The sequence below is a fragment of the Callospermophilus lateralis genome, unplaced genomic scaffold (assembly GCF_048772815.1).
Source record: "Callospermophilus lateralis isolate mCalLat2 unplaced genomic scaffold, mCalLat2.hap1 Scaffold_45, whole genome shotgun sequence".
NCBI lineage: Eukaryota > Metazoa > Chordata > Mammalia > Rodentia > Sciuridae > Callospermophilus > Callospermophilus lateralis.
Window position 1 is genome coordinate 5,346,258 of NW_027514398.1, and position 144,179 is coordinate 5,490,436.

The 144,179-nt window shown below is 40.0% G+C and overlaps 1 protein-coding gene, 1 non-coding gene and 1 pseudogene across 2 annotated transcripts; 2 read left to right on the forward strand and 1 right to left on the reverse strand.

Moving 5' to 3' along the window:
* Positions 1 to 4,015: 4,015 nt before the first annotated feature.
* On the reverse strand, positions 4,016 to 17,065 carry LOC143388924 (splicing regulator RBM11-like). Its single transcript, XM_076842345.1, has 3 exons — positions 16,869 to 17,065; positions 4,996 to 5,092; positions 4,016 to 4,303 (listed from the first exon to the last, which is right to left on the reverse strand). Exons 1-3 carry the CDS (start codon positions 17,063 to 17,065, stop codon positions 4,016 to 4,018), a joined length of 582 nt encoding a protein of 193 aa, XP_076698460.1.
* Positions 17,066 to 28,315: 11,250 nt separating this feature from the next.
* On the forward strand, positions 28,316 to 87,519 carry LOC143388925 (lysine-specific demethylase 5B-like; annotated as a pseudogene).
* Positions 49,111 to 49,211, forward strand: LOC143388974 (small nucleolar RNA U13). The gene has a single exon (XR_013090087.1). It is a non-coding gene; the product is annotated as a small nucleolar RNA U13 (small nucleolar RNA).
* Positions 87,520 to 144,179: the final 56,660 nt, after the last annotated feature.

Genomic DNA, 144,179 nt, shown 5'->3' on the forward strand with positions numbered 1-144,179 from the left:
CTTCTATTTCTCAATTTGATTTTGCTATCGTAGCCTGATGGAGGTGCAGGGAATACGGAAATATATAGATGTTAATACAGCTGATGATAAATGTCATAAGTCACCAGACCTCATCCTTGTGGGTCACAGATTCCAGCCTGACCTTGGTCATGTTCAACCTTGATCTCTTTATTTGTTATGACAATGAAGTATATAAAAGGTTATTACTCAAGTGGTCAGGGCAATGTAGACTCAGATACCTGGTGCCACTTTCTTCACCAGATATCCTGCCTTAAATGCCAAAGTGTGAGGTCCTTTGTACACAAACATCACAGTATAGATGTACCAGGTAAGTCATCCTAGAAAACTCACTTTTGAACTGAAACATCAAGCTTCATTCAATAATGTGGATAGTTTTTCCAAATTGAGGACTTATGATTTAGAAAGAACAATTATAAGAATTTACAAAGCAATTATCTAGATATTTAATATCTCTATGTGGTTCTTGGAAGCTTCCAGTTGTACTCTGAAATCATCCCATCTCAGATACACTGACTACCCAACAAGGAGAAGGTTGTGCAGTCTGCAGTGGACACTTCTTATTGTTTTTAAATCAGAATGGACAAGTAGCATCTGATTTACACCATTTCAAAGATGGTAATATTCTATATCACATTAAGGAGACACAGCCATTTAATTGCATTGACCCATTCCCAGAACTAGAAGACTGCTTCAATGGGGGTGGGGAAATGTGTTTAGATTTGTTCCTTCTTGCTTATTCGTTCTTTTAATCTATATTATTATTTTTCTTTTCAGTTATCATACAATATAAATATGAACTTCACTTTTCTTTCCATAGCAGTTGGTTCAGCTCTTTGTGAAACTTCTTGTGAAGTTTCAAGTAGGGGAAATGAAGTAACCACCAACTCACCAGAATGGCATAAAAATGACATTAAGTTGAAAACATATGAACAAACAACAGTCATTGAAAGAAACCTTTCCAAGCTTATCTTCATGGAGTTAACCAGAGCCTTCTGAATGCACAGCTGCCAAAAATCTCCCTCTTTGACTCTTAGCACTGGAAGGTGAGAGTTCACTTGCCATAAATCCTTCCCTGGTGAGCTCCCAGCCAGGAAGGAGACTGCCCATCAGCGTCTGGGTGAAAAATGGAAGGCTCCCAATGGAACCTGCCATATGTTACCACTGAAACCCCAAACTCATTGTCTTTAGTTAAGTTTATATATAAACCTTTACCCTGGCTGCCCTGGGAGCCACTTTTTATAGAGTGTTCTCATATGCTCTAAACTTTTCTGTTAATCTGTCTGTTTGGGACTGTGATCTAACTTTAATTGTAGGTAATTTTTCTGATTTTACCACTTCCTCATGCATTAGATATTGATTTATAAAAATTAGAAAATATGAGAATATGCATACTGTCTAATTTTGTTCTCATATTTAAGATTCTTGCAGCATAGTAGAATGGATTCAGGCTTACTTAAAAGTGAACAGATTTTGAGAGTGAGAGATTAAAAATTGGAAAATAAAATCCCCAAAGTTAAATAATTTTAATAATTCTTAACTCAAATATACAGCATTGGGGAAAACTGATAACTCAAAATGTTATAGGATGGTGACAGATATTTCCAGGCATATTTTATATTTTTTATATATGTATTTTTTTTAGTTGTTTAGATCTTTTATTTTATTTATTTATGTGCAGTGCTGAGGTGCGAACCCAGGGCCTCACACATGCCAGGGAAGTGCTCTACTGCTGAGCCACAACTCCAGCCCCTATTTTATATTTTTTAATAATGAAATACACCATGGTAAAAGTGACTTTTCTAGTCTTCCATGTGTTTCAAGTTGGTTGACTTGTTCAAGTTAATACTGAGATACTGTATTAGCTTTTCATTGCTGTGAAGAAAAGGTGGCTGACATGAATAACTTAGAGGAAGAAAGATTCATTTTGACTTATAGTTTCAGAGATTTCAGTCCATGGTCAGCTGGCTCCATTGCTCTGGGCCTGAGATGAGGCAGATCATCATGAGAAAGGTCATGGTGGAGGCCAGCTGGTCAACTCATGGCAGCAGAAGGAGGGGGAAGAGAGAAAAAGAGAGGAAAGAGAGAAAGGGAAAGAGATAGGGAGAGGGGCAGAGAGAGACAGATAAATAGGTAGATAGAGACAGATAAAGGGTAGGATGGGGAGGGAGACAGAGAGAGAGAGAGAGAGAGAGAAACAGGGACAAGATAAAGTCCCCAAGAGTAAATCCCCAAGGATGCACTCATTTTTACTAGGTCCCACTTCCTACACTGTCCACTACCTCCCAATAGTCCATTCAAATCGTTAATCTCTCACTTAACCCACAGATGACGGCAGAGACCTCATGATATATTCACATCCCAAGGATTCCCACTTTGGATACTGCTGCATTTGGGACCACATCTTCAAACACATGAGTCTTTGTGGGACCCAACATATCTAAGTCACAACGTGCACTTTCCTGTCTGTGATGGAAGAATTTAACAAAAATATCTTGCAGTTCTAACATTTTAATTAATGTAATAGTATTTCAAGATATATTTCTTACACAAAGCTATTCTGAATTGCTAAGAAACAATTTTTTATATACTTCCAATAATACCAATCACAACAAAATAATTTAGGTTTAAGGTAAGTTACAGAATTAAAGAAAAGATTGAGGTGAAGGTGAAGCTAAGCTTTTTAAAGATATGCTATTTCCTAATTATGCAGAAGCCATTTTTCCCTTTGGCTTGATTCTAAATTGAAAAAAAAATGTGAATGTAAAACGAGAAGAGTATGTGTTTCAAAAGCCAAGAAAACATAGTTAAAACTACATAAAGCACAGGTCAGGTTTTCATATTGATCAGATTAAAGTAGATTAATGTTTGTTCTAAATTCTACTATACTTAGTTAAATTCAGTTACTCCTTTTGTTAAAAACAGATCTTTATTCTTTTAAACAGTAAGTATCTATAAAGTGCTATTCAACATGCAAAAGAAACATCTAAGCGTGGCCCTTCCTACTAAATTTGGTGCTCGACTCACAAAGGAGTTGCATGATTCTTTCAATTAGCTTTAATAAATATAATTCTTATCATTCTAATTTATGGTGGGCTATAAAATTAACAAAAATGTTTTTAAAAACCCCAATTTGTTTAATGTGTATTGTATCTTCTAAAATAAATGAACCCAAAATAGAAACATTTTTTGGACAATTAAGTATTAGATATCAAACATTAATGAAATATCATTCTATTTACTTATTAATTATCAAGATTTAAATACATTAAACATATTCTCTCAAACCTGGCTGGCAAAAGAGGTAGATAATGTAATACTTACATAGCCAACTTAATGTTCATTATAAACAAGTAAGAAGTAAAGAGGCAGGAATCCCCATTGAACTCATATAACAAGTTAATGACTCAAAAGCCAATCCCATGATAATAATCTTTCTTTTGGTATCACTGTCATATGTCTTCATTTGATAAAATAAACCTGAAGTACATTAAGGCACAGAAAAAACTTGAATGAATGTAAAAAATAAAATGTAATTAACAAAGGAAACAAAGTCTATTTATAACATATTCACTAGGAACCACATGCAACTCTTAAATATTTGCATTACTTTCTTTTGGCAAATCTAATGTTCCTAATTACAGCCTAATTGTACTTGAATATTATATTAACAATATAGAGAAATCACAGTACCTTATCCACAAGTGTTCAGTAGCTGACTTTTAGTTAATAGTTTAATGAAATTTCATCATCAGTACTAAAATAAAATGATACAAAGTATATTTTTATTGGCAATGGGTCAAATATATTATGACATACAAAAGTAGTACATTATATTATTTTTAAAAGCTTTTATCATTTGAGGCAAAAATTGAATAGCAAATCAGATAAGTCATGTTTTCATATATTTCAAAAACGACAAGACACTCAAGAAATTGCTCAGTTTTCTTTAAACAGAATTGAGATCAATGAAGATACGTATTATCTGAAGGTAATACTAATATCTTTTCTTTTTCTTACAATTTCGGAATTTTTGGCTGAATTCATTTCCTCTATTGTTTTCTGTGCTACTATCACTGTCACTGGTTTGCTTTTGCCTCTTTTGGGTATTCCTCTGATAAAGGTCAGAGTCACTTGGTTGTTGGATAGTCCATTCATAGGAGCTAGGTCCAGCATCTAGATCTGGAACATGACTCAGTGAGGAAGACCCAGACGTGCTACTAGGAAGTTGGGCTGTCATCTCATAGAAAGGAAGCTGCAGCACTGGATTATGTGCATGCCGCTGCTGTGGGGGGAAAAAAAAAGTCAACTTATATACCAAAACAAATCCAAAATGCTAAGTTAAATGCACATTAAAAAGTCTAATGCTTGTTAAAAGTAACATGAATTATGCAAATAGTCATGAGTAAATCAAATTGTATTTTGGTATAAGAAAGGCAGTGACTTCATAGTAGGAATGTGGGAGCTTCCTTAAATCCTTAACATAAACATTTAAAGGTTTATTAGTTTACTACAATATAGATTATCAAAGAAATATAATGCAAACCACATATGTAGTTTTAACTCTTCTAGGAGCCACAATATAAGAATAAAATGAAACAGATAAAAATTTTTACAAATGTATTAATCTCAATATATGATAGAGACATGATAACTAAAATTTCTAACTACTCACAGCAGATTAGAAATAAACTGTGATACCTTGAACTTGTCTTTCAACTCACTTCCATCTCTACCAGAGAGGGGGGGAAGAAAGAGAGAGACAGAGATAGATAGAGAGAGAGAGAGAGAGAGAGAGAGAGAGAGAGAGAGAGAGAATAGAATGGAATATGTTGGGAAAAATACTTTCATAGTTTCAGGTAATGAATGGTTGTTCATTAATATTAACTATATGAGCACCAAATACTATGAATGTTTTTCATGTTCTTCATAAATTTGTGTCATATATATGCTAAACTAAATGGGTATCAAACTTACCAATTTATGAAAGAAAAAATATTCTTGAGGTAAAGCAGTATTATTAATGGGAAAAAACTGCATGGGAAAGGAAGATCTGCCCAAGGTTTCTTCATTCCTTTTGAGAAATAAAATGGAAAGCAAAAAAAATCCTTAAAATTCTTAGGTACAAATATTCTTTTCTCTTAACAACTTAATGAGGGTTGTCCATAATCAGAAACAGAGACAGAAAGATCTTCTCTGGTAGCAGTTAGAATTAAATATCTTTAACAAACACATGCAAATAATGTTATTATATTGATAATGTAGTGTCAAAACAATACATTAATTAATTATTTTATTACTAAATATTGAAATTTCAACATTCAGAGTCACATTTGGTTTTCTGATATGAAAATGTTAGACCAGCGCTTGTATTTATATAAAGACATACAACATTTAGATAGTAACAGAACAATAGCAAGTCATTAATCATCACTGGACATACAGTTCAATCTTCTACAGATATAAAAACAAAGAGGGAGAAATTATCATCAATTTATTTTTAAAGTATCTTTACTATGTAAATATATAAACTGTACTCCTTCCTAAATGGACTACTAATGTTAACATAAACATGTTGACTGATATCTTCCAGGCATTAAGATAATCAAAACATCTCTAATTAAAAAACTGTGGTGTTCCCCAAATTTCATTTATACATGTGATTGTTGCTCTTATGGAGATGTTATAAATCCTGGCTAGGTTCTGCAGCTACTCTTCAATAGTCTACTAGCTCTATAGTATACCCTAATTTTAATGCTAACCACTAATCTTTAGGCTAGGAAGCATACTCTAAGGGAGGCTGAAATCAGCACTGGAAGATGGGAAGAAATGACAGAATGTAGTCAGATGGATGGGGGAGACTCCATTTATAAATACTGAGAGTAGTATCCCAGAAGTCAGTAGAAGTCAGAAGTCCATACTTCATTAAGAAAGAAATTAGAAAAATATAAGTTGTTCCATAGGGGTATACTGAATAAACATTGAGGCTGCTGAATGGCTGATCAGAAAGTTCTCATCACCTTAAAAAGAGTAGCTCTCATATAACAGTGGGGTTAAAAAATGAACAGGAAGAAAGGATGTGAAAGATAAAAATATTTATTAGTGAGAGGAAGAAGAAAAATATGGGAGCCCAGTTAGGAGACAAGGTGAAAGGTGAAGGCAAATTACAGAGTAGGGATGACTCCACAGCAGAGGTGAGATAAGCTGCATTATGAAAACAAGTGTCAATTGTCTAAAACCAGTATTTTTCCCACGTGAATCTTTGGACACATAGTTGTCTGCATGGAGGAATCACATGTAAATTAAAAACTGTTATGGATTGATACATTCTCTTCATTTTCAGTTAATGAAACCCTCAGTACCTTAGAATGTGGCCATATTTGAAAACAGGATCATTGCATATGTCATTGGTTAAGACATGTTAATACTGGAATAGGATGGATCCATAACCCTTTATGACTGGTATTCATATAAAAAAGGAATATTTGGAGATAAAAACAGAAGAACAACATGTGAAAATAAAGGCAGAAATGTGGGTAAAGCTTCTGTCATTCAAGGAATACCAAGCAATGCTATCAAAACAACAGAAGAATAGGGGAGAAGCATGGGATAGATTCTTCTTCATAGCTTAGAAGAAACCAGTGCTTCTAATATTTTGATCCTGGATGTCTAGCCTCTGAAATTTTAAGACAATTAATTTCTGTTGTTTAGGCACTCTATAGTACGTTGTTACAGTGGCTCTAGCAAATTAAAAATTAGTTCAATTAAGAGCAAGGCATAAGAGGCAATAAGAAGTCAAAAAACCCATTTACAAGGAAGACTAATGAAGACTAGATTACATTTGCACATCACAACCAGGACATGATAACTCATTCTCATACTTCCTTTATGAAATACCAAATACTAGAAAAAAGTACTACCAATGAAATGTAGTGTCATGGGATATACATATGACTTTTTTGACATTATAGTCTAGACTCTGAGATGATTTACAAACCATGTATCAAACATAAGATAGTTATACTGCAATCTTCTATTGCCTATCTATTCTTTTAAACTCCAAATCCTACAAATATTATGTTCTTTTCCCAAACCCAAAGAAAATAAAGTAGTTTTTTGCCCTTGGTATTAAAGAAGAGGGGAAGCTATTACATCACATATATGGCTCAATCCATAAGTGTATAATGATTTCCCTATCTTAGTAGTAATTTTCCTTTTGTTGAATACTTACAATATATTCAGTATTTTAAGTACCTTGTATTTATTATAAAATTTTATTCTCATAAAAACTTTTTAAGTATTATTTTAATTTTAGAGATAAGGATACAGAAAGGTAAAATAACCTCCTCAGAGTCACAGCATTAATAAAGTGGCACTGGCAGAATTCAAATCCAGGCAATCTGATTTTATTACCTACTTTATTAAGTTCTCTTTATTCTCCCCAATATAGAAATTCTGGGGAGAATAAAAATATGGAGCACACTTATTTGGGGTTTAGTACTTCTGCCAAAGATAATTCTGGGTATTTGCCAGTCCCAAAAGGTCACTCTCCCATGCCTTAGGGGGCTGATACAGTTAACAAGGCATAGGATGTTTGGTTATTATTAGTTTATTTGAAAATATTCAGTTCTGCCAAAGACAACAAGAAAACAAACAGGATGGACAAAATTCTTAAACATGCTTAGTGTAGATTGTAAGTAAGTTAGCAGTTTATTAATAGCAACAGAACTGTGAGGGATAAAATAAGCAAGAAACCTAGGAAGCCAAGATAGAATTCATAATATATACTAATGGATAGTGAATGATTTAGATCTTATAACACACAAAAGAGATGGATACCTACTCCTGATCATGCCTAACAGTTATAATATAAAGAATAGTAGTGTACAGTTTATCATATTTATTTTATCATTTATATTTATATTCTGTTGCATAAGTCTCTTAATAAGTGTTTGTTTATGTAGTACTTAACTTGGGCACTTTAAAAGTTAGGGAAATTTGAACTCTGGGCTCCTAACCTTATGTGTCATTTTAATGTCATAGTTTGTGATCATTTTCATATTGTAGTTTCACTATGAACTGTTGGGCAGACTTCCTGAGATTGTTTTGATTAAAGCTTTAGTCAGTTGCCTGAGTTTTTTAATTAGGAAAACTCAAAGAATATTACTCAATATGTTTCTCTGTTGACAGTTTCATTCATGTATGATAATGATTAAAATACAATAGAACCTTTATATATTAACAATAGCAAAAAGAAAATAAGGTAATCAAAAATTTTGGTGTGTCTTGAAATCATTTTTAACCCATGCAAACTCTTAAGATTTCTCTCATCTTCCTTGAATCTATACTTGATAAGGGAATTGTGTTGAATTTTCAGTAGATTATTTCACATGATTGTTTTATTCAAATCATACCTGCTCTTCCTAAACCCCTAGATATTTACCTCTAGGATGGCATGCTTTGCTCTTGTTGACATGAGAAATCATTGATTACATCTGTCTTTTAAAAAGGAAAAAAAATCTGATAAGTGAAACTAGTCAGGTATTTTAAGAAAAATGAATGTAATTGAAGTGGAGAGGTAACAATAAAAACAATATATAATTTATATGTCTCTCTGTGTATATTCTAATTATATGCATATATATTTGTAGTATAGTTGCTGACTCATACTACCTGTAAAATGGCAGTTTTTGTTGTTGCTATTATTTCTGTCATTTAACAATATGAAAGCTATTCTTAGATTTCTGACAGTATTTGTCTCATTTGTTTCTCATAGTTTTCCAAATCCTGTGTTCTAATATTCTGGCAAAGATGTAAAAGATAGATCAATTCAGCTTTCTCATTTCATAGATGTGAAAAGTGAAATATAGGAAATTGAGTCATTTTCCTAAAAATCATGAAACTTGCATTTATGGTGAAGTACGCTTAGCAAACTTGGTAAAATGCAAATTCTCATTCATGGGCTGGAGAGGAAGCCCCAGTTTCTGCATTGCTAATAAGCTGTTAGGTGATGCATGGGTACGGAAGCACACTTCAAGTAGCAAGGGAATAGCATAGCAAGTCATGCAACCTTAATAGCCAGTATGTAGGACAGTGACTTTTCCAAGACCCATGGGATTCTGAGCTCATTGTCTCAAACAAAATTATTATATTTGTCTAAATTGTACCAATACTCTTCTGATGTGTCCAGTAATTTATTACTGTTGACTTATGAAAATCAAGTGCATACAAATGACTAATTTACTGTACTAAAGTCACTTTAACACAAGGGTGTTGTGAAAGAACATGAAATGTGTAATTTTAAATTCATGTCCTGGTGGCTAGATATCAGGGCTAAGTGACTCAGCCTCCATGAACTTCAGTTTGCTCATTTTTAATTGAAAAGAATAGTTACAATACTACCTCATAGAATTGTGAAGCTCAAATGAGATAATGTAAATGTGTGATATGGTAGATTGTAAAGCAATAATCCACTGTTTTCCCTTTAAATGCATTTTCTTTTAATTCTGTTGAATAATTTCCAACTGTAGATCTTCTCCATGCAGTTTCATGGACTACTTGAATCTCCTAGGTTATACATTTAAAAATGCAAATCTACCTACCAATCAGAATCTCTGGAAATTGCCCCAGGAAACCACATTCTGAACAAACATACCCAGTATTTTTTCACACAGTTTTTTAAACCTATGCTTGGGAAATCCTAGTTTGTTTTGCTTGTGTAGTCAGATTTCTTGTCAGTCATTGTCCACATATTTTTATAAATAAGTGATTGAATATCTTGATTTTGTATAACACATTGAATCAATATTTATTTTCTGAATTTGCATTGGTGGCTCAGAACTAAAATTTAAAATACATTTTTGCCTTTACTTTTGCTTTTGGCCTCTATCCTTGAGGGATCTTAGAGTTTCACCTATACAATTTTGTTTTAACTGCTGCTATAACCACATAAACACCTGTCTTGGTGACATCAGTGGGTCAATTGTTTCAGGTTTGGGATTCTGCTGTCCCCAAAGGCTCTTTATTCTTTATACACACAAATAGGCAAGTGGACTAGTGAACTTCTGATGGGGATCTTATTTGTGTTGCTCAAATGTGTACAAAATAGCTTATACCATAAATATGTTGCTATGGCTTTTTGGATTTCACCTGAAAATGTTCTGTTGTTTCTTATTTTATGACCTTAGGTCATTTAATCTGTTTAATCATCACTTTATTCATATGTAGAATATGTGAAGAGTAAGGAAATATAAAACAACACAGGACTTGCCATGGAGTGAGTGCTAAATAATCATATGCCATATGATTATTGTTGATATGAATGCTGTTGATAACAAATCCATTTTGTTTTCAGAAATAGGGAAAGAGAAGGAAGGAGATTTTTGGGTACACTTTTTGGGATGAGATTGTGGTTTAAGGGGATTATCATAGAACAATGGATTAAATTCAGGATATGTGTGAGGATTTGTAACTTTTTATGCAAGTGTTGGTCAACACTGAAAGTCACAAGATAAAATCATTTGTCTTAGTAGTTTACCAACCAGGAAAATGTGTTTGGAGTCAAATAATATTATAGTAGTAGAGGACATTTGTCTCAACTCCTTCCATTTAAAGATGAGAGCATTATTGTATTAAGTGAGTAAGTCAGAAAGATAAATATCTCATGGCATGATCTTATTCATATGTAGAATCTTAAAAAAGTTATCTTGTAGAGGTTGAGAGTTGGATAGTGGTTACCAGAGAATTGGGAGGGGAAGTGGGAAAGGAAGATCAGGGAAAAGTAGGTCAACACATCCAAAGTTACAATTGGATAAGAATAAGCACTGGTGTTTTATCACCTGTTAGGGTGACAGTATCTAATAATATATTGTATATTTCAAGATAGCTAGAAAAGAGGATCTAGACTTATCACCAGAAAGAGGTACTAACGATTGAGGTACTATATATGCCAATCTGATTCAGTTTTTTTTTAAAGGTTTAGGCATTGAAACCAGGGGCACACTATGACTGATGTATATCAATAGACTTTTTATTTTTTATTTTGAGACAAGTTCTCACTAAGTTGTTCAGACTGACCTTGAATTTGTAATCCTTCTGCTTCAGCCTCTTTACAGGCATGTGCCAGTTATTCAGTGTATATATGTGTTGAAATGTACTCCATAAACATGCAATTATTATATGGTTGATTACATAAAGTAAGGCAATAAAATATTTCAAAAAGTGAAGAAACCCGGGCTCAGGGTTGAGAGGCATAAGAATTTGTTCAGAGCTGTAAGGGAAGTATGAGAGGGACTAGAGGCCCTTGGGTTTTAGCTGCTCATGCCAAGGGCACTGTTCATTCTTTGGAATGTTGTGATCATTCTGTTCTCATTATTACAGCCATTGTAACTGTAATGAGAATGTATTGTGAAGATACAGTTGCACAGTGTAGAACAATTTTCCCTAACTTCACCATGTATCTGACATTTTTTAAACATTTTTCTGCTACTTTATTTAAAATTTGAAACCTAAAATGATTTTCAGCATTCTTTATCAGTGTACCTCTCTTTTGACAATTTCCAGAATCATTATCTTCCTAAGAACTAGCAATAAACTCCTATATTGTTTCCCAATTCTCAATTTTTAATCATAATAATGTTACATAATCTAATCCTCAGACCCTCAGTTTGTTATTCAAAAATTAATATTTCTTTTTCTGCTTTGATTTCTTTGACTTTTTTTTCCAATAACATTACTTTTTGGTGTTTTCAATTTTAATTCAGTGGGGTCTTTTTAAACCATTTTTCTTCACGATAACACCAAAACGTGAATATTTTAGATTCAAAAATCTAAGAAAATATAGAAATACAGGAAATAGAAAAGACAAAAGTACAAATAAGGAGAAAAAAATTGCTGTAATAGTAGCATTGCCATAAACTATACTTTATGGATCTGTATCCTGGTTCTATTACAATAAATATGTATGGTTGTGTATGTGCACATGTACATGTGTATATTTGTATTGTGCATACACATACATTAAGTATTACAGATGAAATTAGGACTATACCTATGGACTACACATAGAAATATATTTATGTGATTTATTTATATGTTTTTGTAATCTTGCTTTTTATTTTATTTTATATAAAAAGTTTTATAATTTATCACTAGTTTTTATAAATGATTTTTAATTTGTTTCATAGCCTTCATCTTAAGGATCCACTATAATTTATTTTATTAGTCTCTCATTGCTATAATTTAGTTGATTCCTAAATACTGACCATTAAAATTATAGTACATTTTGATGTATTAATACTAATAAGGTCAATTGGTATGATAGTAAAAGTAATATGGTAATATTTTAGTTAAATTTTATTTCTTTGATCATATTTTAATAATTTTGTGAGCCCTTTATTTTGGATAGTATCTGTTTTTCCTTTGCTTGCATGTATCATTTTCCTTTACTCATTTATGGTTTTTTTTTTAAAAATGCATATATATTTTTCTTTTCTACCTTATATTGAAACTATTTTTCTAATTTATTTTTTATATTATAGCTAGTTTATAGTTTCTATATACAGACATTTTAAGTTTATGTGCTGTGGAATATGTTGGCTTGTATTTATATTTCCACCTTTGTTTTTATGCTTAAGATCATTTCTCAGTCTGTAATTGTATTAATTGTATCCTTCTAGTTCACACAACTTGGCTTTTACATGGAATGATTTAGTATAGCTAGACTCAAATAATCATCTTAGCATTGTTTATTTAAAAATCTACTGCCTTTGACTGTTTTAATTGCCCTCGTTTTCATAGCTAACATGATACTTATTGGTGTCCTCATTTTGTTTCATCTATTAGTTCTTGATTCAATTTCACAGGCCTCTTTATTTATAATATTGGGATAATTTTAACCATGCCCCTTATTATCTTCAAAAGGTCATTCTTTTTTAAATACATTTTCCCCTTCCTGTGACATCTTATTAACATCTTAATTTTAGAATTGTAAAATTAACTTGAATAAAAATTATTTCATATTAAATCTTCCATTCTGGATTGTGGTATATCTTAGTGTTATTCGAATCCATTCTATTTCTATGTACAGTTTCTTTGGCTTCGTAGCTTTGTTTTCATTTAAAAAAATGTTTATTGTATATATTTTTGTCTTTGTTTTTTTTTTCCTTTCTTCCTCCTTTTCTTCCTCTTATCCTTTTTTTAAAAGTTTTGAAGTATTTTTTTCATTGCACAAAATATACATTGTTATTCATCATCATAAAATTTGAAACCATAACAATATCTACTGTCATAACATTATCTACTGATTTTTAAAAAATGGTAATCTTATTGTGGAAAATGACTTGCTTTGTTCTTCTTTTCATCATGATTTCTATTTTCCTGTTCCTTACTTCTTATACTTACTGCACACCTGCCTTTATGCCTTATTGCTTTTTTCAACTGTTCTTCTATCAAGATGGCCCTCTGATATTAATACCTCATCAAGCAAAAAAAATCACCTAAAATCAATCAATCAATCTATCTATCTGTCTATAATGTTTTGTTGTTGTTTTCTCCTAATACCTCTTATTCTTTCTCCTTTCTCCTTACACTCTGCTTCCTCTTCTTTTTTTGAAAGAACTAGTTGACTTGCAAATCATAGAACCTTGTTCAAACTAGGTTAAACCAAAACATGAGTTTATTATCTTCTATAACTTAAAGAGTTTTGCATGAAATACCACTGAATACGAGTACTCAGGAAATAATAGCTTCAGGATGTATTTCCTTCTAGCTTGAGCTCTCAAAAGAATAAAGGAACTTTTTATTTCAATGCCTCTCTCAAAAGGTTCCTAAGTGGGTCTGCTTAGATTTCACACACTCCTGTGGATCCAATCCAATACTCTGTTTGAGTAGTCAGAGTTCACTGAGATGGAGAGAGAATACACCTTTGCAAATTAGCTTAAAAAAATCATTTAGGATTGGGAGAAGTTTCCAAAAATGTAAGGCAGGAGAGCTGAAAAACAAATTATACAGATAGTAATATTAATTAATATTTTTTGTGGTTCTGAATATTTTTAAAATTATATTTTATATTGACTACTGTTGCTGTGAGCCAAGTTATTGACTTTTATATAGTAACACTAAAGTTTCTCACTGGATTACTTTTTCAGTTGCCATCTTCTTATTTTTGGTAGAATATCATGTCATATGCAATAATAAAGAATAATATCTGCATTCTTTTAATTACATCATATTTCTTTTTCTTATTGCTAATTTAAAAATATTAAAAATGCATAATAGTATTTATTTTTATATTTTTATATTTTTTATATTATTTTAATGGATATATGCTATTATTATTTCCTCATTAATAGGATTATGACTCTTAGCATGAAATTCACAGGATTTTCTCATTTTAATAAATAATATCTGTTTTAACTTATGTAGAATACTTTGTAAAATTTATTTGTTCTAATTAGTTATGCATGCAACAGAATGCATTTCAGTTCATAGTACACAAGCAGTGCACAAATTTTCATTTTTCTGGTTGTACAAAATGTAGAGTCAAATCATTTATGTCACCATACATGTATGTAGGGTAATGATGTCTGTCTCATTCACCATCTTTCCTATCCCTATGCCTTCTCCCTTTCCCTTCTTTGCCTTTGCCCTATCTAAAGTTTCTCTATTCCTCCCATGCCTCTCCCAACCCCCATTAAGGATCAGCGTCTACTTATTAGAGAGAACATTTGGTCTTTGCTTTTTTGGGATGGGCATAATTCACTTAGCAAGATATTCTCCAACTCCATCCATTTACCTGTAAATGCCATGATTTGATGATATTCGACAACTCCATCCATTTACTTGTAAATGCCATGATTTTATTCTCTTTTAATGCTGAGTAATATTCCATTGTGTATATAAATCACTGTTTATTTAACCATTCAACTGTTGAAGGGCATCTAGGTTGGTTCCACAGTTTAGTTATTGTGATTGTGCTGCTATAAACATTGATGTGGCTGCATCACTGTAGTATGCTGATTTTTAAGCCCTTTGAGTATAAACTAACAAGAATCATTGTTGATCCATTAATTTTTTTTTTTTAATTTTGTCTAATGCTGTGTATTTTTGTCAATATGTTATTTAGGCATTTTGCTTTTGAGGTGTTGCATGACTTAGAATAATTTCTAATTCATGTATCTCTGTGTGTGTGTGTGTGTGTGTGTGTGTGTGTGTGTGTATGCGTGCATGCGCTTTGTGCATGTGTGTCTTTGTCCTATTTTCATGTTTGGTATTAAGGTTATTGAACTATTTAAAGTGATTTTAAAAGTTTTTTTTTTCTATTTGCTGCTAAATATTGGGTACTTACTATGACATTTTTATAAAATTAAGGTTATTGAGGTATAATTTAAATACAGTAAAATATATACTTTAATTATATTTTGATGAACCATGAATATGTATGTGTACGGTTTTATAAGTCTTAGTAAAAACATATTAAGATTAAACATTTATTTTACCCTAAAAGTTAGCTCTTTGCAATTAATTCACTTTCCTTCTCTGATTCCTTATAAACTGGTCATATTTTCTGACATTCTAGATTCAAGATCCTTTTCTAGAATTTCATATAAATGAAATCTTCTTTTCTATAGGTTTTATAGCTATATTTTTGCTTAGAATATATATTTTTTGTGATTCATCAAAGTTGTTCATGAATAAATACTCTATTCCTTTATATTGCTGGTGGCCTTACATTATATAGATAATCACACTTTGTTTATTCATGCACTTCTTGATTAGCATATGGGTTCTTTCCAATTTAGAGTTTATATAAAAAAATACTACTGAGTGGTACATGCCTGTGATCCCAACAACTCAGGAGGCTGAGGTGGGTGAATTGCATGTTCAAAGCCACCTCAGCAACTTATTTTGAGTCCTGTCTCCAAATTAAAAATAAAAAGGGCTGGGGTGTTGCTCAGTAGTTGAACATTTTTGAGTTCCATCCCTAGTACCGAAAAAGAAAAGAAAAAGTGCTACTATGAAAATGTACATGTTGTGGTGAGGACATATTTTCAGTTCTCAAGGGTTAATACCTAGATGTGAGCTTTTTGTGGTTATGTAAATTACATATTTAGCATTATAAAAAAGCTATCAACCTTTTTCCCCAAAGTATTGTATTATTTTGTCCTTTTTCTTCATTAATGTAGAATGGTTTCAGCTTGCTTTTGCCAGTTTTTTAAAATTCTAGTGGGTGAGTAGTGGTGTATTATTTTGTTTTTAATTTGCATTTTTTGAATGACTAAAGACATTGAGCACCATTTCTTGAGATTCTTGGCCATTATTACAATCTTCTGTTAAATGTCTTCAGTTCTTTTGCCTATTAAAATATTGGTGTGTTTTATTATTATATGTATATTCTACACACACTCACACACACAAATCTTTTGAGCCCAAGTACTTGTCAGATATACATATTGCAGGTCTGCATGTTTGTATCCTTGACACTGTTATTTGAGGAGCAAATCGGTTTCATTATGAGAAGGTCCAATATATCACTTGTTTCTTTTTTGTTTCATTCTTGCAGTTTCTTATTTTGAGAAATCCTGGCTTCACTCAAAATCGTTAATGTTTTCTCTCAATTCATACACATATTCTGCTTCCTGCCATTAAATGAGACTGAATCAAAGCAAGTAGAGTTGAAAACATGAGAGGGCGAAAGGGCTTGTCAAAGTTATCTTTTACTTTATATGTGGTTTAGCAGCATGGCAACTAATGTCTGACTTTCTGGGGTCTCTAGAGGATGGATATGCTTTTCACTAATGTCCTTCTACTCTATCTAGTTGAGACATTAGTGTCTTCTTTCCCTGCATGACCTCTGGAGTTGTTCAGCTTGTAGCTCCTTGGGCTTTATTCTATGCATGTGTAGGTTTGTATACAGCAACAGACACAAAGAAACTGCCCTATAAATTTCAAAGCTCTTCTTCTTCATGGCTTCTTCCTCTCTAGCATTCTGCTGTTCAAACTTCAATGGCCAAACTCCAGCTTTCTCCAATGTTAGCAAGATCGCCATGCTCTAACTGGATTCACCCTTCCTACACTGCAGTCAAGAAAGGACCTCCTAGCAGAAAGATATTAGATTATAGGATTCAAATAATTTGTTTCTCTTCTTTCAGGGAACACATTCCTGTGATTGTTGTTGTCAAATTTTAAACTTATTTGTTCCAATTCTTATCCAGTGTTCTTTTTTTAGAGAAATATCTGCAATGGATATCCATCATGACAGGAATTGGATTCTGTAAAGCATTTACTTATCTATTTATTTTTGTTCTTAATTGAGGTAAAACACATAAAAATTTACATTTTAGCCATTTCAAGTGTATAATTCTGTGGCATTAAGTATAAAAATATTGTCATGTAACCATCATCACTAACCATCTCCAGACTTTTTCTCCTTCCCAAACTGAAACAATGTTCCTTTGAAACATTAACTCCCCTTTACCGCTTTCTGTTCAGCCTCTGGAAACCACCATTCTACTTTCTCTCTGAAATCAACTATTTTGGTCATTGAAACTAGGTTGATCATGTAAGTGGAACCATAGAATATTTGATCTATTTTTGACTTTTGTATTTTCACTGTATCATATCTAGTCAAGGTTTTCCCATATTGTAACATGTGTAAAATTTTCTTCCTTTTTAAGGTTGAATAACATTCCATTGTATATTAGAGATTTCGCTAATCCATTAATTTATTGATGGGTATGTAGGTTGTTTCCACTCTTTAGCTATTGTAAATAATACTGCCATAAGCCTCAGCCTTCAATTATTTGGTTATTTACCTAAGAATGGAATTACTGGATTTGTTTCTCTTCTTTCAGGGAACACATTGTGGTAATTCTATTTAATTTTTTTTTGAGAAGACATCATATTGTTTCCACAGCAGTGGTACCATTTTGCATTCCCACCATCAATGCACAAGAATTCCATTTTTCCATATCTTCATCAATAGTTGTATTTTTTGATGTTTTAAAAAACAGCAGAGGTTCTAAAGAGTTGGAAGTGATATTCAATTATGGTTTTAATTTAATTTTCTTAAATTTAGTATTTTTTAAATCAGTTTATTTACCATTTACTTTTCCTCATTGATATGTCTATCCTACTCCTCTGCCCATTTATTTTTTTAAATTGAGTGTTTGATTTTTATTTGTTACATTGTGGTATTCATCTGAAAATTATCTGCTTTTTGATGAATATATTTTCCCATTCTGTGGGTTGTCTTTTCACTTTGTTGATTCTGTCCTTTAATGCACAAAAGCTTTTAATTTTGATAAAACTAAACTTATCTATTTTTGCTTTCATTGCTTGTGCTTTTTAAAATCTTTTTGGTATTCTTTGAGAAATCAGGGAATCAGTGCTAAATCCAATCTAATAAAGTTTTCTATTTCTGTTTTTTTGGAGGTTTTATTGTTTAAGCTTTATAGTGTTTTTCCTAATCTTTTAACAATTTTTAATTTAAAGCAATTTTGTCTGGTATTAGTGTAGCATTTCTACTCTCTTTTGAATTGAATATTTTTTTTCATCTTTTGACAAAATGAGTCTGTTATAGATAGAATATAGTTGGAGGCTGGATTCTTTGTTTTGTTTTGTTTTGTTTTGTTTTGTTTTGTTTGTTTGTTTCCCATTCTGCCAATGTACACCTTTAGATTAGGGGTTTCAATACATCTACATTCACCTGCGGTGATCTACTCTTTTGTCATTAGTTTTCTACATGTCTTCAAGTATTTTTTGTTCCTCATTTCCTACATCAGTGCCTTTTGTTGGGTTTAGTTGGCTTTCATACTGACATGCTTTTAGTCTCATTCCCTTTCTTATAAATCCTATAGATAGTTTTTATGAGGTTACCATGGAGACCACAAATAGCATACTAAAATTATACCAATCCAACTTAAACTGATACTAACTTAAATTCAATCCCATGAAAATACTACCTCTCTAAAGTTCCACTCCACCCTACTTAATGTTACTGATGACAAAACTTTTGTCTTTATACATTGTCTACCCTTGAACATGCAGTTACAGTTATTTCTATTCATTTGTCTTTTAAATCCTTTTTTGTTCCTCATTTCCTACATTATTACCTTTTCTTATGTTTAGTTGATTTTCATACTGACATGCTTTTACAGAAAAGTAAAGTTGTAAACCAAAATTATGATAGTATTGTTTTCTGTATTTGTTGTGTGTTTTGTCTTTACTGGAGAACTTTATATTTTCATGACTTCAAATTACTGTCTAGTGGACTTTTATTTCAATTTGAAAGATGCATCAGCATTTCTTATAGGACAAGTCTAGTAAGTAAAGGAGCTTCCAGCTTGTTTGGGAATATTTCAATTTATACCTAATTGTTAAGGATAATTTTATAAGGATTCTGATATATTTTTGATGCCTAGAATTTTATTCTTCTTTCTACTCCAAAGATCTAGAATTAAATCAATTTAATGTTCTTTAAGTCTAACAATACACTATGTTAACTCTTTTGTATTATTTGGTATCTCTTGTTTTCACTCTCTTTCCTACAATATTATAATCAGGCAAAAATAAAGCCAAAACAAAGTAAATGCTAACATCCTTAGTGGCACTTGATGTGAATCCATTAGTCTCACCTGTGGACTCAGTGAACATAATAAGGAACAATTATTATTCTTGCTTTTGGTTGTGATCACCAGCATGTCTGACTGTTGAGTGGCCATCATCTGGACTGACTAGTGCCTAGCACAACTGAGGAAATAAACTTTTCCACACATGTCTCATCTTCTAGCTGGACAGACCAGTCGCCTGGTACAAGTCCATTTCAAGCCTCTGCTTCCTTCAAGTCTCCTAAGGTACTATTTGTCAAAGAAAGTCCTATTTTTGTTTCTTCATTGTGGGTTTGGGGCAAATCACCCCACTTAAATGAGAGAATACCTCAAAGTGACACAGTAAATGGCCCAGACTTGGGAAAGGGTGATGAATTGGAGCCATCATTGTGCTCTAACAAAGCTACCTATGCCTCTTTTGTGAGGAATATACTTATCTGTCCATTTATATTCTTATTTATTTTTAAAATATTTTTAGTTGTAGATGGATACAATATCTTTATTTTGTTTCTTTGATTTTTTTATGTGGTGCTGGGGAACAAACCTAGCACCTCATACATGCAACGCCATGCATGCTAGGCAAGCACTCTTACCACTAAGCCACGACCCCAGCCCTGTGTTCTTATTCTAGATGTGTTATTCTTATTTATTTATTTATTTTTACAAAAGCTGAAATTGATTATTTTTTAATAGGCCAACTTTACAGTTACATGTCTATTTACATATCATATATTTTTCTCTAGTGTAACTTTAACATTGTCTTATGCTTTCTAGTTTCATTACTTCAATTTTCAAATTTTCTTTTATTTTTGTATATTTTGTATATTTTGTATATATATATATATATACATATATATATATACTGTTATATGATTAAATATTTAATTTATATTCTAAATATTTTTATATTTAGAAATTTATGTGTTATGTTTTGCATAGCATAGCAGTTGACATTTGGGTTTTCAATATTTTTTAATACCCTATTTTTCTATTTCTACAGTTAAAAATTTTGAATTTTTACAAATTCCTCCTCTATTAAGAACTTTTTGCACCAAGCCCACTTCCTCTATACTCCTTTTAATGTATGCTTCTGTCTTATTAGTTTAATTTGGACATACAGAAATAACTTTTGTTATTGCTTTTCTGTTTTATCCAATTTTGTAACATTCAACCTAAATCAGTGTTCACCTTATTTGCACATTCACTTTCAATCTTTTTCATACTATGAAATTCTGTCGATCTTATCTCCAATAAATCTAACATTTTTAAGTAACAATGATGATTCAGAAAGTGTGCTGTATTATTTTTCGTAGAGTCCTCTAGAAAGACATAGACTTCTAAGGCCCCAAACTTTCCACTTATAACTTTTGTCTGTCTGATGTATTCATTTAAAGGAAATCATGAAGTCATCATTACTTCATTCCTCTGTTTGCAACCTATATTTTCTGCCTTACTGTTTTTAGGATATATCTCTCTTTCATGGAACTCCAAACGAATTTCTAGGAAACCTCTTGGTGTGTCTGATTAACTGACTTTCTCTGCATTGTAGTGAACCTTCTCAGTTTGCAACTCCTGGTATGCAATTCCCTTAATTTTTGTAGTTTCTACCCACCCCCTCCCCAATGCCCCAGCCCATGGAACAACAACATTTTAAAATTTGAATCATCTTTCTTTCTCTTGTATGTATGTTTCCCTTCATAATTTTAATTTTTTCTTGTTTTATTTCTTGCTATAAGAGAGTTCCATGTTTGTTATGACATTTATAATGTGAATTTTTATTCTGCAATTGCTTCGTTTTACTTTCATAAACTAGAATATTTCACTATTCTGTTCTCCATGTGATGCTGTGTTTTTTTTTTCTTTTTTAACCTCAGTTAATTTTCTCTTAATGGCTTTCTGCTTTGTGTTTCTGAAATGATATTTTTCTTCGCATTCCAATGGGGATGCTATCTCTATAGAAATTATTTCTGCAATTATTTGTACATCTGGTAATAAATAATATATTTCTCTGCTGGTGGTTTTGGATGATAATTTCTTTCCTTTATTTTTTTTTCACAGTAATCCTACTGAATAATTCCCCATTATTCATTCTAGGGCCATGTAACAGCTACCTAGAGTTGGAGTGGGTCAGCAGTTTGGATTCATTGATTGCATTGGGCCCTTGTCCAAGTTCTGCTGATAAGATAAGGTGGAGGTACAGAATTTCTTACACAACTTGAACAGTGTAGCAAGCATTCATAGGCACTATGATTCAATCTATTTCTTCTCTTACTTCCTCATTCTCTAGTACTTAAAACATATAAAGAATCAAGGTTTTAACTTTCCAAGGATACCTTAGTTTTTTTGCCTGGGAATTGAATGTATAACTTGCTTCTCCTTCAATGTCTTTCTCCTTTTACTGTACCTCAGTGATTATGACAATATTGCAAATATATATTCACAATTAAGATTATTATAAAATATATATGTCCAGTAATAAAATAATATTTGTTAGTTCATTTCTTTTTGTTTTTTTTTTCCTGATAGATTCTTAGAAGTAGATTTGCTGAGAAAAAATATACTAACACATTTGTGAATATTTCATATATATTGACCAATTCTCTTCCAAATATTATAGAGTTAATGTTCAAGAAGGAATATAAGCACACATTCTCATTAAAAGTTTATTTGGAAAAAAAAACTTTGGGATTATGTTGTTATTATGAAAAGAGTTACAATTCTGAAAATCAATGAAAGAGAAAATAAAAAGTGGCTGTTGTTTTACTATGTGGCAATGAGCATTTTTAATCTTTCTTAGTTATTTTATTTTCTGCCTTGGTTTCTTCTGGGAATTATAAAGGGAGAGAAAAAGAAAGAGAAAGAGAGAGGGAGAGAGAGAGAGAGAGAGAGAGAAGACATATGGTTTCATAATGACATTTAAAGTGATTTATAATTTTGTGCCAAGAATAAGTGTGTGGTGCACACATATGGAGATACACACATAAATATAAATTTTTCAAAGAGTGTGTCATTTTATATGTTCTCACTGTGTTTATCAGTCATTTGGTATTTACCCTTATCAATGGTATAGGAAGATTTGTCTATTTTATTTGATAGAAAATGTTATCTTGTTTTTATTCATATTCATTAGAGAACTGGTCAAGTAAAATGTCTTTTTACCTAAAGCTTATTATTCATATATAAGTACTATTCTATAAAGCTATTGTTAAAGTTCATAATTCAAAATCAATTTATCTATCTTATTGGTGGTGGGCTCATCACTTCTTTATTAGCAATATTCATGACTTTAGTCACAAACATTGCTATAATTTCCTATTTTATACAGATAAACAACTCATGATTTTTAACCAATCGTATTTATTTATATTTTCTATTGTAACTTTTTTATTATTTCTAGTTTAGAAATTATATTTTTTTGCCTGATCAGTGCATTACTTTGAACAGTGCAGTTGATTAGTGAATTATATTTGATTGCTAAGAAAATTTTGAAATCCCCCAACCCTCATATTCAATTCTGTTCTTTATAACAGCATCAAGAATCCAATAATATCTAAGTTCTCAGCTTGATTGACTTTTTAAATTTTAATTTCAGAGAATAAAAGACCATGCATTGAATTCTCTCATCTAAGTGTAAAGGATTCCTGAAAAGATTTGTTTATTCCCAGATTAAAGATAGTTCTGATGATGTATACAAGGAACAATCTGAACTGTGCTGAGCCACTTTTAGGGCTCAATAACTCACTCAATGTTAATTTCAACACACAAAAGAAAACAGTCTGGCTGATTCTTGGATACAGACCAATGGGCTCCACCCCATCATGGCTTTCAAATTTTGTAAGGAGTTTATTGCATAAAGAAGATATTAATGTAATTGTAGTAGACTGGAACCATGGTGCTACAACTTTTATTTACAACAGAGCAGTTAAAAACACCAGAAAAGTTGCTGAGACTTTGACTGAGTACATTCAATATCTTTTGGTAAGTCTGGAAATTTTATCATTAATCTTGCTATACAATATATAATGTGTTATGTAATACTACTTGTGATAATAAAAGTAATACTTTTTCCCATAAGCATTTAGAATTATAGCTTTGAAATTCTAATTTGTGCAGTCTTATTATCTTTGCATCAAAATATAATTGTATATCTAGATTTACCTTATTTTAAAATAATTCTCATAAACATTTATTATGATTAATTTAAAACATTGTAAGACTTTTTGACTCTAACTAAATTAACTTTAGAATAAAGTAGTGATCCTAAGTGGGCAGAGGGGATAAAGTATATAATCTTTTCATTCTTTGGATATTCTCCATAAAATATGTCTTAACATGTTTACATTAATCAAATATGAATTTGGTAAAAGACAGGGGAAAACAGTCTGAAAAGTAGATTAATTTTATCAATGTCAAAGGAAATTCCATTCAGGTTTGCTCAAAGTGGGGATGGGTCAGGTAAATTTAGGCCAGTTCTGGGTCATCTATAGTTTGAATGAGTTTTCTTAACCATGTCAACCTTTATGGAGACTCATGTTTGTCCTGAGAGGTGGTGGTTATGGGTAATTGAAATCAGAGGCCACTAACTGGATTGTGCTACTTATATTTTAGAAAAAACAGACACAAGGAGGTGGAACTTCTAAAGCTGTTTTATATCTCACACAGAAAACCATGTGAATTTAATCAAGTTTAGGATGTTCATGTGAAATTTGAACAACTTAGGTTACATACATGCCTATAAATCTGTCTTTGAAATGGGAGTCAGAGTATTGCATTGCAAAGACATGTGAAATCCTAGAACCTAGGTCTATTGAGGGCAGAATTGGTCTATTGCTCATTGTAGAAAAAATTTTAAAGTATGCCCTTGGATGAATACCCTTCTCCACAAAACTGAAAATGATGGATACAATATTTAAGAGAGTTTCAGGAATCATCTATATTTAGTTAATGTTTCTATAATTCCTGTATTTCTAAATGCCTAAGCTTTCAAACTTTAGCTTAAAATGTACAAATTTAATTATTTTTTTTTTACATAGACTAACCCTTTAATAATTTTACTAACTTTGTAAGACAGGTAATGCATGTGCATATTCTTTGGGGATAGTGAACATTCTGTTTCTTAGTGGAAAATTGAGCATAGTCTGTGGCCAATAGAGTAGAAGAAACAAACTGGTTGCATCAAAAACATAGCAGCTGAAGCCAATAAATAGTTTAAAATAAAGTTACCATGTCTACCTTTTCGTGCCTTTGGTTTGTCTTGGTAAAATTTTCATTCATATATAGTAAGATTATCTTGCTCTGCTACAAATCATATATGTATTTACTTTAATGTCATATATATGTGTGTGTGTGTGTGTATACACACACACACACACACACAACACACACACTTTTTCCTATACAAAGAAAGCTTACTTTCTTTCCAACATTCATGCTTTATTACTACTGTGTTTGTTGCATTTTGCATAAACAGTCAGTAACTATAGTACAAAATGTATGTGGAGTGTGGTCACCTAAAATAAAAGGTAAATATTTGTTTCAAAAATGCTAGCTTAATTTGTGTTAAATATTTATCTCTCATATACAACAACCAGATGTAACATTGATAGAGTCTCTTCCCAGTATTTAACATTCAATTAAAATGTTTCCTTTAATGTTTTATTGTCCATACAACAACATACCTTCCAAATTTAAAACATTGTATTTTTATTTCTTGTATTATATTTTATTTTTTGCATTGTTGACTTACATATAGCATACTGTTATGGTTTAGACTATTTCACAGCAACTATAATGAAGAGTCAGCATATTATTTATATTAAAGAAAAAATAAGTCTTCAAAGTGAGGCTATTTAGCTTCTCTAATAAAAAATAATCACTTCTTAATTTGAAAAATAATTATTAAGAAAATAATATTTGTGATAAAAGTACTAACTCTTCAATAAGAAAATAGCCTCTACTAGATATTTAAAGAAAGACTCATGCAAATGCTCCTCAAATTATTACATGAAATAGAAAGTGATGAAACACTTTCAAATTCATTCCATGAAACCAGTGTTGCCCTCAAACTGAAACCAGATAAGGACACATCAAGGAAAGAAAGCTATAGAACAATATTCCTGATCAACTTAGATACAAAGTGCCTAATAGGCTATTAGCAAATCATATTCAACACATATGGTAAGATGATTGCACATTGTAACCCAGATAGTTTTATCCCAGGAATGCAACAATGGTTTAAAATATGCAAATTAATAAATGTAATTCACCATATAAATAGAATGAAGGGAAAAAATCCTGTAGTCATCTCAAAAATGCAGAGAAAGCAAAAAAATCACTATCCATTTATAACAAAAACACTGAAGAAAGTAGGGAGAGAAAAAATTATCTAAAATCATAAAAATTGTATATGACAAACCCAAAGCAAAGCCATAGTGAATGGGGGAAAGATGAAAGTATTTCCTTTAATATCCAGAACAATACAATTATGTCTACTGTCACCTGTTCAATATAGTACTTGAAATTCTAGTCAGAGTGATTAGGCAAGAGAAGGAAATAAAAGGGAATAACATAGGAAAAGAAGAAATCAATTATCAAAGTTTACAGCTGATGTGATTCTATACTTAAAAGATCCATAAATATCCACAGAAGATTACTTGAACTAATAAACAAATTTAGCAAAGGAGAAGTTTACACAATTAATATACAAAAATCAGTAGCTTTCCTATAAACAAATAATGAATCTGCTAAGAAAGTAGTAAAAAAAATCCCTTTCACAATACACTCAAAGAAAAAGTACCTGATCAAATAGGTGAAAGACCTCCACAATGAAAGCTGTAGAACACTAAAGAAAGAAATTGAAGAAGACACAAGAAAATGAAAAGACTTCCAAGACCTCCATGTTCATGGATAGGCAGAGTTAGTATTTTTTTACAGGGCCAGTCTCCTTAAAGCAATGTACAAATTCAATGTACAGAGTCAATGTTCAAAATACAAATGGCATTCTTTACAGAACTAAAAAAAAAGTCATAAAATTAATTTGGAAGAATAAATGACTCAGAATAGCCAAAGCAATTCTAAGCCAAAAAGTTGTGCTGGAGGCATCATGATATCTGACTTCAAATAATACAACAGAGCTGTATTAACAAAAACTGCATCATACTGACATAAAGTCAGACATATAGACCAATGGTACAGAACAGAACACAGAGAAATCCACAGATAGGGTCTGATCCTTAAAAAAGGTACTAGAAACATACACTGGAGAAAAGAGACTTTTTAACAAAATGATGCTGGGAAAACTGGTTACCTGTGTGTAAAATATTGAGACTACATTCTTGTATCTTAGCCTTCACAAAAATAAACTCAAAACAGATCAAAGCCTTAGGAATGAGATCAGAAATTAAGCAAACTCTAGAAAAAAATAGATGGTAAATATTCCAACTTACATACATAGGTCACACTTTTTCATTAGGAGGCCCGAAAGCACAGGAAATAATGCCATTTTTCATGAAAATGGATTGAACTTAGAATATTATGTTAAACAAAATAAAATAAACTCAGAAAGTCAAGGTCTCATGTTCTCTCTAATATGTGGAAGCTAGAGAGGAAAAATTTAAAGTTGTGTAGAGGAATCTTAGGAAAATCAGAGATCAGTAGAGGAGAGGGACCAGGGTCAGAAAGAAGGTGAGGGAAAGGAGAAATACTGGGGAATGATTTTCGCCAAATTATATTATTTTATCATGTTAATGTGTGAATATGTAACAACAAAACCCACTATTGTGTAGAATTATGATGCACCAATAAAGAAAGAAAAAGAAATAGTCAATGATCTGTGAGAAACTCAGCAAATCAATATAGGTATATTTTATAATATCAAACTGTAGAACTGTAGAATAACTGAAGATAGAACAAATAAATATTAGTCCCATTGAACATGCACTAGAACTATTTAAATTTTATGATTAAATCCTCAATTTCAATTTTCTTTAAGAATATTTGGGAAGTAAATCACTTTTTTTTGAGATTACCTAGGCATATCTTCCCCATATTATGAATGTTAAACTGATTCTAAATTTACTAGTTTAAAATAAAGGCTTATGTAAATTGTAAGAAGCAAAATGGTAAGTTTCCAAGTAACTTATGAATTTAGATTATGTTTCCAGCCATTAATTGATGCTTCCACTGTAGGAGAAGGGGAGGGATAAGAGGGAGAAAGGGAATGCTATCTAGTTTGACTGAACATGACTGAAATTCACAAAGATAATTGACAACTTTCCCTTTGTAGTGCCCAGCCTGGGTGGTAAATCAGTTACTTTAAATCATCCCACATGGTGAAGTTTATCCATTTATAATGTATTAAAATCTGGGAAATCTGCAGCTACAGAATATTAACAGCAGGTCAACAGAGAATCACATCTGAAATTCAAAATAAACAATGAAAAAAAAAAAACTAGTCAATCTTAGGCTCGTTAAGTGCATTTTTATGGATTGTATTTTCTTTCTTCAGCGTGAATCCAAAGGACAAAAACTGGCCCTGTGGCTTTTACTCTTTCATTATCCCAAACAAGAAAGGAAAGATGGTGTGGAGAACAGAAACATAAAATAGCTGTTTCTACAAAAATGATCATATTCCTCATAGCTTCATAATTTACTCCCAGTCCATAAGGCCCTCAGTTCCTGTGATTGCAATGATGGATGACTCTGCTTCAGCTACATCGGGCAAAGATGCTGCAGGATGTACAATAGAACAAATGAACCAGCAGGACAAAATGGCAAGCGGGCGTGCCAAGGGAATTCTCCTCAGTGGAAGAGTAGATAGTCAGTCCCCAGAATTATGTAAAATGTGGCTTGTAAATATTGCTCTCATTGTGGACACGCGCATGTGTAACTTGACAGAAAGGGCAACACTGGCATAGGATAATGCAAAATATTTTCCACTTCAGTGCCCATATTTTTCACATGACCAGATTTTGCATTAAACAGAGCTCTAACTCAATGCCCAGTGAATTGTTGAGGATGTAAATATATGTATTTAAACACAGAGGGAAACCATTTATAGTTTCATCAATGAAATTTGGTTTACTCTGAAGCTTGTAATTCAGTACTAAGGTAAAGCTAAATTGTTGGTAATACTTGATTAAAATCATATTTAAAGATTACCCTGAATCTCTCTATAAGTCAATATTAAATTTGGACTGACTCAATTAGCAAGTGCAACAATACCCTGTATATTTGATCTCTTCTGCTCACTCTGCCATCCATTAACAAAAGGAGCCTTGGATTACAAGGCAGACATACTTATTCCTACACCTGTCTTGTGCAAATTGTATAGGGAAGAAAAATTCTAAATAACCATACTTTACACTGTCTCATGTAATCTAATATATATAGACCCTATACTGAAGACTAAACGCTTATAATCCTAACAGGACCTTAGTAGTTTAGACCTTGAATCAGCAGTGAATTAGAGTGCTCATTTGCAATTACTTTGAGTTACTATTATCTGGCCAGATCCACTCCTTGGCCAGTTCTTAGGAACAATTTACAGATCCATTTTGCCAGATATGTCTTTATCTTCTTTCTCAAATAAAAACTTCTGTTTCACAGGGGTCCTATTTTTGGGGTGTGTATAGTTTATCTGTTTTGAATTTTTTTAATTTTTATTTTTAGTTTTTTTGTAGGAAAGAAATGTGCTATTTCCCTATCATACCAACAGAGTAGAGTTGAAAAATAAAGTAAATAGAGTAGAAAAATAAAGTGAAAACTCTCAAGTAAAAATAAATAGAGTAGAAAAATAAAGTAAAAAAATCTTAAGAAGTACCCTAATATTACCCACCCGTATAGAGTTCTGTCAGATTTAATTCATATAGACATGAAATAGACTGTTGCCTGTGTGTACGTGTTTGGGATGGGGAAGGGGAAACCATAATCTTAAGATTGCCTCTCCGGACAGATGCAGTGACCTGTATTCATTCATTCAGTAAAAAATGAATGAAACCAAGATGTGAGTTCCATCTTTTTCATATTGAAGCAGTTTCATTCAATGTTTTTGACTATTTTTATCTTTTGTGGGTTTTTAATTTTTTGGCTCAGGAAAGGAAAGGAGAAACTAAAAAAGGGATGATTATCATGAAATAATATTTTGTGCAGTTTTTATTTTTCAGGAAAGTGATTGGAAGTTATACTTCGGCTTAGAAATGAAGATAGAACTTTACTGTAGTTTCTCTGTACACACAATATGCATTAATTTTGCATCACTCATTGCACTTTATGCAATATTCTTATTTCATAAGGGGTTCTATGGAAAAAGAATTTGGAGAAACAGTGAAACAAAGTTAATTGGATAGTTTTACTATATAACTTAGAAGAATGTTTCATATGGGCATACGAAGTGTGCACATCATGAAGAGATATTTCATAAGTTTCACTCAAGTATATTTAAGTTGGAAATTTTTGTTTTCACTTTTACAGCCTATTCATATCCTGAGAAACATGCCTTGTACAAACTATATTTTGAAAAAGTCTACCTAAATGTTGCATGAATAAGCAAGAATCGTTGATCTTAAATTTTATTTATCATAGACAGTATTTTGATAAAGTGGATTGCTATAATACATGCAAATTTCTCTTTGTGCATTCTACTTTATTTATCTTCTGCTGCTGTGTAGAGTTAGAATATTATGTGAGTTATCTCTTGCTTTATTGAAAAAACTTCCAAATAGGTTGATGACCATTTTTGACATGCTGAAGCATTGGCTGTGCTTTGGAAACTAGAACACTATATTGTTTTTTAACCACTATGTAAGTGGTTAGAAAACATCCCATACCCATGCAAAATCACATGTAATCTGGTGCTCTTATTTATATTGGTTGTTTTTAAAATATACTTTTTTCATTTGACATTCAGGAACTCAAGTTCAGTGAAGGAAGATGGCATATTAAAATGGAAATAGCATTAGACTGAGGTTTAAGGAATGAGAGTTTAATTAATATTGGCAGTACAACTCCTGGAAGTTCATTTTATGGGCCTCAGTTTCTTATATAAAAGATGAAGACTGTATGATTTATATATTCTGAGTGTAAGATGTGAAATCAAAACTTAATAAGGATTAAGAATAATTATTTCTTTATACATATATGAGCCATTCTTATTGTAAATAAAAATCATGAAACAAAAAATTAGCATTTCTATATTTTCTCAACATTTATGTAAAACATAAATATTAACATTTGAAATAGACTAGATGTTTATTAAGTGAGACTTCATATAATAAGAAAACATTTCTTCCCTACCTTCAGACTCAAATTATTTCTGGTTAAAATATTATTTTTAAATACAAATTGGGCAAGGAGACCAGAGAATCTTGTTTTTAGTGTGTGTTCATCTATAGAAATTTTTCTCTATCAAAATAGTCTTTAGATTAATAGATTCAGAATTCACTTGCATATCTTTCAACACATCAATCTAGGAGCAAAATGCTTTTTAGTGCGTTTTTGTTTAAAGAAGAATGTGTACCTACTTGTTAGAAATCTTGGCACCTTCCCTCCTCTGTATGTAGAAGATATAATAGCTTGACATTAAAAGAACTTAGCTTCAACAAAATATACCCATTAATTGTCACAGCTAAATTCTTCTTGGCAAAGAAAAAAGGGTACAAAAAAGAAAAGTGCGAGTTCATGAGAAGAACACAAATTAAGCCTTTTAAAATTCCTTTGGTTTAAATGCCTATGTTTTATCCATTGTTCAGTAAAAGACATTCATTACGTTTTTTTTTTCTTATGATTCATTGCTAGCTTTTTTATTTTAAAGATGTGTCAATTGTACCCTTTTAACATAAATGCAAAGTGCTTTATACCATTAAAATATTTTAAGGAAAAACATGATCTTGAATTTTTTAAAGACATACTTCAAAATTTGTGCTTAAAAATATACTGTGGCAGAAAAGATTAAAATGTTTGCAATTCATCTGTCTTGTGAGAGGTCTAGAGCAAATCTAAACATGAAATGTTTCATCTTGAAATGGGCAGAAAAATACTTTACTTTTTTTGTAAAGATAAATATCTTTTATTTTGAAAAAGAAGGAATCGTTTTACTTTCTTTGTTGGGCCACTCTATGTGGGTCTGTTTAGTTTCTTGTTTATCATTTCACTTTGACATGATAAACACAATTTATCATGGCACAATTACCCGAATTAGAGGCTACTGTAAGCTTGTTGAGGATGATAGGTATTCAGTTATGGCTTTAGGGCAAGCAGATGGACTCCCCAGAGCCCAGAGACACTGAGTCTTGTTCTACCTGCAGGCTCCAAAGCAGGTGTGCACTGCTGATGGGGTTGCTCCAAATGGAAAGTACACAGGTGATGCTAATTAAGGAAGCTCAGGGACTAGGAAGGAGCTCTCAGTTTATTGCTGATGGTGGAGTGCCAAAGGTTAGTGAAAAGCAGTATTGTCTGCTGGCCCAGGGAAGATAAGAACACAAAGGGCACAGGAAAGGATTTGAATACAGGCACTTATCAGGGTGCCTTTTAAACTACATAATGCTGCAAATAATGGAGTGCTTTTAGCAGTAAAACTGGGAGTCCTTTTATGAATGTACTAATTTATTAACATCAATTTGTGTTACCATTTAAGTAGTTAGTTTCATTTTTTCCTGACTTGAAGAGAAAACATCAAGAAAACCTTAGACCAACCTCAAATAAGCTATGATTAAATTAAAAATCAGCTATATCACACACTTATAAATAGTTTCATATGGCATAATTTTATACCCACCTTGGCAACAATTCTTTCAATTCAATTGGCTATGTGTTAAATATATTTTCCTGTTATTTGGAAAATATGTTTTAGAGACATGAATACTACATTCCACAGAACAATGTAATTGCTTTTTTTTATGTGATGATCAAATGGCTAATTTTAATAATTATAAACCTGAATTCATGATAAACTTGTAGATAATTGTGAACTTTACATATGCTACTTTGTATTAACTGTATTAGATTTGCTTTAAATTAATATCAAACTATAAATTATCAAAAGAACAATGTTTAAAATTAGAAGCATATCACTTGAATATTCCAGACTTCAGCATGGTTTTCCATAAAGTAACTTATTGAAGGTAAACAGGTCAGAGATCACCTCAAGTGTAGGCATTCTATAATTGATCATTAAGAAATTTAATTAGTGTCAGGTTTGTTTTTGTTATCTTTTGTTACTCAACTATCTATCCCAATATTTAATGGCTTAAATCCAGAACAGTTTTATTTGCCTAAGATTTTATAGGTCATGAAAAAAGGGGTAGGTGTGCTTGACTGGGTATTTCCTCTGTTCCTTGTAGTATTTTCTGGGATTGAGCATTTGGCTGGATTCATCTGGGTTATCAGCTAGTGAGCAGGGTCAGTTGGAGTGCACAGCTAGCTGATGAATGGAATCCATTCACATATGTGGTGTCTCAGCTTGAATGGCTGGAACAGCAGGGGTATGGCTGGCTGGACCTCTACCCATCTCCATGTTCTTTATCCAGTAGGATAGGTGAGGACTCAGAGAAGTTAAAAGCTGAATATAAGACCTGTGTCTAGCATTACAAGGTGGGGCTGGGGATGTGGCTCAAGCAGTAGCGCGCTCGCCTGCCATGCGTGCGGCCCGGGTTCGATCCTCAGCACCACATACAAACAGAGATGTTGTGTCCGCCAAATACTAAAAAATAAATATTAAAATTCTCTCTCTCTCTCTCTCTCTCTCCCTCTCTCACTCTCTCTTTAAAAAAAAGAAAAAAAAAGAATTACAAGGTGTCATTCCCATCACATTCTATCGGCCAAAGACAGTAAGCTTAGATTCAAATGGAGGGAAAATAGATTTCAAAGCAGTATGAGATAATGGAATGGCAGATATTATTATATCTTCTTCCCAAATGCATCTGAATCATTTTAATGTCTTTCACTTTGCAACCAGAATTTGCCCCCTATTTATGGAACTATCTACCTAAATAAAACACAGGTGACTCTAAAATACTAATATTTATTTGGAAATGGCAGAGTATTGCAAGGGGACTATGCCTGTCGTAGGAAATAATGGGCCTATTCAAAGACACTGATGCCAGGGGAAGTTTTTAAAGACAAAAATGAAGAGGATTACCTCATATATTTCAAAACAATAATCCTTAGTCACAAGGGTTAATAACAAGTGTGGCACCAATTCAAGTTTGAACAGACGGTTGCTGGGCAGATGACCTTGTGGAAGTACTTTTTGCATGAGTTTTTTGGTGGCCTCTGTGCAAGTTAATGGTTCTAGCAGAGCCTTTTGTGATAGTTCTTATCAGGCAACAATTCATAACCCTTTCTTCATAAACTCCTGGCTGTGTTTGCTTTTTTAGAATTCACCTACAAGCTAAAAATGATTCGTTCTCATGAGGAATGGGGTTCAGGTTGAACTCTGCCCCCACATCCTTCCCTAAGCAACACCCAAACCTACCTGGACACCAAAGGCAGGAAAAGTCAAACATCCCACACCCTACTTTTAAGGTCTCATTAGACTGTAAACACAAGCTCTACCTTTGGTCTTTTATGAACTAATCACTTTTAAAGAGATTCAAAGCCAGGGTCAGGAAAGGGATAGTAGAAAGACTAAAAATCATCTTGAGCCTCAGAAAAGGTAGAAAAAGAACACAAAAACTTTGTTGTTGTGTTGATGTCTCAACTAAACATACATTTGTAATTGTATTCAAAAAAGGAAGTTAAATGGTAATCTATTTTAATAGATGCAAATATTTAACAGCAAATACTTAGCCCTCCTACAATTAAGATTCATTAACTTTAAGCCTAACATTCAAAGTGGAAACATTCTTAAACCCCACATATGATCCCTAATAGTCATATTTAAAGTCAAAGACTAAACTTAAACCTGAACTGAAATTAGCTTGGAAATTGCTTAGCTCACCCCACTACTGTTAAATGTTTAACAAGGCAAACTGCTAGTCCATTCAAAATATTAATAGATTCTTATTGCTATGGTTTCATTGTCTGTGCCCCTCCCAAAACTCATGTGTTAAAATTTAATCACCAAAGTGATAGTATTAAGGGGTAGGACCCTTTGGGAAGTGATTAAATCACAACGGCAGAGTACTTATAATAGGATTAGAAATCTTATAAAAGGGTTGGAGGAACTAGCCCAGACCCTTTTACAAACCTTCCACCCAAGTAGAACACAGCATTCAAAACACCATCTTGGAAACAGAGACCTAACCCTCACCAAATATCAAAACCTACCAAGAACTGTGAAAAATAAAGTTCTATTATTTACAAGTTACCCAGTCTCCAGGATTTTGTTTTAGCAGCATAAACACATTAAGACAGTGACCAGGCTTCAAGGATAGATGCCCGTTTGAAAGAATAAAGGATGTATTGAGACACAAACATTTAAGATGATGCACATCCACTTAAGATGGTAAATTAACAGGTCTTTTCTAAACCTTGATAACTTCAATTTTCTGCCAGACATTGTTTTTCCTTACTGGGATCTTAAGTATGGAAGAAAACTGAACCAAAACTACTTATTAAATTATAACTTCTGGGGCTGGGGATGTGGCTCAAGTGGTAGCGCGTTCGTCTGGCATGCGAGCAGCCCGGGTTGGATTCTCAGCACCATGTACAAACAAAAATGTTGTGTCCGCCGATAACTAAAAAAATAAATATTAAAAGAAAAGAAAGAAAGACAAGGTCTTGGCTGCTCTTTTAAAAAAATAAATAAATAAAAAATAAATAAATAACAACTTCCTTGAGAGAAAAGCTGTGGTGTTACAGCTATTTGGTCACAATCTGACTATTTGGTCACAATCTGACTAGGTGTTAGCATTCCAAAATAAATAATGTGTGCCTGTATTGGTAACAGTAGGGAAGAAGAATCTAAAGTTTCTTCTGGTCCCATCCAGTGATTTACATATCATAACTATGAGTGACCGAAAAGAAATATTAGTTTTCTGTTAACTTGTCATGATTAGCCCACATCATGATTATCAGTCCATTTGGGTAGAAAGTGATTTGTTCCAGGGATTCAGTTAGCTTTTTTAGAATCCTTCTTCGTGAATTTTAAAAAAGATATTTTCATTATAGGCCTGTTAAGACTTTCAAGGAGGGGCTGGGGATGTGGCTCAAGCGGTAGCACGCTCGACTGGCATGCTTGCGGCCCAGGTTTGATCCTCAGCACCACTTACAAACAAAGATCTTGTGTCTGCCAAAAGCTAATAAATAAATATTAAAATTCTCTAAAAAAAAAAAAAAAAAGACTTTCGAGGATATGCCAAAATCTGTATGAATCATTTCAGTAGGTGATTTTGGGAGACTTCTGATGAGTAAATTTGGGAATGGTAAGGTATCTATGTGGTCTAGTTAGCTCCCTTACTCTACTGTTTATGAACAACATGATACTTGGCTAGTTCCTATAAAGTGACCTGACAGGAAACTGTTTCTTTGAGGTTTGATGAAAAAAGATCTCTGAGAGCCATTTTATATTTTCTTCTGGTTTTGAGGACCTGTAATTGCCAAGTTTATATATACATATGCATATATATGTACTTTTTATTGTTCTGAAGATTGAACCCAGGGCCTAACTGGCTAAAAACCCAGCCCAATTACCAAGTTTTGTTAAAAGTGGTGAAAAGAGAATTTAAACAACTCAATTTAAAATTAACACCCCAGGCCCCAAAATTAATCCAATTAATAAATGAGTTAAGCAGATACTTCTCAAAAGAATTAAACCAGATACTTCTCAAAAGAAGCATACAAATGACCAACAAATATATGGAAAAAAATGCTTAGCATCTTTAGCAATTAGGGAAATGCAAATCAAAACACAACAATACAGCTGTGATTTGGGAGGTTGAAGTAGGAGGATCAAGTGCAAGGCTACCTCAGCAATTTAGTGAAGCTCTAAGCAACTTAGAGAGATCCTGTCTCAAAAAAACAAAAAGGATTGGTGAGGTAGCTCAGTCTTGGAGCCCACCTGGGTTTAATTACCCCCACACACACACACCAAAAAAAAAAAAGGAAAGAAAATACAAGTAATAGTACAAGCTGGAGAGGATGGGAGGAAAAAGTAACACTTTTAAACTTTTGGTGGGATTGTAAATTAGCACAACCACTATGGAAATTAGCATGGAGAAACCATCATATGACCCTGCTAGACCACTCCTATTTATCTTAAAGAATTAAAGTCCGAAAACTGTACTGATACACGCATGCTCATGTTTATAGAAGCACCATTCACAATAACCAAACTATGGAACCGTAGTCTAGGTGTCTCTCAGTGGATGAATAGATACAGAAAATGTGGTGTAAACATAATGGGAGTTTTATTCAGTGATAAAGCGGAATGAAATTGTGTCATTTTCGGGAAAATGGATGGAACTTGAGAACACTATATTAAGCAAAGTAAGCCAAACTCAGAATGTTAGAGGGTCAGTATGTTTTCACTCATGTGGAAGCTAGAGAGGAGAAAGGAAAAGAAAGGTTGGGGGAAGGGGTCTCATGAAAAAGGAAGGGATATCAGTAGAGTAAAATAAAGGGACCAGTGAGAGGGAGGAGAAGGTTAAGAGGAGATCCTGGGGAATGATATATGAACATATGTGTTAGCAATGAATCCTACCATTATGTACCATTCCTTTTCTTTTTTTTGTACTGGGGATTGAACTCAGGGGCACTCAACCACTGTGTCCATTCCCAGAAGTATTTTTGTATTTTATTTAGAGACAGGGTCTGTCTCACTGATTAATTAGTGCCTTGCTGTCGCTGAGGCTGGCTTTGAACTCGCAATTGTCCTGTCTCAGCTCCCAAGCAGCTGGGATTATAGCTGTGCGCCACTGTGCCTGGCCTACCTTTCCATTCTTGTGGTTGTACATGATTTGGAGTTACATTGGTCGTGTATACATATATGAAAACAGGAAAGTGTTAAATAATATAGTTCTTGTAGTTTTTATTTTGAAAGTTAAAACTATATTTTAAAGTTTTAAAAATGAAGGAAATTAAATCTCAGCAGGGAATTTATTTAGAACCACTTGTAATCTATGATTTCTTATTACTTTATGGACTGAAAATATTGTTTTTCTGTAAGAAAAATGGTTTATTATTGGGCTGGGGTTGCGGGCTTGCCTAGCATGTTCAAGGCTCTGGGTTCAATTCTCAGCACCACATAAAAATTAACAAAATTAAAGTATTGTGTACAACTATTAAAAAAAATAAAAAATGACACTTTTTGTTTTTGGGTGTACAGGGAATTGAACCCAGGGGCACTTCACCAATGATATACCCCCCCAACCATTATTATTTTTTGAGATTGAATTCTTGCTAAATTGCTTATGGCCTCACTGAGTTGCTGAGGCTGTCCTTGAACTTGTGATCCTCCTGTCTCAGCCTCCCCAGTTGCTGTAATTACAGGCATATTGCGTCACCATGCCTGGCTAAAATTTTTTAAAAATCTTTTTTCTGTATTGCCATGGATGAATCCCACAGCATCATTCATGCTAGGGAAGCCCACTACCACTGAGCTGCATTCCCAGCCTTTAATCACTTTATTGATTAGGTTACATGATATTTTCCTTTTAGATTAAGTGTTGAGATAGAAAATTTCAAAATGTTTGTAAGTGGAGATCTTATTATTTGACTTCTTAATCTGAAAATCATTTCCCCTAATTTTTACTTATTAGAGCCTTTTTATAATGGTTTCTTATCTTTCTTTCTTAATGGCTTTCCCATCCTTATTTAAAACACATGACCCAATGAGGCCAGACTTTGCCAAGGCTCTCTTGGGTTCCCCAGGATAGTGAGCATTCAAATAATGTGCAGTTCTTGTGTTGTTGTTTTTTTAACACTGGGGATTGAACTCTGGCACTCATCCACTGAGCTACATCCCCAGCCCTAGTTTGTATCTTATTTAGAGACAGAGTCTCACTAAGTTGCTTAGGACCTCTAGTTGATGAGGCTGGCTTTGTGGTCCTCCTGCCTTAGCCTCCTGAGCCTCTGGGATTACAGGCACATGCCACCGCACCATGCAGTTCTTTTTTTTTTTTTTTATTGGATACACCTTTGTTACTGAAAATGAAAGTCCCAAAAGGAATGGCATTTATCTTTTTTCCTCTAATTTGCAACTGAAAGAGGAGGCAAACATTTGAGTAGATATTTTAAAATGAAAAAAAATGATTTTTGAAACCTTTAATTATAAATTTTAATTGATGTGTCATTATAAAATATAATTGAAGGGACTCTTGATGTGTCACTTTTAGTATTCATTTTATTTGAGGCTACAGGCTAAAATAAGCATAAATTACTTATAGAAATATAAAGATATACTTTAATTTTTCAAAGTTTTTCAGGCTTATCAGGACATGAAATTTCTATATCATGTGTTTATGTTTAGAGATTAGAAGGTTTATTATCTATCTGATCAGTTAGGGAATAATTTATATCACCTTCAAATCCTTTTGGATGGTATGATAAAACTAAATATTTGATCACTTGTTCGTATATGTGATACAGGGAGAGAACCCAGGGACTTTCAACCATTGAGCCACCTCCCCAGCCCTATTTTGTATTTATTTAGAGACAAGGTCTCACTGAGTTGCTGAGTCTGTCCTCAAACTTGCCATCCTTCTGCCTCAGCCTACTGAGCTGTTGGGATTATAGGTGTGTGCCACTGCACCTGGCAGACTTTCATCTTTAAAAAGATGGACACAGCACCTTTATTTTGTTTATTTACTTTTAAGTGGTGCCTGAGATTCATCCCAGGGTCTCACACATGCTAGGCAAGTGCTCTACCACTAAGCTAGAACCCCAGCCCCTAGACTTTCATCTTTTTGACTAGTATGGAGTATTTTTAACTTTCATCTTTAAAAAGATGGACACAACACCTTTATTTTATTTAGTTTTAAGTGGTGCCTGGGATTCATCCCAGGGTCTCACACATGCTAGGCAAGCACTCTACCACTAAGCTAGAATTCCAGCCCCTAGACTTTCATATTTTTGACTAGTAATGGAGTATTTTTATTTTTTTTATTATTTTAAAAAGAGAGAGAGAATTTTTAATATTTATTTTTTAGTTTTTGGTGGACACAACATCTTTATATGTGGTGCTGAAGATCAAACCCGGGCCGTACTCATGCCAGGCGACCGCGCTACCGCTTGAACCACATCCCCAGCCCTAGTATGGAGTATTTTTAACTTGAACATAACTACCATTTAAATATTAGCCATAGTCTTTATTTATTTATTTATTTGGTACCGGGGATTGAACTCAGGGGCACTCGGCCACTTAATCATATTCCCAGCCCTATTTTGTATTCTATTTAGAGGCAGAGTCTCAACTGTTGCTTAGCGCCTCACTGTTGCTGGGGCTGTCTTTGAACTTGTGATCCTCCTGTCTCAGCCTCCTGAGCTGCTGGGATGTCATAGTCTTTATTGAGAAGGCAGTGTGACTGAAATGGCATTAAACATTGTATTCTTAAACAACTAACCCTCACGTGTTAGAACTTGCAGGTGGGCATTTCAACTGAAGTCTTTTATATCACTAAAACAAAACTAAACTTCTATTTTTTGTTACCCCCCACCCCCATCCCTGGTACCACTGGGGATTGAATGCCAGTGTGCTCTACCACTGAGCTTCATCCCCAGTTTCTTGACAGTCTCATTAAATTGCCCTGTTGTTATCCTGGAACTTAATCCTCCTGCCTCAGCCTCCTGAGTTGCTCTGTCATGCCTGGCTTTTTTTATTTTTAAACAAAAAAACTATAGTGATAAATTCCTGCAGTATAGGTTTGAAAGGTGAAAAAGCCTTTCTTCCTTCTTCCTGTTATGGTAGTCTTTAAAGTACATAAAACTGTGAACACAATTTTTCATGTTTTGTTTTTGTTTACTCATTGAATCTTAGCTATTTTCAATGTTGAATGCCTAGATATTTTATTTATTACCGCTGATTAGTTTTATTATTTACAGATGTACCAACATTTGCTTAACTTACTCCTCACTGATACATATTAGGGCTTTGTTGTCATTTATTTTTGTTTTGTTTACTGAGGACTGAACGTAGGGGCTGTCTACTGCTGAGCTATGTCCCCAGTGCTTTCTGTTTATTTTGCTCAAGCTGGCTTTGAACTAGTTATTCCTCTATCTCACCCTCCCAATTAGCTGGGATCACAGCTGTGTGTACCACCAAGCCCATCTTAGTGTATTTGGGTGTGTTTTTTTTTTAAATAATTTTTAATTTATATGTTTATTTTTAGTTGTTGATGGACCTTTATTTTACTCATTTATATGTGGTACTGCAAATTGAACCCAGTACCTCACACATGCTAGTTAAGTATGCTACCACTGAGTTACAATCCCGGCCCACGTATTTGGTTTTAAGTTGAAACAATTCTACAGTGAATTTCCTGTGTCTACATCTTGTTATTGTGAATACTAATGCATATTTGTAAATTGCTGTCAGGGAATTTCTGGGTCAGAGGGCATATGCCTTAATAAGCTTCCTAAATATCTTACCATTAAGAGTGCACAGTTTGTCACAAATTTCTAATATCGATGGTATGTGTATTTTCAGTCTTTGCTAAGTAAGATAGGTAGAAACAATATAAGCTTTGATTATTTCTTATTTGGAATTAATTTGGACACTAATCTTGGGATGATTGGTCATTTTCCATTTCTTTTTAAAAATTTGGTTCGGGGGATTAAACCTAGGGCCTTGTGCATGCTAAGCATGCTCTCTCACTACTGAGCTACACCCTAGTTTCCCCCCCCAATTTTTTCTTATTGATCAGAGATTCTTTATAAATCTGGAACTTGCAAATGCTGTATGTTATTCATTGTTATTTTAATATCCTAATATTTCTTCCTAACATAATACTGCAGTTAATTTCACACATGAAATTTGTTCACTCTGGTTGAATTATTCTCTTAGGATAAATTTCTGTGTATGAAATTCGGTTAAAGGATATGAACTTCCTTGAATTATATCTTTTCAATATTTTATTTTTCTATTTCAAAGCCACTTTTTCTTTTTTTCCTGATCTCCTTGATCTACTTTATTGATTTCCCTGTTCCTATAATTATGATTATGATTGTTTTGGTTGAATACATTTACATTGTTGTGCAACTATCACTGCTATCCATCTCTGGACTTTTTCATTATTATTTCAAATGAAATTCATTAAAAAGCATTTTTAAAATATTTTAGCTCTTACCTTATTGTAGATTTTTGTTTGTATTTAGCTCCACATAGGTAAATTTATATGTTTTTCTTCTTGCTTGATTCTTTCCTCATGATCTCAGTTCTCCCAGTATAGAAGGATTCTCTAGAGATCAGGTATCTATATGAATAGACATATTAAGGATAGTGAAAATTGGTTTTGGATGTCAGTTTCTCCTTCCCCCTATTGAAGAACTTATCTTCAACTTTTTAATAAAAGCTAATGTGACTAGAAGTTTAAATATATAAAAATATATATTATGGTGTTGATATAGCTGTTTTGTAGTAAGATACTTCTGTAGTAAATAAGAAGTTAGAGTCTCTTTACCTAAACCTGTTTTTTCAACACAGGCTGGCGCTTAGTGATATTGCTGGGCTCAGCAGGGAAGGGGGGGAGTATATGTGATATATCATTCATTCGTGTATATATTCTGCTACTAAATGTCAAATAATTATAAATTCTTCTAATAAGAGCTTTTGCTCTCTCCTAGGATTGGCAGCCACCTTTTGCATGTGATGTTGATAAAATTCATTTTACTCCACGGATCCAGAGGCTGAATGAATTGGAGGTAATGTCTTTACTATTGTTCCTGTTTCCTGTATTCCTGAGGGGTCCACTTTGAAGAGGCTTTGTCACCAATCTGGTAGGGAAAGAAATTATGTCCAATAGTTGATGATCATGGTAAAACAATTTGCAGTAAGGCCATTGAAACAGACAAATTTTACTAAAAGCAATGATACTTGTCAGACACTTTTTGGTCTGTTAGTAAATCCTATATTAAGGCGATAATCATTAGAATTTAGGTTTTGAAAAGAATTACACAGTAGAACAGATTCTATAGTCCTAATTTCTTCAAAATGCATAACTTTGTCACTTAGATTTAATAACACTTTAGTTTCCTAAGGAAGAGTGAGGAACACAGAACATTCTCTAGAGAACAGATGTTTTTTCAGTTTCTAGCCACCAAGAGCAGGGTAGATAAGACTTGTGTTTTTTGTTAGTTTTAAAATCTGATTTTAATTTTGAACTAAACATCCTTAACTGAAACAGAGCACATATCCAACAGAATTTTATAGACATTGATAATAGGATTAAAATGTGTATACTGTAAATAATTTCAGTGTATTTTCAAATTCAAATTAAACCTGAAAACAGAAGATAATTACTAACTTGAAATCTTGGTATGATTGAGAATATCTGAATATTGATCCAAATTTTGGTCTGGCTTCAAGTTAAATCTCCCCAAACTGTCCAGCTTATATTTGGCAAAGAGAGTAAAAATAAAAATGACTGTATAATAATAATATGTTTAAAAAGTTTCCTTTTTTATCTTTAAATTATAGGCACTTTTAAAAATTGATATGGGGGCTGGGGTTGTGGCTCAATGGTAGAGTATTTGCCTGGCATGTGAGAGGTACTGGGTTTGATTGTCAGCACCGCGTATAAATAAATGAATAAAAATAAAGATCTTCTAACAACCAAAAATATATATATATTTTAAAAACTGATATAGACCGCATCTGGTGTTGCATGTTTATAATTCCAGATACTTGGGTGGCTGAGCTAGGAGGATCAGAGCTGGGGATGTATGTAGCTCAGCAGTACAGTGTTTATCTACCATGCACAAGGCCCAGAGTCCAATCCCCAGGACCATTGAAAAAAATTTGCTATAGAAGCACTATTATAAATCTGGTTTTAGATTTGTGTTTGAGCAAGTAAGAAAATTTCTACTTGCAACAAGCCTTTGAAATCTTGTTGTAAAAAAACCAAGGTGGGCATATAAAAACTTGTCACGTAACTTAAGCTGTAAAATGAAATTGTGTTTACTCTGGTACCTCTTAAATGAAGCACCTTTTAGGGTAAGAACTTATGTTATAAGACTGTTTATTGAGTGTAGAACTCCTTGCCTGACACATGCATGATAAGGGCTAAATTAAGGTTTTGTTGAGTTAGTATATAAGTTTTTAGCAAACTTCATTTATTTACTTTCAGCTATTTCTCTATTAAAGTATGATTGTTTAATCAGCTTTATCTTGTATCCTTTGATTATTTCTCTTGAATTCAGAAATAGTTTTGCATTTAAATATTCTAAGAATGAAAATGTGGCACAGGCAGGTAATAGACATGAGCTTTAAAATAAAACTAGGTAAGTTTATTTTATAAGCAGGCATATGTGCCTGTGGTCTGAGCTATTCAGGAAGCTAAGGTGGGAGGATCCCTTGATCCCAGGGATTCAAGCTCATCTTGGGCAACATAGTGAGACATGTCCAAAAATAAGTAAACAAACACATAAACAAAATATCTGAGATTAATGCTCAGTTTTTTGTCATTTAGGCTCAAACTCGTGTAAAATTGAATTTCCTGGACCAGATTGCAAAGTACTGGGAGTTACAGGGAAGTACTCTAAAAATTCCACATGTGGAGAGGAAGATCTTGGACTTGTTTCAGCTAAATAAGGTAAAGGGCTAATGACCATCTTACTCATTTATATAATTGTGAACAGTGCATTTGGTTTTCTTTGCCTTGTGAAGAAACTTGTTTAAAATATATAAAGTGAAGCTGGGTGAAATGGCACACTCCTGTAATCCCAGCAACTGGGGAGGCTGAGGCAGGAGGATTGTTAGTTCAAAGCCAACCTTAGCAACTTAGCAAGGCCCTAAGCAACTCAGCAAGGCCCTGTCTCTAAATAATTGAATATAATAAAAAGGGATGTGCCTCAGTGGTAAAACACCCCTGAGTTCAATCCCTGGTACCAAAATCAAAGTAAAGTGAGATTTTTAGTTCCGTTGAGTGATAAGAATCAGGTTCCATCTGTCTGGTCTGGAAGTCTTGTGTATTTTGCTGCCACCCGTTTTTGTCATTTTTAAACTCACCAATAATTCTGTAAACTATTTCTTTCCATTTTAGTATAGACAGACAAACTGAAGCTCATGGGGATTTAAACAAACAAACAAACAAACAAAAAAATGACCCAGTTAAAATGGCTGAGCTCATAGTTAAATTCCAGGTCCCACTTTTTAAAAAAAAAAATATTTTATTTACATTTTATTTTTCGGCAGACACAACATCTTTGTATGTGGTGCTGAGGATCAAACCCGGGACGCACCCATGCTAGGCGAGCACACTACCACTTGAGCCACAACCCCAGCCCCCCAGGTCCCACTTTAATCTAAAGCCTGCATTCTTTCCACCAAACATTATTTCAGGCTTTCTGTCCCTTAGTTTGTGGAGATTTTAAGGGTCACGGAGTAGGACCAAGTCCCTAGGGCCTTTGCTTTAGTAGAGATTTGATTATGATTCTTTTAAGATGACTGCTTTGGGGAAGCAAGAAGTCATTTTGGGAGGGACAAAATGTTTATGAACATATTGTTAAAAAAATGTTTTAATTGTCTAGCTTGATATTAACAGCACATGCATTTTTTCTTTTACTTGGGAAAAGTATTTTTAAAATATAACATTAGCCAAGAACATTTTGTTCTTGGAGTCTACCTAGGCATGATTTCCACATAAGTGTTTCTAACTTTTGCTATTTTAACAGTTAGTTGCAGAAGAAGGTGGATTTGCAGTTGTTTTCAAGGATAGAAAATGGACCAAAATTGCCACCAAGATGGGTTTTGCTCCTGGCAAAGCTGTGGGTTCACATATCAGAGGGCATTATGAACGAATTCTCAACCCTTACAATTTATTCCTGTCTGGAGACAGTCTGAGGGGGAGTTTTGGGGCTCGCCACATACCTGTTTCATTTACTGCTTGTTGGTATATTATCTTTTAGGGGGAATAAAAAAGCCTTAGTTGTATTTGAATGACACTGTTCAGAAGACCTTGGTTTTTGGCTGTTTTCTCCAGTGTTGTTATTCTGTTTTGAGAGCAACCATACTTAGACATTTGTTTTTAGAATGAGTAAGATTATAGAGGACATGTTATTTTACTGTCAAAACCTGAAATCTGTATTTACTCCACAACAGGTGTTTATTTACAGCAAGAAGTTAATTATTGTATACTGTTAGGTTTATACTTTTGCATTTGCTTGCTATTTAAAGCATCCCTGGTTCCCATATTATGAAAGTATAACTTGGAAAATAATTTATTTGTTCTTTTTTGCCAGCAGAGATTCCCAAGGAAAGGGTCATGTAGAATGCTTATATTTGTAAAGGAGAAGGAACTTAAAAATACTGCATAGCTTCAGGGTGTGTGGTGGGATTTAAAACTGTAATCCAGTTAATGGGAGGCTGAAGGAGAAAGAATACAAAATTTAGGACCACCTGGGCAATTTAATGATGCCCTATCTCAAAATCAAATTTAAAAAAAGGCTGAGAATGTAGCTCAGTGGTAGAAGATTCGCCTAGCATATGCCATTCCTGGTTCAATCCTCTGTAACACAATTCAAAACAAAACCAAAAAACCCAAAAGCTTTGAAGCTAATGGGTTCCTTTTTCAGTAGTTCTTACCTAGCCATGTTTGTTTCCATACAGAAATGGTATTTGTGAATTTACTCAGATAAACACTTTTGTTCTCATTAATTAAGGTAAAACAATATTGTAGAAACTTCCCACCTATTTCAAGATTCTGGCAAAAAAAAAGAGAGTCATAATTTATTTAAATCCTTTGAGTTATTCTAAGACTAGAGCAGTGAGCCCTATAATCTTAAAAGTTGTTTCTTTGTTATAGAAAGGTAGATAATAACATGGTTTCTGAGGGCAAACCAGTAATCAAAACCCTGTTCTAATATTATAATCTAGTACCATTTGTAATGCTTAAATCCTATAGATTTTCTTCCCTTTCTCCTTTCTTGATTTCAAGTAAATTTTCATTTTAGCCTAGAAGAAAGTGACCAATCTGATATTCAGAAAGCTATGTGTCTATTTTTGTTACTTGGAACTGAACCCAAGGGTGCTTTTATTACTAAGCTACATCCTTACCCTACCACCTGCCCCCACCTTTTTTTCCTTTACTTTTTTTTCCCCCCAATTTTGAGGCAGGGTCTTTTTGTTAAGTTGCTGAGGCTGACTTCAAACTTGATCCTCCTGCCTCAGCCTTCTGTGTAGCTGAAATTACAGGCATGTGCCACCATGCCCAGCTGTTTTAATGTATATTACATGAGTGGTTAGTGAGTCCATGGATGAAATTAAAAACAATATTGAATTTGGAACTTGTATGGTTCTGTTTTATAATCAGACCTAGATAGAGTTGTCCATATAGATTTTCTCTTTTTGAATCTGAAGTGTGGAGGTTGCAGTGACTCAGGGGAGAGAAAGTTCCTGCTTTAAAGTTCCAACATTTCAGAAATATGCCATCTGTATACTTAGGCAGTGGAGTTTTGTTGTTTAAAAAGCATTTAAAAACACAGGGAAGTATCATGAAAATAAATTGCCCCTAATCCTCCTGCTTGTTACTTCTCTTGGCTGTTTTTTATGCATGTATATACAAATTGGCAATGGGTTCTTCCTATACAATATTGTTATCCTGTCTTTTCGACATGAGCATCTGCTATGTCATTGAATGTTTTTAAAAACACAGTTTTGAATGATGGTGGCTTTCCATTTTATATCCAGGTCTTGATTTAATTTCTCCTACTATTGAAAGTTTATATTGGTTTATATTGGTCCCCCTTTTTTTGAGGGGGGGGCGTGGACAGGGAATGGGGGTTCTGGGATTTAACCTAGGGTCTCACACATGATGAGCAGGAGCCATACCACTGAGCTACACCTCTAGCCCCTATGCTCATTTCTCATTGTCAAAATTTGTTTTTATGGTAAAGGAGAATTAGAAAATATAGAGTTTTAAAAAAGAAGTGCACATAATGAAGGATTTATTGCAAATTTATTGCCTAAATTTGGAGAAACTTGAGTAAAGTTGAGCAATGATATATGGGCATTATAGAACACAGGTCTCCATCTTGCATCATCATGTTTTTTAAATGTCTTAAGGGATTACTCTGTGGGATGATGTGCTTATGGTGTGATGCTATTAATCATTTGTAAATTTCTGTTTCTCAAGTAAAGGTTAAAATTAGTGTTTGTGGTAGCATTAGATATAAAACCAAGGCTTCAGGTGTGTGTTTTGATTTATGGTTCAGAACAAAATAATGAAGCTCTTCATGCATATTTCTTTTTTTTATATATATAGAGAGGATTTTAATATTTATTTTTTAGTTTTTGGCGGACACAACATCTTTGTTTGTATGTGGTGCTGAGGATCGAACCCGGGCCGCAAGCATGCCAGGCGAGCGTGCTACCGCTGGAGCCACATCCCCAGCCCTCTTCGTGTATATTCTAAAAAGCTGCTAAGCTCGTAGGTCTCAATATATAGAGTCCCTATAGAACTGAACTGATCATAGATAATGGAAATCATTGAAACTAGTGGGAAATAAAAATGGTCTGAATATTTAGTATCTGAATTTCTGACCATCCTTACAGTAATTAGTATTTCCCAACTTTGGTGTCTCAAATAGAGAGTTCATAGAACACATAAATGGGTTAATTTATGTGATGGGCAAGTTTATTCTTCTCTGTTTGCTTTCTTTAAATGTGCTCCAGATGCTCAATAGAAGACTTGTTATAGAATGGTAGATATTATTTCATAACAATTTTTTTTAAAAAACTCAGGTTCTCTCACTTATTATTGGTATTTTATTCATAAGTTTTTCAGACTGTTTAATTATAATATTAATGATATAATAATTGACTTCCAAATAAAATCACTTAGAAAGAACAAAATATTTAGTATTGCTATGTTGTTGTGTCTTTGGTATATTCCTCACTTGATATTAAGTAATCACTTGATGTTCTGTTTTATATATTATATTTCTTAAACATTAGAAAATAGACTGATAATTTGTTTCTCTATGGTTTCTTTTGTTTATTCTCCCCACAGCGTCTCTATTTTCTCTGCAAATGTAAAGGAAAAGGAGCTAAACATGTAAATAAGACTATATGGTAATAGTGGTATCCATAATGCCAATAATTCTGGAATTTTGTTATTTTGGTACCTATCATACCAAATACAAATGATATAAAACCTCTAGATGGTTACATTTTGGAACATTTTGCAGGGGGTGTTGCACAGCTGGTATAGGGGATTGAAACCAGGGGAACTTTACCACTGAGCTACAATCTCAGCCCTTTTTATTTTCTATTTTGAGATGGGTCTCACTAAGGTACTGAGGCTGTCCTGAAACTTTTGATCCTTCTGAGTTGCTGGGATTATAAATGTGCATACTTTGCCTAGCTGGAACTCACTTTAAAAAAATCCTTGCCATGATCCTTCGGTTCATAAGCGTGACGATTGGGTGTTCATGCTCCTGTGTGAGATGTGCCTCCCTCTCAACCTTGTTATGACATGGCATATTACCTTTCTGGCGGGAAAAAAATGCTTTGCATGCAAGGTAGGATGGTGCACACCTATAATCCCAGCAACTCTGGGCCTCTGGCAGGAGGATCTAAAGTTGCAGGCTACCCTCAGCAACTTAAAACAGTAAGGCCCTAAGCAACCAAGTGAGACCCTGTCTCAAAATAAAATAAAAGGACTGTGGATGTAGCTTAATGATAAATTATCCTGGGTTTAATCTCCTCTATCTCCACCTCCCGAAAGCTTAAGATGTTTGTGGGTTCTCTTATGAAATGGAAGTGCTAACTTAAAATTCATATTAGCTTCAGTGGTGATACTTTGTTGTGTTATGCTGTATTGTCATTAAATACCATGTTTTAGTCAGCTTAGAATTAAACTAAAGGAGAAAGTGAATAAGTAGAGACTTGTATGATGAGCCAGTTATTGCTTTGAGCTACTGATTAATCTTTGCTTTGTGAGTTAGACTTTGTTGGAGATATGCAAACCTTGGAATGCTTGTCACATGTCCTGTTTTCTCAATTCAGGTGGTATATTTTGGTGACAGCATTGCTTAGTTATTTCTAAAACTACAAGATGGTAAAATTGTAAAAAACCTATTGGATTCCCCTTTTTATTACTCCAAACACTTTTTGAAAAATAAGATAGTCTTAATGTAGGAAATTATTTTTGGAACATATTAGGGGTCTTTTTAACAACTTGTCTTCAATTAATTGACAGTTGCAAGCAAGGGAAATTGCAAATGGCTCTTTGGGAGTGTCTGGAACCTGCTGTGGTTTCCTGTGACTTAATGAGATCAATGAAATAAATTGAAGAAACCAAATTTAGTTGTTTAAAAAAATTTAAGCTGTTGTACTTATTACATGTGTGTATATTATTAGTTGTTAGTTTTTTAAAACAGATGCAAACTTGTCTTTGTATTTAGATTTTAAAAAATAGACCTGTATGTTACTTACATAAATAATTGTACCATGTAAAAATACATCAAAACCAGATTAAAAAAAAAGAAGGGAGATTCATTAATGCAATTTATTTTATGTTTAGTGTCTACAGAAGCCCAACCTGACCACAGACACAAAGGACAAGGAGTGCAAACCCCATGATATTCCCCAGAGGCAGTCTGTGCAGCCCTCAGAAACCTGTCCCCCAGCCCGAAGAGCGAAATGCATGAGAGCTGAGGTGAGAGCTTCTCCAGGTCCATTAGCAGGCATTGTGGAATTGTGGTGCTACGGCTGTCCAACAACTGTACCTATGCTTTTTATTGTTTTGAACCTTATTCATCTCACACAAGGAGGCTTTGTGTATTCCAGCATTTACACTTGTGGGGTGGGGGTGGTGGGAACTGTTCCAGCAAAGGGATAAGAAATTGAAGAGCTTTTTCTGGGCTTATGTTGCCTGGATAGCTGCTGAGTTGTAACTAGTCAATACTTAGGAAGAATGGGTGTTCTTGTGCTTCTATTTGGATTGTCCATTGCCCTTTCTTTCTTTCTTTTTTTTTCAATTTTTAGTTGTATATGGGCACAATACATTCATTTATTTATTTTTATGTGGTGCTGAGGATCAAACCCAGTGCCTTACATGTGCTAGGCAAGTGTTCTGTCACTGAGCTACAACCCCAGTCTGCCCATTGTACTTTCAAAGGTGATATACATTGGAGATTAAGGGTGGGAGATGTGAAGATGGGGAGTTGTTAGTTTTTTAAAACAGGTTAGAGAGTGAAAGCCATAATTCTTAGACTTACTGAAAAGTAGCATGGAACCAATGTCAAATACTTAGCTGAGAGAGAATTGGGAAGCTTAAAGTAGCATTAAATATATGAGGTGAAATAAAAGGAAAATCAGGAGAATAGTAAAAAGACTGATAAGAAGTTTCCCTGGAAAAGAAAGAATATTTTTTCAGTTATCTTGTTCCATACAGAGGTGTAAACTTTTTGGATTCCTGTATAGTCTGTCTGATAGCATGTATGTTTTAGGATTCAGAATATATAGGGAACATTTAGAAATGAGAAGCTTCATATTGCAGTAACCACACTTCTCAATCTCTTGACTATTTAATAATCATTGACAAAGATGGAAAAAAAAGACTCAGCCATTTTGCTTTCTGAGAAAATGAATAAATAAGAGAAGTGTTTTTTTACTTTGAAAAGTTGGAAATATGAAAAACTTTAGTAACCCCATTTTTTGAATGAGGGAAACTATCTAGAATAGGAAAATAGTTATTCAAAAGCCATAAACATATTAAGTTTGTTAATTAAAGAATCAGTTTTTTTGAGCATATCCTTGATCTTTAATAAACCTAAGTACTATGTGTAACTATAATGCTCTAATAAAAAATAATTGTGTAGATAAGCTGGGCATGGTGGCACACCCTTGCAATTCTAGCTATTTAGGAGGCCTAAGGCAGGAGAATCACAGGTTTCCCTCCAATCTGGCATAGGTGAGACCCTTTCTCAAAATAAATAAGGGCTAGGGATATAGCTCAGTAGCAGAATGTTTGCTTAGCATGAGCAAGGCCCCTTGGTTCAATTCTCATTACTTCAAAAAAAAAAAAATAATAGTCGGGTGTGGAGACACATGCCTGTAATCCTAGCAGCTAGAGAGGCTGAGGTAGGAGGATCACAAGTTCAAAGCTAGCCTCAGCAACTTAGTGAGACTCTAAGTGGGACACTGTCTGCAAATAAAATATAAATAGGGCTGGGGATGTGGTTTAGTGGTCACGTGCCCTTCAGTTCAATCCCTGGACACCCCCCTCCAAAGGGGGAAGAAAAGATAAAAGAAATAATGAAATAACTGAGACACATGTCCTGGGATATGGATGCCTACATCTTACCTCAGTGACACCTTTAGAAGAAAATCTCTTACTTATGGACATCCTTAATATACCTGAATGAACAAGGGCAAATTGATATATAGTTTCAGAAACACTACTTGGTTAACAGATCACAAAAATAATTTTGGTTTTTTTTTCCCCAAAAAATATCAGTACTGGGCTGGGGATATAGTTCTATTGGTAAGAGTGCTTGCTTTGCATGCACAAGGCCCTCGGTTCTAATCCCCAGCACCGCAAAAAGAAACAAACAACAACAACAACAACAAAACCCAATAAATATTAGTACTTTGAGAAACAATAGAAACCAAGACTGGCTTATATACCCTCAATGAGAAGGAAGTACTTAATAGTTTATTGATGTTAAAGTATAGTTTATAATGATGGTTTGTAAAAAGAATTGAAGAAAATTTTAGAAGCTGAATTTTCTGTGAATACTGGTAGACCTTGAAAAGAAGTCAACAAAAATAAATAAGCTTCCAGGAGGAAAATAAGAGTTGTTTCCAATTTGAGTAGTAATATTTCCCATAATTTGTTCCTGATTTTTCATTGTTATTTTTGGTGGGGAAAGGGCCTATTTTATTTTATTTTTATTTTTCAAAACATAAAATAGTGGAGAATACTCTGTTAACTTCTAAGTTTCTCCTTTATACCTTAAGTAAGAGTTGTGTCAGGACTGGTGTTGTGGCTTAGTGGTAGAGCCCTCACCTAGCATGAGTGAGGCACTGGGTTCAATCCTCAGCACCACATAAAGATAAATAAAATTATTGTGTCCATCTACAACTAAAAAACATTAAAAAAAAGAGTTGTTTCAAAGATGAGGTGGTCTCCAAGGGAAGAGAGAAGTGTGTTTTGAATTCCTGATTAACAGATATAGTTTGTAAGATTATATAAACCTGTACAGTTTATATTCTTTAAAGATTTCTTTCTTTTTAAAGAAAGTATTCATATATATGATAATTTCTTTTAGGCCATGAATATTAAAGTAGAGCCAGAAGAGACAACAGAAGCCAGAACTCATAATCTGAGACGTCGAATGGGTTGTCCAACACTAAAATGTGAAAATGGTAAGAAAGTTTATTCATAAATAAGAAAGAAAACATAGCTGAGTACGGTGTATTCCCAGCTACTTAGGATGTTGAGGCAGGAGGATCACAAGTTTGAGACCAGCCTATGCAACATAGTGAGACCTGTCTCAAAATAAAATAAAATTTCCTGGGATGTAGCTCAGTGCTTGCCTAGATTTGGGAAGCTCTGGGTTCAATACCCAATATAAAAAAAGAAGGAAGAAGGAGGTGATGGGGTGAAGAAGGAAGCAGAGAACAGCATAATACAGAAAGATCTAACTTTGGATTGCCTCCCACAGACAAAGAAATGAAAAGTAACGTCAAGGAAGAACTCACTGAGAAGAAAGATTATATTGTAGAAAGTGAGAAGGAAAAGCCCAAGAATCGATCTAAAAAATCCACCAATGCTGTGAGTTGATTTCTTCCTTTCTCTTTTCCCCCATTTCTTCTTTTCTCCTTTCATTTCTTCCTTTTGAGTCTCTTTACCCTGAAGCTTATACTTTTGTGCCATACTTAGGTTAGGTTAACTTACTGCCTGACAATGAAAAGATCTTTTTGAGTCAGTTTATACTATCAGTTTGTAAATGAAGAAATACACGAGAACCTTATAAAGACAGTGTAGTAATATGGGGAGGTGGTAGGGGCAGCTGTTTTTCTAGAGTACATTCTGTTGAGCACTGAATAGTAAACGAGCTGTATCATATATTGAATCAACGAACCTACCTTCAAATGAGCTGAAGGCTATCTCAAAAATCAGTTTGGTGTTTTCCAACTTTCCATCTAGCAAGGGAAAGGAACAGAAAAAAGAAATGAAATATAAAACAGAGAAAGGAAGGAAATAAGAAGAAAGGAGCCTAGGGATTAGTGGGTAGGACATGGCAGAGATGGGGAGCTGTTTACTCTGTTAGACACTTTTGTTTAAAGTGAAACTAGAGTGTTAGGCTCTGATTGCCCTCATTTCCTGCTCCCACACCGGTAAATATACCTCACCAGTGGGTATTTTGGGGGAACTTTTAAACACTGACCCTTACTTAATTAGAATTTGAAGTGGTAGTTTAATGTAGTTAATTAACTTTAAAACTTCTCTTCTTTTAAATATGGCAAAATTGAATTTTTCCTTCATAAATTCTACTTTTGGTTAGCGGGTAATTATTACCTAGCACCTTATTCTTCTAGAAGACTTTTTTTTTTCTTTTAAGGTTGGGTCATAAGCTTTTTAAAATATACTTGTTTTAATTGTATATAAACACAGTGCTGAGGATAGAACCCAGTGCCACACAGGGGCTAGGCAAGCACTCTACCACTGAGCCACAACCTCACCCCTGAAAGACTTATTTTTAAACTACCAAAAGGTAGCAATGTAAATATAGGACAATTGAGAAAAAATATTCAGAAACTTGGGAGATCACATTTTGGAACTGAGGTTGCATGAAGTATTATGAAATACCTTTTATAGAAAATGAAGGGTTTTTTTTTATTTTAAATATCCCTTATAGAAGTTGTACAACTGGAAGCAGGCTGGAAAGACTACATACATGTCTTAGATCCATTTCATTCTTACAGTTTCACTAAATCAAGTAATAGCTCATTCTGCTTTGTTCTACCCTCTTTTTCATTGATGCAGGTGGACCTGTATGTCTGCCTCTTGTGTGGCAGTGGCAATGATGAGGACCGGCTTCTCTTATGTGATGGCTGTGATGACAGTTACCATACCTTTTGCTTGATTCCACCACTCCATGATGTTCCCAAGGGAGACTGGAGGTGTCCTAAGTGTTTGGCTCAGGTAAAAATTAAAGACAGTGGTAACATTAGAAAATGTCTTCTGGAGTACTTTTTCTTTGCCTGGTGGTTTAGATTTGGCAATGGATAATAGTGAAGTTCAGGAAGAAAATTGGATTGACCCTGAATAGGATAGAAGTCTTAGAAGTAAATTCCACAGTGTGGCTGAGAAGGGGGGGGGGAAGTAAAAAAAATGTAAGATATAATTACATTGCTTTTAAAAAAATCTCATTCTAAAAAGCACTGCATATTCTTAGCAAGAATTCTTGAAACACTGAACAACTGAAAATAGAGATAGTTCACAGTGCATAGATAACCATCATATCAGTGTATATTCATCCAGACTCTCTTCTATTTTAAACAAATGAAATTACATTACATAAGCAATTTTAGTGATCTACTTTTTAAAGTATTTTTGTGTATTTACTGATACTTGCCATCACTTTTTATGAGGATTATTTTATACTATTTATAATGAAACAGTCACTTGAATACTATGTTTGAGTTAGGATTAGATTATATAATAAGGTGGATAATAGGGATGAACTTGGCTGGGGTTGTGGCTCAGTGGTAGCACTGGGTTTGATTCTCAGCACTACATACAAATAAATAAAATAAATGTCCATCAACAACTAAAAAATATTTTGAAAAAAATAGGGTTGAACTTGCAAGATGGTCTGGAATATTCAAATTCATTAATTTTCTATAATCTAGGGCCACCTGTAACTGCCTGCTAACTTCTCAATGTTTAGTTTTATTTTTTTAGTACTGGGGATTGAACCTAGGGCTGCTTTACCAATTAACTACATTGCTGATCCTTTCTATTTTTTATTTTGAGACAGGATTTTACTAAGATGCTTAGGGCCTTGCTAAGTTGGTGAGGCTGCCCTTGAACTTGGGATTCTCCTATCTCAGTCTCCCAAGTTGCTGGGGTTATAGGCATGCACCACTGTGCCTGGCTCAGTGTTTGTTTTTGATGGCATAGTTAGGATATAATTAACTAATGCTGTTCAGAGAGCCATTCTACTTCCATCAAGTGTTTTATCTCTATTTTGATGATATATTATGTGTTGATTTTTTTCTTAGTTTTAACTCTCTGAAGGACATTATTCCTCTCATTATTGAAAACATTTTTTTTGGTTCTGAAAGAAGCAAGGTTTTAGGCTGCCTCTTTTCTGTGTGTGTATGTGGGTTTGGGGACAAAGAGTTAATAATTGGTGATTGAACTCAGGTAACTGTACCACTGAGCTATATTCCTAGTCACTGCTTTATATCCCCCCATTTAAATTTATTATTTTGAGATAGGATCTCACTTATTTGCCCAGGCTGGCCTGGTAGTTGTTATCCTTCTGTTTCAGCTTCCCCATGCCCAGCCTAGGATGCTTCTTTATAGAGATTTAAATTATTCAAAGATGTGATTATTTAAGTAAATTTATTTGCTTGCTAGAACACCCTTCAAATTTCAGGCAGATTGATTTTTTTTTTAAACGGAGACATTGCATAGAAGTAAAAAAAAATAAAACTTTTTTTTTTAAAGAAAATCTGTCCTTTTGATGATTGACCAGATAGACTTGTAGTCTTGACATTTTCAGGTGCCACCTAGAACACAAACTTTCTTTTTTATTTGCAGGAATGTAGTAAACCACAAGAAGCATTTGGCTTTGAACAAACAGCCAGGGACTACACCCTTCGTACTTTTGGGGAAATGGCAGATGCATTCAAATCTGATTACTTCAACATGCCAGTCCATGTATGTACACATTTACTGCTTTGATAGAGGATTTTAATAACTTTGGAGACAGAAATGACACTTTTAATTTTTAATGATATTAAAATTCCACAATAAAATGCATTCTGATTCATCTAAGAATTTCACTAGAGATACCTTTTTCACAGAGATTATACAGTAGCAGTAGTAAAAATAGCAATAAAGAAAATCACCTACAGTCCCTTTAGCCCAATGCATGTAATTTAAAGAATACAGCAAACATTTATTGACAACTTACTATGTGCCAAGCTGTGTGCTTTGCCTTGGGAATGCATTTGTTGTATATTAGCTAGTTGCATGTAAGTTAGTATTATGAACTGCATAGGATTCTTGTTTTAATTCTCCCTGGTTCACCTAGCACTATAAGCATGCTTCATTCAGCATTTAATAGTCTATCAAATGAATATGACAAAACTAAATGGTTTCCTTTAGTAATTCTGGTTATTTAAAGCTGGGGTCTTCCTCAGTTCTAAATAAATGCTATAGCAAACACTTCATCCATGTTGATCTCTGTAATTGAATTATGTTCTTTGAATGATTGCTGAGATCTAATGTTCTCATAAATAAGAATATTTATTCCTTACCCTACCCCCACAGGTCCATCAATTTATGGCACTCCAGCTTTACTTTTGTGTGTGTGTGTGTGTGTGTGTGTGTGTGTGTGTGTGGTGCTGGGATTTGAACCCAGAACCTTGTATATGCAAGGCAAGCACTCTACCAACTGAGCTATATTCCCAGTCCCAACATCCAGCAGTATATATTAATTAGCCTGTTTTTCTTTATTATCACCAACATTAGCTAAAATGTTTGTTTATTTAATTGGCTTATATTTATTCTCCATTTGAATTTTTAGGTCTTTTGTTTCCTTGTATATTATAGTATTTGCCAGTTTTTGCTCAGCCAATTCTAGTGACTTGCAACCTATCTATGGTTGGCTTTTTATTTTAATTAAAAGATGAAAGATGTTTAAGTTACTTACTTGACTGTGTACTCAAGTCAGATATCAACAGATCCTTGACAGTCTGGTGCCTTTTTATAGGGCATTCTGCCCAAATTAATTGTTCTTTTTGTTCATACTCTGCAACCTTGTCTCTTTTTTTAATCATCATTACCTACTTTACTCTTCTTTTCATATCTAGTAAAAAAAAATGGATGGACTCAAAGACAATGTGTTCAAAAGCCTCTTGAAGTATAAAGCATCATTCTAAACACAGATGACCATTATTTTTATACTGTCCTCAACCAAGTTGTGTACTACATTTCTGAAAAGACAAACATTCCCAATTTTTGAATATCAGCATTTTACATTCTTTAGCTACTTTTTATAATCATAGCCAGGTTCGTGATAGAGGAACATGAATTCTTAATTTTTTTTTTAGAATTTAAAAAATATATATATATATTTTTTTAGTTTTCAGCGGACACAACACCTTTCTTTGTATGTGGTGCTGACGATCAAACCCAGGCCACACGCATGCCAGGCGAGCGCGCTATCGCTTGAGCCACATCCCCAGCCCCTGAATTTTTAATTTTTATGTTGCCGTTTCTTTTCTTTTTTTGGTAACCAGGATGGAACACAGCATGCATTACCACTGAGCTTCATCCTTGGTCCCTTTGTATTTTATATTTTAAGACAGGGTCTCACAAAGGTGCTCAGGTTGGCCTGGAACTTACAATCTTTGCTTTAGACTCTGAGTCTCTGGGATTATAAGCATTGCACCATTGTACCCAACTCTTAATGCTCCTTAATTATAAAATTCCTTTTAGAAAATAAAGATGTTTCCTGAATTGCCTGGGATCAATTATGGAATGATATGGAGAGAATCTTCCCTTAGAAGTCTGGTCCATGATTCCTGTCATTAATTTACCTAGTTACATCAGTCATAGGCAGTTTGTAAATGAGTAAGAAAACTCACCTTTTCCTCTTATTATATTTTTAGATGGTTCCCACAGAACTGTGGAGAAAGAATTCTGGCGATTGGTAGGCACTATCGAAGAGGATGTCACAGTGGAATATGGAGCTGATATTGCTTCAAAGGAATTTGGAAGTGGTTTTCCTGTTCGAGATGGAAAAATCAAACTTTCACCTGAGGACGAGGTAGGCCCAAATAGTAAGAAACTTTTAGTTTGAGGGAGACTTGTGCATTTAAAGCTATGATGCAGCATATCCTTGATCTAAAGAGCCTGCTACTGGATTAATAGCATCCTTATTATTATTATTATTATTATTATTATTATTATTATTATTATTTAATGGGATCATTTTTTTAAACCTTTATTTCACTTATTTTTATGTGGTGCTGAGGATCAAACCCAGGGTCTTGCACATGTGAGGCAAGGGCTCTACTGCTGAGCCACAACCCCAGCCAGCACCCCCCCAACCCCAGCATCCTTATTATAAAAAATGAAAGTCCATGTATGTGGCTTGAAAGTTTAAGTACTTATTGAAATTCTGTTTGGTCCTTGAAGTAATTTATTATTACTTTCAGCAGATCCTTAATTATCAGATTTTTAGTGATTTCAAGAAAAGTTGGAAGACAATAGAACAATTCTAGTCCTAATTGTACCACTACATTTTATATCATGGTGATAAGGGAAAATAACTTTGCCTTCAGATTGTATAACTTAATTTCTCCTTCTGAAGAAAATCTAAGAGTTTTATTTATTTATTTATCTTAAAATTATGTCTATGAGTCTATTGTTTTCTACACCATCAGGTTTCTTAAAAAAATTCTATCCTGTTAGGAAGTAAACAAAAAAAATAAATATATAAATATATTCTAACACACACAGGAAATGGGTAATCCTATATCTATAGCTTGATGAATTTTCACAAACTAAGCACACCCATGTAACCAGCAGTCGAATAAGAATTAAGAATCGGTGCCCAACTCCCCCTTTGCCCTCTCTCCTTCATTACTTTACCTCTTTCAGGATAACCACTATTCTGACTTCCAATACCAGAGATTACTTTGCCTATTTTTGAACTTTAGTATCTCTGTATCCAGGGTCTTGTTAGATTGCCCAGACTGGCTTTGAAATTGCAGTCTTCCTGCAGCAGCCTCTTGAGTCACTAGGATTACAGCCTTTTCCACCAATCCTGGAACAAGTCCATTTATATAAAGCTTCAAATGTGGCAGAACTAATCTATGGGCATCCTAAAATTGAGCATGTTGACCCCTCTACTTCCCACTCCCTTTTATTTGGAAGGAAATTATTTTCCAGACAGCCTTTGGAAATAGAATTCTAAAGTATTAACATGGTACAGCTAAAACTTTACCCTCATTTTTCTTATTTTTAGGAATATCTTGATAGTGGCTGGAATTTGAACAATATGCCAGTGATGGAGCAGTCTGTCCTTGCCCATATTACTGCTGATATATGTGGCATGAAACTCCCTTGGTTGTATGTGGGAATGTGCTTTTCTTCATTCTGTTGGCATATTGAAGACCATTGGAGCTATTCCATCAAATACCTGCACTGGTGAGAAATCCCACATAGAAATTATAAGCAGTATGTAAACCGGGTAGAAAAACTTTCTGTTCCTCTCAAATATGTCTCAGCTATGTTTGAAGACTGATGAGCTAGTTTTTTTCACTGCTATTATAATAGGCATCCTATTAAGGCAGTAGTAGTTTATAAAGCTTCCTAGAAAGTACATGGATCCTCTAAATTGTACACTGTAGCCTGAGAAGTGTAGCCTGTTTCTGTGGAGTAAGTTTTTACTCATAGAATGGTTAAAAAAGCTTTGGACTGTACTTTCCTATAGAAAATTGTATTCAATGGCAATTTGGGAATAGAGGCAGGCTATAGGTACATAGTATCTTCCAGGTCCTTGGGATGCCAGCTTCCTTTTTGTTGGGTGGAATTCTGTCACCACAACACTTTGAGGGAACCTCATCCTTGTGTCTGTGAATTTTGTGGATGCAGATACTTGGATCTCTATTCTCAAAGCCATTTCTTCACATCTGTTTTCCCCCCTTTATTCATCTTGCTTCTAAATATAAAAATATTTGAAGATTCATAATTCACTTAAATCCTTATATAAGGAATTCAAGAATGTACCACAAGAAAGAAGAGATGGCATATATACGTATGGCATCAGTTCTTCCTCCCTGGGCAGTTACTCCCAGCTGTAAAGTGAAGATGATATTTATCATATCTCACAGGGATGTTACAGATTAATTGGTTGACAATTGAAAATGCTTTGAAGAATAAGAGCTCTTTAGAAGTGCTAATTGCCTTATCATTTTTGATGTAACCTCATCTGTCAGAATGGGCAAGGGAAGAGGAAGATGGAGAGTTGCCATCTCTTGTCAGTTGCTGTAGGAAACCGTGGAACTTCATATCCTGTAGATCCCTTATTATTACAAATTCTGAATATCTGCATTTTTTAAAGGGTTAGTTAGTTAAAAGTGGGAGCTGGGAGAGGAATGGACCTCAGGTAAAAAGTCTCATGCTTACACTTATACTTGAAGGTAGAAAATGCATTACGTATGTTCAGATCACATTTATAATGATACTTCCTCAATTTGAACATTCCTTTGTAACTAAGTCTTACACAGCAGGGTCTGAAAAATACGAACTGATTAACATTTCGTTTTGTGTTGGTATTGCAGATTGATTTATTTTTATAATCTCTTTCCAGGGGTGAGCCAAAAACCTGTATGGAGTCCCAGGGTATGCTGCTGAGCAGCTGGAAAATGTAATGAAGAAACTAGCTCCAGAGCTCTTTGTGTCCCAACCAGATCTCCTCCATCAGCTTGTGACCATCATGAACCCCAATACCCTGATGACTCATGAAGTGCCTGTATGTTCTGGTTAATCCTCCTATCACTCCAACTTACTAATTCACCATTTATTCCCTATTATTTACTTTTTAATGAAGTTGATTTGGTTACCTGTTTTCCATAGGATACTTCATAGCAGAAACAGGTGCTTGATGCAAGTTGGTATTATATATATAGCATTAACCCAGTGGGGGTAGTCACTCAAATACCACAGAAACTGATTTGTTGCAGCTAATACCTGGATAACTGAATGGTGTTGCTTTGCCAAAAAAAAAAAAAGTGTGATATTTTTCTTTTTTTCTTTCTCATTGTTCATTCAATGGCTTTAGTATATTCATAGGTTGTGCAACTCTCACCACTAATATGTTCTAGACTGAATTTTTTTTATGACTTCAGTCTTACAATCAATAAAACAAAAACTTTTTTTAAAAAATATTTTTTAGTTGTAGTTGGACACAATACCTTTATTTTATTATTTTTATGTGGTGCTGAGGATCAAACCCAAGGCCTTGCACGCTCTACTGCTGAGCCACAACCCCAGCCCTAAAGCAAAAACTTAAATGATCTGTCAGTATACATAGTTTACTATGAAAATGGCTAGATTTTGTTATAAATAGAGTGGTGTTAGAATTCTTTATATTCTGTCCCTATTTGAAAAATAATGATATTGAATCTATATGATCTTCATTTTGAATGGTGAACCAAAGTATCATTCTTAATAGAAATTATTTATATTGTACCCCTATCCCCAAGTTTTATTTTAAGTGAAAATTTACTTCTAGGTCTTGAGCTTGTTCAGGGCTCCCAGTCTTGACTTGGAAGGTGCTGTGGATATTTTCTCTGAGATTGCTGTTACATAAAGTAACATTCATATGCTTGCTTTCTTTTGGATAATACTCTGAAGATATTTTGGGAGTCTATATTGATTTTTTTTTTTTGGTGCTTGGGATTGAACCCAGGGCCTTGTGCACTTGTGTATACAAGGCAAGCACTCTACCAACTGAGCCATATCCCCAGCCTGGGAGTCTATATTGAGATGTATGGAATTGAAGAGTCCATCCTAATTAGCTAAATAAAATGTAAATGATAGACTAATAGTGTTAAAATGAATTATTTTTATTTTTATTTTTTTAATTATAGATGAACACAATACCTTTGTTTTACTTATTTATTTATATGTGGTGCTGAGGATTGAATTCAATACCTTACATGTGCTAGGCAAATTCTCTGTGACTTAGCTACAACCCCAGCCCTAAAGTGAGTTCTTGATCTTGCTGTGACCTAAATTTTATCTGTTTTGGCGTCACAGGTTAGTTAGTCAATGGGAATAGACTGAAAAGACATTTCATTGAGGTATCATAAGTTATGCATGGGCTATAACTGATAAAATAATGACCAATAAGTACTAAAATTCTTCCATACTTTCATTGTTAGTACTTTGCTCATTGATCCCTGCCCCCCCCCCAATGTGGATTGGTCTTGCCCCATTTGTCAAAAGTAGCTTGCTCAATGCAAGACTTGGCTCTAGTTCTTTAGTATTTGAGCAAATCATGCAAGACTACATTCTGGACCTACAGAAGTAGATGAATAAGCTGGGTGCAGTGGCTCACACCTATAATCCCAGTGATCCAGGAGGCTAAGGCTGGAGGATCAGAAGTTCAAAGCCAGCCTCAGCAATTTAGTGAGGTCCCAAGCAGCTTAGTGAGACACCCTGTCTCAAAAATAAAAGGGTCTTGCCAATTTGCACTCCTGAGTTTAATGCCCTGTACCCCAAACAAACAAAATAGATGAATGAGCTCCTTGTGAGCTCCTTGTGCAATAGGGATTCACAAATTAAGGGGAAAAGGGACAAAGTTTATGTAGAAAATGGAAAGGGTGGTGTGGTTTGTTAGTGTCAAGTAGACTATTGAGATTCAGAAAGGGCTTATAAATTAGATGCCATCTGAAGTAGGAGTTTGAACTTCTGCTTATCAGTGTTTGGCAAAGAGTAGGAGAGGAAGAAAGTAGTTCAGATAGAAAGGATTTTGCTCATGTGACACAGTCTGTCTTTATGAGAACCCCAATAGAGTCATTACCATGCATATGTCTGGGCCCCATCACTAGAATTTCTGATTTTTTTGGGGTCTTGACCACAGTTGGAACAACCATAAATTCGAGATACAGAGGCTTAAAAAGCTGTGTGCTCTTATGTAAGTTCAGTGTAAAAGTTGTGTGCCTTGAATAATACAGGTGCTTTTGGTGTTTGGTTAATCCAAAGAGTGGAATGATAGGAAGTAAATTTGAGATCCAAATCAGGAAGAGCTCTGTATGAGATTCTTTAAAAAAAATATTTTTTAATTGTAGTTGGACACAATGTCTTTATTTATTTGTTTTTATGTGGTGCTGAGGATCAAGCCCAGGGCCTTCCACAAGCTAGGCAAGCGCTCTACCATGGAGCCACAACCCCAGCCCTATTATGATATTCTTGAAATAGAATCTTCAGCTGGTGGTAGGCTATCCTGTTTGGGGCTAATGAAATTACATTAGAATTTTTTTTAAATGATATCAGGGATGCTTAACCACTGAGCCACATCCCCAACCCTTTTATTTTTAAATTTTTTAATTTTTTAAAAAATTTTGAGACAGGGTCTTGCCAATTTGCTTGCCTTCCAGAGTATGCCCTTGAATTTGTGATCATCCTGCCTCAACCTTCTGAGATAATGGGATTACACCATCATACTCAGTAGGATATTCTTTATGGTAGCTGCATTTAGAAAAATGATCAAAAAATCGATCCTGGATGTGGTCAAAGTTTTGTATTGGAAGCCATATTTTTTGTTCAGAGTAACTAACTATGGTAGCCTGGGGTACTTGCTCCATCTTGTGGCAGAAATTAGGTGACATTCTATCTATATTTTTTCTTTTCTTTTTTTCTTCAGTTTTAACTGGCAGAAAGCTTCATGTTTTGGAGAATCACCTAATAGTTTATGTCCAAATTATCTTTGGTGAGAGTGTAATTGAGAACCTCAAAAATCTCTAATTGTCTGTCTTTTTAGGTTTATTGAACGAATCAGTGTGCTGGAGAGTTTGTGATTACATTTCCAAGAGCTTACCACAGTGGTTTTAACCAAGGGTTTAATTTTGCTGAGGCTGTTAACTTCTGCACTGTTGACTGGGTATGTAATTACAAATTAGTGAGCTTTTTCTAACTGTGGAAATGGAATATAATGCTTTCAAACCTGCCCTGTGTATTGTTACTATAACCCGTTGATGTTCAGCTGGACAGTCTGCAAATTGTTTTCCAGTCCATAAAGAGATAAGGCTCTTTGTACCACATTGTAAATCAAGCATATGTAATATAATCACAATTATTTAATTCCACTAACTTTTTCTTTCTTTTGTAGCAAGACTTTATTTTTGTTGTTGTTGTGACTTTTTGTTTGTTTGTTTTTTGTTTTTGATTATTGTTCTTTTGAGATGGGGTTTCACTATGTTGCCCAGGCTCACCTCAAGTTCCAGGGCTCAAGTGACCTTCTTTAGCCTCTTCAGTATCCTGACTTAATGATGAAAGGAGGCTATTGATTAATATTCTGAAACTCTGGTCTGGAACTTTGTCCATACTGGTTTAAATTATTCACAGTATTGCAATTTACTGACACATTTGGTTTCCTTTAGTTATAAAGTTGAATATTTTTAAAAAGTATATTTTAGTTGTTGATGGGCCTTTTTTTTAAAAAAAAAATATGTGGTGCTGAGATTCCATTGCCTTCATACATGCTAGTATGATATTTTATAGTGTGATATTTGGTGATATTTTTAATACCACTTTTCAACTAAGGTACCCAATATGCTAGATCTTTGAGATCCAAAGATATATAAGGTCTGGGTCTAGTCTTGGTATCTTAGTCTGGTTTTAGAGTTGATAAATGTTTTAACCCAGAATGCAACATTTGATTAACTGATAGTACAAGTTAGAAGTTTTGGGAAATAGAAGATGAGTGTATCTCCTCCTTTCTTTCAACACAGCTGCCATTAGGCCGACAGTGTGTGGAGCATTACTGCCTGCTTCACCGTTACTGTGTGTTTTCCCATGATGAGATGATATGTAATATGGCATCTAAGGCTGATGTACTAGATGTTGTAGTGGCTTCAACTGTTCAGGAAGACCTGGCCATTATGATTGAAGATGAGAAAGCCTTAAGGGAGACTGTTCGTAAATTGGTAAGGTTTCTCCTCACCTAATTGCATGTCATCCGGGTATAACTTATTAAAGTTCTTACACACTTTAAGAAGTCTTTTTTTAGTGTATTTAGTTTCCTTGAAAGCCATTCTAGTAGATGTATAGTAATATATCATTTTTGTTTTTATTTACTGCCTATCTTATTGTGGACTTATTTGCCACCTATTTCTCTATCTTTGTATTCAAATGTTTGTACCCCTCCTTTAAAATATTTTTAATTGTAGATGGACATAATACCTTTTATTTTATTTGTTTTTAAGTGGTGCTGAGGATAAAACCCAGTGCCTCACAGTGAGCCACAACCCCAGCCCATATTAGGCCCTTTTTATTTATTAAATTAGATTATTCTAAGAGTACATTATATATTGTGTATACCAGTCCTTTATCAGATAAGTGTTCTGCTAATATTTTCTCCCAGTCTGATTTATCTTTGGTTCTCCTAGCACTGTCTTTCACAGAATAGAATGTATTCATTTTAATGAAGTCCATTTTATTTCTTCCTTTGTTGTTGCTGTGCTAGGGATTAAATCCGGGGTTTTGTGCATTCGAGGTGTGCACTCAGCTAACTTAGCTATATCCCCAGCCAGATTTCTTCCTTTTGTAGATCATGGGGTGGGGGGGTGGGGGGTATGGGTCCTACTTTCCTATCTTTGCTGCATCCCCAGCACTACCCTCCCCCCCCAGGTTTTTTTTTTTTTTTGTTGAGTTGCTGGGACTGGTCTTGAAATTTAGATTCTCCTGTCAGTCTCCTGAGTGGCTGGATTATAAACGTGTGCCACCACTCCTGGCTAGAATCTTATAGTTTGAAGACTATATTTAGGCCTTTGATCCATTTCAAGTAATTTTTGTTGTGTAATAAGGTATTGGTCAAAGCTATTTTTTTTCATGTGGATGTCTAGTTGTTCCAGCATCATATTTTGAAAAAAGTATCTCTGTTCATTGTTACCTTGGCATATTGGTTGAAAATCACTTCATACATATGTACATCTGTCCTATTGCTAATGCCATATGCTCCTCATTATTGTAATTTTCTAAGAAGTTTTAAAATTTTGTATCTTACAAAACCACCCCTGCCTCCCCTACTGGGGGCTGGGGGTTCAACCCAGGGTGAACGCAAACATTTTAACACTGAGCCACATCACCAGCCCCTATGTATTTTGCATTCTGAGCCAAGGTCTCACTTGCAGTCCTCTTTATTCACCCTCCCAAGTTTCTGGGATTACAGGTGTGCACCACTTTGCCTGGTTTACAACTTTGTTCTTTATTTTAAAAATAGTTTTGTCTCTTTTATTTTCTTTGAATTAGCTGATTGATTTCTACCAGAATGACTCATTAGGATTTTGTTTGGGACTTTATTAAACCTATAAATAGTTTGGGGATAATTGATACTTTTAACAATACTGAGTCTTTTAGTTCATGAACATGGTATAGTTATGTTTTTCTCTTTTTTGGCATTATTATAAGTGACACTTTAAAGTATTTTTATTTTCTAATTGCTAACATGTAAAAATACAACTGATTAATTGTATTCTGCAACCTCACTAAACTCACTTTTAATTTCTAGTAGATTTTTTTTGTGGGGGTGGGGTGGGGTACCAGGATTGAACTCAGGGGCACTCAGCCACTGAGCCCAGTCCTATTTTATATTAGAGACAGGGTCTCAACTGAGTTGCTTAGCACATTGTGTTGCCTAGGCTGGCTTTGAACTCACGATTCTCCTGTGTCAGCCTTCCAAGCGACTAGGATTACAGGCATGCACCACTGTGCCTGGCCATTTCTAGTAGATTTTTTTAGTACCTTTTTTGTTATCTTTTTATGTGGTGCTGAGGATCAAACTCAGTGCCTCACACGTGTGAAGCAAGCATTCTACCACTGAGCCACAACCCCAGCCCTCTAGTAGATTTAAAAACAAAAAACAAAAAACAACTGTACAAGTATAGGCTGTCAATGATTCTTTACATTTTTTTTTAAAGAGAGAGAGAGAGAGAGAGAGAGAGAGAGAGAGAGAGAGAGAGAGAGAATTTTAATATCTAATTTTTAGTTTTCGGTGGACACAACATCTTTTTTTGTATGTGGTGTTGAGGATCGAACCCGGGCCGCACACATGTCAGGCGAGGGCGCTACCACTTGAGCCACATCCCCAGCCCCTCTAATAGATTTTTAATGGATATCTTTGGGGACAAGTCTTCAAGTAGAATTTAGTTAATTTTTTTAAAAATGTGCCTTCTTTGGGTGTATGCTGAAATGTTGACTCTCTGAAGTCCATTATGAATTAGTTGCAGGATATCTACCTTCCCCTGATACTTTATAGTTGGGGAAGCTATGCCCAGAGGATTTAAATGACCTACTAAGCTCATACATTAGTAATTGTAGCTAATCTTATTTTAAACAAAAAATTTCAACTGTCTCTATTCATGACATTCTCAATTATAGATGTAAGACCAAAAAATTACATATTTATAAAAAACATTAATTAGCATTTTCCTTACTCTCCTTGTTTTTGTTGGTCAATATATTTGTTAGAAGTGAAATAGCCAAAAGGTTAAAATAAAACAGAAGGCTCAGGACTGGCATTTTCAAGTTGGATTTGGATCTAGAAGCAGATAATTAGAATAGGTGGTAGAGTTTAGGCTTTGAGTGGCAAAAGATACATCCCACTAGGGCCCTCTAAAAATTGGATGGTGTAGAATACAGGTGAAATTCACTGCTTAAGACTATTTTCCCTTGAGAGTCTTACTTTGAAATTAGTCTCTTCTATTACACACATTTTATAACCTCATGAGATAATGATATCACTGCAGATAACTTTTTCTGTAAAAAATTAAGAGACCACTTAGTAAACAGTTACTGCTTGGGTATCTTTCCCACTTGCTCTTTTATTTTTATTCTTTTTATAGATTATCCAGGAATATCACTATGAAGCTCTATGTAGCATTTTCTCATAAATAGAAATCTTATCTATTTCTTTTATCCCCATCTTTGCTGAAGACGTGGACAAGGCCATTTTGGAGTAGGATAAGCAGCTACTCATTGTTAGTACATTCTGTTTTTATACTTAGATCAGAAAAGCCAAACATAAGACCTTACGTTATTCAAAAAGGTGGAGGTCCTTGTTACTTTGTATTCACACATTTTTGCCCTGCTTCTGTATTTTGGTAAGACTTTTTTTTTGTTAGTCTTGGGGGCAAGGAGATTATTGTCCTTTAGAAGTCTCTAAAGTCTACTTCATTTTAAGGAGTAATTGATTTGGAGAGAATGGATTTTGAGTTGTTGCCAGATGATGAGCGAAAGTGTATAAAATGCAAAACAACATGCTTCATGTCTGCCATCTCCTGCTCTTGTAAACCTGGCCTGCTTGTTTGCTTGCATCATGTAAAGGAATTGTGTTCCTGTCCTCCTTATAAATATAAACTGCGGTAAGTAAGAGGAATGATTTCCCCCCTTTATGAATAGCATGGAATCTTTATTAAAAGCTCAGTGATCTTCTTGTTCTCGGGCTAAAATGGTAAGTATAAAACATTAAGTTTTCTCCAGAGCCATGTGTCTCAAAGCTGTCTGGTATTCTCTTTCCAGTTTTCGATACACTCTGGATGATCTCTACCCTATGATGAATGCATTGAAGCTTCGAGCAGAATCTTACAATGAATGGGCCTTGAATGTGAACGAAGTTTTGGAGGCAAAAATCAATAAGAAGAAAAGTATGTGGCACAGAAAGTGGGGCTGGCTGAATAGCAAATTGGGGCTGATTGTGATGCAGACAACTTAAAGTTATCAACAAAACAGATTATTAGAAAGAGCTGAAGTCATCCTTGGTTACCACCTCTGTGCAGCCAGGTTTCTAGAGCATTGGCAACACATTTAAAACCCCAGAGTGAATAAAGCAGATACCCTTACATCAAAGTGATGACTTAGTATATGAATTGTGCCTGATAGTTTATTTAACAATATTGTTAGGAAACACAATAACCTTTTACACCTCTTTGTTTCAGAGATGAAAGCATTTTACATTTCACATAGAATCTTGGGAAAGCTTTTATTTATTTATTATTTTGTGGTATTGAAGCTAGAGGCACTTTAGCACTGAGCTATATCCCTATCTTTTTATTTTCTTCCTTTGAGATAGGGTCTTGCTAAGTAGTCCACATTGATCTTGAACTTAGAGTCCTCCTGCCTCAGCCTCATATACATACAGGTGTGTACCATCTTGAGTAGATCTTAATATTTTCATATTGAAGACCACATCTAAACAGTTGTTTAAAATCTTTTTCTCCAGCCAGGCGTGGTGGTGCATGCCTGTAATTTCAGTGACTCGGGTGTCTGAGACAGGAGTATCACAAGTTTGAGGCCAGCCTAAGTGAGACTGTGTCTCAAAATCAAAAGGGCTACAGGGCTGGGATTGTAACTTATTGGTAGAACCCTTGTCTCACATGTGTGAGGAACTGGGTTCAATCCTCAGTACCTCCTGCACTGCACCCCTGCCAGTCAGTTTCTTGCCCAGCTGCCACCCCCACCCCCCACTCAAATGAATAAGTTTATTTAAGTAATCAATTTCTTTTTACGTTTTGGTATTGGGGATTGATACCAATGGCATCGAAACACTGACCCACATCTTCAACACCCTTTTTTATGTTTTATTTTCAGATAGTCTCACTAAGTTGCTTAGGGCCTCGCTAAATTGCTGAGGCTGGTCTTGAACTTGCAGCCCTCCTGCCTCAGCTTTTCTCAAGTTGCTGGGATTGCAGGCTTATGCCACTATGCCCACTTCAAATGAACAAATTTATTAATGACCATTGCAATAGTGTTCAAGTTATGTTTATAGATAAGAGTAGATAAAAGCAATCTCTCCCTCTCAGTTCTATGACAGTACTAATAAATATAATAATTATTAAAAGGTGACTTTTTTCTTTATTCCTAGGTCTTGTCAGCTTTAAGTCTTTAATTGAAGAATCGGAAATGAAGAAATTCCCAGATAATGATCTTTTGCATCACCTTCACTTAGTCACACAAGATGCAGAAAAGTGTGCCTCTGTTGCCCAGCAGTTGCTTAATGGCAAAAGGCAAACTACGTATGTACTTCTGATCATTTTTGTCACCTAAACTTGGAAACCTGTTTTAACTGATTTTTCCTTCTGTCCCAGATTTCTTTGACTTTGGAACCTGTGAGTGATGAATAAGGTTCTCATACAGCTTCCTTGGACCTTTTTTTTTTTTTTTTTTTGCAGATATCGATCTGGTGGAGGAAAATCCCAAAATCAGTTGACAGTGAATGAACTCCGACAATTTGTGACACAGTTGTATGCTCTTCCGTGTGTCCTCAGTCAAACACCACTGCTAACGGTAATTATAGAGGATGTGTGGGAATACATTATTAATTCTGTGTTCTGTAAATAAACTTTAATCATTAAATTATCTTTCCTAATTACTTTGTTCATTTATTTCAAATACATTTTAATATACATTAAAATTGGGTGCACATAAAGAAATTATAATATGTCTGTAGAAGAGAGAGAAAATTCAAAATTTTTATTTTGAAAGTGACCACCAGCTAGTTCTTACAGTTGGTGTAAGGTTTTGTTTTTTTTTTTTAAACATAGTCTCTTGTTTTAGCAAGAAACTTGCTACAGTTGGCTTATGTTAGTTGCCTCTTTTACTTATATTATTAGTAAAATCAAGGAGGGATGATGTCAGAGGATCACATTGAATGTGAATTAAAGATTTTAAGTCTGAAAGGAGCCAATTTCTGAAATTACTTGTTTATTTATTAGCAATTAAACTCAAGGGTGTTTAACCACCAAATCATATCCTAAGCCCTTATTTTATTTTATCTTTTTCCAGATAGGGTCTTGCTTAGTTGTTTAGGACCTTGTTGAGTTGCTCAAGCTGGCCTTGAACTTGGGATCCTGCTGTCTCAGCCTCCCAATTTGCTGGGTTACAGGTGTACACCACCACGTCTGGCTTTGAAATTACTACTTTGGTGGGACAGCTTGTAATTTGTTGCATTTGCACCAAATGCAATTTGTTTTTGTTTGCTTTTTTCCTTTTAGGATCTCTTGAACCGTGTAGAAGACTTCCAACAACACAGCCAGAAACTACTCTCTGAGGAAATGCCTAGTGCTGCTGAGCTACAGGACTTGCTAGATGTTAGCTTTGAATTTGACGTTGAACTTCCACAGCTTGCTGAGATGCGGATACGCCTGGAGCAGGCCCATTGGCTAGAAGAAGTTCAGCAAGCTTATCTAGATCCCAGCTCCCTTACTTTAGATGATATGAGATGTCTCATAGACCTGGGAGTGGGGCTGGCCCCATATTCGGGAGTGGAGAAAGCTATGGCCCGGCTGCAAGAACTGCTTACAGTGTCAGAGCACTGGGATGACAAAGCCAAGAGTCTTCTCAAGGCCAGGTAAAAATAGTAAACCCATATCCCTATCTTGGGGAAGGTTGGATGATAGTTACATTTTAAAGCACAGAGAGCATATTTGTTGGCATTTTGCAAGTGTTCAGTTGCTAAAATGCATATAGAATACATGTGGAAATAGCTTAGATATTTTGGCCTACTTTGCAACTTAGGTGAAGAATATTATTATTATTATTATTATTATTATTATTATCATTATTTTATTTTACTCATGATGAAATTAATGATTTAAATGAACTACCTCTTCTAGGGATAAGATTTAATGAAATTTTTCTGGATCCCAATGAGACTGTCTTCAAGAGAAGAAAACATTTACAAATAGGTGGAAATGTTTAAACCAATAAGTGGGGTGTCAGGAAGTCTTAAGAGAAATAGCTGAGAGATAACATGTAGATAATGCAACTTTTCTATAGAAACAGGACTGTACATTTGTGCTGTTGATTTAGTAATTCAGGATACTTTTATCTGTTTTTGAGGTTTAGATTTAGATTATACACAGGCTAACCATCTGAGGGAGAAGAGAGAATGAAGCTTCTTCCTACTCTTGCTTTTTCTGATAGATTTTTGTTGGTCCTCTTGACAACATAAAGCGTTGAAATTATCTAGGTTATAGACATTCTTTTGTAATCCTAAAATAGAGGTCTTTGAACAGAGCAATTTTTGGTACTCTGCTTTGAATGTGTTAATATCCTGTAGAATTTCACTTTGTCCTTAGTGAAACTCTCAATTCTGACAGTTTATCAAGTTTAACGTAGAAGAGATGTCTGTCAGTAAGTTGTTTACCTTGTGCAGATGGAAGTTTGAGTTTATACCATCATAAGATCAGGTCCAAGTAGAGCTTAAATGCTTTACTGAATCATTTGCTTTTTAATCCTATTTGTGATTATAGAGCAATTAAAGTTTAATTTTATATCTAATAACCAGTGCCATTTGCATTTGCAGATTTATTTGCCATAATTAATTTCTTATTTTTTAAAATGAGGGTTTGTTTTAGCTTTAAGAAAAATGAACCTTCATAGAAAATGCTGAGAAGTCTTTTTGTTTAATTTATGTAGACCACGGCATTCGTTGAAAAGCCTTGCTACAGCTGTAAAGGAGATCCAGGAGATCCCCGCATATCTGCCCAATGGTGCAGCCCTGAAAGATTCAGTGCAAAAAGACAGAGACTGGCTTCAGGATGTCGAGGCTCTGCAGGTTGGTTTAAAAACAAAAGAAAATGTCCCAGATTTGTAAATGCATCTATGAAGAGCAATAATTGACAAGCAGGTTTTTTGGGGGGAGAGGGTGTGTGTGTGTGTGTGTGTGTGTGTGTGTGTGTGTGTGTGTGTGCGCGCATGCGCACACACATGTTGGTTTTTGGATTTTGTTTTTTGGTACTAGAAATAAATGGAATAGAATCTTCAGTTAGTGGTAGGCAGTCCTGTTTGGGAGTAATAAAATTACAGTAGGATATATATTTTTTTGGTATTAGGGATTGAACCCAAGGGTCTTAGTCACTGAGCCACATTCCCCAGCCCTTTTTATGTTTTATTTTGAAACAGGGTTTTGCTAATTTGTTTAGGCCCTCGCTAAGTTGCTGAGGCTGGCTTTGAACTTGGGATCCTCCCACATCAGCCTCCTGAGTCACTGAGATTACAGGTGTGTGCCATGGCTCCCAGCTAATAATTGACATGTTATTAAGGATGGTGTGTGGAATCTTATTTCACTGCACAGATTGTTTTTTTTTTTTTAAGAGTTGAGACCCAAATACTGATTCTTTTCAGCCTTTTGGGATATACTTACCTGTTATTATCCTGACCAATTGGATCAAATATTTAAAGCATAGACAATTCAACCCACTTTTTGGAGTCTTTCTTGAGTACTTGGTTGCAGATCAAGGGAAAAAAAAGAAAAGAAAAAGTTGTTGAGAGAAAAAGGTTATCCTCTCATCCCCCCACCAAAAGAAAATGGGTTTCAAAGTTATATCCAAAGTAATTATCACCAATTAAGTAATTATGTGGCCTTTTGCTAGATGTTATTGACTTGGATATAAAGTTTTAAAAAGAGAGTTATATTTGGGCTAGGAATGTAGCTAAGTGATAGAGGCCTTGCCTAAAATATATGAGCTCTTGTGTTCAATCCTCAGTACTGTCTGCTGTGTTTCCTTCCACCCCCAACTCCAGTTCACTTGAAACATTAGTAAGGTTCAGAAAAAATGCCTTCTATGATTTACCCAATTTTTAGCTGGATAACAATTTGAAAAGCAGTTGGTGGGGGAAATGGGTGTCTTCTTTTATCTTTGTAATTATTGTAGGTTTGATGGACCTTTTGAGGGAGGAAAAAGAGCCTCAAGCTTTCTTTTCAGATTCTAGTAATAAGACACTCTTGTTTTCTAAATATTTGTGTAATTTTAATTGATGCTTATTGACCACTTGTTAATAAGAAATACCAAATGGGACATTTGTAGATAAATGTTTGCAACAAAATATCTGGGCCTCTGTTCTGGTTAACAGGGCTTAAAAGAAGATACATTGTTTGAGGGATATTATGTAATTAAAATGTAATCCTAGCAAGACAAAAGTATTTTACATGCATGTAAACGCCCAAGGAGTTGTAGTTGCAGGCTCTTCTCAATAGTTGTTGATGTTATAGTAATTAGTTGTAGTCATGGCCCTCTTTTCACTCAGTGATTGGTAGCAACCAGAAGGTGAGGTTATGCAAATGGAGAGGCTAGCTTATTTAAATCAGAAAGCAAGGAAATGCTTCTGGATAGGTATATTGCATTCATTTCTTTGCAATAGTGTCCTTAAGACCAAAAAGCAAGTTTTGCTTCTTACTTGAAAAAAAATAGCCTTGCCTTTTCTTACATAGATTTGATTAACAACAGGAAACCAATCCACTTGATAGTTAGATTATTTATTTTAGAAGGTTATGGAGTATTCTTTTTCCTGCCTCAGCCTCTGGAGCCACTGGAATTATAAGCATGCACAGCTGTGCCCAGCTGTGGGAGGCTGTCATATCATGTGACCAGCGTTTTTCCCTCCTGATTGGTTGAGGCACTATCAGTCATCCCTGTTGATCTGGCTACTTTTAAGTGGCTGAAGATGGTAGCCCCAATCTTGAGGGTAGTAAAAATGCAGCCAAATGTGTCTCCATGCATGGGCATGCCTTCCTCTTTCCCCAGGAATTGAGTTACCTTACCTGTCCTTGTAACCCTGCCCTTCTTGACCTTCATTGGATGGAAATTTCTAAAGAATCTAGAGTCCCCCCAATAAAAGTCCACTCCGAAACATGCTCACTCTCTCTCGCCAGGCTCTTATGATATTCCTCGCTTCCCCGCTTAGGGAGCTTGAGGCTGAGGGCAGAGGAGCCAAATTTAAAGGTAAATGTGCATTTGTGTTTTATTTGATATCTTAGGAAATTTGCTTGAGAGATCTCTAGTTTAGCTGCCTCCGCTGGCCGTGGCCAGTACCCAGCCACTCCATTTTCTTCTGAATAACAATGATTGGAATGGCATGTGACTCATGAGTCAATGCTTTTATTTTAAATGTCCATCAGAAATTTATGCCCTAACAGATTCATTTCTTTAAGAATAAATATAAAAGAGCATAAATATTCAACTGCCCAGTTTACCCTGTTGCCCTAGAAATGTCGTTTAGGGTTGTCTAATCCATTGCACCTATAGCTCTTTTTATTTTTTTTTTCTTAAAGTCATGGAGTTCTCCCCATCCCATCCCCCCCCCCCCCGGTTTCACTGACCAGTCTAATTTTCCTGAGGTATGCTCCACCTTCTATATTTGTCTGGTTAAGAGATACTTTGTGGTGTGTTCTGTCTTCTATAGTTTCAAAGTTAGTTTCAAAGCCTTGCTGGATTTGAGTTAAATATGTTTAACTCGAATAAATACATCCATATGTGAGGTGGTGATGTATCTGGAAGATTGACCATTAGCCATGTTAAGTTTTACCATTGTATTAGAGCAACACTGGTGCAGTTCATCCCCCATAACCTGATGCTTTTATGCTTCTTCCAGTTTGGCATTATCATTCTCAAATTGTGGTTCCTGGACCAGCAACATTAGCATCACCAGCAGCAGCAGCATCACCTGGGAACTCGTTAGAAATGCAAATTCATGGACCCTTCCCTCACCTACTGAATCAGAATGTCTGGGGATGGGACCCAGGAAACTGTGTTTAAACAAGCTTTCCAGATGATTCTTATGCATGCTAAAGTTTAAGAACCACTGGGCTTTCTCAACTCAGATTTTAGTTTCCTGAATAATTTATTCTGGGTTACTTTAATTCATCATTGGTGAGTGGATTGGAGAAAAATACTTTGTTGTTGCTTTTTAAAATATAAATCAGCATATGAAAGGCTTGGGCCACTGTAAGTTTTTATTTCTGTTGAGTTTTTTCAGACAGTCCATAGGGACCAATGTAACAAGTCAATTTAGAATGACATAAATAGAACAAAGATACACCACAGTGTTTGTCATGTTGACATTCCAATGGAACATCTGGGAATTAAACATGTTGAAGTCACTGAGTAATTTGAATTGGTCCATTGATCATGGACCATCTGAATTATTCTTTCCTTGTTTTACATGGAATATTTTTTTTCTTCCCTAAATTGCTGTAATTTTTCTTAATTTATTAGGCTGGAGGACGTGTGCCAGTGTTAGACACGCTCATAGAACTTGTTACAAGAGGTCGATCTATCCCAGTTCGTCTAAATTCTTTGCCAAGACTGGAATCACTAGTAGCTGAAGTTCAGGCTTGGAAAGAATGTGCTGCTAATACATTCTTGACTGAAAATTCTCCATATTCTCTCTTAAAGGTAAGTTTACAGCGGGTTCACTTGGAAGCACTAAAATCTCCTAGCTTAGTAAAATATGTGGTCTATCATATACAAAAATAACATCATTACATATGAATCTGTGTTCTGAATTGTTTTTAGCAATCTTAAATTATTTTTGGATACCTGTTGGCATTCAGTGTCTAAAGACCATGTTCTCATTTAAGTTCCTCTATCTTTGTTGAAATTGTACTTTTAAACTTAGTTTTACTTCACTACCAGATTAGAAAGCACCTATTTCATAAAGTGCTTTATCTGTACTTTTTTACTATATTTTTTTCTAAGCTGATGCTCATGCACCATCACTAGAGTCTGTGATATATTGCATATTTTTTTTAAAGAGAGAGTGAGAGAGGAGAGAGAGAGAGAGAGAGAGGGAGAGAGAGAGAGAATTTTTGATATTTATTTTTTAGTTATCGGCGGACACAATATTCTTGTTTGTACGTGGTGCTGAGAATCGAACCCGGGCCGCACGCATGCCAGGCGAGCGCGCTACCACTTGAGCCACATCCCCAGCCCTATATTGCATATTTTTACCTATTTAATTGAATCTGGAATCAAAGTAAATATTTTGTAAGCAATCCTGTCTTCCTTTCCTTTCCCCATTCTTCCTTCTTTCTTTTTTTTAATAGACTAGTCTTTTATTTAGCTTTATCTGAAACCCATTTTGCTGATGTTTGTGCTTTGTCCCACATTAGGTGCTGTGTCCTCAATGTGATATTGGCCTTTTGGGACTGAAAAGGAAGCAGAGAAAGTTAAAGAAGCCCTTGCCAAGTGGGAAGAAGAAAAGCGCCAAATTGGAGAGTTTGAGTGACCTGGAGAGGGCTTTAAGTGAAAGCAAAGAGACTGCTTCGGCTATGCGTAGTAGGGTTTTTTCTTCTCCTTTATTATTGGAATATTATTGATATATATATATATATATATATATATATATATATATATATATATATATATCTATATCTATATCTATATATATATATATATCTATAGATAGATAGATATAGATAGATATAGATATAGATATAGATCTATCTATATCTATCTATCTATCTATCTATCTATCTATATATATATATATATATATATATATATATATATATACATAGTAGTTGTAGATGGACAGAATGCCTTTATTTTATTTGTTTATTTTTAATGTGGTGCTAAGGATCGAATCCAGTGCCTCACACATGCTAGGCAAGAGCTCTGCTGCTGAGCTACAGCCCCAGCCTTGGGAAGGATAATTTTTAACCCTTTCAGATATACAGGTATACTGGGAAGGCAAGTAGAATAAAGTGCTCAGTTTTATTAGAAATTGTCAAGTATAAAAGATTTATACTTCCCAGGATACCTGGCATGGTAGCACATGCCTATAATCTCAACTACTTAGGAGGCTGAGGCAAGAGTGTCACAAGACCAGATTTGGCAACATAGACTATCTCACAAAACAAAAACAACATCATCATAAACAAAACCAAAAAACCTGACCAACACAGAAAGATGTCAGGGATCGGGGGAATTAGCTTAGTGGTAAAGTGCTTGTCTGGCATTCACAAGGCTCTGGGTTTGATGCCCAGCACTGCTTATCTGAGTCTGACCTGCATTTAGTAAAACTGTTGATTCAAGATATCATCTTCAAGTTAATGAGTCAAGTCAAGCTCATGTTCAATGAACAGTATTAGGTAAAAGAAGATAGCTGCATGATTTGGAAGCTGTTTTTGTGTGGCTCTGGGAATTGAACCCAGAGCTTTCCACATGCTAAGCAAGCACTCTACTATAAAACTATACTCCCAGCCTGATTTGGATGCTTTTATTGGCACAAAGTATGGCCCATTACAGAGCAGGAATACATCACCTGTTGCTTAAGGATGGGATAAGTTCTGGGAAGGGTGAACATCATAGAGGTGTACCCTTACAACTAATAGGGCTACAGTGTCAGTAGGCAGTATAATCTTACAGGAACACTGTCATATATACAGTCTATTGTTGACCATAACATTATGTAGCAAGCAACCTGATGTTGGAACGTGACTGGATGAGTTCATCTTTGGGCCAGGGCACCTTTTCTCCTGTTTGCTTTTTTGTAGCTCACTGACCTCTTATGATCGATGTGGGATTGCATTGGTTTATTTATATATTTGACACATTGTTTCTTTGGGGTATATGTATATATTTCTGAAACCCAAGCACTATTTTGGTGCAGTTACTGTAGTTCTCAGATATAATAGTGAACTACACTATTATATCTGTGCTTCATTTTTGTAAAGACTGAGTCATAGTCCCTTTTCCCTGAAATGCATATATGTCTGTCTGAAACTTTGTGTGTAGTCAGTCTCTGCCCATCTAGTCCATGGACTCTGGTTTAAGAGCTCCTCCTATGCACGCATGGCAGAACCCTGAAAGGTCAGTCACTTGATTTCCATTTTTTGGTTACAAGAGGACACCTTGTTATTAGATAACATATATATTGCTGAACATCATGTTCATTTTCAATAAGATTTTTTAAAGAAATATATCACAGGTTTGTTACTTAGTATACTTTTGGAACTATTTTTTCTTGCCCCCCCCCATAGATTTTTCTTCCTCAATCTCAAAAAGAGACAATAATTCATTCTGGTCTTATAATTCATGGTGTGACTGAAGGAGGATGGGTGGATATGATCACTAGGAATGGTTTCACCTTCGACAAATTAACATTTTAAAGACTTGAGAAAATAGAATAGGTCCTGCATCTGATAGCTTTTTTAAAAAATCTGTTTCCCTTCATGTATCTGTTTTCTTTTAGTAATGTGCTAGAGGAGGGCTCTAATGGTCCAGCTTTTGATTGAAGTTATGGCCAACTCTGACGTGGTACAAATTTAAATTTGCCACCTTTATACTCTACTTTTACTTCATGATGGATAGTGAATAAATCTGTAATGCTTGGGCTTGCTTATTTACTGGAGGCCTTATAGATAGAAAGTGCTTTATTCTCTGCATATAAAAAGTTTCACTTGTGGGCAGCTTTAAATGGTCATTTCAGCTTAATAACTATGAAGTTGATTGTGTTTGTTTTCAAGACAAGGTGACTGAACTCTGCTGGGTGCTGGCTTTCTTTAATAAAGAAGAAAGGCTTTATGAATACATTCAACTTGCTGCAGAACAGCAGCTTTGCAGTTTACTTGTTGTTGTGTTTGCATTAAATGATCTTAGTTTAGTATGCATGTGTACATGTAATAAAATCTGAGCTGGACATGGTGGTAAACACCTGTATGAGCAACTCTGGAAGCTGAGGCAGAAGGATTAAAAATTCAAAGCCAGCCTCAGCAATTTAGCAAGGCTCTGAGCAATTTAGTGAGACCCTGCCTCAAAAAAAAGGCTGGGGACATGGTTCAGTGGTTAAGCACCCCTGAGTTCAATCCCTGGTACGGAAAAGAAAGAAAGAAGGAGGAGAGAGAGGGAGGGAGGGAGGAAAAAAATAAATCTGGTTAAAAGGTTTATTTTTTTTCTTTTTTAATGAGGACTCTAGTTTCATTGCCTGTAATTCCTGTACTCAGCACACATGGAAGACCTCAGCATTGAAGAGCAGTTAGACATACACTAGTACTATGTAATGGCTGGCCTAAGAGACCTCTATCTCATGTACCTTTCTAGAAGAATGCAAAAGCTAATGGGACTGAAAACAAGTGGAGAGCCTCAGAAATGAGCTCACATGGAGTATAAAAAAAGTCTCTATTTACAGAGAAGTAAATTTTCTAGGAGATAAATGTACATAGATGTTGGATTTTTAAGAAGTTATGTATGTTAAGTAATTGCTCATACTGTGCTTCCTATGCCCCAGGCAGAGTGATCTATCTCACGTATCACAGCTAATCATCATTGCGGTCCTGTGAGGTGCACACTATTTTCATCTCTATTTTATAGAGAGTGGAATATGTTCCCCACAGTTCCTTGCACTACAATGTGAGGCTGAGCCAGGCTTTGAATGCAGATAAATTACTGTGGGGCCCTTTCTGTTAACTACTAGGACCTTGAGTTCTGGGGAAGTCAATTTCTTTATGATACCATCCTCTCTTTTCAGATGGCAACACTTGGGGAAGCTCGCCTAAGGGAAATGGAAGCTTTGCAGTCTCTTAGACTTGCCAATGAAGGGAAGTTGCTATCACCTGCCCAAGATGTGGAGATGAAAGTCTGCCTATGTCAGAAGGCCCCAGCTACCCCTATGATCCAGTGTGAACTCTGCAGGGATGCTTTCCACACTAGCTGTGTGGCGGTACCCAGTATTTCTCAAAGCCTCCGAATCTGGCTTTGTCCCCATTGTCGGAGGTCAGAGAAACCTCCATTAGACAAAATTCTTCCCTTGCTGGCCTCCCTGCAGCGAATCCGAGTTCGCCTTCCTGAGGGAGATGCACTTCGATACATGATCGAAAGAACCGTGAACTGGCAACACAGAGCCCAGCAACTTCTCTTGTCAGGGAATCTAAAATTTGTGCAAGACCGTGTGGTCTCAGGACTGTTATATAGCAGATGGCAAGCCTCAGCAGGACAGGTGTCAGAGACCAACAAGGTGAGTCTGGACTCCTCAGGTTTTGGGAATCTCTGTACCTTTCTCCTGATCCTGGTGTCAGTAGCTATGGTGTCACTGTTTGTTCCCTTGGTAATCACTTTGTGTTACCAGCACTCGTGGCACCTACAGCTTCCTACTTGAAGGATGTGCTCATCTGCCATATCCTTTTAGTTTCCTCTGCTCCTAATAGTTGTTGCCTAGGCATTCCATTTCCACAGAACACATGTTCACCTTTTCATATATACAAGTATTTTTTCCATTTATATGTCTGTTAACCCAAATGTGTATTTCATGTGTGTATATATCTTATTTAAAAAATTTTTAGTTGTTAATGGACCTTTATTTCATTAATTTGTATGTGGTACTGAGAATCGATCCCAATGCCTTGCATATGTTAAGCAAATGCTTTGCCACTGACCCGCAACCCCAGCCCATATGTGTGTATTTTAAATTATTGTTTGACTACAAATGTGGCACCTGCCCCCTTTTTCCCTCATGGAATTTGCTGAGAGTGGAAGAGCTTTTGCCTTCTGTGTATTCAGCCTTTGAGAAAGAATAATTTTTGGAAGTATTGGAGTCCTTTATTTCTTCAGTAGAAAGGCTGTGGGTTTCAATACCTTGTGCATTCTTTCTGCCAAAGCCAGATTCCCTGACCATCACTGGAAGGGGTAGGCCGTTTTCTGTCTTCCTCCATTGAAGCTGCAGGAGAAGAATGTGAAGATACCAGGAAAGCACAGTCAGAATGACAATAGTCAGTCCTTTTATAATTTGACTTTTAAATCTAGTACGTATTTCTCTATCTGAGATAATTATAGTGCTCTTGTGCCATTAAGAACAGACATGAACTAAATGAATTAAATCTTCAGCAACTTAAGGGTTAAGGAACCAAAAATGCCCTTGTCATATTTGTTTCCTTGGTTTTTGTGTTTTTATTTCTTTCCAGGCCTTAAAAATACAGTGCCTGGCATATACCAGATGATCAATTCAATACTCACTGCATAGATAAATTGGAGCTATCTATATCGTGGAATTGCTTGTGTTTTTTTTTTTTTTACACAGGGTTTGCTAGGATTATATCAGTAAAGGCAAAGGACACAACTGTTATTTATTAAATCATGGTCGAAGAAATGTTTCCCTATTTCCTTTAAATACAGGAGAAGAAGATAGGGAGGTGAATGTGAATGATTCTGACAAATTCTCCTTTGATCTGTTCAGAGCAGTACTTGACTACGTTTATTGTATTGTAATCTTCAATAAGGATAATTACATAAGGTTATATGATTGTTCTCAGAGAAAGTGGCTTATTTCCCAGTGGTCTTCTTTACCTTTCTGAATTCAGTCCAAGTAAAACTGGGAAGATTAAAGGCTTGGTCTTCCTGACAAAGAATTGTTGAGTTAGTCAGTTTAGAAACACCAGGAGACTCTTCAGTTTGGGAGAATTAGTCTTTCTTTTTCCCAGTTACCTTCCTGATAACCCAAGTTACTTTCCTTTGGTTGGTGCCAGTATTTTTAATCCTGAAAAGGCCTTGTTGTAAGATGTTTTTCTTCCATTAGGTATCTCAGCCTCCTGGTACAACCTCTTTTTCCTTGCCTGATGACTGGGAAAATAGGACCTCATATTTACACTCTCCCTTCTCTACTGGACGGAGTTGTGTCCCTCTCCATGGTTTGTGTATCATTATTATCATTACTACTACTACTACTACTACTACTACTACTACTGCTGCTCTTTTGAGGGCTGGAGAGTAACAGGTCATCTAGATATAACCAAGTCTTTTGTTGTAGAGGATCAGGTACAATAAAAAATTTTATCCTTCCATTAGGGAGGTTGAGGCAAGAAGACCGTAAGTTCAAGGCTAGCCTGGGAAACTTATTGAGACCCTGTCTCAAATAAAAAATAAAAAGGGCTAGAGATGTAGCTCAGTGGTAGGGAAAAAATAAAATGAAAATCATCTTTGAGCCCCCTTTTTTTCTCTTCCTTTTGGTACAAGCTAGCAGCTTGTTTCTGAGTTTTCTAGTAGAAGCTGTCAGGGTAGAGGTACTGTCTTTTAGGGATGGAACCCAGGATGCTCTACCACTGAGCTACATCCCAACCCCTTTATTTTTTTGCTACCCGGGATTGAACCCAGGGGCACTTAACCATTAACCACATCCCCAGCCCTTTTTAAAAATAGTTTTTTAGTTGTATATGGACACAGTATCTTTATTTTTAGTGCTGAGGATTGAATCCAGGGCCTCACACAACCCAGGCAAGTGCTCTACTACTGAATTACAATTCCAGCCCCACGCCAGTCCTTTAGAGACAGGGTATCAATGAGTTGCTTAGGGCCTCACTGAGTTGCTGAGTCTGGCTTTAAAATTTTCCTCTGTCTCAGCCTCTCTAACTACTGGGATTACAGGCTTGCACCCCATGCCCAGCCCTTTTATTTTTTTACTTGGAGACTGGGTTTCAAGTTCCTGTGGGTCTTGATGAATTGCTGAGGCTGACCTCAAACTTGGCAATCCTTCTGTCTCTGCCTTCCAAAATACTGGGATTACAGGCATGTACCACTGCACCCAGCAGAACTTCATTGTTAAATGTAGGATATGGGTTAATGTGCATTCACTAGGTAGGGAAGAGGGATAATGTTTAAGTTTTATAAGTGCGAAAGAAACAGAGAGAAAGGCCTTGTCTATTGCTTTCAGGGACAGAAAGATCAGTCCCGTACAACTAATAATTAAGCAGAAAGTATTTAAGTCAGGTGCTAAGTCATGGACTGTCTTATTAAATTACCTAAGAGATTTGTGGAGGATCTCAGAGATAATACACATTTAAAACCTACACCATCCCAATTTATTTGGAATCAAATTCAGGGCCTCATGCATGCTAGCAGATGCTGCACCACTGATTTACACCCAGCCCTTTAAAAAAATTTTCTTTTGAGACAGTCTTGCTAAGTTACCCATGCTGCTTTTGAAATTGTGATCCTTCTGCCTCAGCCTGCTGAGTAGCTAGAGTTACAGGTGTGCCCCACTATGCCTGGCCTACCTTCTTTTTCTTACTTATAAATGACAACCCCATGATTTCTGCCAAAAGCTGCAGTTGGAATCCTGAGCCTTCATCACTCCTTCTCAGTGTGCATCTAGTCTTGTGGTCAGAGCCCCTTGATCCACTCAGATTATTCATGCCCTGAGCTAGCAGCTTGTTTCTGAGTTTTCTAGTAGAGCTGTCAGGGTAGAGGTACTGTTTTTTCTGTATTAGCAATTAGCAAAGGGATGAAGTTAATACTTCTCTAGTAATAAGGAGTCTTAGGAAATCTAGTTTGGGGCTTTGGGCACATTAAGTGAACTTAGCTTGAACTGAATGCCATTTAAGGAGGATAGAGGGTGGAAGTGTTATGAAAGGCAGTCCTTCTGTAAATTTCATAGGCCTGAATGCACATGTGTGAACACTCTTTGTTGTCATCCTTTTGATTGGGTCTGGTCTTTAACAGGCATCAGTCCAGAAGTGAATGAGCTATTGATGGAAGCCCAGTTGCTCCAGGTATCCCTTCCTGAAATTCAGGAACTTTACCAGACTCTACTTGCAAAGCCAAGCCCTGCTCAGCAAACTGACCGAAACTCACCAGTTAGACCCAGCAGTGAGAAGGTGAGTGTCTGAGGCTGCTGGAGGCAGCAGAAGCACAAAGGCTTTGAGATGATATTTTTAATCCACAAAAGGGTGCCTGGTGTCTGCCTTATAGCTTGCTCTTAAGGGTGTCCGTGAGAAGGTAGGCACCAGCCACCATTTGCTACAGTTTAAGCTTATGGCCTGTGTTTGGGTCTTGTTTGAGGTGACTGTGTGAATTTCTTTTTTTTAATTTCTTTTTAGTAAGGTGTATGTTTCATCATTACCATGTGATAATAGTGAGAGTTAGTGTTTTTTTTTTTTGTCCTATCACAGAAATACTAAGAGGTGAAAATATAATTATAGCTGAGAGGGCTTTTAATTATAACAATTTCAAAAATCAAAGATAATTCCAGAGTCAACATTGAACAAATGCTTTTGTTACTCCCTGAACAAGGCAGCTGGTGTGAAGATTGAGGATGCTCATCTTGAATGCTGGCTGACTTGAAGGGTTCTCTACACTGTCCTATTTCTTAGCCTAGTTAAGGGCACTATTTCTGCTTCCTTCTAGTGAACTAACTGACCTGGCACTTCAGGCCCCTGAAAATAGTCAGGATAGAAACTTACCAGGAAGACTGAAGCCATATTAGGGAAGAATCTCATGAAAGATAATACAGGGGCTAATACCAGCATTTAGGATTTATTTTTCATTATGATAGCAAATAACCATTATTATTATTTAATACTTTTATTAGTTGTTGGCGGACCTTTATTTTATTTATTTATATGTGGTGCTGAGAATCAAACCCAGTGCCTCACAGATGCTAGGCAAGTGCTCTACCACTGAGCCACAATCCCAGCCCCTAGCACCATTATTGTGTTCAGATAATGTTTCTATGAGGGGTAGGGGTGTATGATTTTAAAGAAGGAACTAATAGCCTGGTTCCTTAGAAGCCAGCAGATCAAAGGGTAGACATAAACACCCAGATAGAAACTATGTAAGTGGCCAGTCACTCCCTGATTTGATGAAAAGAATCTTTGGAAGGATCTTGCATCTCCTGGTGCTGGTTGAGTAATTTAAGGCAAATCATTATTTTTTCCTAGTCTTCTTTGTAGCACTAACAAAAAGGAAGGAAGGAAGTTAAAGTCAAATGGTTGTCCATAGAATTGGAGGGGAAAGGTGGTGGTGATGTTTAGGATGCAGGATATTCACCAGGGGAATAATTCGTTTTTTTATTCACCTATTTTCCCTTTCTGTGGTCCTGGGGATTGAATCTGGGGCCTTGCACATTTCAGGCAGGTGCTCAACTGCAGAGCTACATCCTCACCCCTTTTTATTTTGAGACAAATACTTACTAAGTTGTCCAGACTGGTATTGAACTTGTGTTCCTTCTGCCTCAGCCTCCTAAGTAGCTGGGATTACAGGTGTGTGCCACCATGCCAGGCTCATTCGCCCATTTCCTTTAGCTTCACTAATTTTAGTAGTAGGAAAACTGTAGGCTAAAATTGAATTTGCTCATCTTCCACCCAGAATGATTGCTGTCGAGGAGAGATGGAATCAACAATCTTGAGAGGAAACTGAAGAGACGCCTGGAGAGAGAAGGCCTCTCCAGTGAACGGTGGGATCGAGTTAAAAAAATGAGGATGCCCAAAAAGAAGAAAATCTAACTGAGCCACCCTAAGGACATGAACAATTTCAAGTTAGAGAGAGAGAGTGTAGCTATGAGTTAGTTCGTTCTGCTGAAACTCATTCCCTGCCCTCAGACATGTCCTATTCGGAACAGGAAGACTCTGAGGATGAAGATGCCATCTGTCCAGCTGCGAGCTGCCTGCAGCCAGAAGGAGATGAGGTCAGTGAGGTTTGGGCCGTAGAGGACGTGCTTTCCCTTAACTCAGAAACCCTGTAAGCTAGACCTCATCTCGCTGGGGCTTTCTCTTCTGCTTATCTGCTTTGAGCTGATCTGAATGGATTGCTCAGTCCTCCCCCCACTGATATTTCTGCTCTTACCATCCTTCCTGGTTCTCCTCCCTTCTCTTGAAGAAACTCTCTTTCTTCCCTTTTTCCTTTTCTTGCTCCTCCAGCTTTCACCGTCCCAGCGCTAAGAAGGTGGGAGGGATGCTGATGTAATGCCCTTTTGCTTACTGTCACAGGGCAGCACTGTCTTAACCCCAAAGCAGTCACGACTTGAAGATGACTTTGACTCGGTTGCTTTGGCTGGTGGGCCAGCTACACTCGTTTGGTCCCAGTGGTGGGACGGTGGCTGTTAATGGCAAATGGCCTGAATATCTTGAGGCTGGCCTGCCCAATTTTGAATGGCATTCTTTCCTCTGAACACCCCATCTTCCTCCTCTTTGTAACCAGGTGGACTGGGTCCAGTGTGATGGCAGCTGCAATCCGTGGTTTCATCAGGTCTGTGTTGGTGTTTCTCCAGAGATGGCAGAGAAAGAAGACTACATCTGTGTGCGCTGTACTGGGAAGGACGCACCAAGCTGGAAGTAAAAACAAAACAAACACCCCCACTTAATGTAATTCAGGACTCCAACCAAGAAGATTTCCTCAAATCTCAGCAAAGCTACAGGACTGGTGTTCAAGCCAGTCTGTACATGGTGCTATTTCTATTCCTCATGGGATCATTTTTCCAGAACTCTTTGAAAAAAAGAAAAAACAACTAAAAATTTTTTTGACACTTTTTGTATTTTTTTCCTTAAGAGCTGTTTGTGGTTGTTGAGGTTTGAAACGCTGACTGTTTTTTGCAGGGGTTACCACCAATTTGGAAGGCATTGAAGCTTGCACCTTTTCATGTACAGCATTGAAATTGTACCTCTGTCTGGGATTTACCGGATTAAGACCCAACTCAGTTTCAGTGCCCAGAGAGGCACCAGAAATTCCAGTAAATCCTCATTTGAGGAATCCTTCTCTTGTTTACTCTGTTACCACATTGGGGATTTTAAGTTTTTCCACTTTTGGGATTTTTGTTTGTTTCTTCCTTTCTTTATCCACTTTTCTTTTTTCTGGTAGACTAGGTTTATTTATCTGAGCAGTAACTTCTATGTTGGTTTCAGGGCTGGAATTAAAACAAAACAAAACAAACTCCTGAACAGTGTGTTGGTGCTTTAGCATTTGGTTGATGTACAGAACGCAAATGTCTAGTTTCTAGTGTCACTGATGAACTAGTGATGTAGAAAAGAGACTGCTCTGTAAGTAATTGCCACAGCTGTATTTTGGCTTTCTCCCTGCCCATTCCTCCCTCCCCTATTTTTTGTTAGCTTGTATCAAATGTTGCAGTTTATATTGTGGAATAAATCCTTGGTCCTAATACTACACTATATGCTGGTTATTTAGAGTCATTAGAACAGCTTCCTTTGCTCCTCTGCCTTGTGGGCTTGCAGAACCAGAAGGGGTCGCTTGCCTTGACTTCTGCCCAGCCAGGCTATGGTGGCAGTGAGTGTATGCCTGCGAACAACATGGGGGTTTCCTCTTTCGCATCCTGCTCTTTTTTGGTGGGTCATATGCCTCCAGGCCCCACTAAAAGAACCCCTCAGTCTTTGAAGACAAGAACCTGTCTTTAAAGCCATGCTCTATTTTAATAAACACTTCAGAATGTTGGTGAGTCAACCCTCAAGTCAGCCCTCCTTGTGGAAATGACACCTATTATATTTCAGTTGACAGGGAAACTTGATTTAGGGTTAAGATATTGGAAGGAAATCTAAGGAAGTTTCATCCTCATAGAGGGTTGGGTTTAGCGTGAGGGCTGAAGGGAAACTTGTGAACGCCCAGGCTCTGCCTTCCTGGTTTCCTTCCTGTCCCTTTCTAACTCTGGATCTGGAGCTGGATGGTTATGGGGCGTGGACTGCCACATCTGTTTCCCTCCTTTTCTTTTGAAAGAGCTCTCCTCTGCAGTGGAGAGGGCATCCTGGTCAACAGAAGAAACTGTTGCTCACTCTTCCTCTCCTCTTTCTCCCATATTCTATAGCCATAAACCTGCAGACGTAAAACTCTAGTGGGTCTTTAATAAAATAAAACAACAAAAAGCAGTTTGTGATGTAGCAGAGATTTAAATGTACTACCCCCTTTTATGCAATTCAAATAATTAAATCTCTTTAAGAATGACTTCTAGTCAGTTTTCCTGCAGTTATTGTGATGTCTCTCCTTGTCTCATGGGGGTTATGGGGCCAAAAGAAATGCATAGCTTCCAGTGCACAATCTGGAATAACAGTGGTTTGGCCTTTTTAGTATCCAAATTCTTAACCCCACCTCACCCCACCCCTGGTGTTGGAACAAGATACCAGCTGACCCAGTCCTCACCTTCCACTGAGAAAGAAAGCTTGAAAGAGGACAAGCTTGGGCTCGGGAGTAGCTCGTGCACAGGACCCTGGGTTTCACCCCCAGCGTTGCAAGGGGCAAAGAAGACTGCTGCTAAAATAAAGCCTTTGCCTTTAGAGAGCTCTCACCCATGTTGTACAAGACACCCGCACCCCTCCCTGCCATCCAACCCCAATAGTCTTTCTTCATCTGTAAGTTGTGCACAATCTCCAACAATAGCCTCTTTGGTGAGGTATTATCTTCATCTCTGAGGGGGAAAGATAGGCAGGTGTGTATTTGAGTCACCCCTCCCCCAGGTGGGAACCACTGATCATTTTTTTTTAAACATGTGCTGAAGCTAGAGATATAGACAGCATCGGTTGCCTACAGTTATACTGCCAGTAAATGACAATGCCTGGCATTTTCTTTCAGTTCTGCTGTCTTGCACGCTATCAAACACTGTAAATGAACAGAGCACGTTTTTGCTTCCATTGCGTACCCAATGTGACCACAGACTAATTTTTGTTATCTAAAAACTGGCCTGGACTCCAGAGAAACCTCTGACCTTACTGGAAATATGAGGAAGATACACACCAACTGATACTTGAGTTTCCATCTCAGTAGTTCTGCAGCCCCCTGATCTCAGAGAGAAGGATTGAGGGAGGTAGAGCCTGAGCCAGGAGGAACTCATTGGTGAAGAGCAAGTCCGGGGACGTCGCCAGCAAAGGGTAGATGAGGAGTGCTGCCACTTCACCTGTGAAGTGGTTGCTTTTTCTTCCAGATCTCCTTTTTTTCTTTTCCCTACCCTGACTGATAGCAGGGATTAAACCCAGGGGTGTTATGCCACTGAACTGTGTCCCTAGCCTTTTTTATTTCTATTTATTTTTTGCAGTATTGTGGATTGAATCCAGGGGCGATCTGCTACTGAGCTTACATCCCCAGACCCCCCCTCGCCCCCCCGCCCCAATCCACTTTTGGTACTAGGTATTGAACCCAGGAACACTTTAACCACTGAGCCACATCCCAGCCACTTTTTTTTTTTACTTTGAGACATGGTCTTGCTAAGTTGCTGAGGCTGGCCTCAAACTTGTAATCCTCCTGCCTCAACCTCCCAAGTAGCTGGGAAAAAAGTCATGTGCCACTGTGCCTCACTTAAGGGATTTCTTATATTAAATAAATGGCTTTCTTAAAAAAGCCTCCAGCCTGGCGGAAAAATAAAGACTGTGTCATTTGGACTAGCTGTAAGAGAGGTTAACATCTTTATCACCAACTTCCTAGGTCCTCTAAGAGGTAGGATTCACTTTTCTGTCTCAAGGTGAATGAACCTAAAGCAGAGGTGCCACTTTGGGCAGTGGAGGTGGGTACAGACTTGTTACCCTATTTCATTCTGCCATGCAGAGCTTAAGAAAATAAGATGTGAAGGTCTTGAGGCTTTGAATCTTCAGTAATGAGATGCACCTGATTTGCCATTATACCCACCATAAAAAGCAACACAAGCTTTTGGGTATCAGTGGAAGATAAACTTGAGAACGGAGCAGATGCCAACTTGAAAGGAGCTAAAACTTGGCATTTATGTACCATTGTGTAGTGGATCTCTGCCCCCACCTCTTGCCCTCCACCCCCATGGTTTTTTTCCCCCCTCTGATATTTGGCAGTCCATTAAGACCTGCTTCTAGCTTGAAATAAGCCTTGATTGGTGTTTAGTGCCCACAGGTGTCTTTGTGGGTTCAACCTTCCTAGGTTTCAACTCAATCTGGAATGGATCACAGGTGCTATATTCCTGTAATAGGAAATGGAATTACTGAGTATTTTGAGTCTGCCTGTATGCCAGGCATTGAACCCGAGCTGTTCACTCAGTACAGGCTTACTTACATGTGCTAGAGGTCAGCCTATATTACGTTGGCTTTTCCCTGCTGTGATGCTGTGTAAAACTGAATTCCCTCCTGAGGAAATGCTGCCTGTTGGGAGGAAGATCTGAGGAAAGCAGTGAAGATCTCAGTGTCGAATCCTTTAAGGACCGGGGTCCTTCCTCAATTAGTGTCTAAGAAACACCTGAGCGATGGCTTCATCTTTGATGGCTCTCTGTTCCCAGTCCTCTGCACGTGGCTTTTTAAGCCTCTTCACATGAGAGGTTTCATGTATAACTTGTGTACTAGAAATGTTATTGAAAGTTGCCTAAACAAAAAATTGTATAAAGCAATACTGTTGTAAATCTATTTTTAAGGCATAAACAATTTGTAAAGTATATATTTCACTTTGAAATTTATGTAAACAAATTTTCATGTTTAAATACTGCTGACATTGGAATGCACCTGTACATTTTCCTTAGTATAAGTGGAATATATAGAGAGCCAACAACAGAATGGATAATCCAGCTCCCTGTTTTAGTTTGGGGTTAATTACATAAGGTGAAGGGCTGTGATCTGGTGAGTTTGAGTGTGTTTTTAATTTTCAGGATAACCTACTGCTTACCAAAGTGGAATTGGAATGGTGAGATCATTTGATCTGTTCAGGTGAGTGGAGGCCAAAGGACTATTCTTTTTGCTTTCCCTTCAGAAGGAACAGACATTTTTTAAAAAAAAAATTGCCCTTCTGGGTCTGGGATACCGTTCAGTGGTGGAGCACTTGCCCAAAATGCAGGAGAACATGAGTCAATCCCAGCACCCCCCCCCAAAAAAAAAGCCTTTCCAAGGAAACATTATTTGCTGTTTTAGGATACACCAAAAATTTCAGCTCCTGGCAAACTTTCTTGGCTAGAAGCTGCTGTTCTCTGCCCCACTCGTAAATCCCAAGGATTCAGGAGGCTGAGGCAAAAGGATTGCAAGTTTAAGGCTAGCCTTTGCAACTTGATAATACCTTCAGTAACTTGGCAAGACCCTGTCTTAAAGTCTAAAAAGGACTGGTTGATATATTTAGATAATATAGCACCCCTGCCTGGTTCAATCCCCAGTACTGCAAAAATAAAGGATGAAAAATACTCAGTTAAATTTTAAAACAATTTTAGTTTGTGGATGAGGACCTGAGCAGACTTAAGTGCTCAGCAGGCCAAGACTGAATGCACATGTTAGAGAAGGAATGTAGAAATAGGATTGGGGTCAATCTATAATTTTAAATCATGTGGTTCAGTGTTTGTAAAAATGTTCTAAGCTCCCAGGAGACAACTGCCATTACAGATGAGGCAACTCCTCTGCAGCAGCTGTGATGCATTGGTAGTTAGTCTGCTTGGAATTGTGTTCTTCAAAGCTGGTCTACAATTCCTGAGGATCACCTTTCAGGGTGTATGTGGCAAAGAGCCTGATTTCCCTATTTCACAGGTCTGAAAACTGAAAGACGGTAACTTGCCAAGATAGGAGATATGAACTTTGGGCATAAGATGAGACTGATGTAGGCACCCTATTCTAAGGGCAGAGCCTGTTGCTCTGATTTGCAGGTTCCTTTCCACAACTTTCTACAGGTTTCAGAGAACCAAGAATATGGGCACTCAGGTGGGTGATCTTGCTTCCTTTCTAAGTCTTCCACCTTCCCCTTTCTCCCAGCCTGAAGGGAATAGAGTGGACAGATGTGACTCAGGATTTAACCTCCAACCACTGGATTCTTAGTTGTGGCCCTGGTTGGGAGGTGCTTTTGTGTTTTAGAGATGTCTGAAAACTAGCAGCCACATTTAGCATTTAACACTAGAACGACACCACCCCCCACTCGCCTCCGTAGGCCCAATACCCTACTTCCTTTTCCCTACTGAGACTGAGAACACATAGTCAGTACAGGGTGTTTCATAACTAACCCCACTAGATACTGCTGGTATTCTCAGGCAGTTTCACAAGGGAAAGCAGACCCTGGGCACAAGTTCCTGGACTTTGTTCATTTCCTTGCTCTCTCCATTTCTATCCCCCACCCCCATACCACCCACTGCTCAAAGAAGCTCCTCCAGGATCCTAGAGGACTATAGAAGCGCTGTCCAGAAAGCAAATCAGAGGAGGATTTGGAGGTGATGTGCCTGGGTGTCCAAGCTCCCAGCTCGGTGATGATTTTCCACTGATTGAGCACACCCTCTTTGAGCCACTGCTAGACTTAAGGAGCTGCCACTCCTGGCGTGGCCACCAGATGGCACTATTTGCTTTCTATAAGTGCCATGGATCCTCTGGCCTTGTCCATGTAGGTTGGTCCTGTTCAGGTTGGTCACAAGGAGATAAACAAACTAGAGTGAGTTTAGGCAAACTTCAATATGATTATTAGGGCTTTTAAGGCTCCAGCCATTTTTAGTTTTTTGATTTTTCAGCAATACACCACTGAGCTACCTCCAAATCCTTTAAAAAAATGTTTAAATTTTTATTTTAAAACAGTCATGCTAAATTGCTTAGGCTGACCTCAATTTTGTGATTGTCCTGCTTCAGTCTCCTGAGTAGCTGGGATTATAGTTGTGTGTCACCAGGCCCAGCTGGGTTCCAGCCCTATCTAGCAGAGAAAGCCATTGGGTCTCTATACATTGCTTTCCTCCCAAATCAGTCTTTTTATTGGGGTGGGGGTGTGTGTTGGGGATTGAGCCATGGGGCCCTTTTGAGTTACATTTTCACTAAATTGCTGAGGCTTGGCTTGATCATATGATTCACCTACCTCAGCTTCCAAGTCTGTGGGGTTATAGGCCTGTGCCACCATGCAGGGCCAAAGTGTCTTTGGATAGGTTTGTTTTTCAATTCAAGGGAAAATAAGGTCGAGGCCCTCTTTTTTTGTTAGCCTGTTTTGCTTTTGGTACTAGGAATTGAACCTATGGAGACTTAATCACTGAGCTGCAACCTCAGCCCTTTTTACTTTGAGACAGAACCTCACTAAAGTTGCTGAGACGAACTTTGAACTTGTGATCCTCCTGCCTCAGATACTATTCCTAGGACTTTGTGTATATTTAATCCTTGAAACACAAGGTAATATTTCCCTGTAGGTAAGGATGGAATTTCGATGCATAATTGTGCCCTTAAGTATTAGCTTTAGAGTTTAGGAGCATGTATGTACTTGTTCCATGTCTGCCAGATCCTCAGTGGAGGGAAGTACAGGGTTCAGAAGGGAAGAAATGCTCAATGTTGGTGCTTTTTGCCTGGAAAGACCATAGTCTATTTTCTAGTCTGAACTAGAAACTGTGGCAATCACAGCTTTCTTGCTTCTAATATTAACCTCATGCACTGAAACCATGAGGGTGTGGGGAGAAGGGGTATTAGAAGATTGGGTGTTTTTCAGACTGTGAAGCTAAAGCCACCAGGAACTTCTAATAAACAACAGAAGAGGGCAGCAGAGGACCAAGACTAAACTGCTCTCCCATCCTATTTCCCAGACCTGAGCTAGGCCTTGTAGAGAGAAACACTTAGGTACCCAAGGTCACTCTGCATTCGTTTACATCTACATGGCCAACCCTAAGCCAGAGGTAAGGATCTGTCTTCTGCAATGTGTAGTCTTTCAGTTCATCATCTAAATCTAACTTGCTTGCTGTTTGGGAGAAGATTGGTTATTGACCTAAAACCGAAGCTCTGAATCCTTGTTCTCTCAGTTGATTGATAGGAGGCAAGCCCTAAGCTAGTGATGATCTCAATGAATTGCCCAGCACATTGAGCACCTATCTCCTATATTCGTAGCCCTGCACTGGGTTTTATAGATTCATGACCTTAAGGAATATAAGTCCTGTGTTCAAAGGAACTCAAAGTTGAGTGCAGGAGGGAACTAAGAAAACAGATCATTCTAGTTTCTTGTTCTCCTGGGAATACGTAATTGTAGTAGAACTAGAGAAGAAAAATAAGACTGGCTATGAGATCCCCAGTGTCATTTGGGCCCTATTTCCCCTCTCCCTAAATGTTTGGCTTGATTGCCACTCCCTTAAGTGGTACCTAAGATCAGCCAGAGGCACTGATGGCAAATTGTTCCAGTAAAGGCTTTGGCCCAGGAGGACCTTTGGGTATTGAGTCTGGGAACAAATTTTGGATATGTGAGTGGAGAAGAACCAAATGAAATGGTCCTAGGAGTCTGTGTTCAGTATCTTTAGGGAATGACCAGAAGAAGGTGTGTGTTTAGGGAAAGGTGAGGAAGAGGCATTTCAAATGACACCCATAACCGTGAAAAATGGTAAAACTAGCACAATGCCTAATGCAGGCTCAATCTTTACCATATCCCAGCGGGGTCAGTATTATCATGCCCACTTTACAGATAAGAAACTTGAATTCAGAGAAGTAAAAGGCCATCTAGCTGGTACGTAGAGGAACTAGAATTTGAACCCAGAGTCTGAACCTCAAAAGCAAAATGAAAACCCTCTGAGTACCCCTGAGCCTCGCCTCTGCGGCATGTGGCTCTCCAAAGCAATAAGCCATTCCTAAACACTCCCCAACACAGCTACTAACTCCCCATAGGCTGTGAGTTTCTTGTTCTACCCCAGGTTTGGTGAGGCTTATGAAAGCCTCATTTCAGAAAACCCAGTGAACATTCTTTTTTACTAAACGGGTAATTGAGCCACGTTGGAAACGCATTCAGCAGCCTCTTTAAGGTTCCGGTGCCTGCTACACGCAGGAGATAGGTGTGCAGGTCTATGCTGGGACCTTGCCCTCAGGAACTTGCTGGCAGGTGGGTGGCAGCTCCACCACAGCCCTCAGCCTCCAGCCACTGTGAGCAAAGTCACCTCAATTGGGACTGAGGCCAGGCATATTCATTGTTCTTGGCAAAAAGAGCAAGTCAGTCCCAGAAAGCTCAGACCTTTAGAGATGGAATTGCATAAGTAAAAGTGGAAAATCTCAAGGTGACTGGCCTGACTGGAAGAAGAGAACCTCAGGCCTGAGGCAAGCTTCTCTTGTGTCAGACACTTACCAGGTGAAGCACGCACTCAGTGCTCTGAACCCAGGTAGCCAAGCCCACAGACTGCCATGCTGGTGGGTCTTAGCTGCACACACAGGGCAATCATTCATGCAGAAAGGAGGACATATCTGATGCCATGTCCTCTGTGTGTGTGGGGGGGTCTAGCTCAGGGCATTCAATGGTCTTCAAACCTTCCCCCAGCCAGGCCACTGAGAATGAGGTGGTAAGCAGATTTCTAGACTCACTGGGTTTCCTTGGGAAAGTCACTCAGCCTCTCCGAGGCAAATGATGTGGGGAATCTCCAGTTGCTGGCCTTCTGGAGCTAAGGAATAAGTTACCATAATGCCCAACATTCATTCAGCTCTTGCTACAACATCTACCACCATGTTGGATACTTAAGAGTTATCGGTTGATTATGAGGTATCCCCCCAATTTCCCGTTAATGTAGGAATGTTCGGAGACGAAATGATTACGTTATGAGAGCTGTAATCAAATTAGGGATTCATTCATTTAATGAATAATTTGATTTTTTTATTGGTACTGGGGGTTGAATTGGGGCATTTTACCACTGAACTACATTCTGAATCATTTATTTATTTATTTAAAGACAGGGTCTCACTAAGTTGATAAGGCTGGCTTCAAACTTGCCATTCTCCTGACTTAGCCTCCCAAGTCACTGGGATTATAGGTGTGTGCATCACATCTGGCTTTGATGAATAGTTTGTTTCCCCCACCACACAGTTTTTATTATTATATTATAGTTGTACATAATGACGGGATTTGTTGTTACATATTCATAATCCATGCACATAATTTAGCAATACAATTTGGCCAATATCACTCCCCAGCTCTTTCCCTACTCACCCCATGGTTCCTTTTCTCTACTGATCTCCCTTTGATTTTCATGAGATCTGCCTCCACCTTTCCTTTCATTTTTTTCTCTCTAGCTTCTGCATATGAGAGAAAAAAAATATGACCGTTAACTTTTTTAGTTGACTTATTTTGCTTAACATAATGGTCCCAAATTCCATCCATTTTGCTGCAAATGACATAATTTCATGCTTCTTTATGGCTGAATAAAACTCCATTGTGTATGTATAACACATTTTTGTTATCCATTCATCCATTGAGGGGCACCTAGTCTGGTTTCATGGTTTGGCTATTGTGCATTGTGCTGCTATAAACATGGGTATGCATGTGTCACTGCAGTAAGATGACTAATTCTTCAGGATAAATACCAAAGAACTGTATAGCTGGATCTTGTGGTGGTTCCATGCCTAATCTTTTGAGGAACCTCCATACTGATTTCCATAGTGGTTGTACTAATTTACAATTCCCACTAACAGTGTAAAAGTTACATTTTCTCCACATCCTCTCCAGCACTTATTATTATTTGTGTTCTTAATGGCTGCCATTCTGACTGTTGTGAGATGAAATCTCAGAATAGTTTGATTGTTGATGATGTTGAACATTTTTTTATTTGCATTTCTTCTTTTGATAAATGTCTGTTTAATTAATTTGCCCATTTATTAATCGGATTATTTGGCATTTTGGCATAAAAATTATTGAGTTCTGTATATATTCTAGATATTAATCCTCTGTCAGAGGAGTAGCAAGCAAAGATTTCTCTCCCATTCTGTGGGCTATCTCTTCACATTCCTAATTGTTTCCTCAGCTATGCAGAAGCTTTTTAATTTGATGTCATCCCATATATTAACTCTCAGCATTATTCCTGAGCTTTAGGGTCCTGTTGAGAAAGTTGTTTACTGTGTCTATATGCTGAAGTATTGACCCTATGTTTTCTTCTCAGAGTTGCATAATTTTTGGTCTAATTTCTAGGTCTTTGATCCATTTTTAGTTGATTTTTGTGCAGGCTGAGAGATAAGGATAGAGTTTCATTAACCATTTTTCCCAGAACCATTCGTTAAAAAGGTTGTCTTATCTCCAATGTATGTTTTTGGCCCCTTTGTCAAGAATCAGACGACCGTAAAATAGTCTATGCATCTGTTTTTATGCCAGTACCATGCATTTTTTTTTCTTTTTTGGCTCTGGTCTTTTTTTCCCCCTTTTGGAACTGGGGTTGAACCCAGGGCTTCACAGATGTGAGGCAAGCACTTTGCCACTGAGCTACATACATCCCAGCCCAACAGGCAGAGTGTTTTTTGTTTTGTTTTGTTTTGTTTTTAACTATAGCTCTGTAGTATAATTTAAAGTCAGGTATTGCCTCCAGCATTTTTTTTTTTTGTCTTAGAATTGCTTTGGATATTCAGGATCTCTTAGTCTTCCAAATGACATTTAGGACTGTTTTTTTATAGTTCTGTAAAGAATGTCATTGGTATTTGGATGGGGATTGCATTGAATCTGTATATTGCTTTTGGTAGTATGGCCATTTTAACAATATTAATTCTGCCATTTTAACAATATTCTGCCTATCCATGAACATGGGAGGTCTTTCCATCTTTTGAGGTCTTCTTTAGTTTCTTTTTTTCAATATTCTATAGTTTTTGTTGTAGAGACCTTTTACCTCCTTGGTTAGATTCATTCCTAGTTTTTTTGTTTGTTTGTTTAGGCTATTGGGAATGGAATTGTTTTCCTGATTTCTTTCTCAGCCAATTCATTATTGGTATATGATGGATAATTTGAATGGACAAACTGGGTGGCTTCTGTATGCGGTAGAGCATATGGCTAGAGCAGGTGGTGTCATTGGGTGCGTACCTTGGGATTACGCATTTTGTCCCTGGCTCCTCCTGCACTCTCTGCTTCTTGTCTGTCTGGGCTGAATAGTTTTCCTCCTCTATGCTCTTCTGCCATGATGTACTGCCTGACCTTGGACCTAGAGCAATGGATTTGGCCAACAAGAACCGAACCTCTGAAACCATGAGCCAAAATAAACTTTTCCTCCTCTTAAGTTGTTCTTGTCAGTTATTGGAGTCACAGCAATGAAAAGATTGACTAACATACTTAGATTACCTAGTTTGGTTCTCAGCATATTTCTATAAATGAACTAACCTGACCAAGGTCTTACTGCCTGTGAGAGGTGAGCTGAGATTCAAAATCAGGTGGTTTGGCTTTAGAATCCAAAATGGTGAGTACTATGCTATGTGGGCTCTTTTGAGAGGCCATCAGGAAAAGGGTCCTTATGGGTCCTTCAACTTAACTTCAGACTGAGTGATTTTTCTAAAATCAAGTGGATCAAGTTTTGGTGGAGGCAGTGGCAAAAGCCTCTAATCCTAGTGGCTTGGGAGACTGAGTCAGGAGGATTGCAAGCTCAAAGCCAGCTTCAGCCTTAGTGAGGCCCTAAGCAATTTATGCAGACCCTGTCTCTAAATAAAATATAAAAAGGGGGCTTGGGATGTGGCTCAGTGGTTAATCGCCCCTGGGTTCAATCCCTGGTACCAGAAAACCTAAACAACAAGGGGTGTGTGTGTGGGCGGGGATGTGGCTCAGTGGTAAAAGCACATGTGTGAGGCTCTGAGTTCAATCCCCAGCACCGCCAAACAAAAACAAAAACAAAGCAACAACAAAAACAAATGGATCAAGTTTCTCCTGAATGTAAGGCCCTAATCCACACAGCTGGTCAACAGGCTCTGGCGTGGTCTTGCCCTGGCCTCCCTGCTCCCCAAGCCCACTCTGCACTCCAACCTCACAGAACTATTTTCACTTCCCTGAGCATAGTACCTTTTGCTAATGCACTGCTCAATCTTTACATACACCTAATCTTCACAACAACCCCTCAAGGGAGATGGTGAGGTCTCCATTCAACGATAAGGAAGCTGAGGTTTCAGAAGGTATCCCAGGTCACAGAGCTTTCCCCCTACAAAGCTCAAGCGCTTTGATAAGCTCACTCTACCCATTTACACCAGGATTGTCTCTGCCTGGCCGGCCTTGGACTTCACTGCCTCCCCAGAGAACTAGTCCTTCCTCTGGAGGTAGCTGAAAGGTTCCTCTAGGAGGGAAGGCTGTCATGGCTTCCGCCTTCCTGCCACGCTGACCTGGAGACTCTCACTGCCATTCTCATGGTACCTTTAACTTTCCTATCCCTGATCATCTCACTCCCTGCTTCCAGGAGGCTGTGAACTCTTGGAGGTGTGTAAGTGTCCCCTCCACACTGCCAGCCCCTAGCAGGGGTCCTAATAGACCTTGTCCTAGGAGGTGAGTGGAAAAAATGCTGACTGGGTAGCCAATGGGGACATGGATGATCTGAAGCTTAAGAGAACTGGCTCCAGAGGTGCAGAGAAGGGTGGCAGATGCACCTGGGCAACCCAAAAGAGGACTGTGTCAATCCTAGAGCTCTTCCCTGGTGTCCTCTGCTGTGGCTTCTGGTACTCACCTCCCACAGCTGGGGCTCATCCAAAGGCAGTTCTGTGCTACAACCCCAATGTATGAAAGGTTTTAATGGATGCTGGGATATTAAAGGGCCAGGATTAATTCTCCAGAAAGTGTTTCAACTGACTTGCTTTCCATCTCCTTCTGATGGGTAGCTTCGAAGCACACGGTTGCCCTCTGGAAAGGAAAGACATCCTGCCCTTGTAGATCTGAGTTCTGAGCCATTTGTTCCTCACGTCCCAGAAGGTACGCACCTCCCTGCGCACAGCATCTCTTCCACATCTTTAGAGTCACCATAAGAGTGTAAGGGGGAGTGGCTGGGGAAAGTGGCAGTTTTCACATTAGGTAGAATAGTCCAGAACCCTATTCTGTATTACAAGGGCAGAAACTTAGACTCAGTATAACTTGTCTGGGACATAAATCTGTGTGACAGGGACTCCACTGAGGAGGGAGGAAGTCTGCTCTGGTGTTTTAGATTATTCCCTTTGAATGTGAGAATCATTTTTACTTTCGGACAAGAATGTGAAAACATGAAGTCCTCATGATGTCCTCTCGTCCCTGGGATCTAATAAAATTCTGTGGTTAGTTTTTCAACTTTCTTCTGTATGTCATATGGTCCTGAAAACTTCCAGACACTTTCCTTCTAGGAGTGTTAAGTTATAAATAAATAGCCCTCCCCATTCTGTTGTATTTAAGAGTTTTATTTGTGCTCCGTGTTATTTGTTTTATTGTTTTGTTCACTGCACAGATCATAAATAATTACAATTCATTTAATAGCCTTCCTGGAAAAGCTGGCCTTCACCACTTGTTAGGAAACCAGGATTTTTATTTTTAGTTACAACTAAAAATAAGATATCTTATATCACATGGATTGTACAATATTTAACTTTATTTTACCCATGTTTCATCCTCCTCTGTCTGATGAGTTAGTGTCTTCTATTTTTTCTTTCTTTTTCTTTTCTTTCTTTCTTTTTTCTTCTTTTCTTTTCTTTCTTTCTTTTTCTTTTTCTTTTTTTTTTTGTAGTAGGGATTGAACTTGGGCAGTCACCCACTGAACCACCTCCCCAGCCCTATTTTGTATTTTATTTAGAGACAGGGTCTCACTGAGTTGCTTAGCACCTTGCTTTTGCTGAGGCTGGCTTTGAACTCATGATCCTCTTGCCTCAGCCTCCTGAGCTGCTGGGATTACAGATGTGCACCACTGTGCCTGGCTTGAATTAGTGTCTTCTATATTGAAAGCATTTTTATAGGATGTCTAAAAATTAAGTGGACTTTATAAATATATATAAATAAAACCAAGATATATTCAAACTTGCTACGTGTACAAAATCCGAGCAGAAAACACTAGTGAAGAAGACCTCAGTGACAGGAACCGCATGTCAGTTTTATAGACCCATATACTGAGTGCCTGCAGTGGGGCAGGTGTGTTCAGAGGCGGGTCCAGCCTTTATTGGCTTAATTGTTGGAAACAACAAGCAGAGATAAAATGGATGCTTGTGGGCTAGGGGATGGGAACGGCAATCCCTGGCCCCGTGTTTGTGTTTGAGTGTGTGGAGAGGAGGCAGGAATGAGCTGGCCAGGTCTGCAGGTGGACAGGAAGGAGGGTGCTCCTGCCTGATCTCTTCTGTTTACTCTAAGGACAGACAAGGGGCAGGGCTTTGAAAAGCTGTGTGAGAACAAAGACCTTCCCAGGATAGAGGGGGAAGCAATCTAGGTGTTCAGTGTAAGTGCTAGCAGACCTGGGAGCAACCAGGGACAAAAATGCTGGGCTTTATGTGCCGATTAGTGGCAAGTGGGGGAGGGGCACAGAGACTCTGCATCCCCAGAGAGTTGTTTGGAGGGAGATGCTGAAATTGGTTCCTTGCTCTCTCTTCTTTCCTACATGAGAAAAATTAGAGAATGAAGCTATGAGGAAGCAGTGTTTAGTAGAAAGTGGCAAAACAATGTAATCAAGGGAGGTAGATTTCTCCCCATATAGCTCTATGTTATATGGGCTGACCCCTACCTTCATGGGTTCAGAATGATCTTGCATACAGGCAGAGGGTTTGCCCTAGTGGTCATGCAAATCAGTGATGATGGACTAAGACTACAAGGGCTCATCTTTTAAAAATGATGAGTGGTTGAAAATAATAATAGGTTGGGTGTGGAGAGAGTGGATGTCTTTTCCATTCTTTGCTCTTCCAGCTCCTGGGGGAATAAGCGAGAGGGATGCTGAGCTCGTGATTAGGTTTATAACTCAGACACTACTGGTCCTGATGAATTAAAAGAACATTAAGGCTGTAGCCAGGGACACCACATTTTTCATTTAACAAAATTGATTGCAGCATTGACTTCCTAATAGTCTGGGAAGGCAGGCTGGCTTCCCCTGACCTTAGGTTCCCAGGCAAGCTTAGGAGAAGTTGGGGCACCAGATTGACACAGGCTTTCATTGCATGCGCGCAGCTGCGCCAACTGCCTTAGAATTGAAGTGTGTTAGCCCCGTTAGCATGGGAACTGCAGTCCTGTAGTTACACACTGACAGTATTAGGAGTATGAAAGAGCAAGGGGAGAAGAGCTTGTCCCTGTGTCCATGAAACAAGTCCTTGAATATGCCTGGCTCAGAGAGGGGTTGGACATCCTCTTTTGCATGGGAACAACAACATAATGACAGTCACATCTTCCTTGATTAAAATTTGACTCTGCACATGTGGAGCACACCTGTAATTGCAGCAAGTTGGAAGGCTGAGGCAGGAGGATCACAAGTTCCAGGACAGCTTCTGCAATTTAGCCAGTTCCTGTTTCAAAAACGAAAAGGGCTAGGGATGCAGCTCAGTGGTAAAATAAATCAATAAATACTAATACTAATACCACTACTAATAAAAACTGACTCTGGAAGAGTTAAAGTGGGTATTGGAGTTGTGCTGTATTGTGTGAGTTGTGTGCCTTCCTCCTCATGCCCCCAGGGATCCTGAGTAGGTTAGGGCTCCACCCTGTGCTTGCAATCCTCTTTTTCCCCAGACTCTCCCTCATTGCCACCACTTGCTGTGTGTGGCTCCTTGGTCCAGTACTGTACCTGAACTGTTTCCCCATCTATAAACTAAGCATAATACCCATCTTAAGAAAGGGATGTCTTAAGAAAGGGATGTCTCACATATTCAGCAAACTAACACGTAGGGAAAATCCATCATTTAGGGGTTTCCTCCCTACCTCCTCCCCTCTTCCTGGACACCACCCTATTGTCACAGGCTCCAGGCACCTTTATCTTCTCCCAGAGATCCTCCTCTTCCTCACTCATCCTTTAGGCTGAAAGGCCCCCACCATCCCGGTGACCACTGTAGGTAGACTTACTGGGGCGGGGAGAAAAGAAAGGGATTCAGGGGCCCCAAATGGCTACGGGGGGGGGGGTCCTGAGCCTAATAACTTAGCCTTGAGCTGCAGAGGGTTCTGCAGATTGGGAAGAAAAGGCTGTCTCAAGCGAGGCAACCCGTCGCGGGTGGGGAGGAGGCGGCCCCTTTCCTTGTCCTGCTCTCCCTGCCCTGGGAGCAGCCGCCTTGACCTTGAGCAGGAGGCGTGGGCGCGGAGCGCGGAGGGGGCTGCGCAGACCCAACCAGGTCCCTGCAGGCAGGTCCTTCCCTCCGCCTCCTGCGGGCCTCCTCCCTCCGCGGTCTCCGCCCTCCCGCGCCGCCCGCCTGGTCTCCTCCCCTCACTGCAGCGCTCGCCGCGCTCGCCCATCGATCAGGCCCTCCCGCCGCCGCCTCGGCGCAGACTGGTAAGCTCAGCAAGTCTTGCGGCAAAGGTACTTCGGAGCCAAGTTGGGGCCGGGGCGGAGCGGGGACTCCGCGCCCCGGGGGAACGGACGCCGCTGCTACACTGTCGCCAGCGCCGCATCCTTACAACCCGACGCGCCCTCGCAGCGGGGACCCCAAATCCCTCCTTCCTCCTGGGGGTCTGTCTCCAGTAAGTCCGTACCCCATCCTTGGGGGCATCGACCTCCCCCTCCAAAGTTTCTCCATCCCCGCTACAAATTAGAGGGGCCAGGGTGGCGCTCTGGAAGTTTGAGGCCAAGGGGTCCAGGCGCCCGCGCCGCCTCTGGGGGAGTTTGGAACGTCCGGGGGAAGAAGGTTGGTTTAGGGGAGCCGGACAAGGGGCGAGGGGCCGGCTCCTCTGCGGGCTTGGGGCCAAGAGGGAGCAGATTTCCTCTCCCGCCTCCCCGAGAGGAGCTGCGGAGGAAAGGGGGCCAACTACCCCTGCGCCCTCGCTCCTCTTTGCTGCTTCCCGGAGCCCCCCTATGCGCATCTTGCGCTCCCCCGCCCGCCTGAACGGTCTCTGACCAAGTGGGGACCCCGGGTTCCGTCGTCGTGGGAGGAGAAGGGAGGGTCCGCGAGCCCTGTGAACCGGAGCCCCTGGATCAGGGAGCGGTTGCAGAGCCAGATACAGGGACTGTCTGGAAGTGAGGGTCCAGAGGAGCAGGGACAGGGAGGAGCAGGGATGGAGGAGCCCCTTGCCTCCCTTCAAATCTCATGACTCTGCATCACCTAGGATGTCCCATTCCTGCTCCAGCCCTTGTCCCCAGGTGCAGACAGCCTCACTCTTCTTTCTGGACTCTTCCATCTACCTTTCCCTTGGCACGGGGTTATGTGAATCAAAGAGGAGCTGTATCCTTTCCCCTCCACTAGTCCCAGGCATCCTCCCTTCATTTCCACACTCCACAGGTGCCTCTTGCCGCCCCTGGCCCACGCGGCCCAAGTGGGCATGGGGTTTCTTGTTGGAGTAGAGGAATGAGAGCCCTCCCCTCTACACTCCCCGCAGCGGAAGAAACCAGTGCAAGGACAGAGAAGGCACTAGCCCGGAGGGACCACTGCAGTGTGGAGAGGGCAGAGGCTGGCTGGGTGCAGGAGGCCTAGGTGGGAATGGGGTGGGCAGGAGATGAGGAAATCCTTAGCATCCGGGGTCGGGGCAAGAAGGTGGTCTGGGGCCTGACCCAGAAAGCCTGGGGGTAGATGCGCTAACCTCCTCTCCTCCTTCCTCTGCCCAGAGGGGTCCTCTCCCTGTGTAATAAATTGTCCTCAATCCAGTCGCTCCAGCTCTTGGCAACCTGGGCATTTCATTACAAGGGGTGACAAGGAGGCACAGGATGGCCCTTAGTCCTTCCAGCCATCTCCCCCTACTTAGTCCAAGTTCAGCTTTTGGGCTGCTGGAAACATCCCTGTGATCATCAGAGGTGTTGAAAAAAATAGCCATGCCCTGTGCCCCTGGGGCTGAGTGGAAGGGGCAGGTGGAGGGGGCAGGGAGGCTCTGATGCAGTGGGACATGCCTGGCGTCCTGGCCAGCGAGCAGTGGCAGTGGCCTGGCAGGCACTGCAAGCTGCAGCTTGTGTCAGGGCCTCAGGGGGTGAGTCAGCGTCAGGGGTCCATGCCAGGCACACTGAGGCCTGGCCCTGGGAGTCCAGCCCCAGACCTTCTTTTCCTCCTGCCCCTGGGGAATAACCCATGAGGGCTGCACCCCCACTCCTGGGCTTCCTCCCTCAGTATGGCCAGCCTCTGACCTGCTCGGCTCCCAGACACATCCTTAGGACTTCCTCATCTAGGACACATCTTAGGACACATTTAGGACTTCCCTCAGGGTCTGGCTTTTACTGGGGACTTCTTGGGTTTCCTCCTCACCATCTCTCCTCTGTACCTGGCCCACAGAGGAGCAAAGAGATTTGGGAAAGTGGCGAAGGGGGAGGCAGAGGTAGGTGTTCCAATTACAGCCTCCCATAGACTGGCCTTGCGTCCCTGGAGAGGCAGAGACCAGACCATTGTGTTGTGAGTCAGCTTTACTCGTGAGATCTTTCCACTCAACCTGGGATCTTTTGTTGTTGTTGTTGTTGTTATTGTTTTGAGGGGGGTGGATTGTGCAAGCACATTTCTTTTTCTTTTAGTTCTGGGGCTTAATGTCTTCATTCAAACCAAGGGTGTGGGGGGGTGCACACTTTGCCCATTTCCCCATAGAGGAGGCCGACTGGCTTCACCTGTGACTGGGGTTGGTCACATCCCTGGACCTTTCCATAGTCTCTGCGTAGCCAGAGAGGCCTTTCCAGAGCTGGGTCTGGGTTGCTGGACCTACACTGCAGATGGAGCTAATTCCAGCTCTTTCCTCCACAGGCATCTTCCAGGCAGATGCAGCCAGGCCACCCCTGATACTGTGGAGAGGGGCGGGGTGGGCTTCGGAGGTGGCTGGAGAAGTCTCTTCCCTGCCAGCCACCCCAGTCCTCCCCAGCCTAGGTGTGCCTGACCTTGAATGGCCTCTGCTTGTTCTTTGTCCTGTCACCCCTGGATCTCCTCTTTCTCTGCTGAGTGGTGGAAGGGGTATGGGCAGGCGTGGTGGTGGTGGTTGGGCCTAGTGCGCCGGAGGAATGACACGTCAATCCCTTGCTTGCACTGAGGCACCTGGTGGATGATGGAAGGCCGCGGCTGAGTACAAATGCTGCTTTGCTCAGCTTTGTGATTTGCTGTGGGGACTTTCCTGATGTGGGCAGGTTCTACTAAAGCTGGATTTGCTTATCTTGAGCTAAACATCTTAGATGGTCCAGTTTGCTGAGATTATTCTTTAGGAACTGGAAGGACCAGCCAGAGGGAGCAACAGAGAGGGCTTTTACATAGATGGTGGTTAAAACAGGAAGCAGCAAAGTAGAGAGGCCCGGAGCCAGCTGGGCTTGGGTTCAGATCCCTGGGTCCTGAATTACAATGGTGTGGCCTTATTCATTCATTCACACAAGTATTTTTACTAGTGAGTACCTACTCTACCTACTCTGTGCCGATGTTCTAGTCACTGGATGCAGCCGTGAGCACAATAGACAAAAAATTCCTGTCAATCTGGGATTTTGTATCCTTTGCCACCCTGATGTCACTTTCCACACTCACTCAGTTCTTGCTGTTTGACAGTCTGCTGTGTCCAGAGCTATGCTAGGCAACAGATTCAGATGGCAACAAAACAGACCTGGTTCCTGCCCGTGGCGCTGATGATCTAGTGAATTCCAAACAATTAGATGAATAATTACACCAAGAATCCATCGTCACAGCCCTGATAAGTATCATGGCAATAATACAGGATACTCCGAGAGCATTTCATGGGGTGGCCTGACCAGGTTTAGAGAGTTTTCTCTATGAGAATAAGTAATACTATTTACCTTACAGGGTAATATTGTATAAATAACTATAATTTCATCTTTAAAATAGTCCCTGGATCACTGGACAGATGCATTTCTAAATTCTGTGCATGAATCATCTCTACACAGGCAACAAGTTGATTATTCATCCTCCACTGGGTCAGAAGCCAGGCCAGGAAGCTGGGATTCAGTCCTGGGTCAGAAAGCCTGTGATAAATGACAGCTTCAGTTTCATCGGAGAAATGTCAGTCATTCTTTATTCTTTTTTTTTTTTTTTTTTTGATACTGGGGATTGAACTCAGGGTACTTTGTCTCAGAGCTACAGTCTCAGCCCTTTTTATTTTTTTCTTTTGAGACAGGGTCTCCCTAAACGGCTCATGGCTTCACCATGTTTCTGAGGTTGGCCTTAAACTTTCAATCCTCCTGTCTCAGCCTTCCAAGTTGCTGGGATTACAGGAGGGGGCCATCGTGCCTGGCTTTTTTTTTTCTTTTCTAAGAGGCAGTAGAGTGACTATCACCAGATTGCCTGGGTTCCTCCTGGTTCTGCCACTTGCTCTGACTTTGGGCAAGTTAATCAACTTCTAAATCTCAGTATTCCCATCTGTAGAATGGAACTAACATTCCTGCCTCTGACTTAGGTTTCTGTGGGTGAGGAGTAAATGAATTGAATCTTGTAAAGTGCATTGCTCAGGGTGAGAGTCATATAAGCTTTTCTGTCATGGTGCTCCTCACAGCCCTTTCCTTGCCCACAGACAGGACTCTGTCCTGGGATCTTCAGCTGAAGGGACCATATTTCACCTCTGTTCATCTTAAAAACTCAACAAAGATGCTGCTCTGACTGCCTTGGTGGTCACTGCAATATTTCATCCTTGCGATTTCCAGGGGCTTCTTTATGGCTAACAAGCCGTTTCTTGCCAAAGCTTGATTTCTGGGAAGGCTCTGTCCTGGCAATCCTTCATCTTCATCCCTGGAACAGACATTTCCAAGAGGGAGCCAGAGTAAATTTGGATGCAAACCCAGAGGGACCTGATGAGTGAGTGGAGTCCAGCCTGCAGGGGGCACCCAACTGGTGGCACCACCCCCTACAGACTGGCTCTGAGATCCAACTCCACGGAGGACTCTGAAATGTGTGGCAAGCAAGAGCTGCCGTGGAACCGCCTCAGATGAACTTCCAGATGAGGACGGAGTCCCCCAGTGAAGGGACGAGGAGTGCAGGTTCTGGAGGTCCCTTCCAGATCCTGCACTGTAGGAAGGCAGGAGGAATGGGGGCCGCTGAAATAAGCATTGCACCTCAGAGCGTTGGATGCTCTAGCCTGCCCCCACATCTGAGGGTTCGGGAAAAGAGAGAGAGAGAGACAGAGAGACAGAGAGAGAAAGAGAGGGAGAGGAGTTGCCTGCTGCCGTCAAGTCAAGAGGTCCTTCTTTGGCCACTTTATCTGGGGCCCCAGGATTTCAGCTTTGGCTGAACACATGCCCCTTGTCACCTGCAGCATGCTGCCTGCCCACGAGACAGCAGTTCAGAAAGGGTTTCCAGTACCACCATCAGATCTCAGAGCAGCCATCACTGTCCCCATTTTACAACAGAGAGGCAAGGTCCCAGAGACATGGTGTGACATATCCCAAATCTCCAGGCCACGGGTCCTTGCAGGACGGAGATGACTGGTCAGAGTGGAGTTGGCCTGCTGTGGTCAAGTCCCTCCCCATCCTCACCAGTTCTGCCTACAGCATGGAGCCAGAGAATGGGGTTGGGGAATTCTTGGGGGCCCTTGGGGATGAAGTTACTGTTACTTTGAGTGTAAACTGGAGACTAGATGTTTGAAATCAGGCAGCAGATTTTTTGAAAAAAATTAGGCAGTGAGACTTGGAGAAATTGAATTGGCTCTCCTTCCCTGCCACAGGGTTTCCTTGGGATTCTCCATAAAGGCTCGGGCATCTTCTTCTGGAGCACCTGCTCTGAAGGGGATAGGGAGGAGCCATGGTAGGCTGCTGGGGTGACTGATGGGATGCCCGCTGCAGCTGAATCTGAATCTGCCAGCCACCTTGGGTGTAATGGGACACTGATCCCCTGGGCACCTGAGCCTCTGCAAGTTCCCAGTTTGGTGATTAAATGATAAATGTCTGAGATGCCAGACATGTGGCAGCCTGTGGAGCCTGGCACAGTGTGTGTGCACGTGTGTGTGTGTGTGTGTGTGTGTGTGTGTGTGAGTGTGTGTGTATGTGTGTGAGTGTGTGTGTGTGCTGGGTCTTAGGATTAGCTGCAAAGGCAGGGGAAATGGGAACTCCTTGGAGCCTGCTTCTATTTCAGAGCCCAGGCTCGAGAAGTCAGATCCCCATGGGATGCGCAGCCTCAACACCAACCCTCAGATGCATGGGTAGCTGGAGACCATGCACAGTCTGAGCCACAGTGCCCTGTGCTTTCTCGATTTCCCACCATCCTCCTCTTCCCTCCACTTTCCATTCAACTCAACTAAGTACCCACGGCTGCAAAGGGAGCTCAAATTAACCACGGCTCCTCTGCCAACCCGGAGCTCCTCAAGGGCAGGGCATGGAACTCTTTCCCCTGTCCTGGATCCCCGAGGACCCAGAGGGAGCACTCGTGATGGCCTGTGTGGGGCGGCAGGGTTCCCACTGCTCCCCCAGCCCAGGCTTCCTGATTGCACAATCTGGGATCCTGGGAGGAATCAGGAAGGCTCCCTGGAGGCATTTGTGGGGACCAGGTGCCTCTGAGTGTGACAGGAAGTTGTCAGGCTGTGAACACTGGCAGGGCTTTCATAATGGGGCTGATGTGGTAGCTCTGGAATTTAGCAATTAGGGAATATTGCAATTAGAGGCAGAACTTACCCATTACTATTCCATGCATCTTAATATCTAGTGTAAGTGGTTGTGACTATTAGCGTGGCACTAGAAAGCTGGGAAGATAGAAATGAATGAAGGGATGCTGTGAGGGGCTTGCAGGCTGAGCATGGGGTGGGGCTGGGAAGAGCTTAACCCTTTACATGCCCAAGCTGAGGAATGATCTGGAGATGCAAGCAGCCGGTCGCATTTGTAAGATGTGACTGAGACAAAATCACCCAGGCTCACCCTGGGCCTTTTTAAAAAATTACTTTTAATTTTAGTTCACACACAGTAATCACACATATTTATGGGATATAGTGTGACATTTATATATATATATATAAATATATATATATATATATATATACACACACACACACACACACACACAATATGTAATGATCAGCTCAGGGAAATCGGCATCTCAGACATTTATCATTTTGTGTGTGCGTGCAGGGTGTGTGTGTGTGTGTGTGTGTGTGTGTGTGCATGTGTTGGGAAACTTCAAATTCTATGTGCTTCTTCAGCTCAGGTTGCTTGCAGGTGCGGAGGGAGTGGTGGTGGAAGCCATGGGGCAGAGGAGAAGCAGACAGTGAGTCCTAACCAACTGTGAGAGAGGGGACGGTGCCTTCCTCACACCTGACCTTCCCTTTTCCTCTTGTTCTTTTCTCTCCCTCCTCACTCCTACTCCTGGCTTCAATTTCTTCTGAAGCCAAATGAGACCAGATGTGTTGGTGCAGGATCAAGTCAAGAGGGGACATTTGGAGTTAGTGGACGGTGCATGTTTGTCCCTTTTCAGAGCAGATGTGGCTTCCCCAAGGTCAGCCAGTGCTCTGGGCTCCAAGGACCCTCTGGACAACCCCTGCTCCCTAAGAGGTGGAGGATTTGAGAGAAGTATCTTTTCCTCACCGCTGATTCTGCTCTGAACTAATGGTCCAGATGCGTTGGGCTGCTGCTTCCTGTTTTGGAAAGTGTCTGGGGAAAGAGCTTTTATGTCTTAATGGAAAGGATGTGTGACCTCACCTTCTCTTGCTGCTCCTTAGCTTCTTAGAGAGGAGGAGAGCCTGAGAGACAGCCTGCAGGGGGGTCATGGAGGGTCCTTGACTGTGGTGGAGGTCTCTGTGTGCCTCTGCGTCTTGTGTGTATCTAGAAAGAGAATATTTAACAAACACATAGTCCCTTATCTCTGTCCTTCCTGGGGCTGTCTGGTTCCCTGTTTTGATTGTCAACCGTGGATCACTCATTGTGCCAACTCAGATGAACCCATATCACACGTCCCAGGGTAGGGTCTGGGACCAGATGCCAGGAGGAATGGGATCACCCACTCCACAGCTCAGGAGTGGAGGGAGAAAACGAGAATCTGTTGGTTCAGTGCTAGGGGTCCTGCGGGGAAGCAGACCTGGGACTGAAATCCAGCCTCCCCATTAGGAGCCAAGAAAAGTTAGAGGTTAAACCCCAGGAAAGTCAAGGGCGGCCTGTGGCTAGGATCCGCGTTAGCAGGAAGCACGGAGTTAATTGGTGAGGCGGGAGGCCTCTCTTTCCCAGTGTGAGTCTCCTAGGAGGAGGAAAAAGCATCACTTTAATAAGGCTGCCCTGGTTCCAAATCAATCCTGGCATTGCAGGAGGCAAAGGGGGAGACACAGCCGAGAAATCAGATTAGCTCTTTGATGCTGGGAACTGTGCTCCGCTGCTGTGGGAGGCAGGGAAGAAGCCAGGTCTAAGCCAGCCATTGGCAGCCCAGTTCCAGGGGTCTGAGGCTGCGGGAAGACCTGGCCCCCATTACCATCCAGGCTCTGCTGGTGGAGGGGCAACGGGGAACCCAGGATGCAGGCAGTACGGGGAGCCCAGGTTCTCACTGCTGCAAGGCTGGGAGGTGTCCAGTGAGCCCCAAAGACCCCAGGAGGAGAGGAATGAGAAGGGGGAGAGGAGGCGTTTGACACCCCTGGCTCCATGCCCCCAGTTGCATGTTATAAAAGACACCTCCAAAGAAGGTGTAGGTCAGAGAGTCAGGTGGCCTAGGTTTAAACCAATACTCCCACCTCCTGGCCATGTGTCCCCAGGCAAGTCACTTAAACTTTCTATACCTCAAGGTCTTCTGAGAATGGAGCTAGTAACACATAGGACACGTGGCTCTGGAAGACAACATGTGATGTCCTACAACAGTAGTTCTCCAGATGGGATCCATAGATACCTGGAAGCCCCCAAGAATTTTTCAGAGGGAGCCCCAAGGTCAAAGAAGTTTTCGTAATAACCCTAAGTTATTGACATTTTCACACGTGATGGTGATGGGTACTGAGGCAACTGTGGGCAAAACTGCTGGCACCTCTGCAGAAGTCAAGGTTGTGGCGTCAACTCTACTGGTCATTGTCTTCTTCCCCACCACACACCACAAATAAGTCAGTAAATGAGGAAATGGCAGTTTCACCTGAGAATGTCTTTGATCAAGCAGCAGATGGTAGGGTTTTATTAAATCCTGACTCTGTAGTACTCTCTCTCTCTCTCTCTCTCTCTCTCTCTCTCTCTCTCTCTCTCCTTGTGTGTGTGTGTGTGTGTGTGTGTGTGTTGCAGTGCTGGGGATCCAATCTAGGATCTCGTATACTAGGCTGAACTATATCTCCAGCTCCTGGAGCACACATCTTGTTTTGTTTTTGGAACTGGGGATTGAACCCACGTCACATCCCCAGCCCTTTTTTGTGTTTTATTTACAGACAGGGTCTCACTAAGTGGCCTAGGGCCTCACTAAGTTGCTGAGACTGGCTTTGAACTCTCAACCCTCCTGCCTCAGGATCCTGAGCCTCTGGGATTATAGGTGTGCGCCACCACACCCAGCTTGGAGCACACATCTTATAAATAGTCATTGTGGTGAAATGAGAAGTATGCTTCTGCATACTGAAATAATTCTCTCATAAACTAAAGATTAAGGATTAGGGATATAGCTCAGTGGTAGACAGTTGCCTAGCAAGCACGAGATCCTGGGTTCAATCCTTAGTATCTTAAACAACAAAACAAAACAAAAACTCACCACCAATATCTATGCATTTGTTTGAGTTACAAGCTAAACTAATCACATTTAGTGGGGGACATCATTTTTACTTGAAAGAATGACGGGCAAATTACAATTATTTAGAATTGGGTGTTGAGCAGGCATTTTTACAAAAATGAATGAATACAGACTGTGACTTCAAGAAAATCAACTGATAGTATTTGTTTCCAATGATAAAATTCAAGCTTTCAAGCAAAAGAATTAGAATTTTGGGAAACTCACATCTATTGCCATTAAAAAAAAAGACTTCTGATTAGATTAGCTAGAATATTAATGGATGTGATTTGTCAATATTTTGAAGTTTTTCAATATCTGAAAGATCTGCACAACTGAGCAAACCAGTATCTTCAAAATGATAAATTATGGTGTTATAAAATCATGCTCAGAGTTAAAAGATCCATTCCAAACTTAAGGTTTCAGATTCCACACTGCCGCTAAACCTTTAAGAAACTACCATGTATTGAGTTTTGGTGTCCCATCAAAGAAGAATATCCACAGTGATCTGCAAAGGCTTTAGCAAATCCTCCTCCCCTTTCACAGCTACACTTCTGTATAAGTTTGGATTTTCTTTTCTCCTTCAATCAAAGTAACTTATTGCAACAGATTGAACACAGAAGCTGGCATGAGAATTTAGCTGCCTTCTAGTAAACCAGCCATTGGAGACATTTGTGGAGATGTAAAATGAGGCCTTCTTACTAGATAGAACTTCCACTGTGTGTGTGTGTGTGTGTGTGTGTGTGTGTGTGTGTGAGAGAGAGAGAGAGAGAGAGAGAGAGAGAGAGATACACTGGGGATGGAATCTAGGGCCTTCTGCATGATAAGCAAGTGTTCTACCACCCATTTATATCCCCAGTCCTTTTTATTTGTGTTTATTTTTAAATTATTTTTAAAATTTTAATTAATTTATTTTTGTGGTACTTGAAATGGAACCCAGGAATGCTTTACCACTGTGCTATATCTCCAGCCTTTATTATTATTTTTTTTTATCTTGAGACAGGATCACACTAAGTTGCTGAGGTTGGTGCCAATCTTACTATCCTCCTGTCTCAGCCTACCAAGTTGCTGGGAGTACAGACATGCACCCCACTGTACCTAGCTTATCGTTACTTAAAAAAAAATATTTTAATTTGTTGTTGATGGATCTTTATTTTATTTACTTATTTGTGGTGCTGAGAATTGAACCCAGTGTCTCACACATGCCAAGCAAGTGCTCTACTGCTGAGCCCCAGCCCAGCCCTACAGTTACTTTTTATTGAACTATATTATGATACTATATAAAGAGTTTATTGCTTTATTAATATAATAATTTAGAAATTTCTCAGTTTTAATTTCTAACATTAGGGGCTGATGTTGTGGCTCAGTGGTAAAGCACTTGCCTAGCACACTTGAGGCACTGGATTTAATCCTTAGCACCACATAAAAATTAATAATGAATAAATAAATAAAATAAAGGTATTGTTCATCTACAATTAAAAAATAAAGTTAGAAATTTATAATATGGTAATTATTGGTAGCTATAACCCACATAACCACAGGCTCTTGGAGGGTTCTCCATCAATGGGTCTTGGGACCATATTTGAGAACACCATCCTAGGTGAAGGCAAGCTGGTAGCTGGGCACCCAGTAAATGCCAGACAAAGACTGCTTGCTCCTCAGAGCTCCTGACTTCCCAGGATTTGGTACTGTGGGACAGAACCTGGGACATTCTGTGTCTTCAATGTCCAGGGTTACCTAGTAGCCTTGATGGGCATCCTGCATGAGACCAGCTGGCCCCTAGAGATGCACATCCAGGGTCAAGGAAGCCCCAGGGGATACCTAGCCTACTGGCTTCATGAGGGCCTCTGGGGCAGGGGCTCTTCCTGGACTGCTTTTCTTGGAGTTGGGAGAGAGGATACCCAGGGACTGGCCCCCTCAACTGCCCCAGTTCTTTGTTTTAAAGACAAGACCAATAAAGGAAAAGTGACTTCTCAAAAAAACACAGTGAGCCATCAACTCAGCAGTGATCAAGTCACAACCAACACCTGAGACAGTCCCTTGTAACTGGAGCGCCTCCGCCCACAGCGCCTAGGTACTCTGTGGTGGGGCCCTGCAAATGGTCAGGCATGCATCCTGATGCCCCCTGCGTGTCATCCAGTTTTATCTTTATAACAAGGCTGAGCTCTGCTGAGGTGAATTTGAAGATCACATTATCATCTGTTTAAGGTGCACATTTCAATAGTGTCTAGTAAATTTACAGCATGGAAAATCATTACTAGAATCCAGTTTTAGAGCATGTTTTACCCCATTTATAGAGAGAAACCGTCTCAGGTAGAATAAATTCCAAGGTCACCCTGGGAATGGGTGGCAGAATTAACACCCAGATTCAAGTTTATTTGTCTTCCCATGCCACATTCCCCAGGGCACACTGCAAAGAAGAGGGTCAGCTGGTCCATTGTTTGGGGGCTGTGGGCAAATGTCACCCCTGAAGGCTGGTGTCACAAGAGCTGGTCATGTCAGTCCAGTTTGAGCATGATTCTGGCCACACAGCTCTGTGGATGCTGAGGAGATCTGGATCTCTGCTCTTCTCCAGGGTAAAACTGCATGAACGGGGAGCTTCCATTGCCTAATTTAAAGGAGACCTAAAGCTCCTTGCTGTGCAGGTCCTCTAGGGTCTGGGAAATAAAAATTTCAGGAAGTAAATAAAATTGGTTCTTAACACTAGTAACCTCTAATGGTAAGGCATCTAGCCACATTCCTCCTGCTGCCAATTGACTAACCATTTCCACTTCCCATCCACTCTTCCAGTTCTCCTACCCAGTGAGTCTGGGGGGGTCAATGTACATAGTTTAGAGAACAACTCAGAGCCAGATGCAGATTATGGACTGTGTCTACCTGGACACCTACCTGTTATAATGAAGATTCAAGACCCTGATCTCTGAGGCTTGGAGGTAATTGCTTTTCCCACAAGAAGACCAGGCAGTTTTCGTGTCTCTTCTGTGGCTTTTGTGGCTCTGGCATTGAGAAAATGTGGTCAGTTTATCCTGGAAGGACAAGTGGAGGGCGGGGAGGCTCTGGAGGACAGCAGAAGAGCCACCTTCATGCGGGGTCATGCACATCTGCTCATGCACATCTGGCTTAACAGGGAGCTCACCTCCCTCAGTTCCTGAGCAGAACAGGCTGACATAATTGATTGTCCTGACACACGGCTCCTTCCTCTGCATGAGCATCCCTGGCTGCCCAGCTTTTGAGTGCCTCTGCAGGGCTGCTTTCACTGCCCATTTTAGACCAGGAATGGGAAAGACCAAGACATAGTAAAAGATGGGGGGCCGGGTGGGAGAGAAGGGTCACTTGAACTTTCCTTGGACATTGCTTTGGAGGGGCAGACATTGCCCACGGAGGTCATCCAACCATGGCAGGAGTGGGGTCTCTGAGCCTTCACCCTCCTAGAACCCCCAGCTGTGTTTTCCTTTCCTCTCCACAACATCGAGCAGCACTGTAGAAGGACCCTGAGCTGGCAGCCGTCAGGTAGGGGAAAATCAACACTGAATTTGCAAATGCTAAGAGGTGGGCTGGGGCAGCTCATTAGGCAGGATTACAATTGTTTTAAATCATTTTTTCCCAAGCTCTATTGAGGTATAATTGACAAATAAAAAGTCTATCTATTCAAGGTATACAATGTGATGGTTTGGTATATGTACATACTGTGTAATATTCACCATAGTAAAATTAATCAACACATCCATCACCACACATAAATACCTTGTGTGTGTGTGTGTTAGATAGAACGAGGTGCCACAAGAAATCAAACACGTGGTGGCAAGTGGGTGAGCTAGGCACATCTTTGCACCTGGCAGAGGACTTGCTCCTAGAACCTGGCTACCAAGTGACCCGGGTGAGCAGCCCGCCTGCTTTTATCTTTATTCTAACGCAGCTCTTCCCTTCACTCTGATTGGACGAGTTCAGGGTTACCTTCTACGCGATTGGCTTATTTTAGAGTTGGGGCGGGCAAAAGGGAAGGGCTCCAATCGGATCCAGTTCAGGCGTTATACTGTATTCTGAAAATGGACCACGAGACTTTCTGTTTCTCACAGTGTGGATGAGGACTTGGGGGGCAAGTGGGTGCCCCCAGGACCCACCTGTCATGTCCGTTCTGGGGCACAGGGTTCTGGCCACCTCCCCCTCCAAAACAACAGAGACAGGTTCCCAAAGCAGCTCCTGGAAGGGTCCCATCGGTACCCCACTTTCTGAAAGCATCTCCTTATCTGGGGTTGATGGCACCTTGGGAAATTTGGTTCCGAGGGGGAAGGATGAACAACGTCCCACCAGCTCACCAGACCGCCTAGGCCCAGTTTTGGCAGGGTGCCCGTGGGCAGGGGCCCTCCCTCTCTCATTCCTTGGAAATCGAGAATGAAATTCAACCTGAGGCCTCATCTCTGTGTTGTCTCTGGAGGAGACTCCTCAGGTGACACAGGGCCTCCTTCCCCAGTCCACACGCCACTGCCCCAGCTTGGCTCAGCAGTGCTCTGGGTCCTGCTTGGTGCTGGGCAGTTGTGTGGCCTGCTTGCAGACTCTAGACCGAGGTTTGGAGAAGCATTTTCTGGAGAGGGACTTGGGTCAGGAGGAAGGTGAATGAGACAGTGTATCTGGGACCAAAGCCCGGGACTCCAGTCACTGCTTGAGTGACAGAGGTGGCAGAGGAGAAGGCAAGGGGGAGGCAAGAAAGGTAGGTAGGAAAGTGTGTAGATTCCTTGGGTCCTTTCACCAACTCCAGATGCTAGCTTGATCCATGCTTCACCCTATAGTGAGAAGATTTTTTTTCTTTTTTTTTTTTTATTGTGCCTGAAATTCTGTAGAAAAGGGAAACTCTTGCCAGTGTTAAAACCAGGAAGAGGAACGGGGACCTCTGCCCCACAGCCCTTCACTTATGGATGCCTCCAGGTCATCACATGCCTCAGGGCCACCCTTCCCTGGGATAACTCCTCCAGGCTACCAAAAATCAGGGAACCCCTCTGTGTGCCACTACAATGGTGAGGAAGATGGGACAGAAGGTCCCTGTCCTCCTGGCCCTTATTGTCCAAGGGAAGCAAGACATTAAGTAAGAGAATCACAAAATTGTTCATGTAATTGCAGCTGTGGTCATTGGCATGCAGAGAGAAATGCTTAATGCTTCCAGGGTTTATAGTGGGGAATGGGTTTGTGGCCACCTCAGCTCATGGGCATTCCTGGGCCTTCTTGAGGGGTGTCAGGCCGCTCTCTGGCAGTGCCCGAGTGTGTACACCTGGAAGGCATGGGCAGGAACATCACTCCGACTTGTAAAGAGAACTGGAATTTCTGGCTCTGCCTTTAGTTAGTTCAAATGAAATCTTACTCAAAATTTTCTGATGGCCTTTCCCAGAATCCCAGAAAAGCATCAGTTTCCAAGGGACAAACCATAGTTCTTTCCTAGAAAGGAACTCAGGAATGGGATCTTCAGCCACTCACTCCAGAGAACGACAGATAGGGAGGAGAACAAGCCAGAGTCAGGAGATCATGGTCCTTTGACAGCACAAATGGAGGGGTGTGGGTATGACAGGTGCATCCTACAGTGGCTGGAATCAGGGAGATTTGTACTAATGGCGGGACCCCAGGGCAGTGGTTGAAAACTACAGCAAGCAGGGTTTAGGTTAGATATTAGGCAGTACTTTCTTGCCTATAATACTAAGACATCTGGCAGGCGACCAAAGAGGTTGAAGGAGAGTGAGTGTCATAGCTATTTCATAAAAAGCAGAGAAAGAGCTTTTCAGAGGGAAATGGTTGCGTGGAGGCAGGGGCAATGGGTGACCTTACAAGGTCTCTCCCCAGACAAGTCCATGAATCTTTCCTGGCGCTGCCACTGATGTCAGTGCTGTCCGGGTGTCTGGGAGAGGAAGATGTCAGGTCCTCTTGGAAATGAGTTTTTGAGCATAAACTATCCCGATTCACATCTCTTGATGACACATGTGGCTAACTGTGCAGTTGTCACCCTCAATCAAATGGAGGCCAATTACACCTTTGCCCTTGTGTCCTCCTGTAATAGAAACATGGCTTCTGAAAAGTGTATTAGTTTCTGGCAACCTGGGGGCTGGGAGGCATTTCATGTTTCTGACCCAGAAACGAGATCTGAGAATGCACTCCTCGAGGGTGTGGCATTGGGTAGCCAATAAAGCCTTCTGCTCAGGCGGCACCAGGGCAGTTATGTCTCTAGATAAAGGGGGATGGATCCCATGTCTTATCAAGGTCCTTTGTGTCCTTGGACTTTAAAAAAAAAATTGTTGTCCAGGGACACAGGTCCTCCGTGTGTCATTATTACTTTTTTTTTTTTTTTTTGGTACCAGGGATTGAACCTGGGGCACTTCACCACTGAGCCACATCCCCAGCCCATTTTTGTTTTATTTAGAGTCAGGGTCTTGCTGAGTTTGATTTCACTAATTTGCTGAGATTGACCTCGAACTAGTGATCCTCCTGCCTCAGCCTCCCTAGCTGCTGGGATTACTGCATGCACCACCACCAAGCCTGGCTGTGTTACCTTTATGCACATGTCTGCACTCAGATTCTGAAAAGTCCTCAGCTTCTACTGAGGAACATACTGTGCATCTGAAAAACATGATTCATATTGTTAGAAAGGCAATGAGATTAGCTCTACCATGAAGAATATCAGGTAGATGGAAAGAGGAATTTCCAGACATTAAACATAGACATTGTCACAGAAGACCAAGCAGGTGGTGAGACAGACATCCTTCAACAGGAAGAGAAGCCTCAGATGGGAAAGACATCAGGGAAGGAAAAATTGACAAGATTTCTCCCATACCAAGGTTTGTGTGAGTGTGGGTCTAGACAAGATAGGAAGAACAGATCAGTTGTCAGTCCATGAACGTGTGTTCAGTGAATGCATTAGTGTCAGGGGAGAGAGGAGCTGGGGGAAGGGAGGAGGCAGGAGGAGAGTAATGCTGGACGTAACAGGGCTCAGCAGAGTGGAAGCCCTTTTTTAGCAGTGTCATGGTGTTATCTGTGGGCTCAGGGACATTGTGTGGGTGAGTGTGTGAGTCAGGAAACTTGAGTTAGGAGAGTCAAACCTGCCACAAGGACCTGCAGGTGACTCTCCAGCCCCAGCTGAGTTGGCAGCGCTGCCAGTTTAAATTCAGGGTGCCGCATGTCCCATCCTTTGTGTGTAGTCTATTTACACACGCTAAGCATCTACCCAGCCAGCAAGCCACGATCCTTGAGCCTCAATATTGAAGGGAGCATGAAGAGCCTGGATTGGTGAAGAATACAGTTTCCAGATTCACTCAGGAGGACTCCAGCCTGGTGTCAGGATAGACTCCGCTTCCCCGCCTCCCCTCTCTGTCTCTCTTTCTTTCTGCAGCATTGAGAATTGAGCCCTGGGCTGTGCCACCACTGACCTATATCCCCAGTTCATTTATTTTTGGTACAAATCTCCCTAAGTTGCTGAGGCTGGTCTTGAACTGTGATCCTCCTGTCTCAGCCTTCCAAGTTGCTGAGATTACAGGTGTGCACCTCCTGGCTTTAGCTCTTTTTCTAATACAACTCTGATGTCATTCCAGATGTTTCTAAGGGGGTCTCAGCCAGAAAATGCATAAACCTCATCTCAGGTTACTTTACTACCAACACAGAGGCTGAATGACCAGTGCATTAATATTTTTAGTGATCTTCCCAACTTGACTCCTGGGACCACAATCCAGGAAGGGTCACAATCATGATTCTGGATTTTGGAAGTGTGACCTTGAAATGTCCTGATACCAAATCTCCCGCCTCGGGGTAGGACCTTCCTAAATCACCCCATATCCTGTTAGGTACATGTTCTCCAAATTTCTCTTGGCCTTTCCTTCCTTCTAGTAGATATATATATTATATATATATATATATATATATATATATATATATATATATATATATATATATATATATATATCTTTATTTATTTTTATGTGGTGCTGAGGATCGAACCCAGTGCCTCACATGTGCACGGCGGGCGCTCTACCACTAAGCTACAGCCCCTTTTTAGAAAGTGTTCCTTTTGGCTAACTAGTATCCATCATGTTGTTTAATCACATTTGGCTTCTGGGAAAGGGTCTGATTCTCAGTGTCTTAGGGCCAGGTTGTCCTGCCAAGTTCAAGATGATAGTGAGAGGTTGGGACTCTAGACTACTTTTCTTTGTGATCTTGGTATCTGCCTATTAATCCCCTTAGAATTATTCTCAGCCTTCAGGTCTCTTGCATAGTGCCTTTGCAAAGCTAGAAGCCCCAACTGTGCTTAGAAATGCAGTCCGTACCCGCTATGGTGGTACACCTAATCCCAGCTACTCAACTGGCCATCCCAGCCTGAGCAACTTAGTGAGACAGACCCTGTCTCAAAATAAAAACAAGAAGGGCTGGGGGTGTGTCTCAGTGGTTCAATCCTCAGCACCTCTGCGCAGCCGGGCTTGGAAAAGTTTCAGGACCATGGACAGAGCTGAGCACCTCCCTCCTCTAGACAGGAAGGCCACAAAGCTGAATCCTGACTCCACTATTGGAGGTAGAGACAGGGACAAGGGAAAATCGGTGTTGTAGGATATTGGTTCTGCTTTTTACAAGGTGAGGCCTTGTCAGAGACACTTCCTGTCTCTGGGCTTCACTTTTTCATGTGTAAAACGAGGTGGCTGAACTCCAGGGCTCTGCTTTACTGTGAGCTTGAGTGACTGTGAATGTCTTTCCCAGAGGGTCTTTATGAGTGATCTCAACCTGTGAGGCGTGGATAGAGCTACTCTGGCCTGTAAGGGGAAGGATATTTGATCCCAGGTCCTGCATCCTGGCCATGGCCCCCAAATCAGTGTCATGCATATTTCTCCAACATGTAGGGCAGGGCCGTCTTCTCTGCCATATTCATGATTCCAGATCCCCCACCGCCCACTCTGCTGATGGGCAAAACCTGTCCTGGGTTGTTGGGAGAGGCAAGTTTTGTGGTGGCAGTGGGTCAGGTGAAGCTTAATGTGGGGTAGAGCCTCCATCCAGGCTGGGGCTGAGCAGAGTAGACACACCTGGGGGGGGAGGGGGCTACCTAGGCATTGGGAGGGAGAATCCAGACCTTGCTGCCTTGGCGATGGGGGCAAGGTATCTGAGCAGGGTCCTCCCTCCCTCACTCTGTCACAGTGGCTCTGCCTCAGTACAGGGCTGGACTGCAGAGGATCCTGCAGAGGGAGGAGGAGGCGCAACTGGATAGAATGGCGTGGGGCCAGATGCGAGGGCAGGGCTGGGTGGAGACTGGCAGCTCTCCAGAGCTCGGGGCTGTAGGAGTGACAGTAGGAGAAAGGATTGAGTGCCAGACTGTGGCTGTGTCCTCATGTGCCTGGAGCAGGGCTGCACCAGGCTTTGGCCTCTTGATGAGTCTGAACAGGGTCATCCCTCAGTTCCCAGCCCTCAGGTCACCCAACAGGGATGGGACATCCCTCCCCTCTGTCCTCTCGCTCTTCTTCCCATCTTCCCCACTTCTGTGTCTTTTCCTTGACCTCCACATCTCTCACCATGCTAGGAATCCAAGCCCTGTTGGTTCCCCTGTCCAGGGCACTTAGCCTGGGGTAGAAGGCACAATTGTCATCCCCAGAAGTCACAAGAAGGCAGCACAGGCCTGTCTGCTGAGAGGGGTAACCCGGAGCCCTCCAGACCTACTGAACAGCAAAGGGGAGACTCCAGGCAGTGTGTAGTTACCTGCACCAACCCTTTTGGTGCTCTTGCCGTTAAGCTCCCCTCAGAGATGACAGGTACACCTGATGTCACTTGCAGGCTCACCTCATCTTCCTCCTCCAGCCAGTAGAACAGTCTGGTGTGTTTTATTTTATAGCCCTAGGCCCAGGTTCATGGTCCACCCGCCCCCCCCATTCTCTTCCCACACCAAGGGACACCTGCATGTTGACTATGCAGTGAAGTGACCCAGAAAAGGCTGGGTAAGCAGGCTGGGAATCCGGGCACTGCCAAGGCTGCTGGGGAACATATTCTAGGCAGGATTTCCCTGTATCACTCGTGCCGCCAGGTGGCTCACTACCTACCTCACCCAAAGTTAGTTCTTAGGTGTCAAGGGGTCTGGGCGAGGTGGAGACAGACTCTTGGCTGGCAGAGACATCAGGGGTGCACAGGAGCGGGCACAGTGTTCTAGGGGGTGGACGGGGGCTCAAACCTCTAAAACCAGGGCTCCCCAATGCTCAGGTCCTGCTCTGGAAACCGTTGCCCAGATCAGGAGGGCAGTTCCAGGGCACAAGCCCAGCCTGGGGGAGCAGGCTGAGTCCCACAGTCTTCGAGCAGGGACCTCATGGCTTTAGGTATAAGCAGAACTGATTCACATCTCCCCCATCTCCGAGCAGGCATGGGAAGCATCAGCAACCTGGGGACTGATTTTGTCCCTCTGTCAGGAAGGCGATTCTAACAGAGAAAGAACTTGGCCTGTTTCAGTTGTAAACCAGGCGGGTGCTTCATTCAGAACCAGGTGCATTGAAATTCAGTAATTAATTGTGATGTTGTAGAATTAGCACTGTCCAGAGACTCAGTGGCCGGCCTCAGATATGGACACTTGTGCTTGGGCACAGTTGAGCAGAGGCCAGGTGTTGGAGGGACTTAGGAACCATTGATGGCTTGAGGACCTTTTCTCTTCGGCTTTGAGATTCCATGATTCTGTGACCTCTTTTGAAGAATGGAGACCTCAGAGTGAGGCCAGAGCTGAGCAAGCAATAGGTGTCTCACTCAGGGACACGCTATGCAGCACCTTTTGCCCTGCTACCTCTGCTACATCAACCTGTTGTCAAACTGGGTAAGGAGAGCATGTCTGCCTCTCCTTTCTTGGAAATCCTTATTGCGAGCTTCTAGGTTGCAGTCTCAGCTTGCCCTGTGTCTGGGCCATCTGTTCAGTTGAGCGATATCCATCTGACTCCTGAATACACTTTTCAGAAGTGGATGCTCAGGAAGCCCCAGGTGGGTGGAACATGGGAGAGACTGTTGACTGTCTCAGGGGGTCTGGAGGTGGGGTGGGGGTGGGTCCCAGCTTCAGCTGCTCCCTGCTGCCTCCCTGGCTCTGGCCCTGACAGGGATGAATAATTGATGGTGACTAATGGATCGTTGCTCCTGTATGAAATATTCAGCAGGGACCATGGCAGGTTTGTATAATCAGATGTTTCACGCTGCCCTCCTGGTAGGTGTGGGACTCCTGGGTTTCCCTGACTCTCAGAACCATGGGGTGGAAGGGGACCCTTCCCTACAGATAAGTGGATTCTGTGCAGAGAGCTGAGTGGCATCCTTCTCAGGGGGCACTTTACTGGGGAGGGAGCCCCACAGTCCATAATTCTGGGGACTGGATGTGTCTTCTTTGTGGAATGTCTACACTGACCAACATTTAGAATATTGGGGAACTACCTGGAGGGGTTGCCAGCAGCAAACATAGGGATTGCATACACACCAAAATGATTGGGATGGATAGTAGGATGCTGACTCTGGACATTTAAAGCATCCCTGTAGACCAGCCTGATTATGCAAATGAGGAAGGGTGCCTGGGGTTTTGAATGACTCTAAGGCCTTACAGCTTTTGCTCCACAGAGCTGGCTCCACCCACAGCATTCCTCCATAGTGCTGTCCGCCATGACAGTGCCTTGGTCTCTTCTTTCCACCCCACTACCACCTCATCCTCTCCTCTCCTTTGTCACTGACCCTGTAGAAATGATGTCATGGGATCCCAGGATGGAATTACAGCCACCAGCTGCCATGTGTTTGAGAGGGCTGTTTGTTCTGCGCTGGGGGATGGGGTGATGGGTGTGTATGTGTGTGTGTGTGTGTGTATGCGCGTGTGCGTGCGCGCGTGCATGCGCATGCACGCCCACAGCCTCATCCTTGCATGTATGAAGGGGCATGCTATATGTGTACTTCGGAGGGTGTGCTAGTCTTCTTCCCCTACTTCAGGAGTCTAGGGCTAAGAGGGTTCCGGTCACACCTGCCTCTGCCCCTTCTGATCAGCACAGATCAGACCTCAGGATTCAGGGAGGAGACAGACCAGACTCAGAGGTGGGGTTGACTGCGTAGTGCCTTGCAGGAGGCCCCTTCTTATGCTTGATGTGGTCCCTCTGGGGCTGCTCCCATGAGGGTTTAACCTCCCTGGGGTTCCGGGCCACAAGGAGAACCAGCATGTCCTGTCTTCTGCTTTGGATCTTCCCTCTGCCACACTGTTCTCACGTCTCCTATCACTGTTGGAGCCTGGATGGGGAGGTCACAGGAAGGCATCCCTCCCTGAGGGATGAGCAACTTAACTCAGTCCACTCTCACCAGTTCTGAAAGGCCCCAAACAAGGGTGCACCCCACCATCCATTTCTGAGTATCAAAATCAAGCTCCCATCAGTAGGAAGTTGTTCCTGCTCTCTAGTCTGAGGCCTTCCTGCTGCCACCAGATACATCCTTCTGTTTCTTGGGCTGCAAATCTCTCCCTTCAAGGTCTCAGGTAACATGGCCAGCGTGGGAGATGGATGAGTAATGCTTGCTTAACAGAGAGGAAAATGCAATTCAGGATTTTGGGGTTAGAGCCAACTCCCTCCATAGTTATCTCTCATTCCAACCTGACACATCTCTCTGCTCTATACCTGGGCCCTGTCCAGGGGGCTGAATCAGAACATCCTTGCAGGAGGAAACAATGAGGACCTGCTGGCTGTCCCCTGCTACTTACAACTCAACCTATTTCAGACCTGGGCCCTCACACTGGGTTAGGCCCCAGCATGGTAATCCATGGTCATCCCTGCTAAGGAGTGAATAAGACCTCAGTGAGCTTTTACCACAAGCTGGTTCCACTCTTATGGTGGTGGGGATGGAGAAAAATGGTTGAGAGAGCCCTTGGCAGAGCCAAGGGTGGGGTGCACCCTTGTTTGGGGCCTTTCAATGGCACATCACACTGTCCATTTCACAGATAAGGAAACTGAGATTCAGAGTAAAGTGCTGTGCCTGGATTCACACTGCAGGTTGGAATGTGAGAAAATTTTTTTTGGTGTGGGGGGTCTGCCCTGAAATCCAGCCTCAGGAAGTGAAGTGTGATGGTGACAGGAAGTCCAGCTCTTGGCCATGGAGGGGGTCCCCTGCCCGGGGCCTCTGCTGCAGGAGGCTCTGGCTGAGGCGGCGGCAACGTGCAGCAGGCCGGTGTTGCCACCCAGAATCTCTGTCCCATCTCATTAATGTGTCCTCTGCATTGTGATGACTAAAAAGACATTTTTTTTTTGTTGCTCATTTCAGTGTCAGGAACAAAGAACTTGGAAAGGAATGGAGGGGAGGAAGGGTGAGCTTTTATCTTTTTATGTCTCAGGTTCCCAAAGGGAAAAATTAATGCCATGGATGAAGATCCTTATTTATTTTTTTAAGGTGAGCACTGGGGGGGCTGAACCCCAGGGGTCATGCTACCCCTAAGCCACATCCCCAGGCCTTTCTATTTTTGTTTTGAGACAAGACCTCCCTAAATTGCTGAGGCTGGCCTCGAACTTTCACTCCTCTTGCCTCTCGGCCTCTTGAGTTGCAGGGATTACAGGTGTGTGCCGCCGCTAAGCCTGGCCAGAGGATCCATCTTACAACAAATACACGAACCCAGGGCTGCTTTGCACTGAGCCCTTTGAGCCCTTGCTCATCTGAGCCCCGTGTGCTTTTGGCATCACTGTCTGCCAGCAGGGCTCCCTGTCTCCGCATCTGGTCCCGGGGAGCCCCCTCCCCACAGAGAGGGCCCCCTTCTGGTGTCAGCCACTCAGTCACCAACCTGAACTGATTTCCACCCCACAGCCAACCTGGCACTGGGCTTGAGAAAAGAGTGGCCCCTCCCTGCCTGTGGCATTCAGAGTACCTCAAGTGGAGACAGGAAAGGGACAGGGGACGGCCACACAGACCCGTCACAGGGAAGGGCATTTAGTGCCACCTGAGGAATCTTAGCAAGATGGGATTTTGGAATTCAAGGATGGTGAGGAAACTAAGGGCTGGGTTGAAGGACACTTCAAAGAGGAGGACACTTAGACTGGGCCCACCTCTTCCTGGGGCCTTGGGGATCCTCGTCATCCATGCAGCCAGCAATGTATAGTGCGCACCCCGGGGACAGGCCTCTGCTAAGTGCTGGGATGTGAAGATGTGTGAGTGCTGTGCTCCCCAAACATGCAGGGCAGATGCTAGCAGGGAAGCAGCAGGTTCTGCCAAGGGCGCTGGAGGAGACTTCCCAGAGCAGGAGGACCTTGAGCAGCGTTTTCTGGCATTTTCCAGATGGACAAGAGGAAAGGAAGTGTGTAGCAGAGGCGATCACAAGAATGAAGGTTCAGAGGGTGCAGAGCCTCAGTGGGCTGTGGGGGCCTGCAGGGGCAAGCCAACACGGCGGAGAGCAGGGCCAGGCCCAGAGATGCCATGATGCTGGGTTCTGTGGGGCAGGGTAGAGGGAGAGGGAGGATGTGCACCTGAGCAGGTTGAGAGAACAACATGGAGGGTATAGTAAGAGGCAGAGAGCTAGGCGTCAGGAACAATGGCCATAGGAGGTGACAGGTGGCAGGAATTGGTAGGAGTGAGGCGGTTCTGTCTGCTAATGCTCAGCAAAGTACAGGGAGTGTGTTTCAGGATGACTCGTCCTTGTCCCATGGAGACATCAAGCAGCAGGACTTCAGCTCAAGGAAAGGGAGCAGCTGAGGGCTCACGGTTTCCTCGAGAGCTTGAGGTTAGGGTGGAGAGAGTGGTGGGGAGAAGGAGGCGGGGCAGGAAGGGCCAGGGAGGACCTGTGCCCCAGTAATGAGGGTGGCAGGGCTGAGGCACTCTCTGACACATGTGGCCGGACCTGCCCAGGCTCCCGGCCTTTGCCCCCCGGAGGCAGAGCTGAGGCCTGCCTGAACCTGCAGGCTCTGTGCCCAGGACCTATGAGACCATTTCCGATGATCTCATTCCCTCATCTCTGCAGGGAACATGCCTTCCAGCAGTGTGTGCCTGTTTCCCTAGTTAATGGAGCTGGGGAAATGTGCATTCATTTCTCCCCTGAGCTGTGACAGGCAATACGAAATTTGCCCTGAAATTTGCTTCAGTGTGGATTGAAATAAAGATGCAGCATATTTTGCAACAGAGCATTAAGGAGGAAGAGTGTGGGCACCTCACCCCAACACCAGCTTCCCAGGGAAGCATTTCCCCCAGACTTTCTTTTCTTTCCCACTCAAGTACCCCTCAATGTGCTACAATGGGGAGATGCGTGGTACCTGGCAAGAAGCTACGGGTGTTCAGTAAGCACCATGCCAGTGTGGCCGCTGGCCGGAGACACCAGGAGACCTGGGAATTCTCATTTCTAGAAGAATGGGACTCTAGAAGTCTGGAGGTAAGAATGGGTGTATTTAAAGTGCCCGATGCCTGGATCTGAATAATTAAAGGCCATCGATTCTCCTCATTGCTAATGGAAACTTGTCGGTGTGTGCCATGGTGGCAACAGGATGGGGCTGGAGAGATGCGCCCATCTCTGGTTGGTGGAAGTGCAGCCCTTCTGTTCTGATAACCTGTTTATAGTTTCTGCTCCGAGATGACTAAGGCCAGCCAGGAGCGTGGAAAGGGCTCCGTTTCAGCTTACTTTACTTGTTAGGAAGTGACAACGCTGTTTCCTGGCAGCCACTTTTCCAGAAGGTAAGTTTGCCAGGAGAGGGCTGAACCCCTGAGCCTGAATCTGTCAAAGGCTCCGTCTCCCTCTTGGAGAGCTCAGACTACCCCCGGGGATCCACCTCTCCAAAAACACCTTTTGAGCATTTCATGCCCCTGCCCAGATGTTTATGTAGGATTAAGGCAGATAAATAAAGCTAGAGATTCAATGTCCAGCAGGGGCCACCGTTAACATTATCTACTGAAAATTTGCTAGGAGAGTGGAGGTAGGTACAGGTGACTGTGGAAAGTGATGGCGATGTTAATTTGCCTCCCTGTAGCAATCATTTCACTATGTGGATGTGCATGAGAGCATCATGCAGGGCACCTTTAATGCGTACAATAAATATTTTAAAAGTTTGAAATACACATACAGAAAAGTGCACAGATGATTTAAGTGTAGAGTTGGACGAATGAATATTCACAAACTGAACACACCTGTGTGACCTGCAGCCAGCTGAAGAAAGAGAACCTCTCCAGCACCCCATAGGGAAGAAACCATCCCAGGTGGATGAGAGAAGCCTCAGCTTCCCCAGCCAGGGTGTCCTGTGCTGTCCACTAGCTTGACCTGTGTTTGAACTGGAATAATAAGGCATGGGCTCCTCGGTAATTGGCTTGTTCCCCAGGATTATATCTGTGCCATTCACTCTGCTGTTTCGTGTAGCTGTTATGTATTTATTCTCATCAATGTGTCATGTTACACTGTATCAATGTACCTCAATGTTCATTAACATTAACATTTGTGGAGTTTCAAGTTAGGGTCCATTACTGTTACTAATGCCACTATAAGCTTGCTTCTTCTACATACCTTTTGGTAACTGCCTTTCTCTTGTCAGGTCAGAGTGTGTATGTATGTCACTGCAGGGTTTGTGTTTTCCAAAATGCTTGTGCCAACTTACGCTCCATCGACGGTGATGGGGAATCTCTGCTGCACCTGTATTCTTGTCAACACTTGGTATTTTCTGTCTTGTATTTTAGCCATACTGGTGGTGGGTGGAGAGGCTATCACTCTTTTTGATTTCAACATGCATTTCACCTATGACTGAAAAAGTCCAGCCTCTTCCATTTGCTTGTGGGCCATTTGGATATTCTTCTTGGAAGACACTATTTTAGTCTTCTGCTCATTTTTTGACTGAATTGTTTTTTGCATATGTATTTGTGGGCAGGAAGCCCACCTGTATTGAAAGCCTAGGTGCTAAGACTTCACTTGGGCTTTTCTTCCTAAAGTAGAAAAGCTGGGATGCTTTCAGAACCTAGAATCTAGCTGATTAATGTGACATTCCCAGGATCCCACCATCACCTCCCTGTGGTGTCACATTTGCTTTGAGTGTAGTGTAGAGCCTGGGCCATGCCCAGCTGCAGGTTGGCTCTCCATTCTCATCTCTCCATCCTCCTCACCCTGGGAAGTCTGCCCCTTGGTCAGGTGAGACTGTATCCAGCCCACACCACTTGGTACTTGGCCACTTGTGTTCCTTTGCTCACGTGTCTCTTCACCTAGAATGCTATCTAGGAATCCTTTGTCTTACTGAAGGTCCAGTTAAATCCCTCCACTTCCTGGAACCCTTTCCTCCTTCCCACAGCTCACCATGGTTCCTCTTACCCGGCCTCAGCCCTTGTCTGCTTGCCTCTTGGAGCAATTAATTATATTTTGCTTTGTGACACCTCTTCTATTGTTGACTGATCTTGTGATATGACCTTTGGTGCACTAATGTCCAAGCTCCCCATGAAATCAGTGCCTTCTCTGTTTCCCGCTGTGTGTTGGGAGTCTAGAGGGATGGGGTGGCCAGAAGTCATGTCATGGGACAGTCTCAGCATGCCCTGCCTGTCCACCAGGTCTGATGGCTCAGTCAGCTTCCCTGGGTGCCTCCTGTGTGCCCGATTCTGAGCTGGGTGGGGGATCAGGATGCAGCAGCGAGGGCTACTTTCCATCTGGGTTGTCAGTCTCCCCAGCAACAGAAGGCAGGGAGCACAGAGATGATGCTGGAGCAAGCGTGGGCTCCTGGGAGGGGTCAGGGAGGCTGAGGGGTGGGAGGTCTCTGGGTTACTGTGGCCCTCATTAGGAGGTAGTCTGATCAGGGACTCACATCTCATCCCTGTGGAGGCTCAAGTGGCTCTCAGGAAGCAGCATGGCTCACCTCTGTTCCAGGCACCCTGCTTCCCCCCTCTCTGGTGATGCGGTGCAGGGAGATGTGAATCATTCCCCCTCTGACTGCTCAGCTTGCGTAGTGGTGCTGCTGTCCCTGAAGGGAGGAGGAAAGGCTCAGTGCCACATCACAGGGGCCCTCTGAGGCCCTGCGTCCCTTTTCCCAGAGGATAGCATCACTGCCTGCAGGAGGGCTCTACGCACCTGCCCTCTCTCTGGAGGGTGTCCCGTCCTGCTCCTCTCTGATCCGGGGCCTCCTGGCTGAAGATTCTGAGCTCTGATCTGGAGCTTTTTCTTATCCCTGTGAATCAAGGGCCTTCGTGGGGAGCCTCTTAGAGATTCCATTTAAGGTTTCCTGAGTGCTCGCTGTCTGCAGCCGTGCTGGAGGAGTTAAGGACCCTGCCCTGGGGATTCTCCAGTTAAATAAGACGAGACACCTGTGGGGCAGGGCGGTGGGGCGGAGGAGAGTTCTCTGCAGCTGCTGGTTCTCGCTTTCCTTTCCCTGGTCTCTGGCCCCTCAGCTCTTCCTGCTCCCTCTCTGCAACCATTCAGCCTGAGGGAGGATCGCCAAGGAAGCCTTCTGGTCAGGGGGTGACTGAGTGGGCTCAAGGAGGGTGGGAGGGTTGGGGCAGGAAGGGAAGGAAGGTGGGCTCCTGATGTTGGCTGGGGCTGGGGGTGGAGGAGGCGGCGTGGCCAGGGGATCTGGTCATCAGATGACCTGGCACTTCATGAGACACTAGCTAGACTGCATTTGAGCCAGGGACTTGGGAAGAGCCCCCACCCCTACCCGGCAGAGGCAATCATACCACTGGGCCTTGGGCATCTGGAGTGAGGGTGACCTGTGTTCCAGGTCCAATGGCTCAGTGTTTGCTAAGGGACCTTGTCTTGCCCCCAAGATCACCTGCCATCCTAGCCTAGTCTGGCCCAGCCCTATTTGCCCAGGGTCTACCGCAAGCAGTGATGGCCATGGGCATTGTGCGGGAGCTCGGGAGCCCATGCCCTCTGTCTGCATGTGCTTTGTCTGTTTCAGGACTTGCCTGGTTGGACACCATTTGCATTTGACATGGGCTGAGGCTTCAACACTGGGAATGTTCTTAAATGAAGAAAAGCAAGGAGGGGCTGGGAAGAAGGTTGGAAGTGTGGAAATGATGCGATTGGGTAGTTAGGCAGGGTTGGGGTAATTCTTCCTTTCTCTTCTTGGGCACCTTCCCATTCTTACCTCATTCCCTTGCCTACCAGCCAAAACAGCAATAAATGTCATTCCCAACTGATCCTATATATGAAAGGAAGCCTCATTCCCAAAGAGGCCATAGTCAGGTCCTCTTTGCTCCAACTTCTAGAGGCAGGGACTGGTGTTTTCTGGTTCCGTATTTTATTCACAATGACATCATGGCCTATATGGATTTGAATCCTCTGAATTTTCAGGTTTGAATTTAGGGAAGCTCTATATTTAGACAACATGTATAGAGCCCCAACTTCATGCAGACTCTTTACTGGATTGGGAGATACAGAGGCCAATCGCCATGGCTCTTGCTTTGGGCCGTGTGTCCTGGGAAAACTGCCACACAGACTGTTAATTCAGGACAGGAGGAAGTTCTGGGGGCTGGAGACACTAGTCAGACAAGGAAGAACTGGTGGACTTGAAGAGGAGGTGATGCTTAAGAATGCCCTGAAGGGGACTGGGAATATAGCTCAGTTGGTAGGGTGCTTGCCTCATGTGCACAAGGCCTGGATTCAATCCCCAGCACCACAAAAAAAGGGAATGTCCTGAAGGAAGAGTTGAGGTCCTTTGAGGAACAGAGGGTACTATAGGCAGAGAGAACAAAAAGCAGAAGGGCAAGTTGCATCACTGGGGCCTCCAGGAAACATGGGGTGTGAGAGAGGGACCACTGGGGTTGAGGCTAGATCAGGAAGGGCAGGAATGTGGAATGTTGGGCTGAGGAATGTGGATTTTATCCACTGGAGGATATTAAGCAGGAGTGCAATATGACCAGATGTGCATTTTAGAAAGTTTATTCTGGCAGAGATGTGATTCCTGGTTAGAGGGAAGCAGCGCAGACAGCAGGGGAAGCAGTCAGGAGATAATCGTGGAATCTAGGTGAGAAATGATGAGGGTCTGGACCTCTGGGAGATGGAGTCTGCATTTGAGAGATAATTAGGAAGAATAGAATAATACACCAAACTTGTTAACCAGTTATGAGTGGGAATAAATAAAAGATAAGGAAGCCCTGGGATGATTCCTGAACCAGACAACTCAGGGATGGCACCTTCAGCTGAGCAGGGAAAGAGAGGAGGAGCAGCAGGTTTAATTTGAAGGATGAGAATGAGTTTAGTTTTGGCATGGTGAGTTTGAGGCACTTCTGGGACAGCTGTCTTAGTGTATTTTCTGAGGTTATAACAGAATACCTGAGACTGGGTAATTTATAAGGAACAGAAAATTATTTGGTGCACAATTCCAGAGGCTGGGGAGTCCAAGAGCATGGTGCTGGCACCTGGAGAGGGACTCCGTGCTGCATCATCACATGGTGGAAGGTGGAAGGGCAAGACAGGCTGAGCGCCAGAGAGCAAGACCAGGTGAACTCGATTTTGTAGCAACGTATCACGCAATAACTAGCCCACTCTTGTGATAAGAATATTAACTCATTGATGAGGGCAGAGCCTTCATGACCTAGTCACCTCTCATTAGGCACCACCTCCCAACACTGTTTCATTGGGGGTTGTTTCCAAAATGGGAACTTTGGGGGATACATGTAAAGCAGTGACTGAGTGGAAGCTACTGATAAACATCTGCAAGTCTGGGTCAGGTGCTCGGGAGAGGCACCAGCTCAGGGAGAAGGGAGGGAGTCTCACCCTTGGGGAGAGGAGCTGGAGGGAGGACAGAGAAGGGAGAGAGCAGGGATCCTTGGATCAAGAGGCCAAGTAACCAAGTGAGAACAGCAAGGAGGAGGCCAAGCTGGAGGAAAGAGAGTGGCAGCAAGTGGGAAGATGTGTTGCTCCAGATAGGGGAGATAGAGCAGAAGGGAGTGTGGCCCCTGTCCAGAGCCCATGCAGCGCAACAAGGCAGGGGCAGAAAATGTCTCTGAGAACTTACCCTTTGGAGGCCATGGGGGACCTCAGTGAAAGCAAAGCTGTTTCATTGGCTAAGGATGGCCAGAGACACATTGTGTCGGATTGTGGGATCATGGATCAGCAGTGAACTCTGAATGTGGCAACGGGGAACAGTGGTGGAGCTGTGTGGGTAGGAGGAGCTATGGTTTAATTTATAAATGGGATAAACTTGAACTTACATGTAGATATAAGAGGTGAGGCAAGTGGAAGGTAGAAGAGGGGTTGGGGATAATTTGAGCAGGATCCTAGAGGAGGTGGGAAGAGTTGGTGAAGGGCTATATGGAGGTACAGCCTCACCAAGGACTAAGGACTGTCCCCTTCCCTGTGAGATTGGGCAGATGGGAAAGGAAGGAAGCCTTGGAGAGAGTCTGGATCAAGGTCGCATTAAGGAAGCCATAAGGCAGCAGAGTCCCAGAGATCCTGGGGGTACTGGGTTGACCCTCAGGATGGAGAGGGGGAAAAGAGGTGGAGAGTTGGAGATATGTTGGCAGAAACACATCAAGTCACAGAATCTAAATGTGGACTCACATAGATCATAGATAGAGAATTTTTACAGTTACCATATTAAATTTTGGGGGGAGAAGAAATTAAGATAGCAGAAAAGTATAATAATCCATTTTCACAGAACACAACTCTTGTTCAGTTGTTTTTCTATATATTTTGAACAAACAACATAAATACTATATGCACTCATTCTACTTTATAGAAAATATAGGTATTTTTGTATGACATAGTACAGCTAGAATCCTGTTGCAAATCACCTCCAATCTTATTCCCTATCTACATCTTTGAAAGAACCCATGATGATTTTACTATCTATACTTTATAAATCACAGAGTATTGGTTTTGGTGTGTTGTATAAAAACATAAACCTGGGGCAAAAATTGCCTGATAACGCCTGATGAACACTTGATACAAACCACTCAAAATCATTTGCTTTGCACAGAAGACTGCAGTTTGAGCAGGGCTCAGCAGGGTGGTCCATCTCTCTGCACATGGTTGGCTTCACTGAGGCTCTGGTGGACCCACTTTGAAGATTGCTCACTGATGTGGATGTCAAGTCAGTGCTGGCTGTAAATGGGGAGCTCAGCAGGGCCTTCTGATCTCTTCCTTTGAACTTCCCTCGGTTGCTTGAGCTTCCTCACAGTGTGGCAACGGGTCCTCAAGGACAAGTGTCTGTGGGGAAGAATGTAGAAATGAATTCCATTTCCATCACCTGGCCTTAGTATGTAGCATCCCTTCTGCCACCAGTTATGGGTCACAGAATCTATCCAATTTCAAGGAAAGGGGGCATATCCTTTCTCTCAATGTTTAAGTCCTATTCTATATGAAGAACATGTGAGATGGGCAGTTACAGTCTGCCACATGTGTGCTTAAAATTTTTATCTAAACAGGATTTCATAGTCTACATTCTTTTTCTTTTTTTGGTACTGGGGATTGAACTCAGGGGCATTCGACTACTGAGCCCCATCCCCAGCCCTATTTTGTATTTTATTTAGAGACAGTTCTCATTGATTGCTTAGCGCCTCACGTTGCTGAGGCTGGTTTTGAACTTTTGATCCTCCTGCCTCAGCCTCCCAAGCTGCTGGGATTATAGGTGTGTGCCACCACACCTGGCTGTAGTCTATATTCTTTGACTTGTTTTTTTTTTTTTTTTCTCATTCAACATTGTGTTTATGAAATTTAGAGCTGAACTTTAATTTTTACATATGTCCTAGCTGGTGTTTGGGTCTGGTATTGGGAAGAGCCTCAAGCCATATCATGAATTTGGGTTCAGCTTAGTCTTCTGTAGGTAGGACTAATATGCAAAACCAGTCATGGTTGTCTGCTGTGAAATGCAGACGCTGCCACTTGTTTCAGTGTGAGTTCATCAAGAAAGGGAAAGAGGAAAGTAGTGAGTGTAAGTTGAGGGAGGGATTGCGTGCTAGGATTTGTCAGGTATGCAGAAGAATATAAGACAGGGTTCTTGCTCTTGAGAAACCAGTCCTCCATTCCCAGAGGACACCGGCACCATGGATTGCAAGAAGGTTTGTGAACTGAGTAGGGCAGTTGGGAGAGGGTGGGGTCGGCTTGGCTGGGAGCTGAAAACCAGCATTGGGAAGGGTGCTCTGCCCAGTGGTCGCCTCCAGCCCAGGAGGGAGTCTCATCAGCCTCCTGTCTCCACCTCTCCAAAGGGCACTGGCTCACTGATTGTGTGTTAATTGTAGGGTGTAGGACCCAGGCCAACTCTGAATTGGGTGAGGAGGGGAGAAGGCAGATCTACCATGGCTTAGGCCGCAGCCTGACCTCCTGCAAGCTCCCAGGCTGGAGTGATGGCAAGGCACTGGACTGGCTGTTGGGAATGGTGCAGGGGTGGAAAGGCAGGGACCCGTGAGCAGGGCAATGGGTCGGGACCTGACTCTGCCACTTCCTGGTGAGATGGTGGGCAGGGAAGGTTTCTGTTCCCCATCTGTAAAATAGGCATGGGAATTCCTGCCCAGGGAGGGTTAAATGAAATGCCATGAAGTATTTAGCACTTAACCCTCAGCAAGTGCTAGAAACAGGTTAGAAGCAATGACTCTTGATGCTGGGGACAGAGGACAGGTGCCTCCAATGCTAAGCGGAGGAGCTGGAATTTGGCCCTGAGGTGATCTGGCTGCTGAACCTGGCAGTCTGGACTGGTTAGAGGAGGGGCAGGCAGGGGGAGACCAGCCAGGAGGCCAGAGGGGACCCCAGCGGGGCATCCGTGAATGCTCCTTTCATCCTGGAAGTGCTTTTTCGGGATTCAGGAGCTCTGAGGAGGAGGTTTGCGAGTGGACTTAACCATGATGGAAAAGCCCAGTTTTTCCCAGGTCACTGCTGCTGTCAGCTGTGACTTTCGCCCTCCGGAAAGCCTCTGCTGAGCTTCCGACTCCACCACATCTCCTCAAGTACTGTTAAAGCTCCATGCTCTGCCTTCAAGGCTGAGCATAATTTTTAATTATTTACTGTGTTTCTCCTGGTGAGAGCAGGGCTATCTGGGTATGGCGCGCTGTTGATGAGAAGTAATTATTGTTGAACACATGGCTATACGCTAAATAATGGCCACGAGGACTGTCTCTAGTCACATGCCCAACAAGTTCGAATGTTCACTGTGTCTATTTTTCTGTTACATAATTTATTTGATGGCACATATACTGTCCTCATTCAATAGATTTTTAAGAGAAATTTGTTATATATGACAGAAAATGCATTATAATTCATATTACACATATAGAGCACAATTTTTCATATCTCTGGTTGTACACAAAGTAGAGTCACACCATTCATGTCTTCATACATGATGTCCATTTCATTCCACCATCTTTCCTACCCTCATGTCCCCTCCCTTCCTCACCTTCCCCTTTGCCCTATCTAGAGTTCTTCTAATCCTCCCATGCCCCTGACCCCAACCACATTATGAATCGGCATCCTTAAATCAGAGAAAACATTTGGCATTTGGCTTTTGGGGATTGGCTAACTTCACTTAGCATTATATTTTCCAACTCCACCCATTTATCTGCAAATGCCATGATTTTATTCTCTTTTAATGCTGAATAGTATTCCATTGTGTATATACACCACGTTTTCTTTATCCATTCATCTACTGAAGGGCATCTAGGTTGGCTCCACAGTTTAGCTATTGTGAATTGTGCTGCTATAAACATTGATGTGGCTGTGTCCCTGTAGTATGCTGTTTTTAAGTCCTTTGGGTTTAGACTGAGGAGTGGGATAGCTGGGTCAATTGGTGGTTCCATCCCAGTGTTCCAGGATTCTCATAATGCTATTCCAATAGATTTTTTTATGAGCTTTGTCCCATGTGCCAAGCACATTTCTGGGGGCACAGTGATAACCAAAAGGACAATGATCCTCTTTATGCAGCTTACACTTACTTGGGAGACACCAGCAGACAACAGTCAAGGTAAAGATCTTATCAGGGCAGTTCCAGAGGCTGGCAAGGGCTCAGAAGGCAATGGAGCAGACTGACAGGGTAGGGGTGGGGGTGACCCTCCTGCTGAGCCAGCACTGGGGTTGTACAAAGGGACTGTGGAATAAAGGGGCGGGCAGAGCCTGCCAGGTGGAGGGACTGGCTCTGGAAGAAACCAGCATAGTGTTGGAGGGGACATTGGTATGACCAGAGAAGCGTTTGAAAGCAAGAGAATGGGGAGTGAGAGGTCAGCGAGGTGGGCAGGTCCGTCTGCCCAGTGCCTTAAAGGTCAGGTGAAGGAACTGTGATTTTATATTAAGTACAGGGGGAAACTCTTGGTAAGTTTTAGGCTGAGAGGAGATCGTTTGGTTTACTGTTGAGAAAGAGGCTGAGGAAGGACTGTACCCCCACCAGCCCTACAGGTAGGGCACTGACATACTCTTATTAAAGCTCACATTCCTACATGCACACACGTGTGCACATTACATGCAGACCTTCACACAGATGTTCACCGACTCCAGCATGCCATGATGACATCTGGGCACGTGCAAAATTAAATACAGTTCTGCTTTCATGTTTTTCAGAAATTCCCACACGTACCCACACAAGGCACACACTCAGCTGCCCACACAGGTCTCCCTGTGCTACACACAATTCCCACATCTATGTAAATGTGCACACAGTCACTCTGGCCCAGGACCAGCCAACCCTCGCCGCCCATCACCAGAGCAATGTCCTGCAGGCTTCTAACGACAAATGAGATCAGAGCTCTGTGAGGAATTGTCCTCTCTGTTGAGCATGAATGTGCTAAATAAATCTCTCTGCTTCAAATAAATCTTGTACAGATGTAGAAAATGCATTAAAGGCTGAGGAACTAGAGGTGGTTGGAGACGGTGGTGGAGACGGAGTAGTAAATCTGTGCAGCCCCTGGGGCTCTCTAGTTGCCTGGGAGGAGGGAGGGAGGTGAGAATGTGGGCACCTCTTCTTCCTGGAGGTCACCCCAAGGTAAACGTGGCCTCCTGAGTGATGCGCTCTTCCAGCCTGAGCTGTCTGCACCCCTCCCACGCGCAAGGTTAAGTGTTGGTCTTCTCGACACAGAAATACCCATCTCCTTTGACCCATTCTGAGAGGTAGAACACTCCTTGAGAATCTCACTCTGAACTATTTTTGCAGGTACCAAGACCAAGCAAGCATCAATGGTTTTGGGTTTGTTTGGGCCTAATTCAGACACAAATTGCTGCTTCTTTTTTGGAATGTCAGTGAGTTTCCAGGCCCATGATTTTATGCTATTGCTTGGTCCATTTTCAACTCCTCCCTGCACCCGCCTTTGGGAATGCAGGATATTGAACCAGGGCCTCGTGCATGTTGGGCAAGGACTCCTCCACTGAGCCACACTCCCAGTCTTTCCCTTGCTTTTTAATGGACATGTTCCAATGCTGAAGCTGATCCGATACACCCAGTCCTGTGGTTTTTCTAGAAGACCTCTCAAATTCAATCTCTGAGCAAGGTTTAATGGTACTTACAGCCCAGTCATTTTCTCTTTTCCAGATCATTTATTATTGTGTCTAATAAATCCAGGGCCCACCTCCACACTTGGGTGGTGCTCACTTGTTATTTCCTTTAGTTTTCCATCTCTAAGGTTTTCCGTTACCTCCTGCCCCGTCCACAGGCTCAGATGTCCAGGTGGGGGGTGGAACCTGCCTACACTCAGTTGACACACTTGTCTGATGTCCTGAGTGTCGACTGCCCTCCTAACTGCTGGCTTGGGTGTTTTGTCTCTATGTATGTAAGATACTTTTCTTTAGTTTTTTTGCAGTTTTTCTATGATACGTCTACATGTGAATTTCTTTTCTTTTTTTTCCCCTGCTTAAGATTCATTAGGTTTCTTTTTTAAATTAATTCATTTATTTATTTACTCTAATTAGGTATATATGGCAGCAGAATGCATTTTGATTCATTGTACACAATGGAGCACAACTTCTCATTTTTCTGGTTGTACGTGAAGTAGCCTGGTACGTTGTGTGCAGTTATACATGTACCTAGGGTAACAATGTCCATCTTTTTCCACCATGTTTCCTGCCTCTGTGCCTTCTTCCCTCTCCTCCCTCCCCTTTGCCCAATCAAAGTTTCTCCAGTCTTTCCATGCACTCTCCCCCAATTATAGATCAGCATCCACTTATCAGAGAGAACATTCAGCTTTTGTTTTTTGGGTATGGGCTCACTTTGCTTAGCATGATGTTCTCCAACTCCATCAATTTACTTGCAAATGCCATAATTCGATTCTCTTTTAATGCTGAGTAATATTCCATTGTGTATATACCACAGTTTCTTTATCCATTCATCTGTTATAGGGCATCTAGGTTGCTTCCACAGTTTAGCTATTGTAAATTGAGCTGCTATAAACATTGATGTGGCTGCGTCACTACTGTATACTGACTTTAAGACCTTTGGGTAAAGACCAAGGAGTGGGATAGCTGGGTCAAATGGTGGCTCCATTCCAGGTTTTCTAAGGAATGTCCATACTGATTTCCAGAGTGGTTGCACCAATTTGCAGTGCCATCAGTAATGTATGAGTGTACCTTTTCCCCCACATCCTCGCCAAAACTTATTATTCCTTGTATACTTGATAATTGCCATTCTAACTGGAGTGAGATGAAATCTTAAAGTAGTTTTGATTTGAATTTCTCTTCACTGGGTTTCTTTTTTCTTTTTTGGTAGATTATTTTCTATATACCTTTATTTTATTTATTTATTTTTATGTGGTGCTGAGGATCGAACCCAGTGCCTCCCACGTGCTAGGCAAGTGCTCTCCCAGTGAGTCACAACCCCAGCCCCTTCATTTGGTTTCTTGAATGTGCGAATTGATATCTTTTATCAGCTCTGGAAATCTTTTTCAGTCTTTATCTCCCCCAGTATGACCTCGGATCTCTTCTTGTTCTTTATTCCCTGCTTGTAATTCCAATTAAATGGACGTTTTCTTCTCATTGAATCCTCTTTTACCCTACATCTGCCCAGTTTTTGCCACTATACTGTAGACCATTTCTTCTGATCTCTCTTCCAGCTCACTAATTTTCTCTTCAGCTGTGTTAAATCTGGTCATATCTGTCCATTAAATTCTTATGTTATTTTATTGTATGTCTTGGTCTTCTCTAGCTACTAAAGTGAAATACCCCAGGCTGAGTGGATTAAACAATAGATATGTATTTCTCACAATTCTGGAGACTGGAAGTCCATGATCAAGGTACTCACAGGTTTGGTTCTAGGTGGGGGTCCTCTTCCTGGTTTGCAGATGGCTAACTTCTGGCTGAATCAAATGGTGGGTGGACTGTGTCTCTCTTTTCTTCATATCATGAAGACCCCACCTTCATGACTATCTAAACCTAATTATATCTTAGGGACTCCTCCTCCAAACACCACCACATTGGGAGTTAAGGTTTCAACATACAAACATTCATTCCATAACATTTATCAACGAGAAGCCTTTATAATTTCATTGTTTCAAAGCTGTCATGTGGCAAATTTTAGTTTTCATATTCCTGCTGAAATTAACTTTTTATTTACTTGAAAATTGAAAACTTAATTATTTTGTAATCAATATCTACTAATTTCAATATCTGGAGTCCCTCCCCTCTTTTTATTACCTGTTGTTCATATGATTCTTCCTCAAGGTCTCTTTTTTCTTTGTGTCCTTGATTTATTTTAATTATGTGCTAAGCACTTTTTTATTTTTTTGTCAAATCATTTGCTATCTTCCTCCAGACAGGACTTTTCCTCCCTTTATTTTAATTTTCTCTTTTATTCAGAGAGAATCTTGTTGGCATCTGCGGGGTGCCTGGGGGCATTCCTAGTGCCGGGCATTCTAATTCAAGTTCAAGGCATCTTAATTTAAGTTCAAGGCTTAGGTTTCCATAACCAAGATGAAAAGACAGCCCGGAAGCTCATCTGCTTTCATTTTGGAATGTGTGTGGAGGATGAGCCTGTTGGAGTCCTGGTCTAAAACAACAGGTAGTTATCAAGGTCCCCCTTTTGGTGGACCCTGGGCACTGGCTTTTATCTCTCTACCCCAGAGGCTGCCACAGGGCAAGGCGGGCAGCTGCTGAATTTCTCAGCGATTCTTCCTGATGAACAAAGGCCCTCAGGGCTCAAACACTTTTGTCTGAACTCACTGCTCTGGGTCTTTATTGTCTTCTGGAGTTCAACCCAGTGTTTCCTCCGCATTGTGTTAGGTCATGGATGCTGCTAAGATGATTTTTGTATTCCACTAAAAATTTCTCAGTTGTCCACTGAGGGAAGGTTGCTCCCAATTATCCAGTTTCCCTTTGCTGAATGTGGGTCTGTCTGTCCCGGCCCAGGTGCATTTGGCCATTCACAGCCCTGATGCGGAGATGAACCCCGGCAGCCGTGAATTGTCCCAGGAAAGCTGTAGCAATCACAATTCTTTCTCTCTGGCTCTGACTCTGAAGCCACCATGGGTCATGTGGCTGGCTCCGATTCTCCTTCTTTCTCCAACCTGTTTGTTTCCAACGATGAGAGAGGATGGTCACAGTTTTGTTTCTAGAAGGAGAGGCTCCTCTCGTCCCTGTCCCCCCCACACTGGTTGGGGACCAGTGGCGATGATGTGAAGCTGCTGGAGATGAGTGGGCAAGGCCTTTATGCGTCTCTGGTCTGATTGCTTCATCGGGAGAGTGATGGTTGGCAGAAATGATGGGCTGCTAAGCACCTGGCTAGACCTTCGACTGGCCTTGCTTGTCTCCGACCTGAGCACGTGAGCAGATCCAGGCCCAGCTGGCCCTCGGATCACAGGGAGCTCCGCGTGATGCCCCCTTAGGATCCAGAAAGAGGAGGAAGGGTGTCTGGAAGGCAGAGCCCTGCTGAAACTCAGCTGCGCCCACAGGTCATTGAAGGAGTACTTTCCCTTGTCTTACCAGTGACACCTGTGGCTGTGCATGGCCCCATAAAATAAAGACATACAGTATTCTGTGCAGGTTTAGCCACAGGTAGGCATTGATTGAGACTGGAAGGGAGAATCCCTTCATAACTCAAGTGGCTTCTCTGGCTGCAGTCCCCTCTCCTCTATGGCTCTAGTTCCCTGTGGCCTCTCTTCATCTCATTGTAGGACATAAAGGAAATACAGAACCTCAGGCTCCTGAGTGTCCAGGATTGGTCTGTGCAGAAGGAAACCAGATTGTCCCAGTTTCCTGGTGGGAAACTTCTCTGAGAGAGGAAAATATTGCCATTTTGACGAGCAGATTGGCTCTTGATTCTGCTGAAACAGCTAGTCAAGCTGTCAGATCACTGGGCAAGTTTAAGTTAAATTAGTTGTTTGGCATCATGTGGACCAGGGACTAGGTAAAATTTTTTTTTCTGCTGAGAGCTGCTGACAAAATTAACTCATTAAAAAAAAAGTAACTCTTTAAAGAAATCAACTTATGTCCATTTCTTTTGCTTCTTGAATTAGGAACTATGAAGATAAAACTCTTTTCCCTGAGTATCACAAATAATAAAAGTAAAAACTTTGTACTGATGATAGTATTGTGGGGAGAACCAAGGGGAACTGGATGCGGTGGCACAGGTCTGTAATCCCCACAGCTCAGGAGGCTGAGGCAAGAGGATCGAGAGTTCAAAGCCAGCCTCAGCAACTTAGTGAGACCCTGTCTATAAATAAAATATAAAAAAGGGCTGGGGATGTGGCTCAGTGGTCAAGTGCCCTGAGTTCAATCCCTGGTACCCCCCCTTCCAAAAAAAAAAAAAAGAACCAAGGGGAGGGAGGGTCATATGTGGGAAGGGATGGAAAAGCAAATGGGAGAAGAGAAAGATGTGCTCTGAGGCCCTCCCAGAGACCTTAATGTAGAGAAGGCGAGAGGAATGTGGAGAAAGAGGTGCCATT

Coding starts and splice junctions, on each gene's coding strand:
- LOC143388924 (XM_076842345.1), bottom strand. CDS start 17,065: ATGGCGATCTTGCTAACATTGGAGAAAGCTGGAGTTTGGCCATTGAAG. Junction 5,093..16,868: donor CAAGCTGAACAACTCCAGAG/GTCATGCAGGGA, acceptor ATTTCTCAAAAG/GAATGAAGAAACCTTGGGCA. Junction 4,304..4,995: donor ATTTTTTCTTTCATAAATTG/GTAAGTTTGATA, acceptor TTCCCCCCACAG/CAGCGGCATGCACATAATCC.